Source organism: Chiroxiphia lanceolata, chromosome 1 (genome assembly GCF_009829145.1).
Source record: "Chiroxiphia lanceolata isolate bChiLan1 chromosome 1, bChiLan1.pri, whole genome shotgun sequence".
Classification (NCBI taxonomy): domain Eukaryota; kingdom Metazoa; phylum Chordata; class Aves; order Passeriformes; family Pipridae; genus Chiroxiphia; species Chiroxiphia lanceolata.
Window position 1 is genome coordinate 30,648,824 of NC_045637.1, and position 144,179 is coordinate 30,793,002.

At 38.0% G+C, this 144,179-nt stretch overlaps 1 protein-coding gene and 1 long non-coding RNA gene across 2 annotated transcripts; both read right to left on the reverse strand.

The window, feature by feature from the left end:
* Positions 1 to 4,782: 4,782 nt before the first annotated feature.
* PKIA (cAMP-dependent protein kinase inhibitor alpha) lies at positions 4,783 to 49,662 on the reverse strand. The gene is made up of 3 exons (XM_032684526.1): positions 49,466 to 49,662; positions 12,366 to 12,543; positions 4,783 to 7,322 (listed from the first exon to the last, which is right to left on the reverse strand). Exons 2-3 carry the CDS (start codon positions 12,514 to 12,516, stop codon positions 7,243 to 7,245), a joined length of 231 nt encoding a protein of 76 aa, XP_032540417.1. The 5' UTR covers positions 12,517 to 12,543; positions 49,466 to 49,662; the 3' UTR covers positions 4,783 to 7,242.
* A 5,290-nt stretch (positions 49,663 to 54,952) lies between these two features.
* LOC116791200 lies at positions 54,953 to 65,630 on the reverse strand. Its single transcript, XR_004358643.1, has 3 exons — positions 65,508 to 65,630; positions 56,981 to 57,207; positions 54,953 to 55,026 (listed from the first exon to the last, which is right to left on the reverse strand). It is a non-coding gene; the product is annotated as an uncharacterized LOC116791200 (long non-coding RNA).
* Positions 65,631 to 144,179: the final 78,549 nt, after the last annotated feature.

Genomic DNA, 144,179 nt, shown 5'->3' on the forward strand with positions numbered 1-144,179 from the left:
GAGCTAATATTTAATATATTAAAAGCAGATGTCTCAGGCTCAAACAAGCAATGTGCTAAGTCTTCAGAAAGTGGCAAAACAAACTAGATAGAGACATGTCAGTATATGGTTACAGAAGTAGTAAAAAAGGAAATCAGTTTAATAATGTGTACGAAACATATATCGATAAAAAAATAACAGATTACATGTAAGTGTATTGAATTCTATTAAATAACATGTTCAGTTCCAGACATTACCACTGGTATAATTGATTATGCAAGTTCTTCTGTTATATTCACTCTGCAGCACTACTCAAATGTTCAAATAGAAAAGAACATGGTATAAAGGGAAATACATTTCAAGTTGACATATATCTTCTGCCTCCTTCTACCATGTGAGTGCAAAGAAATATGATAACATGAAATACAGTATGAATACATGTCATCTTGTCCCTTTAAAATAAAATGACTGGCACAACCCAATCCACATACAGCTTTTTCACATATGAAAAATGTTTTCAAGTTTCCATGTAAAAACAATTTTCAGAATCATATCAAGTACCACTGAAGGTGCTCTAGGATGACCCTGCTTGAGCAGAGGGGTTGGACCACTTTAAGGAGTGGGTCAGGCCCATAATGTAATAATGTAAAAGGTGCAATTACAATACTTTGCTCGCATAATTTTCAAACATTTTTCTCAACACCTTAATCATCTCAGATCCATCGTGGCTGTTTGGACCTCTGTTCCCATAGGTTGAATTTCAAATCCTTCTATTTAAAAATACACCCCAGGGCCACCAGGAGGTGTCCGTGTGCTATTTATCGGTTACGTTCCGGGGTACTTGTCTTTTCTAATTTTTTTGGGGAGGAGGGCTCCGTAACACCACCACAGTGGTAGCAGTTTCTATAGGATCATTATTATTATATATCGTTGGTGTTTGCACTTCCAAACAAATGAGGACATTGTGTTTGTGTCCAGAGAGAGTACTTCTTTCCATGGATGAGAGGATTATAGAGGGAAAAAACCTGTTAAGTCATCCATTTTCATCCCTTCCAGCATGCCCTGTTCTCTGAAATATACTTCATAATGTATTGAATGAAGATATCAGTCTGTTGCTAGGGAAATGGTAACTATAATCAGATGTTACACAGTCTACATTTTGACTGCATTGCAGGATCAAAGATGAGGCTGTGGAAACAAAGATTTTTACTGAAACACATAAGTTGTGTCCTATTTGTACTTGTGTATAACTTCCAGGAAGAGAGCAGTGTGTACTTTAAAAAGTTAAATATCACACATATTTTTATGTTGCATATTTTCATTTGGTCTGTGATGTTTAATTGGAAAATATATAGTGTAGTTGCAGTGCAAATATACACATAAAATATGTACAGATCCATAGGACATTACAAATGACTACAAGACATCCTATTAGACTTCAGCCTAAAGCAGAGCCATTTTTTTTACCACATGGATGTTCAAAGGATACTTTAGAGTGAATAATAAATTTTCATTTGAACATCAGATAGGAAGATATTAGTTGATAAAAATATGATCAGCCTTCCTGCTGATAGAAGGTATGGTTCAGACATACTCCACAGGGTCTCCTGAAAATCCTGTTCCAACCAAATTAGAACATAGTGTGTTGCAACACTCACAAGCACTGTCTGCAGATGCTGTGAGGGAGGGCAATGTGCAGCAGTGACACTTTTTTCATGGCTGTACAGTCAGATTGATCATTTCTACTTTTTGTTGCATCTTCTATCCAATGTGTTTTGATGAAGTGCATGCCATCCTTGTTCAAAAGAAATCACTAGCCTGAAAAAGATTTCCAAATAGAATGGTGTGCTGTATGGGTTTGGCAAAACTTCTTAAAATGTTAAAAGCTTTTTAAGTTTTCCAGATCTAATTTCGTAGTCACACTTCAGTCAGGATACGGTTTTCAGGCTGCAAACCTAACCCCCCGTCTCTTACCCCTCCCTCCCCAAAATTACACGTAGTGTTGATAGTGCATTAACTGATTAACCACTGACACAATACGCTTATTATTTAACAAATACAAAACACACATATGTCTTTGCTATTGGAGGAAGGTGGTGTGGATTTTTCACACGTATCTTTGTCTCAGACATTTTGGGAGCACTCAAGATCATCTGCCTCAGTCAGACCTTTATAAGGCTATCACCTATCACGCTAGCACATGGATCAGCACCAGAGAATGCCTTAATAGCAAACAGGATTGGAAGTGTACACTGAAGGCTAATTTGCTAAAACCTTCAGAACTCATAAGCAAGTCATCACTTGCATTGGTCCTTTTATAAATGCTTGGTTTCAGGGTACTGAAGTATGTGTTGCCCTAAAATACAATAAGATCCTTTGTACACAGATGTCACGTGTTGACAAGTCTGTCCTGCCCTCCATTCTAAAACATCAGCAGCTCCAAGCCATAATGTAAGAATCAATGTAGAAAGACAGAGTGTGAAGTCCTGCTGCTTTCAGAAGACAGGGATGATTTCTGTAATCATGAGTGCACTATATTTTTGTTTACCTTTACTCTCTAAGATTTCTTCGCATTAACACTCCCTAATTAACTCACTATATAACTCATTATTAGATAGTGAGTTAACAGAATAGGAACCAACCCAGTACCCAGTTATTTTCTCTCAGACAGATATTGGCAGTATGTTACATGAAATACTGGAAATGTACCAAAAATCCATATTGATTACTTCTGTCCCTACTCTCTGGCAGGAAAAAATAAGTTCAGCCTCAGCCTGCAGAGAACAGTGAGAATGTTCCTGCTACTATCTTGATTTCTATAATTTTATTAGCTGTTAATTATTTATGTGTTCTGTTGTATTGGATCTGGCTGAGATGGAGTTAATTTTCAAAGAAATCTCTCATTCTCTTTCATTAGAACCTGATGATGCTATGATTGATCTCAAGGGTTAAGTGCCACAGATTTATGGATGCTTCTGTTGAAAAACTGAAGTTGGTTCTGAAATCAAAATATCACCTAAGGTTGAACAATTTGCCTCCTTTTTAGCTATTAGCAACACATCCTGACTGTTCATCATAGGATGGAGAAAGCTATTTTCCGCACTGGGCTCCACCTGCCTTACTATTAAGAAAAGATATATACTGCTGTCCTATCTTCTTGAATTCACACTTCCTTCCTGGCTATTTTGCTTCTCTCGCAATGAGAATATTGGAACAGATCCCCCTTTGTGCATTGGTCAAAAAGATTAAGTGAAACAACCTTTCCACTACAAGACTTAAGTCACTCAAATATACAGAAATACAGTACTCCACATCCATATACTTCTAGGGTATTGTTTCACATGAGAGGAGAACAGGACAGAAAATAAACCAGTCAGAAAGAGAGGCAGAGCAAAACAAGTAAGTCAGGACAAAAATACAGCAGTTCAACACAGGAATTCTGCTGAGGTAAGGCAAACTGTCAAAGCTGAGATTACTATACTGTGCTCAGTCTCAACAGCAGCTCTCAGTCTTTCCTTTGCAGAAAATTTACTGATATTTCTGAAACATAAAACACAAACATTAAGCACACCTGAAATTCTTCAGTTTAGCTGAGAAAGGCATTAATACTGCAAAAGGTCCAGCTTAACCACTTTGGTAGTTGCTCCTTCTGAGCACCAGATAATTAATTATCCGTTTGCAGTCATACCAGGATACACTTTTTACCACTTCAAAATTGTGGGGAATAAAACATGGCAAGGGAAATTACACAGCCAAGTAGCAATCAGTATACTGACTTTTTTCATATTTATTTAATAATTTTTGTATGGAAGGTCATGGTGAACTTTTGGCTTAAAATGGTTTGATGAAGTAACAGTATGTGCGTGCTTGCTGCTGTCTTTTAACATGTGCTTTTTGAAGCACATGGCCAACATTAATGGAAAAAAGCAGAAGAAATGCCAGTATCTCTGTCCAGTTCTAGTTCTAGAATCTGTGTGTTTCAAGTGGAAAGGTAACTTAAACCCTGCAAGTGGAATGCTTGCAGACATAGTCATAGACTTTATTATGAACAAAAGAACATGAGTATAGAGACTTTTTAAGTGATGGTCCTGCAGGGTGAAGGAAGCACCAAAACCATCCATCTAAAGAGATAGTAAAATAAAAAAAAAACCAAACCCACCACCATGCCACCAAAGTCAAACCTTTAAGGAGTATTATATTATGCTGATATTCCAGACCTAACATTGTTGAATTTATATAGATTTTTGGGAAGATCTTTCTAAGATAATCATGGATTAAAAAAACATTTAAGTACTTACTCATCATGAAAACAATACAATACGAAGAAGACACTGGAACAGAAGCCCGAGTGTCAGGCTCACTGAAAAAGATAACTGGCAAAAGGAAAAATAACCCAGTCAAAGTCCAGTTCTGCCACCAGTGTCCCTGTGGACACTGTATAATTATAGAGAATTATACAGAAGTAAAGGTGTGAGTATACTTCAACTAGTTCTTCTGTAATTGATTTGGTAATAATTATACCCAAGATACAGTGCTGTGACTTGGCACAGACTAACCATATGTTTACATTAAATGAGGCCTGTTTATAGATGCTACAGAAATACCCCAAATTAAGAAAGCAAGCAGAGTTCGCACTCATATACTTTTGGGGGAAGAGGAACATAAACAGCCATTTACTCTACTAAAATTAGCAGTGCTATTTTCCATCACAAAGAGATGTGTTTCAAAAACCAGCAGAGGCCTCCATGATTTCTTTAAAAACAATAGAAAATAGGATGAGAAACAGAAGAAACAGGTACAAAATAGAGAGGAAAGGCTGAAATTAATTTTATTTAAAACACAAAAGAATTAAGAAGGAAAGTGTACTGAAATAAACCACTGAAGGAAAATAAGGAAAACAATCATTTTAATGTACTGTAAATACTTATTTCACTATTGCCTTTTTCCGCAATATTTTACTGATGATGCTTCATGGATCACCAATAAAGTAACACTACAGAAAAACTCTGGAATCTTATTTTCTTCTGGAGCTTGTGCTAGATTGACAGTAAGTAGTCCATGACAAAGGGGCAACCAGTTCAGCCTGAAGACATGATGCAAGAGCAAAAGGGGGAGAAACAACTAAAAAAAAAAAAAAGATCAATAATAATGTGTTAAGTTTGAAAGGAACACCAAGTGAAACAAATGAATAAATAACTAGTTTAAGGGTAACAGTGTTTTCAAAGCAAATGGACTACTTCTGTTACCAACAAGATAGGGCATTTGACAGCTAGTAAGAGGCAAGGCATTCAGCTTCCAAACACTAAAAGGTGAGAGTTAATATTACACTAATGAGCCACAAGCATACTGCTGGCTTGTTTTTTATTAACACTAATAAATGATCTCATAATACTGATCAGAAGTGGTTTTTTTTTTTCTCCACATATCTCACAAAAGATTTTCAGGTGACAAGTACTATGATACATATGGTAGAAACAAACAGCTGTGGCCACAAGGATGTTTCGTCAACTGATGATTAATATATTCAGGAAGCAATCACACTATTCATTAGTAAAAGTTTACAAACATTAAAAAGTGCATAACATTTGAAACCAACAACACAAAAATATATATAATATATATACTATATATAAAGAAAGTGACATCACCTCCTGTTAATAAAAGAAAACAAATCTTCTTTGTGATTGGTGCTTGTGTGATTGCCATGGTTTACTATCAGTCACTCTCTTCACTCACCTTAGTCACACAGAGGTGTGGCTGCCCCATTTTGCAGCATTCAGCCTCATGTATGGCCTTTTTCATCGGGGCAGGATAGGGGGGAAGAAAAGCAATAAGCAATAGCTACTGCAGAACAGGTTATTAATTTGTAGATATTTTAAGTTATGTCCTGGATGGACAAACTATCCTGGTATTTTGATGAAGGTCCAGTTTGGACTTTCATTTTGGAATAGCTGAAATGGGAAAAAAACCTAGTCTTTTGGGTGCTAGATGCCAAGTCTCTTGCTTCCCTTCCCAACTCCAAGCTGAAAGCCTGTTGTAGTGGATTCTACACTACAGCACTTGGCTGTGCTGGTGCATCAGTAACAGGTGACTGGCTGGGCAAACTCAACAGCCTGATCCACTGAGGCAAAGACAAGGAATAGTAAAAATTGTCCCCCTGGCTGGATCCAGCCCATGTTTCAAGGTTGGACTATCCTGCTTTTTAAAACTCATTTCAGAATATGTAATTGGCAATAACCTATGCCAGTTATTTTCTCATGTGTAAACAAGGCCCATCTTAAACAATGTGAACCAAAAAAACCTCTAGCACCATGGAATTTGTTTGAATTTTAACCCATACAACGTTATAAACGTATTCTTAAAACTACCATAACAATAAAATGCTTGGACTAACATTTTAAAAAAATATCTCAGAAAAGATTAAGAAATTGGAAGTAAAATTAGAAAAATGGGGAAGAATAACATAAAAGATTTAATTTGAGTCTCTGATATGCAACTAACTACAGGTGAGTGGCAAAACTGTACCAAGGACACAACACGCGCTCAAGTATTCACATTAACAAATCGTTTTGAAGGCTCATCTAGTAACAAATCAGAGTGTTGCTGAGTCATTTAGGTTTAGGCATAATCAATTTAGCAACTGATGTTATGATCTATCATGTGCACATCACCACCTTATGCAAAAAAACAGCCCTTTCAAAACACGTGGTAGAAAAATTCACAGTAACAGAAATATTCTTCATAAGCAGTTGAGAAGGGGCAGTGTGGAGCATCTAAGTTGTACAATACAAAAACCATTGTAAATAACAGAGCTGTAAAACAGATGCAAAGTTCTAAAAACAGTGCTTTCTTTACAGTTCTTATAATGGGCAAACACTTTGGCCAGAGAATTTTAAACTGAGGATCACACAAGCCTTTGCTTAAGATAGACAGTTAGATCCTCTGACGTTTCAAAGGCCATTTGCTACAAGATTTACCTGTTCTACTTTCTAAAAGTGCTCCCATCGAGTCATTATGAAGGGATCTGATGACACTATCCCAAAAACTCAATACATGTTCAACCATTGCTAATGACAGAGGTAGAGATTCTGTCTTCTGTCACAGCTTGTACCCCCCTTTTTAGCATTGTGTTGAGTGGGTTCCAGCAGTGAAGACACATGCACTTTCTTTTCTAACAGCTTGCTCATGGAAACAAATTTGTTCCTGCACGCTCTTGTAGTCTGAAAACATCCAGCAGCTGCTCCACTCGGTCAAAGTCGGATGTCAGCTTTCTTGCTTTGCTGCCTCCCCTTGGGCCTCCCCGGTCTGCTCACTTGGATTTCGTTGTGCATCTCCTTCTCCTTCTATAACACAGAAGAAAAGGATGAGTAATCCACGCTAAAATAAAGAGGTCTTGCTTCCAGAACCCTGATTGCTCATCCATCAGTTTCAAAAACAAAGCAAAAAGAAACTGAATGTGAAACATGAAACCCTTTATTACTAAGATAGCCATACTTTATTTTTGAAGGTGTCTCTTGAGAAGCAAATTCCTAGTTACAATCACCACTATTATTTTTAGTAAAGACCTAAAGTAGTTAGAAATTAAAGAATTTAACAAAAACGGTAGAGTATTTCTGAAAATTTATTTACTATCATACTAAGACAGTATAAGAGAAAAAAAACCTCATTGCACCAAGTCTGAACAGTTTGCTATAAAAAGATGCAACTTCAATAAAAGCAATAGCTTGTTAAAGCTGTATTTGTTCTGCGTGTCTGTTTTCAGCACCACTTCCCAGCATTCAATCCAGCTGTCTCACTGCAAACCTCAGAACAATGTGAGGAACATAATACATCCCGTGTACAAGGAATAATACATTGTTTCTTGTATCTTGTAAGGATTCTGAGCAATTTGTACTGAACTGGCTCGACAGAGTAGTTAAGAGAAGAAAATTTCATGGCTAGGTTGTAAAGATGTCTAAAGAGAGGTAGTACTGCCTCTTAACGTTAATCTGTAGATCTCTAGAACAAAAGTAGGATTATCAATGCAGATATTTATTGTTTCCTCATTTCACATCACACTGTACATCTGCAGTTTTATTTCTGACCATAAACATTTTCTCTTTTCTGTTTAGAAGAAAGGGCACATTGCTAATGGAAAAAAGTTCTTTGCATTGCAAAGAACATTGCCAAGAGCTTAGACATGAGAGCTGTGTTTTGTGCATGGACGAGTATTTTAGGCAGGAAAATGCCTCAGAAGGTATCGTGAATTATCAAATTCAACCTGATGAAAAGTTGTACGGGAAGTTGATTAACCTGTTACACAGTGAGGTTTATTCTGTTCATTATGGGTTGAGTTCACTCTCGAGGAGAAAAGACAACACAGAAAGAACCGTGTCTTGCAGAATACACCACCTAAGGAGTCTTTCTGCTGTGCCTTTTGCAATCAGACGTGTCTATCTCGTATTGGCCTTATTAGCCACCAGCGCGCTTGTAACAAACGTGGATAGAGCCATTCCCAAATCTTCGTTTGAGAAGCCCAGCCGTGACATGACATGGGTTGAGTAATAAATGAACATTTGTTTTGCAAGACACTTTCTCAGAAAATGATTTCTCAGTTTCATCTCTCAAATTAGAAAGGAATCCATCAGGATGGATCTACATGCAATTATTTACCATTGGATAGAAATCCCTTTTGCCCAAGTTGTCCAATCAACTTGGAGGCTTTCTACAAAGCCTCTTACATTTGTTCTGATACTGCAAAAGTCCAGATGAGTGGAATCGTGGAGTTTTGTTCCTTTTTTGCCTACTCTGTCCTCCATTTATTCTGACTACTAGGAAGTCTTTAATATCCCTTATGCTAGCTGGGCAAGCCACACTTTCCTGGAATAAGTCTTCTTGAAAAAAAACCAAACCAAACCCAAAACTAAAACCAACCAACCAACCAAAACCTTTGCAAGGTATTTGTGTTTAAAAGAAAAATCATCCTGGACACAAAGCCTAAACATTTCACTATCTACATGTTAAACATAGAGCACAAAGATTCAGAGAAGGAGCACTAAGGTTCTAATGTACCACTTCTTAAAAGATTCTTCTCAACTTACTGAAAAAAACTCATTAGTTTAAATCCATTTAATCTATAATACACTGTCTTGGTACTACATATTTCTTCATTCTGCTGGTAGAGCTCTTCCACTAAAGGCTATAAAACATGTTCATAGAAATAAATTTGCTTCTAAGTTTGGAGAATCCCAAAATTGCCAAAGTACACTCTTGAACTATTCTTCCCTTAAAATATAATGGCTCTAAGGTCTTTAGAGTAAGACTGCAATTCTTACACAGCATTTTGAAACCAGTAGGAAGTATTAAAAAAAGAAAGAAAACCAAATAATACAATATTCCAAGTCACCATACAGTTGTGTGATGTTGTAAGCTGGCAACAGTTACTAGTCCTGCTAATGTGCAGCTTTTAACTAATTTTTCTTCCTGTAATGCAACTGACTCTACAGTGTTCATCACTGTTTCCCATGCTTACACCTAAAACATTTCTACCATGATCTAAAATCACTTTTAATCACAATTTTCTACAATCAGTCCTTCATTGCAGTTCTGTATGACTTCAACACACTATTATCCCCATTTTTTGTGGAGGGTTGGACCACTACAACTTTTACAAGAAAGTGTCCTTTCCACTAGTGTTCTGTAGCACCCAGAAAACGAGCAGTTTGTTTTAGAGATTAGATCTGCAGAGACTGGTCCTTTCTCTTCATTGTAGTTTCTCCTTACTGCTTCATTTAGCTATAATCACTCGTAAGATGATCTAAATACCAGGTTCTTTGGATTGTACTGGTTACCTTGAGAGTGTTGAGCAGGCTGCTGATTTTTTTACTAAAATCTTTCTTTTGCCTTCTTTCTTATGATTTCTGTTGCAGTACTTATCAGATGCACCTAGTGTTGCTTTTACTAAATTTAGATAAAATATGTTGACACAGAGTACTTGGAACCTGTATTTTGAGGTTTGGTAAATATGTCCATTTCATAGATAATAGCAGGTTGTTAGCTTGTTATGGACAAAGAAGACTAGGACAGCTGTTTTGAAGGGAGAGTATTATACAGTAATTATATGTATTATACATAAGTATTACAAGTAAATTCTTTATTATCTGTCGTCGGCTCATTGATGAGGGGATTAACTAACACTCACTTCAGGTATCAACTACTGCATGACAAATACGTGGTTTTGAACAACGCCTCACTGCCTAGTGCCATTCAAAGCCGTTCTGGTATTTTACAGGAATATGTATCTGCAGGATTTTCAAAGTGAATGTACTAAACATGCTCGGGTAATTTAATTTGCATATGTTTTACAACCACCTTCTTTTTCTTTAACATCTGCATTATCCTACTCTGCCATTACTCCAGGAAATGTACTTGCAGTTTTGCAAGAAAATGCGTGTAGCTGTGATAAGAATAAAAGAAAAAGAAAAGGAAAGAATCAAACCTGGATGTCTATATTTATATAATTAGGTAGTACTTAGCATAAATTGTTTGACATGCACCTCAAAAGAAATAAGATATAACCCACAAACACGTGCTTTCCTCTTAATCCTGTCAGGTGTGATACATATATGCATCCCACAAGCATTAATATATTCTGAACTAGGATTTGGCAGGTAAAATATTTGTTAGCCTCTCTTGGTTTGGGGTATAACATTAATACTCACATGAGTGCTAGGTTAGACAATATCTTTTTCAATATTTTTGGTTTGGAGGCTTTTACTTGGCATTTAGGTGTACCGATAATACAAAATTTAAATACATTTTCATTATATCTAATTGCAGCTGCATAATCTCCTGAAGAAGTATGTAGGAATTCCTGTGTTTCTACTGTGTTTTATGAGCAACTTTGTACACTTTTTTGCAATGACTAAGTTACCCAGGCTGCAAAAGGGATCTCCAAGAACTAAACAGACTCCCAATTTATGTATTAAAATTAGGCTAACAGTTATTTAAACCATTCTTATCACTACAGAGCAAACTGCAGGTAGCAAGTGCATATCAACATATGTTACAGGCACACAGTCACATCCTTTATACAGCTCACAAGAGAACACATTTCTGGCTTATAACCACTTCACATCTTAACTTAAAATTAGGGATTGTTTACATCTTCTAAATAGACAAGATCAAAGACAATTTTGATAACTGTAAGTTTGAGACTGAAGGAAATTAAAGCAAGAAGGAAGATTGGTATCATGCATTTCAAATGGCACCTACTTTCTCTTTTTCCAACATTTTACACCTATCCCCATATTAAAATAAATAGACACACCTACACACATACTAATAAAGCTTTTCTTTTTAAATCAAAAAAACTAAAGGCCCTGCCCAGCTAGAATTGCATGCATCTAGAATCTATAGGTCCCAAACTGGCAACTGCAGAAGGAATGACTTATGATGTACACTAGTCCAAAAGCCAAAAAAAAAAAAAATCCCCCACTCGAAACAGCACTACAACCACCTGAACATCACGCTGCCTACATCTGACTGTCCTGTGAAGAGTCTGCCTCTCAGAACTCTTGTTGTCTCTGAGAGAAGAATGTGCACAAACAGGGCAGCTGCTTATCAACAGTTTCTTCTTTGCTGCATTCATTTTCTTCTGCTGTTACTAAAATAAGCAAAGCACCTCTTCCTTAAGATCTGAAAAGGGCTTTCTAATATCTGTAAGATACACTCATTAACCCCCACCCATGTAACGTGAAAATCAATATACAGTCATATTATTTTTTTAATGTAAGGTCTACTTTCCCCCCTTTTTCTCCACTAAAGGTGCACAACCCTTTAAAAATTTTGGTAATATCAAGGACAAAGTAAGATTTAGGATTGCATTGCTACTTATCACCTTAGAAGAAGGACAAACTATGAGCAGAAAGGAGAAAGAGACAATTTACTCAGAAAAAAAGACCCAGGTAAAACAAACAACAACGCATTGCTATTGCTCTGTCCTTTGGCAACTGAAAAAAAATTAATTTCACAACAACCTTTCAAACAGACACATGGCTTCTCCTACAGACTTCAAACCAGATACCCTCCATTAAAAGATATTATAAAGACTTGGGTTTTAATAAAGACTTCCCTATTTTCTTCTCTACACTTTCCATAAAATTTATTCTGATATGGACTCTGACACTAGGTACTCACTGAAGAATGACTTTTCTTTTTTCAGTGATATGTTTTACTTGCAAATAACCACCCTTTCCATTTATGAAATCTGGGATTCTTATTGTAGGCAACCCCTGGTGATTAGAAAAAAAATATATTTGCTGCTAAGGGTCAAGGGAATAATGCATGCACACAAACCATGCACTTCAGTGTTAAATAAATGTAATGAAAGTTCATAATTTACTCACCTGCTTTGTTTATATCAAGCTCTGATAACTTTAAGGCTAGTTCACTAGAGTTCCCACCCGGAGAGGACACAAGTATGTCGTGTAACGCATTTCTTCTACCTGTTCTTCCTGAAGCAATAAAGTCTGCATATGTAGATTCCACATCAGTCATTGCTAACAAATATCCACATAGCAGTACCTAGATGGGAGGAAAAAAAGAAAAAGAAAAAACACCACCACTTAGACCACCAGAAAACCAGATGACTTTATGGAATGGGAATATAACTAGAATGTTCTCATCGTGGAGTAGAGTTGCTAAGCAGTAAAAGAAGATGCCTCAGTCTTGAAATTTGTAGAAATCAGAGAAGCAGATTAGAAAGCAGAAAAGCTGTGTGTATTTTATGCAATCTGTATTCAACAGTATTTTAAACAACTTCATTTTCCATGCTTCATAAAGTAATAGTACTTTATAAAAGCAATGACCTCAGCAACATAATTTCTTTATAGAGTTGTCTCTGCTTTTAATATTAGCTGGGATGTAGGAGGTAGGTAGGGGGTGGAACAAAGTTCTTTTCTGCACAAAAAGCAGAGTCTAACGAGTAAGAAAGTACAAATCGATTACACTTTTGCATGCAGAACCCTGTGCTAATACACAGGCACAGTTATGTTCTGTATATTTTCTTTTCTGTTAGTATTAGTTTTAACATTGCATATAAACCCCTTCAGGTTCAACTACTTTATTTTGGTGTGACAGCTGCCCCAAAGCAAATGCAATACCATAATGTTACTGAAATAAGTGGAGACATGCTAACACAGCAAGCAGGGCAGCTAAACTATAATGCAGAGGCAGAAAGCAGTGCTCTGTAAGCTAGGTATAAAATCAGAACTTCTTTTCATTAGAAAATAATTATTTCTTTTGTCATTATGGAATCATGTGATGATGTGCACTAATGTAAGAGCTGCCAAAGATAGAAGGAAACTCCTATTTCAATCTCAGTAAGAGAAAGATTTGTATCCCTGCTAGAATATTTGCTATAGGTCTAAGCTGTTAGAATTTTATTTCTTTTAATTAATTTACAAAATTTTAAATGCTGACTGCATTGCTTTTACTGTGTTTTCACTGGTACTCATCTAAGGTTTCCTGCAAAATGCTAGGCTACCATGCTTCAAATGTAGCTTTCCTCATGTTTTATGTTTCAATGTCATAGAGGAATCAGAGAAACTTTCTGCTAGAGCAGTACTCCAAAGAGAAGAAACTACAGACCTACTACAGAAAACCAGCACCCCCACAGTTGTACGCTTCCTTCATTGCTGTGCAGTATTTCTCTGGTTTTGCATATTGCAGAGAGAGGACATGGCCATAAAGGCAACATTGCAGAGCTGCATACAGTGAGAAGCTTTAGCTATTATTACTAAAGTAGTCAGAACTTCACATTTGCATAGAGTGCACTAATCTTTTTAATCAGCTCCTATTGCAGGTTCTGGACACTGAAGCAGCTGATCACCCTTTAAGTCACTGCAGACATTAACAGCAGCAAAGGGTTCAGCTTTTTCTCTTTAAATAAAAGAAAAAAACCCCATCATTTTTATAAATACTTTTTATTTTAAAAATAGATTAAAAAAAAGACAACAGCTAAGCCTTCTCCATCCTCAACTCTGAATAACTTCACAAACCCTGTTTATTCTTCACCTTCATTCTAGTCCTCATGTCCTCAACTTCAGTCAGCTGTATGAGGGTGTACAAATGATGTGTCTGAGAAGCCAAGAAAAGGGTTCTACACCATATTTTGTCTAAATATAACCATATCAAGTATCATTGCAAGACTGACTGACTTGAGAAGAAGTTCACTGCTATCAAGCTTTGATGTCCCATGCCAAAAACGCTGAACAAGGCTAATTTTACTCTTACGAACAACCCCTAGGAAACAGGAAACTGCTTAGAAAAAGCCAAACCAACAAACAAACAAAAAACCCAAGAAACCACCACCACCACCAACAACAAATCAATCCACAAAACCTAACGACAAACACCTAGGGAAGGAAAAGAGGTCAGCATTAACTGAAAGCCTGCCAGACACACATAAAATAATGCAGTGCCTCTTTGTTCAATAACAAGAGCTTTCAGGAGCACGAGAGCATGTGCATTTCTTCCCATGAATTGCCCTCTTGTTGAAACACTGCAAGAATATTGAAGCAAATAAGAAGTTCTTTGCCCAAGGTGCAGATGTTGCAATACCAAATATATCAACCATGCAGTAATCCAGCATATAACTTGAAAAGGTAAAGGGAGGACAGTTGTAATAAGGAAAGAAAAAAGTAGAAGTCTTCAGACTTATCTGACCCGTTCACTGAATAGCATTCACTGAAACCAGAAGATTAAAAGATTTTAAGCAAAACTTATATTTGTTCATGCCTGTTATTGCAACTGACCTGTAGGAAAGGAAGGGCAAAACATGAAACCAATAATATACAGGCTTGGATTTTGTCATTAGTGTAGGACCAGTCCAAAATCATCATAGCTATCACCCCTGTGAAAACATTAATTTCATTTTAGCATAGGAAAAAAACAACCACAGATGGGTTTGGGGTTTGTTTTGTTTGTTTGTTTCTTTAAAAGCTGCATATGAGTTTATCAGGCCCATAATAATCAGAGAAGACTATGACTGAGGTGGAACAAGGTGCAGGGCTGTAAGGCTTGCAAAATGAGCCAGGTTGTACTCTGTGAGCAATTCCGTGGATGTATAAACTGCACTCCATGGAATACACCTCTGTAAGCTTATATTGTTCTTGAAACATTTCATAAACACCAGGGAAATCTCAAGCTTATTTAATTTTTATGAAAAAAGCTATAAATCCATAGGAAAATGTGCTTGTAGAGATCTTTATTTTAAATGTTCATTTTCTATAGGCTCAATATGGCATTACTAACAACATTCTAATCAAAAAAGAATGTTACCAAACACACGTTTATTACACTTCCAAGTTTTCCTGCCTATCTTTTCTTCTAAATATCAAATAGCATTCTGTTTTGTACTGGCATTATCTTGAGACATTACTTCATAAATATGGAACTCCACTGACATCACTCAAGAGCTCCCCTTCCAATGGATGGCTCAGTGCCCAGCAGTCTGTACTTATTCACTAAACCAGTTATTAAGGAATTACCATTCACTCCAAAAAAACCCTTTTTTTTTTCCTTCAATCTCTGTGGAAGGAGTGTAATTTGCTAATAATTCTATGAAATATAATTTGAATTTCCTAAATAATTGCATTAACAGGGATTCCTGCAATAAAGATTGTCGTCACAGTCCCTCTAGTTCTACTAATTTAATTTTTTTTTTAAGTTGCAAAACCAGTATGCCACTACATGGTACTAAACTGAAACAAGAGGGCTGCAAACCTCACTGCTTCTGCCAACTGAAACAGCACACTAAAGAAAGCAGCTCTGTGAGATTGGATTCCTTGGTAACTGATAAGATACTACCTCCATCTGAAGTCTCCCCCAGCTGTGCTTTGTCTTTCCCCCCATTTAGAGTCACTATGCCTGGAAACGGTTTAAAGTTTGCAACACAGCCCTGGGGATTGTCATACAGCATCTTGTATTTCCTCAGATTCTTAGCTTTATAAACCTGTAGAAATGTGGGTATCTTAGACTTCTGTCTTTTTCTCCTCCCAAATCCTTCCTCCCAAAGAGAGTTATGCCGAAAATTATTTAGAAGTACTTAAGGAATTACAAAGGATAAAATGAAAGGATAAGAAGTTGCCACCTTAGATTTTAGCCAGTGTATCAAGATGTGTCTGTATTATTAATGAATATTCTGCATAACACATACTGCTATACTGGTCCTGCACTTCAGCCACAACAACCCCATGCAGCACTACAGGCTGGAGAGCAGCCTGGCAGTTTGGATTGACGGGAAGCTGAACATGAGCCAGCAGTGTGCCCAGGTGGCCAAGAAGGCCAGTGGCATCCTGGCCTGGATCAGGAACAGTGTGGCCAACAGGTCCAAGGAAGTGATTCTTCCCCTGTACTCAGCGCTGGTGAGGCCACACCTGGAATACTGTGTCCCTCAGTTCAGGAAGGATATTGAGGTGCTGGAGCAGGTCCAGAGAAGAGCAACAAGGCTGGTGAAGGGACTCGAGCACAAGTCCTATGAGGAGAGGCTGAGGGAGCTGGGGCTGTTTAGCCTGGAGAACAGGAGGCCCAGGGGAGACCTCATCACTCTCTACAACTACCTGACAGGAGGTTGTAGGCAGGTGGGGGTTGGTCTCTTCTCCCAGGCAACTATCAGCAAGACAAGAGGGCATGGTCTTAAGCTGTGCCAGGGGAGGTTTAGGTTGGATATTAGAAAGAAATTCTTTACAGAGAGGGTAATCAGGCATTGGAATGGGCTGCCCAGGGAGGTGGTGGATTCTCCATCCCTGGAGGTTTTTAAGATGTGGCTGGATGTGGCACTTAGTGCCATGGTCTAGTAACCACGGTGCTGTTGGATCAAGGGTTGGACTTGATGATCTCTGAGGTCCTTTCCAACCCGGCTGATTCTATAATTCTGTGACCTGCAAAAGGCCTCCTTCTATAGAACTTTACAAGTAAGCATCATAAGGGATAGAATTAGTATCCAAAGAATGCAGAAGGAGAAAAGGATGCCAAAGATAGGTTCAAGAAAGCCAAGTGCTGGGTCCTGCACCTGAGTCACAGTGCTACAGGCTGGGGGTAGTGTGGCTGGAAAGCTGCCCTGCGGAAAAGGACCTGGGGGTGCTGGTCGACAGCAGCTGAACATGACCTAGTGTGTGCCCAGGTGGCCAAGAAGGCCAATGGCAGTGGCCTGGATCAGAAATTGTGTGGGCAGCAGGACCAGGGCAGTGATTGTCCCCTTGTAGTTGACACTGGTGAGTCCACTCCTCGACTGCTGTGTCCAGTTCTGGGCTCTTCATTTCAAGAAAAACTTTGAGGTGCTGGAGCAAGTCCAGAAAAGGGCAATGAATCTGGGGAAGGGTCTGGAGCACAAATTGGATGAGGGAGCTGGGGTTGTTTAGCCTGGAGAAAAGGAGGCTGAGGGGAGACCTTGTCACCCTCTACAACCACCTGAAAGGAGGGTGTAGTGAGTTGGGGATCAGTCTCTTCTTCCGAGTAACAATTGACAGGATGAAAGGAAATGGCCTCAATTTGTGCCAGGGGAGGTTTAGATTGGACATTAGGAATACTTTTTTCACTAAAAGGGTGATCAGCCATTGGAACAGGCTGTCCAGGGAAGTAGTCAATCCCCATCCCTGGAAGTGTTCAAAAGACATGTAGATGTGGCACTTAGGGGATTGTTTAGTGGTGAACCCAACAACTGTTGGGTGAACAGTTGGACTTGATGATTTTAGAGGTCCTTTCCAACCTTAAATTATACTGTTCTCCTCACAGAATCATTAACAGGTACAGAAAGAATCAATATTTGTGTTTTCAGAAATTTACCAGACTACTACTTTAACTCCACAATTCAGTTTGTGTTAAATTTTCCATTTCCACACTACATATAACAAATGTTATTCCACAAGTTTCTTAAGATAACTGTCAAACGTCTATAATTGAAAAAAAAAAAAAACCAACACACCACAAACACCTAAAAAGCTAGCGATGGTTCACAAATGTAATCCAAAATGGACTGCATTCCATAATAATTCAGTGAAACCCAGTATTACACAGTGCTACTGTTCTCCCATTTGGGAGGGAAAGTACAAAAAACATGTGACATACCAGCATGAATTAAATCATTGCCTATGCAGTTTATGGGCTAGAGGTATCTGAGGTTGTTGAATTTAGCCTAAGGGACTAGATACCAAAAAGAAGCCCAAATGAATTTAAAGTACCTTCACTAATTGGTATTATTATTTTAAAGGAAGACAAACAAGTGCAGGCATTTGACAGCTAGCTTGTCTATGGAATTTGGCATATGCTGCTGCCTGGGACAAGAGAGTTGCCATTTTCTTGGCAAACCTGTAGTGTAAGGCTAAGACGTATGATGCTTCAATGTTTACTTCCCCTCTTTCTCCATGTGTGCTTAATGGCAGCATAGAATAAGGGATTTTCAAATAAAACTCTCCCAGGCTTTGGCTGCTAAATGTTGTATCACGATCAGCACATTATTTAAATGTAATTATCTATATTCAGCTTTCATAAGGGAACAAAAAAAAAAAAAGAGAATTTGTCATTTAATAGCATGTCTGATTTAGAGAAGGTGTATAATTATGCTTTTAAAATAAATTTTGGTTCCAAATCTAGCCTTAGCTTAGAGACAGGGCTACAGGGCTCTTTCCAGTGATGATATAGATCTATTCTACAGCAACCTGTACCTAGATTTCTACCCCATGCATGGTTTTCTGTATTAAAAGCAGAAACAATTTAACAAAAGTATCTTTCTTCCACAGAGATTATATTTATTGTGCTATACAACAGTTTGCTTTTGCATAGACACAAATGAGCACGAAAACAGCATTAACTCTTGAAAGCCAACTAAAAGAAATATAAATATCCACGCCAGCTACCAAGCTGGGCATATTTTACTCTGCACGTTGAAAATCCGTCATGTAGTTTTGTCTGTCTGGTGTTTCTGAAATGACCAACTCTGTAAAACAGTAACGTAGAACAGGTGACTTACCTCTGACAATTAGCATACTTTTACAGCAAACATACTATATGTAGCAATCCTAGTACTATTAAGATCGTGTCGGAAATTAGTGGGCAATTCAACTGGTTAAACAATGAAACATAACAAAGAAAATTACCACCTGCAATATTTTTACCAGAAATAAAAATTAAGCTCATTTAACTCTGCATAAAAAAGGCAGTATGAAGTTAGATATCCTTCAGCTCATGGCCTACACAAACACATCATTCACAAAGACAGTTAACAGGTTTTCCTTCTGTGTTATCTAAGTTGCAGTTTACCTAAAGAGATCTACAGAACTAAAAGCCAAACAGTTACATTCTTACCATGTCCTTGCTCAGGCAAATTTTATTATGCCCATGACCAAAAGAAGTTGGTTTCTCATCTACCACTTAATTTGAATTCACAAATTCAGTTTTATCTTCCACTGTTTCAAAAAACTGGGCAGTGAAATAACAGTAGCAAATAACAAAAAAAAAGAGGCAAACATAATCAATGAAGCAATACTAAAGAGAACTTGGTTCTGTAACTATAAATAAGAATACACGTTTTGGTATCTTGAAGTTAACACCCTATGGAGGAAACGAATCAAGACATTTAAGTATCCACATAGGGATACTAAGTTAGGGAACAGAAGAGGGTGACCTAGAATCTACCATCACTATTCACTGCCTAACCTAAAGAGAACACTGAGTGGCAAACATCATATGTTTGAGAAAAGAGGCATCTATTGCTGTGTGATTTTTTTACTTGCAGTCTGTGAATTAACCTCTTGGCTTGTGAAGGGAAGGAGGGAGTTAAAACACTATTTTTCAGGATGCTCTGATACTTTCTATGAACAACTAAATCCATTGCTATAGCACCTCATAATCACAGAGCCAGATAAGGGCCTCAAGCTCCCTCCCTCAAGATGGGAACCTTCAAGCTCCTCATGTGACACACATCCGGCAGCCCTGCTGAGCATTCTCACATCCATCTGAACTGTAGGGAGGTTGATGTTTTAAGGTTATAGGAGGATGAGGCCAGGTACGCAGCACTGCAATTCATTTGTTTAGAATGGTGTGGTGCTCTGAACCAAGGAGCACAGTTAACACAATACTGAACAAATACAGTGTTTTGTTCAAAAGGAACGGTTTCAGCCTTTGGAGAAAGCCTGTCCTTTGTGGTCTTTATATGCCAATCCAGCAGCACTTATAGAACAGAGAGATGAAATAAGCTCAGGAAGAGTGAGACAACACAAAATACACACCTCAACATGAAAAACAGGCTCTTCCTCAACTGCTGGATTACTGGAAAAGACCAGTATATTGAGGATTCATAACTGACTGGCAGTTTGCAAATGCTTTGTGCAGAAACAAGACTTGCTGCAGAAAACATAAAATCTGCAGCAGGATGTTTAATAGCAGGGAGGGGGATGAGTGAATTTGTGTGGGCTTCGCTCGTGAAGCATCTCCGTATCTTCTGAATCTTGCCTTTAATTCAGGATTCATGCTATAAGCAAGTTTGTTCTCTCAGACACTTCTGTCAATAGTACCAGCATTCACATCCAATGCTTCAAAGGTATTGATCAGCACGGGTCTCATTAGCTGAGTCTGATGTCTGTTCTTCAGAGAACTTGATATAAGCACTGTAGTGATTATTTTTGCAACATCCATGTCTCCTTTAGTCACTGCTAAATACAATGGCTTGTATTTCCCCCTTCATGGGGGAAAAAAAGAACAAAACACTGATTACTAGTCTGCACACATTTTAGGCCAAACTGCTGTGAACCACCGTTATCCTAACAGACAGCTTTCCATTGAAAAAAAATATAGGTTTAGCGAACTTTTAACTGAAGGTTTCATAGCAAAACAGTTCTGTGAATTACGCACAGACCAGTATGAGCCTCCTATACTATCAATGCTACATAGGCAATAATGCAGAAGCCACTCAGATAAAGGGTTTTCTGTCAAACAGATTTCCAGTTTTTGGCAGAAGCTTAATGTTCTGGAAGGGGCTAAGAATTAGATCCATTGGACCAAAAGAACTGGGTTTGTTCAGCCTCAAAAAAGGGTGATTTAGAGGAGACCTTATCACTATCTTCTAGTATATAAAGGTGGTTACAAAGGAAAAGGAGACTTCCTTTTTACAAGGAGTCACATGGAAAAGATGAGGGGTGATGGGTACAAGTTACTACCGGAGAGATTCCGTTTGGACACGAGTAACATTTTTCACAAAGAGAACACTCAGCCATTGGAATAATTTCTCCAGGGAACTAGTAGATTCCCCAGTATTGGACACTTTCAATATTAAGCTGGACAGGGTGCTAGATCATCTTCTCTAGACCATGCTTTTGCCAAGAGAGGTTGGACGAGATGATCCTTGAGGTCCCCCTCTAACCTAATATGCTATGATTCTATGAATCCTACTGTAGATGATCTGAAAGGATTCTGGTCCACTGAATTTTTAAATCTGGCATACATAAAATGCTTATCCATGTAAGACCTATTTCCCTCACTATCTTTCTTGTCCCCTGCAGTTATACATCTTGTTAGATATCCCTTTACTAGTACTAATGCTTTCGAGGTCAAAGCAAAAAAAAAAAAAAAAGGAAAACAAGAAGACTTCACTCTCATTAAAAAAAAATAAACCAAAATCAAGCAAACAATGGCAAACAGACAGCACGCAGTACATTGTGTTATACTTTTCCAATTAAATGGGAACCAGCTGTGTTCTTCAAGAAATAGCTCCAATGTGCAAAGCAGTCTCTAGGCATTTGTAAGGGCTGAAATACTCAGCTGAACTATAGATGTGAATGGCTAAACATTCCAAAGTAATTTATTATAGTTGTTGCAATTGCTAACAGCAAACCATGAAACCAACATGAAGATTCATGCTCTTTATTACAAGCCAAGAAATGTAAACCATTTGTTCTATATTAATATATGCCAAATTTGATAAAATACATGGCTTTGTTTTGCTAGGGTAAGAGCTTGCTCTTCATTTTTTTTGAAATGTCAGTAAAGGTAAGCAAGAAGATATCAGCTAGCACTGCCAAGACTCATCTATGCATGTGCTGGGTTGGGGGAATATGATGGAATTACAAAACCACAATATGGCTGTGAAGAATCAGGTGGGGAGATACCATCCAAAAGGGGTAATCTGTCTGCAGGACAAGATCAGAAATTAAAAAAAAAAAGCATACAGAGATGGGGAGGAAGCAGTGCCTTAGATACTTGAAGAGTTCAGTTAGAGAAACCAGTTTACAATGAAAAAGGAAGACTGGGGTGGACTTTTCCAGCTGCTCTACCAAAAGGCTCTTGGTGGGCTAACTTGACTCAAGGACTTCACACAGGGCCACTTATTTAAATGCAGGGCTTGGCTCCCCCATTGCAATGGATTGCTACCATTCCCAATTTAACTAAAGTTTGCATTGACAAAATGTTCTGCATTCTGTCAATTTGACTGATATGTTTACAGCATCTACCACAGCAGTTTGCAGGTAACAAAAGCCTTTGAAAGGGAAAGCATGCAGTCAGAACAGCAAAAAGCAAATGTCTAGATAACAGTATCATGACAGCATTTATAACAGGAGGATGCACCAGCATTTTCATAAGGTTTCTTCCAGACCTATTTGTTAGGATTCTTCAAGTGTTTCAGTACAATGTGTTGTCTGGCTATAAAGTATTCAAAATACCTATATGCTCCACAGTTTAGCTACCCTTAAACTCTTTCTTAGTATTTAAAAAAACCAACTGTCCCCCTCCAAGGCACTTTCCTCAAATCTTTAGAACAATGTAAGCTACTAGACAGAAGCAACAATTTTTGTATTACATATCTTTTCAGCAGTTTCTGGTGGAGTAGCTCAACTGTTTGCATGTGACTACCTTTTAAAATCATGCAGTGATGACTCATCATGAAAGTGTGTGTTGAAGCATCCAGAACAGAAGAGCTTGAGCTTATTACTGTTTCTTCTTGGGCAGTGGTAAAAACTGTACTGGAAGGAAAAGGTTTGCCTTTTTTTTTTTTTTTTGACAGCAAGATCAACTACAACCCTATGTCTACAAATATTAAATACTGGTTCCTAGATTTGCTTTTAATAAAATAAATTTCCCTTAAAAAAGCAAAGCTGCTATAATATAATATGCTTCTGTTAAGATCTCACATTTCAGATGCAAGCTTGGAGTTGCCAAAAATATACCCAATGACACCATACTTTTCAGTGTTTGCAAAGATAAATACCACTGGGCTAGCCTGGAGACCTGTGAACATGAGACAAGCAGCTTTTTAATAACGTAAGTATTTGAGCCTCTTTATGCCACAATACATTAATCAGTATTTTATTCCTGGTATATCTGGTCAGCTTTTTGGTTTGTCAATAATAAATTGCCTTTTCCATCCAATTTATTTTCTGTATCAGACATTTAAAATCTACTTTACATTTGAATTAGCTTTCCCAGCCATCAGACATCCTGTCTTTCTTTTAATTACTATCTAGAAGCTACAAAAAAGTGCACAATTTGGCTTAACAGCATTTCAGTTTTTTTAACTTAAAAGCACTTCAATTTATTATACTTCGCACAATAGATTCACATTTTATATTGTATATCATTTCACTTTGGTTTCTCTTAGTCTCAGCCTTACGTTTTTCAAGGTTTCCATCATTTTTGCATTCTGTTCCCATGTGTACACTGACTACTGTAGAGACTAAGGACTGCCTGGCTCTGTTGCTATGCAACAGCATAGCCTACTTAGGGCTTCCTGAAATAATTGTCTCAAATGTGCTTTTTTTAGACTTGTTTCCAGCACGAATACTTTACAGATTCTTCATAATGGACCACTGATATTATCACAGTGTTAGAAGGTGGTCACCTGGGAAGTTTTGGTACCTATCTAAGTTAAAAAAAACAACCCAATGTTATTGCCTGCAAAATTCAGGACATACCTGCTGCATTAACATCGGGAGGTAAACAACTCAAATATTCCTATATGTTTCCCAGATGTTCTCCAGGTGTATGAAAGCCATATATTTATCAGAGGAAAAAAATAATCCTAATTGTTCTTTGTTTCACTCTATTTCATTCAAGGGGAAAAAAACCCCCTCTCTATTAAATATGTCAACATGCAGGAAAAATGAACCCTCTTTATATTAAGTCTATTATAAATTTATTCATCTTAACAGAAGGAACATATATGCAAGTATTCTGTATTGCAATTCATTATCAAATAAGCTAATATTAGAATTCTTTAGGACAAGGCTGAAAATTTTTAAAATCACATTACAGATGCCACAAACTGGGTCTGTTTTTGTTTTTTGAGAGGTACACTCAAGCAGCCCTTGAGAAACTCTCCTGTGAAACCTTCAGTTTTTCCAGCCTCAAACAGGATTTATCTTTTTACAACCTTCTAGTGCTGCTGCTGCAAGGGTGGACCAATATGTTTTGTTTTCTTAGAGCTGTCCTACTTGGAAATCTTAAGCTAATTAATTTCTGTAAAAATATGTAGAGCAATATAAACACAGGGTTCTTAATAAAGCATTGATCAATCCCAGAGGGCCAAATGCCTTACAATACACCAGGCTGAGGGATCAAAGGAAAGAGATCTAACAGTACAAAACATTTTAACGAAAGGAAATATTTTACCTCGTATTCCTTTCTCTTGTTCACCTTAGCATGTTCGGTAGCGGTTGTGTCTGTAGAGAGCAGTGCGTCAGTCCAGAATTGAGGTAGAGAGAAGAAGAAGCATGTTTGCCAGACCCAGAGAAAATAAGAGCAAGGTTTAAATTAAGGCCCTTGCAGAGGCAAGTCCACCTGCAGTCTTTTAAAGGATGAGGGGGAAGATAGCAGCAATTTCATACTGTTTGCAAGATCTGAAGTCTTAAAGATGACTTTTTCTTAAACAGAGTAGAGTGTGGTAGGCAGAGGTAGGGGCTTCTCAAAACCAAATGCATGAGGTGCTATAAAGGGATAATTTTCCATATTCATATGCGTAACTGCATACATGCATAATAGCCAAGCTATCCAAGAATATGATTCAGCAAGGTTTAGTGAGTGTGACTCTAACAGAGTGATGCATATCCTTTAAAACCACATAAGTAGTACAGCTCAGACTCAGATCTATAACAATAACCTTTTGAAAGCAAAGAGATCAAAACTTGAAGAGCAGCAACACTTGGAAGGATCTCCTTTATGGCAAGAAACCAGCTTGAAAAATGACACAGGATCAGGTGGAGGAGAGGAAAGCATTAATAAAGAAATCTTTATTATGATGAAATCCTTTCTTATGCGCAGTTTGCATTTTATATTTTGCAGTATTTATGGGCATTTAGAAGACAGGCCAAATAATTTCTAACCTAGACAAAAAAAAAAAGCCTCACATTTGCCATAATATGCCTGAAGATAGGAACCTTACTGACCTCTTTTCCATGTTTAAAACAGAATCTAACTAAGCAAAGAGGAAAAAAGCAAAACAAATAACAACCCTTCTTGCTAAATAATCCTTTGTGACCTAGGATCATTTTGTAAACTTGGGATTGAAAACTATGCAGTTTAGAGAACTGTCCTGACAGATTTTCACATGCTGGAACTAGACAGAAACTAAAAAAGTAAATGCCTTGCATAGACTAATATTTAATTAGCAACTGTGCTGCATTACACAATCTGTCCATGGCACTCAGATTTAAGATGCATTTCTAGATGCAAGCCCAGGTACCCTGACAAACACAATACACTACAGCAATTGAGGAAGATACAGGCTCTGCCAACCACAGTTACTTAAAATCAGTGTTAGTTAGATATTTGAATTTGATATTTTGAAATATTACTCTTGTCCCCAATTTCAAGCAAAACTAAAGCTCAAATACTTAATTCTTATCCCTCTAATGTACCAAGTCTTCATCTACAAGAAGAAAGGATCAAATGGAGGAAGATAACAGGGTGGACAACTTACAAGAGCCAGTGGTGGAAGCATATAAACAAAGTAGGATTTTCTGGACTCTCACAGAGCTCATTGATTTCAGCCAACCATAAAAACTGTCCAATCACTTTAAGAGATGGCCTATTAAAAACCACATACAGTAGATGTTTTATATTCATGCCAAGAAAAGTTAACCAAACAAATGCACACAAATTTCCTGCAGCTCAAGTCCTGAAGTCTACCTTCAAACTTTCCCTTTCACAGAAGTTGCTGAGCACTAATATTAGAAGAGCCTAAGAAGAATCTGAACATACAGTTCTTCCCACATGCATAAAACAAATAAAATGCAACAAAGTATAAGCTATGTTTTCTGGATATGAACATAAACACACAGGTATGAGCAGAAACGGGAGAACTTAAAAATTCCTGAGAGAAATTCATGTTGTTAGACTACAAAAGTACTTCCTTATTTGAATAGCTTACCCGAGCTCTGAGGCCAAGCAAATCACAGATTCCCTCCTTTTTTCTACCTGCTGGATTGTGGATAAGGAAAAGAAGTATCAGCTGTCTGCTTACAGAATGCATATGTGGGTAGAATATTTCTTAAGACTTCCAATTCTTAAATCCTGGTAAAGGTAAAAAACCTCTCAAGACTAAGAATCACCCAGAGATGCGAGTTCCTGGATACCATTTTTCTCATAAAAAGCAAGCTGAAGGTATAATCTCAGAGAGGAAGAAGATAACTATATAAAAACATTGCTGAAAACACACATACACACACATAGTCACTACAGAAGTGCTTTGTTCAAGTAAAAGCTAAACTTTAACAATAAAGGGAGTAAAATAATTAAGTTACTGAGAACCAATGAAAAGACATAAGCAGAGCACGGTAAGAAAGTGCATGAAAACAAACCCAAATGGACTCTAAGACTGAGTAGGAAGAAACAATTAAACATGAAGTTCCTCCTGACAGAGAAGAGACTTATTTTATAGGCAAATCTTGGCAAAGATCTTGGGATGCTGATAGCCAGCTGTAAGACTCTACCCCATCCAACCAGAACTGTCCACCTTGGCACCGAGAAAAATATGTGAAGGATCATAACACTAGACCAAATTAGTAGAAACCAGGTATGTTCCTATACAACAGTTTGAGTGTTCAGAGTCAGGGAACCTGGAAAATGACCTTATCCATCCATGTAAATATATGTATGTACACCTGCCAAGATGGGTATCATTAAATATTCATTCCATTTGCATAACTACTTTGATTTAGACATACCCATAGAGTCTGTAAACTTAGTAGATTTTCTATAAGCTGTAAACCAACTGCTTTACATCCCAAATCTTTGTCCATTTGTAAAGTAATTCACTTTTAAGAACCACCTGTGGTGGGTTGACCTTGGATGACTGCCAAATGCCCAGCCAGCTGCTCTCTTATTGCCCCTCAACAGGACAAGGGAGAAAATAAGATGAAAGTGTGAAAGAGCCAGTGAGTTGAGATAAAAACAGGCAGATGTGTTAATAACTATCAGCACCAGCAAAAGGGAAAACTAACTTACTGCCAATTAAAATAGGTTTGGATAGTGAGAAACAAAGACAAGCTAAAAGAACACCTTCCCTCCATACCAGTCTGCTACCCTTCCCTGCCACCAACTTTGCCCAGCCTCAGCTTTACTTCTAGTTCCTGGCTGCTCTACCTGCTCCCTGTTGCCCAGGTGGGATGGGGAGTGAGAGTATGTAATCACATCAATCCATAACAGCTTCCCCTCTGCTGCTCCTTCCTCCTTACACTTTTCACCTGCTCCAGCACTGGTCCTTTCCATGGGCTCTTGCCACAGGCTTCAGCATGGGCCTGAATTCTTTCAAGAAACATCAAGGAGCTCTGGTGTGCACACTCTGCTGGGCAAATACCTATTCCACTGTGGTCTCCTCCACAGGCTGCAGTGGAATCTCAGCTCCACTGCTTGGAGCACCACCTCCTCTTCCTCCTCCTTCAGTCTTTGTGTTCCCTCTGCTACGCCTCACTGTCTTTGTTTCTCCCTCCTCTACCTGTGTAGTTTTTTTTATTTCCTTCCTTAAATATGTTTTCCCAGAGATACCACCATCCTGGCTGAGGGGCTCAGCTGTGCCCTGCAGTAGGTCCATGGAACTGACCTGATCTGTGTGTGTCCAGCAAAGGGCAGCCCTGGCCTCTCCTCACAGAGGCTGCCCCTGCAGCCACCTCACCGCCAACACCCACCCACCAACAAAATTCATATCTGTCAGAAGTGGCTATAAATGACCATCAGAAGCACTTACTGTGCTTTTCAGTGTCTTCCTTAAACTCCACTAACTGCTGAGACGGCCCTTCTGTCTCTTTCTTTCACTTAAGACTGAGAAATCACAAACATGTGAGGATCTCAGCCTTGGTATCTCACAGCTGATAGGAGGTAGTCTCTTTCCAAGCAAAGGCTATGTGGTAACCATGTTAACTCCACAAGATAGATAAGGCACTATTCTCTACTCACCAGCCTATACCATCACAGACCAAGAGAAACTCAGTGCTTTCAAAGATCATGATCACCGTAGTCATGACTTTCATAGACACCAGAAGCAATGTGTTCTTCCCCAAGACTATAGCCCCTGTTTTACATGAGAGATGACAAGGAATCTTTTCTATGTTATTTTAAGTAACTTTACAGAAGATTAGGTTTGATATTTTTAGGTTTCTGTACCAAGAAAGGTAGAAGAGGCATACATACTGTCTTTTCAACCTTACAGACTACTTCCAAAAAGCATTCATTATAGAAAGAAAATTACGAGTATTTTTCAAGATCACATCATATTATTCAGTTGAACTAATGCCTCTCAGAGAAGCAAAAACTGCCAAGAATGCAAGTACCTTGCAAGAGTTGACATGTTTGTTTGTGGATTTGTTCCAAGCCATCGATTAGCTTAGTATTTACATTTATAAAGTAAATACTACACAAAAACGTTAGGTAAAAAGAAGACGCTTGCCCATATGCCAAGTTTGGGTGAATAATTACAGTATATAGACAGTTGTATTCTCAATTTCAGGTGACCAACATAAGATACTACAAAGGAATACATGCTTCAGAAATTATTACGAACCAATCAACTAGCAAACACAAGCCTCTTAACGCTTCTGAAAATTTGACTTATCGTAACATTGAAAGGTAGGACACCACTCATGAAATTTGAAGAATGCAAACTTCAAGACCAAAATTTGATGAAAAAAAACCCATGTAGATTTCAGCTCAGTCAGAAATCCATCCATACTGTAAAAAAAAAAATATAAGGGAAGAAATTGCTGGGAGGAGAAGACAACCAACATTTTTCCTTTTACTACCAAGCAATTAATGCCCACATTTTCTAACATGACTATTTACAACTGGATTGAAAGCTTCACTAAACATGTGCTTCACAGGCAACCTTTAGGTAAGTTAATTTTAACTTTTAGTGCAATATATTTGAAATTTGCCATCCCAACCACCAAAACTGATCTTTTTTACCCTTCCCGTTAACAAAATTTTCCATTGCTACTACATACCTTATACCTACCGACTCCTCATGATCCAATAAAAACAGCACCAGTATTTTCAAACAAATAGCACTGATATTTGCACAGCAGATAACATTCCATATTTGTTTTCATCAGACTCCAATGAAATCAGAGCCAAACTAAAAATGGAAAGACAAGATGCATCTTCAGTTCAGAAAAGCTTTTCATCAGTGTGAATGAAATAATGTTCAGATAAGACACATCTTAACTATACGGTGCTCAGCCTCCAAGTCTTTCTGTTTTAAATCTTTCTTTCCAAAATGCTCCTCCTTCCCCTAAGCAACTTGATTGTTAATGCTTTGTCAGGAATATCTTTAAAGTATGACTTTCAGAATCAAGCAGTATTTTTTCTCCCTTTTGTATTTTGCCACTTTTCTTGCTCAACCCCCAATGGGGATTATTCAAATATTAAGACTTAAATATTAAAATCAATGACATTTAAAAACATGTCATTAACTATGAAATATTTTAGAACAAGCAGCAGTTACAAGTATTGAGGCCATGTTGCTGAGAATACAGCTGTGCTGGGCAGGACACATCTCCAGGATGAAGGATCACCGCCTCCCTAAGATCTTGCTTTATGGTGAACTTGCCACTGGCTGCCGCAAGAGAGGAGCCCCGAAGAGAAGATACAAGGACTCCCTGAAACAACATCTCACCCTTGGCCATGTTGATCAACATGACAGGTCTACTCTGGCCTCCAATCGGGAGGTCTGGAGACACACCATCTATAACGCTGCAGATGCTTTTGAGAACACACACAGGATCACCCTTGAGGAGAAAAGACAACACAGAAAGAATCGTGTCTTGCAGAATATACCACCTAAGGAGTCTTTCTGCTGTGCCTTTTGCAACCGGACTTGTCTATCTCGTATTGGCCTTTTTAGCCACCAGCGCGCTTGTAACAAATGTGGGTAGAGCCCTTTCCAAATCTTTGTTCGTGAAGCCCAGCCATGAATGAATTAAAGTTTAAACATGCAAAGCACTGAAAAATTAAGAAAAAATAATCAAGAATCTGGAAGGTTAACTGAAATAGAAAACTGTTTCCCCAGAGGTGACCTCTGGATGAAGATTCACGAACCCTGGATAACTCATTCCTGTGTGAAGCACTGCTGAATTTACATGTCTTGACATGCGTCCTCTCCTTTCCACAGAGCTATTTTGCATGTTGTCATTACTAGAATAATACATTTTTAACCAGACAGCAGCGATCTACATGTGACAAGATGTTTTTTGGGAATCAGTACAAATCTTTTAGCCATTTGAGTTGTATGCCAAATGAGGCAAACTTATGCGTAAAGACAAAGGGAATTTGGTTATTTGCCTGAAACTCCACATATATCACATTACATAACATGATGATTATTAGGTTTATTAAGGCTATTTTAAAGTAAATTATCCTTTTGTTTGACCTACCTCAGGATACTATTTAAGGGACTACAAAAGCTAGTGGGTTCAAAAGAAAGTAAAACCAAACTTAATCAAATTCTCCCCACAAAAAATAAATACAGAAGGATTTTTTCATTTTCTTAAAATCATACAACTGGACTACTGAGAATGTGTAAAAGTATATGGATTCTCTAAGTCTGACAACTGAAAGAGGATATTATTTGAAGGCAAGAATAAATCAGGTACTATGCCATCGTCATGACAAAAACAATAGCACAGAAAAAGGTATTCACCATATTCACTTCATATAAGCAGAAAGAAGGGGGGTTGTTTATTTTTAAAAAACAAACAAAACCCCCACACTCCCAGAAAAAACACAAGCACACCTCTTCCACTCACCACACACAAGACCAAACAAATGCCTCTTACCCAATAAGTTTAGTTGAAACATTTTCAGTAAACTTTCCAGTTAAATGACAACTTGAAGAAAAAAAAACCAGAGAGACCACCACACGAAAAAAACCAACCAGATAAGTTAAAGAAAACTAACCACCACATGTAATTTGATTAAATACAGCTTGTCATTACACTGCCAACAAAGGCAAGAGGTTTTAGTCTGATGATTAGGAGCGTAATCAAAGACTCCAATGAGTTCTGTTACCGCATAAAGTTTTTATGAAGCTGCACAGCATTATGTCCTTCAGACGTTTCAACAATAAACAATCAAGTATTTCAGAGCAAAACCATATGACTCAGATTTTTGCTCTGTTCAGCTTCATAGTACGTTCCTTCTTCTGCATTCTTTCTACTAATCTTGGGCACTCTAAAACAACAATAATAGTGCAGAGAAGCTGCAGAGACAAAACCATGCCTGGTGCTAGATAAGGAGAAGGTTCTTAGAAACAAAAGCCTGATGAGGTATATCTAGAAGAATAAGCAGCTTCAAGTCAGCTCACGTGCTTCACCAATTACTCTCAGTATACTAAGACCAAATATCTTTTTCCTTAAAACACACAGAGCCAAAGCCATGCTATGTCATAAGCCTATTTCTATTTGATGTAAAGAAGTCTCAAAAATATTGTGCTGATCATGGTTAAAACCAAATAGATTAGTATAGAATCTAGGAACTGCAATCCTATGATAGTTTTGTTATAAGAAAGTAAGAATTATATATAGGTAAAAACAAAGTATAAACTATAATAGTGCATCATGAATAGACAAAAAACCCCTGTGCTCTATACAAAGCAATTACTTCATGTTACAACACCAGCAACATTACCAGCAAACATATTTTTTTTCTGAGAATCAGAAGTTTTTTCTCTACTCAGAATGAGTATTTTTCACTAACTTTCCTTAACAGGTCTGTGCAGAAAGACTTTGGCAGTTGTTGAAAGTGAATACACTTCAGGAGAGCAGGCTACAAGGTCTCCTAGAATAATGCTGCCAATATTCACAATGAAAAAAAAAAAAAACCAAGCCAAAAAAACCCCGAAACCAAAAAAAACTTCCCCAAAAAGCCCTGAACCTCTACACCTTTTGCTTGATTTCTGTTGTTTCTTGTGTCATCCCCCCAGCACAGTATGAATGATACACCATTATTAATTTAAATTACTTTACTTCCCAGAGTTGCTTTATGTTTCACAGATTTCAGCATGTGATGAAGCTATTCTTGAGTATCTTCTATGTGGGTGGGTTTTATACAAGGATAAATTTAGTTTGCAATGCCTGTTGTCACATATCTGTGTCTTTCTGCACCAGAGTAAGGTACATTAAACAACAGCAAACTCATTAATACCTAAATATGGAATTGCTTATTTGGTTTGCATCTCATTGTCTTAGTGAGATTTTTACTTCATGTGGCAGCATATGGAAAACAGAAGTAAACTCTTCACAAAAAAGACTGTGGTCAAGTCTTACAGGTTCAGGAGAAAAGCAGCTTGCCATTGCTCTATTCCACATGCAGAAGTTTGAGACCCATATCACCCTGGCACTTGAGCATTGCTCTGCTGCATTTGGATGCTCTCTGGGGCAGGTGTAACTGAAGCTGTCTCTTGCATGATCTTAGGTCAGCTTATTCCTGTGAAATAAGCACTGTGTGACAGAAAAGACTGTCTTACACACAATACCGAGAGCTAAGAGGACTTCCAGAACTGCTCATATGTTTTACTCCAGAGTCAATTAAAACCAACACACTTAATCTAAGGAGCATGATCCAGAAGTGGAGGTTTCCTGGTCTTCGGCACACAGATCACAAAAGTCAGGCATCCTCTTGTCCACAAAAAGGCATGGGACCAGAAGGAAAACAAGGAAAAGAGTTGTGCTTGTACATGATAAACCAGTTTCAACATTCCTTTTATACTGGTGGTTCTGTCCTCTGCTTGGACATGGGTTTGGGTTTCTTGAGACTGAGGACAGTCTGGATTCCAGGCCTAGTCCTTTCTTGACATGAGGCTATTATGTGGAAAATGAGCAGTGAGATTCACTTCTTTCCTATCTCCACGTAGAAGGTTTTTGAGTTACACTCAGAGTCAGGATTGAAAGATCTGTATGGGTACATCTAGTAGATCACCAGGTCTATTTGAATCCCAGAAAAACTTTGCCTGGAAGGGATATCTGGAGGCTACCAAGTCCAACAACCACTTGCTAAATGCTAGGCTAACCTCAAACTACTGCCTGGTTGCTCAGGAACTTCAGATGAATTTTTAGTATCTCCAGGGCTGGAGGTTCCTCAGGCATTTTGTTGACCTGTACCAATGCTAAACCATTTTTTAAGTGAAATATTTTCCTTTCATGTAGTTGGAATTTGCAACTTGTGACCACTGCCACTTATGCTTTTGTTGCAGACCTCCAAGACAAGTCTACATCATCTCCATAATCCCTCCTCAGGTAGTGCTGTTAAATCAAATCTCCTTGTAGTGTCTTCTCCATACTGAACAAACCCCGTTCCCATGGTCCCTGCTTGTACACATCACGTGCTCCAGCCTCCAGTGCTTTTTGCAGCTTCCACTAAACTTGAGTTGGCATGTCAATATATCCCTTTTGTAGCAGTGGTCCAAATGACTGTGATGGCACACTGCTGACTCATTCCTAGCAAGTTTAGGATCAGAAAGTTCTAGTTATCAGATCTTAAAACAGCCTTAGGTGAGACAGACAATTAGCAAATACAAAGAGTCTGGCTAGCAGTTCTGGATGCTTATAATTTTTAAGTAAAATAGGAAAGATTAGAGTTTTGAATTCAGTCTCCTAAAAGGTACATGTATTTCCCAGATATTTTCTTGTCTCAAGAACCCAGTCTCACTGGAAGCACTGTAAAATTGAAGGTTACTGGTTGTCAGAAACATTGTTTAATCCACAATTAGCAAGTTTAAAAAGTTGTTTCTATCAGCATGTCACAGGTGAAATACAGTCCTCGAGTGATGCACACAACTGAGTCTTGGCAAGACAATTTCCTGATGTTAGGATGGCCTACTCTAAACTTGCTTGTTCCTGATATACAGTACAAGTAACCAAATATTTTCCTTTTAGTCACACGTCTGCATAGAGTTTGTAAAATAAGATTTTAGCTTTCTACTTACTGGAGGCCAGACTTAGACTAAAGTGGATACTCCTCTGTATCCTGGTACAATGTAAAACACTAACATTAGAGGCCAAAGCCATTAATATACAAGGGATTAAGCTATAACAGCAGTCCACAAAGAGTGAGACTTCTAACTCTTCACAAGCAATCTGTCTTTTCAGCTTCTGGTCTCAGGCAAAGACTACCTGCCTACCTGCTTAGAGGTGTGAGACTTCAGCAGACTGCCTGTGTGAACCAGCACTGAAAGACCAGCACTGTGAGAACAAGACAGCATGTTTTAAATTACAGTCTGTGTAATTAGGCACAGTAAAGGCCACCTACTCTTCTGGAGAAAGACCTGTTAATTACTTTGCTGCCTGCCTTCTGCTGCCATTTCTTGTCCTGAAGGACCAGCTGCCCTTTTCCTCTTACTCTTCCTTCTACTCAGAGTCTATTTCCCCCTTGGAAAAGGGGACCAATATCTTTCTGCCCCTCCCCTCCCCATATACCAATATTCAATTAGGAACATACCTCTTGATATTTTTAAGCCCCAAACAGTGCTATAGATTGAGTAACCATAAAGATTTGATTAATTAAGGTTGCAGAAAGTAGAAGTATAATCTGATACAAAATTAATGTAAAGTGTTCTCAGGATACCAGTTTTAATTAACTTTACTGGAGAATTTTCACTGGCTGAATTCTCATCAGATTCTAGCTATACAGTCAAAAATATTTAATTTCTCAAGAGAAGATGAGGATTTGCATACTTAACTCCTAAACTCGCAAGAACACACATTCTCTGGCCTTGAGCTTGACGATAGCTGAAAGGCTGCTAAGTATTTTGCTTCTAACACATATACATATTCTATCTAATAAAGTCTTACATATATATCTTACCTGCAAGTTGGGTAGCATGCTACATAAGGCAGAACAATCTCCACTATAACCAGCCCACAAGAAAGCCTTCAGAACACAGAGGTCAAGCAGGCATTGAAATAAGATTTTATTTTTAAAAAAAATGTTGATGTTGTAAAATAAAAAAGTAGTAAGAAATTTTATCTGTTAGCAGCATCTGGAAAAAATACTTAATAATGCATTTTTGTAGAGAAGTTTCCTCATATACTGCAATTATGAACTTTTAAAGCCTTTGTTTTTAAACTATGAATTTGTAAAAGAAGCTAGGAAAGAAAGAAGTAGTTGTATAGTTAGAAACAATCACTCAGACATATGATCTGAGCCCAGAGTTGACCTTCATATTTGTCCTTTGAGAGAAAACAAAAAGAAAGGGGAGGGGTACAGGCACAGAGTGATCTGGTACTGCTAGAGAGTGAAGACAAAGGATTCTGCAAAGGCAACTCTCATACGGTGCTCTGGCTAGAAAACTGAAAAACAAGTAGTTTTTAAACTAGGAAGGTTTGGGTGCAGGCTTCTTTTTTTTTAATTGCTTTTTGGTGTGTTTTTTTTAAAGCTACTTCTCTGAGATTCCTCAAAAGACTTTACTTATCTTACTCATTATAATTAGTGAGCCTTTTTTTTTTGTATTTCTTCATCTTGTGTTTCTCATGTAATTTTCAATAATTAATCTGAAAGACCCAGTCAGCATCCTCTGACTGCAACTGATACAAGAGGTTCTCTTCACGCTACTAGATAACATGGACATAGCACAGCTGGCAGTCCTCTGCTTTCACAGCAGTCAAGTCTTCATTGTATCTATTACAAGAGGAGTAGGAAAGATAATGGGACATTAAGCTGCCCTCTTGATTTTTAGGCAACATGCTGACGTCTGGGAGAATCTTACTCTGTTGTAGATGGAACAAGGAGCTCTAATGGAGAACAGCCTGTACCAAAGTTTAAAATGCAAAAAGACAAATAAAACAAAGTTCGTATTGTTCCGTACAAACAAAGTAGAAAGAAGCAAACACACAAAGTAATGATGAGGAACTAATGGAGTGTAAAACATTTAAAGGAGGCAAACAAAGTGATGAGTCATATGGAAAGAAACAGAAATGCCCAGTTTCAGTGTCTCAACAGTTTGATAGCTTTCCAGCAATAAAGTGATCATTTTTGTGGATTTAATACATAAATTTGCAATGAACAGGATCGTAGATGCATTACATGTAAACAGTCAAAAAAGCACTAGTCATGCAGGTCTTTTAGATGGTCTGGGAAAACTCAATCTGCTTTGTGCTGCCTTTGAATTCATCTAACAAACATGCTTAGTGAGCCTTATGAAGGTATTTTAAGGTACTGTCGACAAATTTGCTATATTTAAACATTCCGACTACCAACACTTTTGAACAAGTAAACTTAGTTTGCATGTCCTTGGTTTCAGAGTTTTATTTTAAGAGAAGGTAAGTTATCAACAGGAAAATAATTTTTTCCATTGGTAAAAAATGGAAGTTGTATGAAATTACGTAGCTCTCCAGATATCCATGGCTCTTTAGATCACTTCGTAATTCTGTTTTTACTTTCTGCTGCAGGAAAAACTTCCCTCTTGCTTTTATTTCTTGGTATAGAGGGAGGCCAGGGAGGAGACTGAAAGGTAAGGGAACACACTTCGCCATATTGCAAACCAGTGCAGAGATAGACAGGGAAAAGCAGATATTCTCCTTCAAATAGATACTTGTTGGTATTTTCTGAAGAGATAAGACTCTTAACTATTCCATCTTTTAGGAATCCTTTCACAGTGAGCACTGAAGCAGCTGTTTACAGTCTGGGCCAGTACTGATCTAAACGCCACCACGAACTTTTTGGGAAGTTATTCATCACACATATATGACAAAAAAGCTGCAGAGTGTAAGACATAGGTATGCTGAACGATGCTGAAACTGTGTACATGGAATATGTGTTTGCCTGGCATATGTGAAATAGCATTACAGTTTTCACCGAGTAAGATACACTATTAAGCCTATTACTTTCAGTCAAACTTGTAACCTTCAAAATATGTCAAGGTCTCCTTGACAGGATCTTTTCTGCATTATCAGTGACTTGCATTAATTATAATCCTGTGCTTTAAAGCTACACATGCAAAGTTATATAGTTTTTTCTACTGTTTTGCCGGGGATTCATCAGATCAATATACCTTGGTAACTAACTCATTATGTTTTTATTTTTTTATAAAAGATATTATATAAGCTTTCTTCTGACTCTTGCAATTTCCTTGGTATTCCAAAATACTTGAGTGAAGAGTACAGAAGCATTGAAGAAGGAATGGTGAACAGTTTAAATTAAATTTGAGTGACACTGTTGGTTTTTATATGCAAGTTGTACCCAACAATGTGGGACAAATAAATTCCGCTCTTTTTGGTAGCTTATATACACACAATAAGAGAAACAGACTAGAAAATTGGTCACAGATGCCATTTGAAGATAAGAAGGATTCCACAAAAGTTCCACAGAAAAAAATGGACTTCATCAAAGGCTTGTAGAAAAATCTCCCTTGAAGATAAAAACCCTTTCTTGTCTATGTCTTCTCCTAGGAAGCTTGAGGAAGGAGTCAAAAGTATATCAGCTATGAGATGAACTATCTTTTCAAGAAGGCACTTCAAGTAGTAAAGACTATAGATGACAATTTGGTTAACCACTTTCTTTCTGAAATGGCTTATTTGAAGTAACACAATTTCAGCTCCCTCAAAGCACCTGGCAGAAAGTTTACATGTTGAGACAAGCCTCACATGTAAATATGTATTTTTTCTTCAGCTTCAGATAAATGAGAAAGTACCAAGCACATTCTCTTCCAAGCAATTGTGGAAATAAAAATTACTTGCCAAAACAGGTGTTTTCAGCACAAAACTAGAGCTAAACCATATACTGTCTGATAGATCCTGCTGGGGCTGCTCCAGTAAATAAAAGGGGTTGAGGTATTGCTCAGTGCAGACAACAGAGTAGCTTTTGTCACTTTTAAAATGAGAAGAAATTTAAAAAAAAAAATTCTTACCTGTAGAAAAAGCAGCAAAACATGCCAGTCAGTGAGACCAAAAAAGAGATTCTGGTTATGTTAAAGTTGCATATTTCACAAGTACTTGCAGACTTGTCATGATTAAATGTCAGGATGAGACCTAGGCATTCCCATTCTCCGCATCATCATTCCAGTTTCCATGGAAAGAACATGCACATTGTGCACAGTCCAAGTAAGTGTGCTGTGGATTATCCAAGTGCAGATGGTGAGGCACACAGCTTGGCACTTTAGAGCTTATTCCAATCTTGGTTTATTCCTCTTGGGTTCAGAGACAAAAGGATTTCCAGAGGACAACAAAGGATCCTTCAAGAGTAACTGGTTATTGTCAGATACAGTTGTGTGCAGATTTCCTAGGTGAAACCAAGTAAATGATTACAAAAGCCGGAATGTGTTTTCATCAAGTTTTACATGAAGCTCTGGAAGCAACAGTAAATATGGAAAGAGAAATACAAAGAGAAAGTAACCTGTGTTCTGCTTTGGTTAGCTTTCGAGCAATCAAGTACTTGAAGGAATAAAGCTTGAATTAACTTATGAATAGTTAGGCCTTTCACTTAACAGACAAGCCAGCATTCAGCAAGGCCTTGATGCAATCTTCTTTATTTATAGAAGATGGATACATGGATACTGACTTCAATTATTTCTCACTCTCAGATGTCATTCATGCCACCTTAAATAATCAAAAATTCTGGTCAAATATGGCTAAAACCATGCTCAAGGGTAGAAGAAAACAGATTCTTTTCACATACGGCTGATTATGGGCAGGTAAGTAACAGCCACTTCAACCATTTTTCTTTATTCCTAATAGGCCTCTATTCTACTTGATCACTTGTAAACTCAAGACCTCTGATTCAACGCTTTCAGTAGCTGAAAGGATTTGAAAAATCTTCTTTTCTGAGTCCCATTTTACATGTTAACTTCCCACAATTAATGACTCTAGCTGCTTTTAGCTTTCAAAGGCTGCTCCTGCATGGAATAAACCCTTTGCTTCACTATTTAATCCTACTGAATCTTTTCAAGCTTTCCTGAATACTTTCTCATTTAGTGATACATCAAGTTAGATATAAAGAGCCTTCAAGCCCAGTGTAAGATTTTGGCTTTCAGTGAGCTGGCTTATTGGAGAGAAGAACGTGAACCTATGAGAAAGACAAAACAAAAACCTCAACACAGAAGCCTTTGTTCCTTAGTTTTTAAGAAGTCTTTATACCCAAACTATAAGACAGAATCCCCTAGCTAATACCAAAATACACACATATGCAGAAAAGGAAAAGTTCAGACTAGAGATCACGGCTACCTTTACTTCAAGTTACTCAAATTTTACTATTACTGATCTTTGGAAAAGGAATTACTCTCTCACTCATGTTGGTCTTACAGTCGTTAGTTCCACAGAGATGGCACTTTATATGGAGGAGGAGGGAAAAACTCAGCCACTGGACAAACAACTGACATATCAACATTAGTATGAGTATACAATTAAGTTTTTAGTTCTTATATCTGACTTACGCAGAAAGACACACACTAGATCCACCCTCCCATTCTTCTGGTGACATTTAACTCCTATTTAACTTCTTTCCAACCTGTCCACATCTATGTCCTTTCTTACACAAGAATCTCTTAAGAGAGAGGACCCTTGGTGACAAAATAAAAGTCTAGTATTTTGGCCACTGTTATCAGAATGATAATTATTTTATAAATTAGCACTATATAGGGAGAATCAACCAAATTAGAGTGCTAAACTATGACTTATCTTGGATTTCACATCACACACAGAAAAACATATGTAGAAAGAAACTATTGAAAGTATCTACAACTGTTACTATGAAAACCACGTTACTCCAAAATATTTCTGCTTTCCTTGACAAGGCTTTCAAACGCACTCAGAGAATAGAGATAAATTAGAACACTTCACTAAAATTACTGCTCTATGAGCAGAACAGGAGTACTTCAGAAAGGGGGATGGGAAGCTGAAATTTCTTCAAGAGAAGAAATGGCAGATATGATTAAGTAAGTGTTCAAGAAGAGTGTCACAGAAGGAATATCAGCTGAAAGACACATATCACAGGAAAGCTTCCACTGTTTTCAACAGCTTGAACAGAGAAAAGACAGTCAAATTAGCTAAAAATCTGGCCTGCCTCAACAGCAACCACATCAAAGAAGAGTCAGGTAAACTAAGAGGCTTCTAATATGAAAATTTATTTTCTAAACAACATTAAAATCACCTACTGGGAAATGGCATCTAACCCACACCAATTCCCAGACCAAGTTCTGACTTGTTCAGAAGAACAAGTTGACACACATCAACAATGCACAAAAATACTTTGCAACAGCTTAACCGTCGTATATCAAACTGTTCTAGTCCTCAGCAGTATTCACAGACATTGTTTAACTTAAAGCAAAGGTTGCAACTCTGATCTTGCTGATAGCCATTTCATAAAAGAAAAAAAAAACCCAAACCCAAACTCAGAAACTTGTTACCAAAATTCATACAAGAATAGAATTATGAGAGATGATACTGAAGAGCAGCCCTGAGAGGAAAGTGTAATGAATCCCTATTAAACACAAAGACAACTGATCCTCTCAAAAGGAGCTGGACAGGAGAGCTTACTTGACAAAAACATGCTTGGACACCAAAATGAGGTGCTCAGGTGCTGCCTTAGGCTCAAAGAATATACAGTGTTCAGCAATTGACTCAGATTATGTAGTCTGGAAAGCAGAGGAAACTTGGAATGTTTTTGTCACCTTTTTTTCCCTCCCACTGCAGTAGGAAATTAAAGCAACATACCACCACAGGAAGATAGGCAGTCATTTGGATGCTGACCCAAGAACAGTGCTAAAGTTTTCTTCTTTCTAGAATTCTGCCTTGTAGTTTGCTTAAGAAATCATATGCATTTGTTTAAGGTATGCAATCTGTTAGTCTCCAAATAAACGTTCAAGACAGTAGTTAAGAAATACTGTACTACCAGGAGAGACACAACTATAAACTCAAAAATTTTACACTACAAAATTCAGTAAAAGAAAAAAAAAAATGCTTGCAAAACTTGCAAGAGGGGAACCAGTCCCTAGCTTAGCCAGACCAAGAATGCTAGAGGAGGATGGGAGAAATGTTAACAAAGAGAGGACTTGGAGAACCTAATACACTTACACAAAATATATTTGCATAGTGTGTTGTCCCACTGGAAACACTGCTTAAGAAGCAGAGCAGCAGTCTGTAACGGATGAATGGACTTCAAAAATTGCTTCTATGAGGCACAAAAGTGAAAGGAAAGAGAATTTTCTGCTTGGAAGGAAATAGCACGGTTCAGCGTGCTGCAGCAGTCATCAGAAATCAGTACCTTTTTCTGGAGATTTGCATAAATAACTCTGATCTGCAGTCTTATCAGCTATACAACTGTGGGAAAACAATGTTTAAATAACAGCTTTCATCCCTTACTTCCAAATGTTGCCAATGAAAATGGAAGTGCTGAAAAACGTTTTGAGATCTCCCATGATGAAAGGTGCTATATAAATAATATATTTCTCCAGTATCTGAAAAAAAGATAGCAAAAATGTTTCTCCTTGCTCTTTGGTCTCCACAGTAATTGCATAACTGTGCAGAGTGTACAACTGAAAAGTATCTTCCAGTGTGACAATTAGCTAATGCATCATTCCATGCAAAACACCTTCATGCAATTTCTTCCTTAAATGCTAATGAAATCATTCCCCATTATTACCTTATATTAAAAGCCTACTGTCACATGAACGTGGAATGAATACGAAAGTATCAGTGAGGAAGTGATGTTACATGCTTAAATTTCTTATCCAGCATCTGTGTTCCTCCGGGCACAGGGCTCTCATGTTCATCTTCTATAAATACCCATTCAAACTTGATCTGTTCCGGAGACGCTTTGTGCACGTGTTGGGGATGCATGAAGGCTTTGCACCTGTTTTTCACCATGTATCACTGATTTTGATATTGTAAAATTGAAGAGAATATTGCCATTGCCCCAGCCAGGCCCTAGTAGTACCACATTAAGTACAGATACAAAAATTAGACTTTAAAAGGACATGTAGCAGTGCTGGCATTATTTTTGCATAATGTCACTTAGAGTGAATGACCCTGGCATTGTACAATTCTAACTATCATATAATATTACAGCTGCCATCCAACAAATCAACACCTGAACTCTCTGCAGGCAAATAAACACATGGTGACAAAGCCTCTAGCTATTCAGGATAACTTGGGGAACTCCCTGTTCAAGAAAAATATTTTGCTTGGAAAAGGTTTTGGTGTTTATAAACATTAGTACCCTGTATGTAAACAAATATACAATAAAATGGGCTTATTTCACTGACAAAAAGCTGTAGTTCCCTTAGGCTTTAGAGGCATGCTGTAATCCATTTTGATAAGCTATGTCTCTCTCTCAAGTCATACAGCTTCTATATTTATGCAGACTCCATTCACATCTCCTATCACGCTTTGACTCCATGAGACCTTACAAATAACAGTTACTTAAAATGCAGCAGTCTATTTTTAGTTTTGTGTTTTTTTTTTTTAAATAAAGTGTTTCACATCATGCCTGCCTTTTAGAGTCTGAATTATTTTCACACGCTCCAATTCTTATATGCATTATCAAATCCTATTCTCTTTTATTTTCTGCTTGCTATGTCTGAGCTCACAAACATTAGCTCAAGTCAGTAAAGCTGCCATCATCCAACAATTTTAAAACAAGAGTAACACAAAACAAAGGTAGGGTTTATGACAGATTCTCTGTTGCTCTCTAAGGCCACACACTGTATTTTGTTCTTTCTTACATTTAAAACATTCATTTTTGATATCCAGCTATCAACTTTTATGTCTCTTGCTAATAGCATCAGTTCCTTGCAGTCATACAAACATATTATTTTATTGATCCTACAATGAAAATTAACCTAACAGGGGCACAAGAGATCAGTCCAATTGAAAAAGTAATATGCATGGAAAAATATGCATAGTGAAAAAAATGGAAAAGAAATGGGATATAAATAGAAATTATTATGCTACTAAATAGAGTTCTTAAATTCTGACCACTGCACAGCAGAAATAAATTTTCTGGAAGCATACAAAAAAGGGACAAAGAATGAATCAGACATGAAACAGCCTATATATGCAGAAAGAGTGGACAGAGGAAGATGTTCTTGAGGAAGAAGAATGTGACAGAAATATGTGAAAACTTGACTCCTGAGAAACTCCTGAAAAGGAAACAATTGCTTAACATTACTCGCATCATGACAATTAAAAAGGTCCCCTATTAAACCATTAGGTAACAAATTTTAAGCGAAAACAAAGAGGTTTACTTCCTTACACTCCACATGCACTGAATCATATAACTGCCAAAGGATACTGTGGAGCCTGTGAACAGAAATCAGATCAACTAAACACATGCAATGAGGAAACGATGTCTCCTGCAATTAAACATAATAATGCAAACACTGCTTTATGCTCATGGAACTCCTAATCAATGCTGAGCACCAAACACTGGGAGACTGTATCAAAAGATGATTACTCCATCTAATTTATTCATTACTTCTCTAAGCATCCTTTACTGGAATTTTGCCAGCCATCTCATTTTAATAGCAGATTTATATTCTCACAGGCTACATCTATAATATGCCACAGAGTTTTTCTACTGAATAAGAAGAGATTTTTACCCACCCTATACAGTTTGAACAGGCATCTGACAGTCACCGTTCTAGTGTGAACAGCTATAATTTAATTTATTTGCAATACTAAACACAAACAATCAGTGCCATCTGTCATGTACCACAGGAAAAAAAGTAAATTCTTCATATATATTTCATATTAAAAAAAAAAAAAAATCACAAAAAGTCCAAAGCCACTCGTCCTACTAGTTACTAGGAGCTTTTCCTAAATTAAATGAGACACGTCTTTTGTTCCTTTTTTACATTGTATATTTTTTCAGTGTATAATAGTGTTTTCTTGGAATTCACTAGCAACATGCAGATATCAAGAAATTTCTGTGCCTCGAGCAAGCACCATGGGAAGGTTGAAAGCAGCAGACACTGTTTATACTGATTGTGCTTTCAAACTTAAAGTGAACTGTCACTTAACTTTAGTCAAGAATTTTTCTTGGTCTACCTGTGTATTTCAAAGGAGAAATACATTTTTAACTTCCACTTTGACTGGGTTAGACAAAAAAAAAAAAAAAACAAAGAAAAATGTAGAGAGTTGCAGATCAGAAATATTAGACAGAACTCTCAAAATTTTTTGAAATCAAGGTGAGAATTCAAGTGACTGATGAGATTGAACAAAGAAAACCAGGAGTTGGTGGAACATTTATTTACTTAAACTTAGTTTAGTCAGTTTAAAACTGATTTTCCCACTAAAAAAAGAAAAAGATATATATATCTATCTATATATATAGATATATATCTATATATATCTCATATATTAGGAGACACCCTTGGCCAAGGCTCAAGTTCTGTAGTTATTACTTTCCCTTGCTTTGAAGTGCAAAAACTCTGCTATTGAGCCTTGGCCTGATCATCAGCTGAACTCGAGACTTATGAATGTAGAGAATCTGTGTGCTCACGATTTTTGAAGTGCTTCAGGTTGATCAGCTATCCAAATGGCAGCATTTTCACAGAACAACTTGTAAAGGATTCAATGACAGCTCTCCTAATAAGCATCACAGCTTTGACTCTTCCGTGAGGTTTACCTCTCTCCTACCTACTAACAATCAGTAAGTGAAGTCAAGATGCTGAACAGGAACCAATTTAAGGCTGCTGCTGAAGTAATAATATCCTTTACCAATATGATCCACAGTATTTTAAGTGAGGTTTAACATGTACTATAAACAGTATCATGGAAGGGCCATTAATAAGCATCTGTGCTATTCTAAAACAACAGGTGGTGAGATCGTTTCACCAAAGTTATGTGCTCACCATATGTGTAAGTAGAAATTCTGTAGGAGGTAGAAGGCAAATGAGTGAGTAGTTAGCAAATATATATATTATATAATATATAAAATTATATGGATATATTAAGATCTATATGATCTCATTAAAACTGCAGCACATTTTACGGGCTAGCTAACAGCTGCCAAGAGAAGTTCGAAATACCTTTGGATCTTCTGGAATAGTGCTGTAACAAAGATGTGACACAAAAGGCGATAAAAGTAAGAGAAACTAAGATTGGATGTTGGTATTAGACCTATTTGCCTATCACATTTGATGAATTACTGGGACATTAGTGCAGAAAAGGATGCATAACTGTGCAGAGACCAGGCACTTGCTATAAAAGCAGGTCAAATTCCCTATGAATCCTGTAAAGACAAAGAACAGCAATATAGAACATTTTTAAATTCACTTTAATAAAGGTTAGAAAACAACCTAAATTGTGCTAGAGAAAACTACATGCTAGCTAACACAGAAATTTTTCCACTGCAGCTCTTCTTCAGAGTTCATGTTTTATACTTGGTTCAGCCAGGGAAGAAGGGCAGAGATACCTTGGAATCATTTTACAATCACAGAAACATGGCCAGTTCAGAAATGCAGCGTATCTTCAGTATGTCAGGGAAGACAAAACTCTTACTGGTGCTACCATAAGAATTAAATCGAAAAAAACCCCAAATTTTTTGGTCTGGCTGGGACATTTGCACCAACTGTCCTATAAGAGTCCATTTTGTGTTATTCTCTCCTCTGATAAGATTATATTTAAAGACTGGGACATGTACTGGAAACATACAGTTCTAGTACAATCAGATTGTTTTGTTTTATAATATTGTCTTAATAGAGTAATTTTATAAGACTATACAATATGAAGACTTCCTCAAAGCTAAGCTCACAATGTATCATGAAAGCAGTATAAATAAATGGATTCGTGCTTGTGTTCCTGTTACATGCAATCTCCTTCAAGGGAAAGGCTTAAATCAGCCTGCTGTTGCAAGAAGCATATGCAAACTCTGCACTTCTATTTCCATATTTCATAGTAAACCAGGGGCTCGTTACCTGGGTTGTGAAGTGCTGACTTACTTGACTACATCAAATTCAAGATAAAAAGATAATCAATGCCCATCTTGTTCCCACCACTAATATATTTTAAATTAATAAAACTCTTATCTTAGAGTTTTTCAAGCTCTCCTTAATGATTGCTACCTTTGCAGTTGACTCGGCACTCACATAAAGATGTTCTATTGACAATAATTAGTTCAACATGAAATCCATTTGCATAGTAGAAGACAAAGTTTCAGTTTATGCCCGGCATTTATTTTTCAGATGGAAATTTCTTCTCTCCTAGAAATGCTAGCTCTGCACAAGAAGTAAATTTGGAAAGTGTCAATGCATTGGTTTTTCAAAAGAATAAACGGTATCACTGCTGCTGAAATAGTGTTGATTGTTTGTACATGCTAAAGTACACAGTTCTAAGTTCATATCTGAATATTTGTCCCCTTACACCCTGCTCAAGCTTTTCTTCAAGGAATTCTTAAACTTGAAAAAATAATCCAACTAAAAGCCTAGTAACTGAATTGTTCCATTTCAGCCCGTGGACAGGACAAGTGAAATCAAACCTCTTCAAGTGCATTCAAGGTCACTGGGTTTTCCAGTTTGTTCTCCTAAGGAAACAAGCTTTATGCAAACATATCCATATGGCCCCCACTCATAAAACTGGGCAAATGAACCTCCTGTTTCAAAGGCTGACTTGCGGCCTAGAAATCTCAAAGATAATTAAGCTCTTCCAAATTTGAAGAACTAACCCAGATGAAGTGTTCCAAAACAGCAGAACCTCTGAGGAAAAGGCAGCTAAATCTCAGCTGCTATCCAGTCTGTCTAGCACCGACCAGCTGGCTAACTAGGCTGTTCTTCCAGTCAACAGGGCTGTTGCCCCAGATCAACCACAATAAAGATGCTTTTCTCTGCTTAGCAAAGGTTTGAAAGTTACAGTAACAGAAGGTGGAAGAAGAGTTCTAGGAGAGAAATCTGTAGGAAGTGGATTTACACTAGTTACACCACTTAACTAAATTCACTTTGATAATTAAGTACACATTTTTCCTATGGACACGTGCACATTACATCATTTGCCTTTGAAGAACACAAGATAAAAACAAAACTAATTCAAATTTGCAGTATGGCTCTTCACCAATTAATCCTTGACACCATGTTGTTTTTAAAAAATGTTACCAGTCTTCTGAAATATTATTTAGGTTTGCCAAAAAGCACAAAGAGCTAAATTTACTGGGATAATAGTGTCAACGTTAGTGAGTACTCATACTACCCTGTGTTTGCAACAATTGATCGGGTGGCCATTCAGTGAAGAAATTGGCTTATATCAAATGGGTGGACTAATATGTGAAGCATCTGAACCCAGCTAAATGGTTTCTTTTTTCAACAACACACAATTAGAGAAGAAATCAGCCAATGACTACAACATTTCAACCACTAAGACAGTCAGCCATGCTCTATTTTAGAAAGGAAAAAACAGTAGAAATGTCCTAACCAACACTTTCAAGTGTTTTACAGGAACAAAATAAATGCTGGTAGATGAAAGATACAGGTTTGACAAAATGAGATTCTTTTTCTACCCTGAAATACATACGTTGGATATGCCATGATGCACTTAGACCAACAAGCCTATATGGGGTCATAGTTAATGACTGTTCTTCAGGGCCAAGACTTGCTTGTTGGACTGATTTCGGACACTGTAATTCATCACTCACTCTTTGTTTCAGCCTTGTGAAGCCTCAATTGTCTTTTATACACATTTTCTGTCTCTGTAGCCATCATTCGTCTTCTGCACACCCAGCAACAATATTGAGGCAAATGCATGTATTTAAACATCTTCCCAGAAATAATGACAAGAAACCAAGCAGCTCCATTACCTCCCTTAGTACTACTTCTGTCATTAGCACCATGATCAGAGCCTTCAACCAAGAATCCCACAACTGTCTGAGCTTCTCTGTGAACATGTAGGGTTCCTTTAAGATGAACATACAGGTAAATTGACATCGAATAAAATAACCTTCAGCTTCCAGTACCCTGCTTCCTTTTTCATTAAGAATAGATTAATACTTTACTTCCCAGAGACATTCACTGTTTTCATTTCCAAACCACATAGATCTATTAACCATTACAACCGCAGATAGTGCTTATTCTAATGATCTCCCTCTGCACACCAACCCTAGCCTCCTGTACTGCCATATCTGCTTTAGGGCAAGCTTTTCTTCTTAAAGAACAAATTAAAAAAAAAAATAGGCCGGGCAGATTTTTTTCTCTTCTACTTAATTAAAAAACACTTTTCATTTGATGTTGAGACCTGTGTACGTACCACAAACAATGAGCAACGTCAATGGCCAATCTACAATTTGAATGCCCTCTTAATTTTTCCACTTCTACAGATGACATGGTGAAAGAGCAACTCACTAATTCTTCCATATAACAAACATTCATCTGAATTTTGTTACTATTTTGTTTATCACGAATCTTGTGCTGGATGATAAAAACGGAAAAAGAAAAAACCACACAACTCTCCGAAAAAGTCAACAGAATCCATTTTGGTGTTAAGGGCTGGTTCTCCAACTTCTACACTCTTTAGTTTCCTGTGAAGCGACTTCCAAATCCAGGTCTGTACATGAGACGACATCCTTTTTTGCTTCTGTTCTCCTGAAATCCTTCTGCCCTAAGATGTCTTCCCCGTCACCCATCACTCGAGGAATGCACATCGAGTCGAGGAGAGCCCGGGGGAGCCCGGGGCGCAGTCCCGCACCTGCCGCAGTGCTCACAGCGCTCCCGCCCTCGCCCCCGTCCTGTGCTGCGCCACTGACAAAATGCCCCTCGGCCGCGCCGTCCCTCCTGACACGGACACCGGGAGCAGCCCGGGCCGCTCAGCGGGGGCTGGCACGGGGCCACCGCACATCCTGGCAACGAAAGATAAAACGCAACACTGTGGCGCTTCGGAGAGAGCAGCCTCGCCGGTTTTGGAGGGAACCGCGGGAGAAGGCAGGAGAGAGAAAGAGAAGGAAGCTCGGCGGGCCAGCACAGCCCCAGTCCGTGCCGGCGCTGGACAGCCGGAGCTCCGGGCCGGAGCGTTCCCCCTGGCCAGGCAGCGCCGCAGCCCCCGCGCCCGCAGCTCCCGCTCACCTTTCAGCGACCGGCTCAGCGCATCTTCCTCCCTCCCTCCCGCAGCGGCTGCTGGTGGCGGCCCAGAGCCCCTGGGCTCTGCGGGTGCCCGGTGCTGTTCCTTCCTCAGCTGGCGGCAGCTCCCTCTGTCACTTCACCCCCACATCCCGACGCCGCCGGCAGCTGCTGCTGCTCCTAAATTCACGGCGCTCCGGCGGCATGAAGTCATCCTCCCCGCCCCCTCCCCGGGCCGCCGCACTCCGCTCCCGCCGCGGGGGGGTAGGCGGCCCCGCTGCCCGGCCGCCCGAGCGCCGCGGGGCTCTGGCGCTGCACCCGCACGGGAGGGGCCGGCGCTCCCGCGGGAATGCACGTGCCCGGCTGCCCGGGAGGCTGCGGGGGCGGCACCGTCCCCCGGCGCTTGGCGGCGGGACGGGGATCCCTCCCCGGGCACGGCGGCGGGATGGGCCACTCCGCCCCCCTCAGCCCTCCCCTCCCTGGAGTCCCCTCCGCGGGCCGTGGGGAGCGCGGCGCTGCCGCCCGGCTGGTGGGGCTGTGTCTGCCGCTCGCCTCGCCGGCTCACCCGGCCGTACCGGGCTGAGCGGCGGGGAACGCGGGAGGGCAGCACTGCAAGGCCGAAGGAGAGCCTCCCCCGGGAGAGCCGTGTGCCTGTCTCACTGTTCGAAGGAAAATCCGCTGTAATCGCTCGTGCTCGTGTGTGGGCACCCAGCTCCCACTCTCAACTCCCTGGGCCTCAGGGCACGCCAGCACTTGCAGCCCGGGCCCCTAAAAAATGCAGCGCTCCCTGGGGCGGAGGGGAGTTCCTCTGGCAGCAGCTCCTGCTCTGTGCCTGGAAGGGGAGAACAGAGGAAGGGCACTGTGCTGTGCTCAAGGTCACATGGGCATGCTTCTCCCTTACCAAGGGCGTCCTGATATGTCTGAGACCCAACAGTAGGCACCATGTCTATTTTTGTTGTTCAGAGAGTGCTGTGCATGTACTGAGTAACCGACAGGCTCATAAGGAAGGCTGGATTCCTATCACAGTTTACAATCCCATGACCCATCCCATGTGCAGGACAAGCACAGCTATGTTGCTGCATAAATAACACCAGGCAGTCAGTTCAGATAGATAATACATGTCGCCAGTGCATGTCAGATCCCTGTAGTCTAAGAGCCCTTCATATTTTATGAGCAAAGCAGAGTTGTGTCTAGTCAAGACAAGTCATGCTGGACAAGCTCCCAGAAAAACCAAACACTGGAGTTTCCAAGGTGCTGTGCCAGTTTAATTGACCTGGTGGTCAAGTGGTGCCTCAGCAAGGTTTTGGAGTTGACCCAAATCGGAAGTGTTGATGATTTCCATGGTGGTAAGGTCTGAAACAAAAAGAGCTGTTTCGATGGCCTGGTTATAGATAGAATGGTTGTCTGTAGTAGTAGAGGGAAGAAGAAAAAGGGAGAAGAATCTCATTAAGGTGTAGTCCTTAATCACAGTCTCTCAGAAGAAATATAAAAACTCTGAGCCTAAGTTCCTCTTTGGAAATTGATTGTGTTTATTTTTATAGCGGTTATGGTAAGGCTTTTCACCTTAGTCCTACAGTTGTGCTGTTTTGGGCTGCCTCTGCTTACTTCCTGCCTTGAACCTCTTCTGCTGATTGGCATTGCAGACCTGGCAGCAACTCAACAATGATATTTAACTTCAGGAGACAGTGTGTTAGATTAGGTGATTAAAGGGTCATCTCCACACGCACAGAGGAACCAAGAGGCACTTGGGCAGGCAGGGGAGCCCCATCAGAGAAAGGAAGTCCATGCCCAACCCTTTCCAGGGAAGCCTCAGCCCCATAAAGCTGGGGGAACACCCAGCTATAACCAAAAATCTCCATGTGTCACCTCACAGACTGAGGGTGTTAACTACCATGGGACATAGGACACATAATCGGGAGAACATTTTGGGCTTGTTAAAGCTTAGCATGGGATGTTTAGAGCAAGAGTCAAAGGCAGGAAAGGGAAGGGATTGAGATGATATGGGAATTAACAAGTGTGAGAAAATAGTGGGAGGTAAGATAAGGAGGTAAATAGGGCTAGTCCTGTGTAAACAAACTGCTGGTCAGTATGCTTGTCTGGCTATGCCCTGCACCTGATCAGCTCAGTCTCTCCTAGACTAGACTCTGTTTCTAAATCTTACTGTGTGAGAGGTCTCCCTGTTCTATATGTGTGTCTCAGTATGGGGTGCAAGTGCCAGCAGCAAGAGTCACACTTCAGGTTACAGGGACCCATGCCAGAGAGGAGGTCAGGATTTCACCGTTCCTGTCATCTGTGTTTGCTTGAGTGTTTCTGTCTACACTGATCTGTGTGGTTGGCCATGTGTATATTTATATATATATATTTATGTATACGTACACTCTGTGTGTGTGTGCCTGTTAGGAATGTGTGTGCCTGTTAGGAGTATGTGTTCAGACTTGCTATTGACTAGACCTAGGAAAATGTTGCTATGGCAGCCTCTCTTCTGTTGGGCTATATGGTTCAGCAACTCATAACACAATCCACTAAATGATCAGCATACTAGAAAATCCTTCATCTGTTAAAAAGCAAGACTTATTATTATAATTATTATTATTTCATTGGTAGCAGTACACTCCAAACTCAAGAAAAGCAAATACTCTTTGCCCGAGAGTTTTAATTAGTACTATTCAATATACATAATTGCTAAAAACAAGGAAGAACATATGGGTAAGACACCTATAGGATTTTATTTTAGTAGAAAAATGCATAGGTGTTCATCATTTAGCAACATTCACAAAGCCTGTTCTACACAGAGAATATAATATTTGATTTAGTAATTATGGATTCAATCAGTTTAAAATGAATGCCAATATAAATTGATTGAAATCTAAGTACTTCAGCTTTAAAAAGGTATGCTGTCAGGAAAATAGAAGGAAAAATAGTGAAATCTGTTGAACTTCTGAATATGGTGAAAGTCTGGAAATTTCTTTAATAAATGAGAAGAACGTTGTATAAAGAAGACTCAATATTTATCTGCAAAAGGAGTGACTTAAACAAGACAGTAGAAGTAGCAGGAGGAGAAAGCTGAGGCTTAGAGGTAAGAAATAGAAAGGATAAGATTTGCCAGCTTTCACATTAAAGTAGATGGTTAAAATAAATAATAAATAATAAAAGGTGCATCACTTGTAAAAATGTAAAGAAATTACTAAATGATGAAGTTGTGCTCTTTTCTTATTGAGGACGGGGTAAAAAATCTACGCTGTCTTTCTCAACCTGAGTACTCACTTTCTTGATAATTGATGGCTGGAGTAAAGCATGGAGCAAAGGAAAAACAATTAAGGGGAATGAATTGGATATATATATAAATGGATTATTGTACTGCTTCCACAGTGAAATTAAAATCAAGAGCGTGTTCAAGTTTCAGGAGTAAAGCTCTATCTAAATTTTTTAAGTCAAAGCCAATACCTTATTCCTGGAGTTAGTCAGGCAGTACCAATATTTAAGAAAAGAGAAGAGACCTAGGAAATTTCAGTTACATTAAATAGTTGATGATAACATGCAACACTGAAATTCAGGGGTGTTTTTACTAAAGAACCCATTTGATAAACTATAGAATATAGAGATAGGTGTACATGTGAAAGATTAGGTATATGAAGGATGTCAAAAAGTTGTCCTGTTAAGATATCATTCTGGAGAAAAGTTAGGGGTAGCATTTCAAAAATTTGGATTTGATTTTTTTAATGCATTTTCAGTAGTGGTCTTGGTAAGTAAGTACAAATTAATTAAAATTGGGTAAAAAACACAAGCAGTATACAGGATGTTTAGAATTACATACTAGCCAGATGAGGAGCAAAATCATAGAGCTGGGATGAAGTTTTAATGGAAAAAAAAGGCAAAACTTTGATTATACACTGGAGACTCAACATCTGAAAATCACAAAGGAAAGAAAAATTCATAAATATTAGAGATTCTGGAATGACTCTGAGCTAGCAGTGTCATAAAGTTTTGAGAAGGGAAAGTGTATTTTTATCACGTATCAACTGTGTCTAGTATAGATATGGAATTTTGTTGACCTGGTTGTATCTCACCTTATCTGTTCGAGTTTGCTGTGGCAACAGTTGTCAGTAGAAAGTGTGTTACGATTAACAAATGGTTTTACAGAAAGCTCTTTCTTTTTAGCAATTAACCGCTGACTTACGGACACTTTGATCAAGTGGTCAAGTAGTGACCACTGATATTTCTGACTGCTGAAAAATAAGAACAAATGGCAAGAATCAAGTCCATCCAGAGAATAATTTGTAGGAATTGTGTAAACAAGGCAAATATGCATGTATACATGAACTGTGAATTGTAATAGTAAAGTTGAGAAGATACTTTCATACATTGCCTCTAGATTTGACTTCGTTGTCTCTGTAACTTAGAGAATGTGTGTGTCTTTCCTGAGTTCTTGGTCTATGTTTAAAGACAGAGTAAGGTAAACTCCTATGGGCCAATTTTTACTTCATTTTTACCTATTCATTTACTGCATCAAAAACCTATGCCATAGATTGTATAGCAGTACTTAGTAGCTTATTGGAGCTTTCTGAATCTCTCTTGTTAGGAAATACTTTGCAATCTTGCTCACATATATGTATGTGAATATATATAGAAATTATGTAAGACTTTTCATGAGCATTAGGACCTGCAGGAAGTTCCTAATAAAATGAAGTCCCCTGGACCTGACTTAGCTTTTTTACCAGTCTGCTTGGTGCCAGTGGTAAAAATGGCATAGACAATGAGGGTTGGTGAAAATGGATCTGATTTACACAACGTCTTACTAATGAAGGCATATATTATATGGAGAACTTTTGTGGTTTAGACCAGATAGCCACTTGCTAGTGACCACCCACAATTGGGTGAAGAAGAGAATTGAAAGTAAAAGACAACTCAAGGGTTGAGATAAAGATAGTAAAACAAAAACCACACACACAGGCAAAGCAAAACAAGGAATTCTTTGAACATTTTTCCTCTGCAGGCAGGTGTTCAGCCGTCTCCAGGAAAACAGGTGTCCATCATGCATAATGGTTGCTTAGGAAGACAAATGGCATGACTCTAAGTATCCCCCTGTTCCTTCTTCCCCCAGCTTTATATGCCGAGCATGATGCCATGTAGTTTAGAATATCCCTGTTCAGGGTCATCTGCCCCAGCTGCGTCCCCTCCCAACCCTTTGTTCACCCCCAGCTTGCTCGCTGGTGGTATGAGAAGCAGAAAAGGCCTTGACGCTGTGCAAGCCTTGCTCAACAGTAATGAAAACATCCCTGTGTTATCAACACTGTTTTGATATCAAATCCAAACTGTAGCACCATGCATAGCTATTATGAAGAAAATTAACTCTACTGCAGCCAGTAGTACAAGAATATAAGAAGATGCAAGGACTACTACACACTGGCTTCTTTAAAGTTTATATTCCTGAAACTAGGAAAATTGGTTGTACCAAGTATAAAAAAGAACCCATATCTCCCAGCTTATGTGGCAGTTAAGTTCTTTTCATGCCTTCTAAAATTCTGATTCTTTTAGAATCTCTGCAGTGCAAGCCAATGTGCTATTTCCTGGAGAACAATAGATAATTCTGTTATAACCAAATTATTTATCATAGTTTGCCATAGGCTTTTTTTTCCCTTTTAATACTAAACTCAATACTAATGTACACTTTAATAGCAGGGTTTTTCTGGATTTCCTCAGACTGCATTTAAATGAAAACATGACAATGAATAAGCAGTTCTTATAAAATTTCACCAGTTTTTGTTAACAGATCTGGGTAAAAATTTTACATAAGCACTCAAAAAATGACAGAAAAAAACAATTGTCACATGTCACCAGCAGTGCAGTTTAAGATACTGAACATTATTTTACAGTTCCCATGGAGAATATAGTAGAGTACAGTCCCTGCTGGATATCAAAATAGTCTTACTGATATTGAAATACTATGTAAGAATGCACCATAAGAACCCTGAGTTACACCCCTTAATAAGTTAATGCCCAGCTGATCCCTCTGACACTATTTATAATTTCAGGTCCCACAAATATAATTATGCACAAAATAAAAACTGCTATAGGCTTTCTACTAAGAAGAGACAGTATTTAAAAATATTGATATTAGAAGTATTGTTTCTGCAGATATTTTTTAAAAGCAAATAGATTAAGCTGTCTCTACATGAACAATGTTTCAATTCCTTACTCCTTCTTTCTTTATTCTTTCTATTAAAGCTTTATAAGCCTTTAAGTAAATAAAATAAATGAACACATTTTGTTCAGTTGGTTGTGGTGTAATATCTATGACAGAAATAGTGACTCAAAAGTCCTCTGATGAAGAAGAACATTGCAAGAGGAACTACAATGTCAACAATATCCAAGTAGACTTATAACTAAAACCATCATCAGTAAAATATACTTAGAGAGGTATTTCTGCAATCATTCCAAACCATTTGGGAGGGAATAATTATTTAAGTAAATTCTGATTGATCACTTGATAACTATCAAAAGAATATGAATTTAAAAGGATTCAGTACATTATTTTCTAATCTACAGCAACAGGAATTTTCAAGTAATACGGTCTGGTTATAACTAGTTTAGAATAACCAAACTCTGGATGCAGAAAGCCTCTGCCAGTGTTTCTCGGTATCCTCCTCCTAAGCTAGTTGCGTATTTTCTTAGACTGGGACGCTTAAGTTTTCAAGGCAGGGACTGGTCAAAGATTCGGTTTGTACGATACTGTTAGGCACTAACAAAATACACTGAGAGTAATTTATGACACTTAATAACACTATGATGTTTTAACTTTTTTGCGCAAGACCCAGTTCAATCCAAAGTTACAAGTTCTTTCAGCTGGAAGTAATGGTAGTTGTATGTGTACAGGGGCAGGTCCTGGCCCATAGCCTCCTTGACGTCAATAGGAACAGATGTGTTCTCCTCTTTTTTTTCCCTTGGGGCTTCCAGCATTGTCTTAGTACAAAGAAGTCTGATTTCTTAACGCTTTAAATTGCAACCTGCTTGCGTTTTCTTATTTTCTTATTTCCCACCATCAGCTTCATTGCTTGTTTATACATTTTCTAAACTTTGTAGGAATAATAGTCCCATTGTAGCATTTTCTATGTTTAAAAATACATTACTAGAACTGGGATATAATGCGTCCTTCCAAGTGGGAAAAATAACTTATAACAATATAATGCTGTTATAATCATATGCCATCAGGGGAGAAATTAAGACATTAAGCAATCTCAATTCTGACATTAGCCATAATGTCTTCTAAGTTCTTGACTTGCTAACCTTTGTTTTTCATATTTTTAAATGTAGTATGGGGAATCTGTTATTTTTAAATTTTAAAAAATCCTGTTGTGACAATTCTGATACCTACATAGGTCTTCCATATGTTTACTTGTGTGAATGGATATCTAGTGATCTAGGGAAAAGTTGTCCCCAACGGGGGTTGGATTAGGTGATCTATAAAGGTCCATTCCAACCAAAACCATTCTATGATATTAAAGTGAGATTGTAGTACCTTACCTCTTGTTTCCACAACTATTTGTCAACAGTTGAAAAGCAAAACCTGAAGAATCTTGATGTATGTTGTTCATGTCCTCTTTTAACTCTATCTTTGCATTCTATTGGATCTTCAAGCTATTTCCCATCTTCAGGTTTCTTACACCAGCCCCCACAGATGTTAGTTGCTCCTCATTCTTTCTGCTAGTATTCAACATAGCTCCTCTCCATGTTGTGGGATTTCCCACTTCCTAATAATATATGGTGAAAAAAAAAACCAAATTAGAGGATCTAGAGTTCAATTTCACTTCATCTCTTCACAACTACCAAGTGACATTTTGGCCTGTCACCATATCCCATCAGCTCTTTCTGAAAAGCCTGAGCCGATGTACTCCTCTAATCTGAACCAATTCTTTGCTCACGTCACTTTTGCGTTTGAGCTTTGCATCTTCATCTGCCATGCAGTCTGAAGCCAGATAGACAGAGTTGGCTGTCACAGAATAAACAAAGTGAAAATTTTAGCCTTCCAGAGCTGGTACGAGGTAAGTACTTAATGAAAAGTCCTATTGACTCTTCTCTGGAGTGTATTTTGTGAGAATGGGATCTTAGAAGTGGTTGTTGTTGAAACTCCCCAGTTCTCTCTGAGCATATGTAATTTTCAGACTTTCAAGGATTTCAATATGTTTGAATATTAGTGATTATTTCAGTTCCTCATCCAAAACATGTGGACTAAAGAGAGCTCATCAGATTTATTGTTATACTGGTTGGAGTTACTCTGACAATTTTTGGAAGAAAATAATTTTCTTATAACAATAAAGTACATTTTGAAGCTTGCACAGCTCTTAATCTTATAGGTCAAATGATTAAAATTTGCAAACATAATCAAGAGTAAAAGAGTCAAGTCCAAAATGGGGAGTAAGTCCTGTAACAGAGAGGCTATTTTTAGTATAGGTCTGTGTGCAGTGTCCACATTTCATTTTATTTAGATGCCTTCCTAGGAGTTCAGCTTCAATTCATGTTTAGCATTTAATGTACAGTGTATTTCTTTAACTGTCATTGATACAGATTTTAAATTCTGTAAAGTTTTAATTCTGATTCCAGATTTCTTCTCTTAACCTGTTTGTTTTAGTGGAGAAACCCATTTAAGATGAGTCAGTGAGTCCAGGTGCTTATTGTTACGTAAAAGCCTTTAAAGAGATGTGTCCAAAAGATTGTCCACTCTTCATTTTACAGTGCAGCAGAGAGCCTATTGCAACACAGATAAGATCTTTAATTTAAAAAAAAAAAAAAGACAAATAAAAAAACCTTTACTACCAAAACTTGCAGTGCATAACAGGGAATAGAGAAGCAAAGACCATGAGAGCTGCCAAAACCTGGTGCTTCTGCAGATGTAGAAAATTTGACAGCAAAAATGTGCCACAGTGTTTCTATATACTTTGGGTTATTCACTGCTAAGACAGTTAAAACGAGCCAAGAAACATGAGAATGCTGTCTGTCTGACCAGAGAAAATACATATTTTCCTAATCCAAAATCTAGCACAATGCAATAGTTTGGTTTTAGGCAGATTTTTCAGTAACATGCCAGCACCCCTAAAACTTTATCTAAAATAATTTCTAAGACTGAAGAATGCCTGTTTGGATTCTATATATTAGCTTTGCTTCCTGATTCCCTTTCTGTATCCCTTTCTGTTCAGTATTCTTGGGCAAATCTTTTCAGTTCAGAATTAAAAAAAAATAAAAAACTCAATTTTGGATGGTGGCTAATCTTAGTTTTCTAAATAAAAGAAGCTTGTGGGTTGCTTGTAGTTTTTTAAATGTTGGTGAGTAGGCGGCAGTTAAACATATCCAGTTCTGGTTTTCAAGGCATTTGCAGTTCTCAGTTGTTTCTTTGGGTACCATATTCTGAAACTTTTGGTTGGGTCCTTGCTCCTGCCTTTTCCTGTACAAATGTAGTGCTTCCTGACTTTAGTGCAGTCAGGACAACATTGGACATTTGGAGTTCCAATTAGTTGATAGTCATCCTTAGGAATATCTTTTATAAGTTAAGACATCTGCAAGTTTCCTGAGAAATCTTTTCTTTGTTGTATAGGTGTGTATATTTCATGGGTTTTTTTTCCACCACAGACTAAAAAGAGGCAAATTCATTACTAATAATTGCTTTGTCAAAAGCTGTTTGGTGGTTTTGATTAATACAGTTAGGGTGTTGGGGCTTTCTGCTCAAAAATATTATTTCCCAAACCAAGTATTTTGTGATTCTGTATCAAAGCTATTGAATCTTCTCTTTCAAAACATAATTTTATAAAAACTAGTTGACTTGTAATTTTTTTGGTTTAGTTTTGCTCTTTTGTTTCTGAGTGTATTGGTAACTGCTTCTTGTGCCTGCCCACTCATAAGCTCAATGCCTCAGTGGGAATCCCATTTTCAAGTCAATCTGTAGCTGTGGATTTATTTGGGTCTGTTTACATTCCTAGAGCAAACTGTGTCAGACATGAAACAATAATCTTTTGGAGATGACTTTCTCAACAACAGGTTAATGAGATATTGTTTTGTATTATGAGGGGAAAAAAGGCTATTGGAAAAATAGTACAAATTTCAGCAAGAGTTGAATGGAAGGTACAACTGTCACAGAATCCTTCTGCAAAGACTTCCTCCAGATAAAAGAGAAGGGATTACCAAGGAAGAACTTGTAAGAGATTTAGTAGGTGTTTTAACGAGCTCAGATATTATTGCGATAAACGGGAAAAAATTTGTATGATTGGTGGAACACTGACATTTTATAATGGGTGTGAATTTCATTGTACTTGTAGCAATATGAACAGTCAGACAGATTACATTATATGAAATGAGCCTTGGATAGCAACACAGGCAGTATCTTCTAGAAGTAATACCAAATTGCACGACAGTGGAGCAGCAGAGCATGCTCCATCTGAAAAGTGTCATTGGACAGTGTATGCTAGCTATCTCAAGGCAATGAAAGATTAGTTGAGTGGATAAGTATCTGAACAGCAGACTTGCAACTGGAAATTTGTTGGCGAAATGTATTTTCTAGTTTTGTTAAATAGGACCTCTGTCGCTGCTGCCCGAAGTCACAGTTTTATTCATTTCAGTTTCATAAGCAACTACAGTTTTCATCATGCTATGAACAGCATCTAATCAGTACGCGTAATCCAAACTGCCTCCTTTTTGAAATGGGAATTTTGCTAGAAATGTCAATAAAAACTGTGATTTGAGTTACCATGGCACAAAAAAGCTTTGACCTACATCAGGAGCTGATTAGGGTAGGTGCAGTACAAAACCAGCCACAAACCGAGATGTTTTGCTGTGTAGCTAACGTTCAAAGGATTAAGACACTGGTTAGTAGGATACAGTTGGGTACTTCAGTCCTGGTCTTTCCCAATATGCAAGAATCATAAAACAGGAGCAGCCAAAGTATTCATATTTACAGACATCATAAAAACAAATGGAACAGGGATGGCAATGAGATGACTTGTGAAGATGTCCCGTCTCAGGTCTAGAAGGTTTGCATGCAAACCCACGAATGTATGAATGCACAGAAATGAATACTGCAGTCAAAGTGATGGGATATAAAGTTCGTTATTGTAACAATGCTCTGACTTTGTACAAGCAGAACACATGGTAAAGCCAAAAAAAGAATATTTTGGTAATTCATAAGTACATAAATGAGATTTTTGATTGCATAGCTAAATAGGCAAAAGAAACCCCAAAAGTATTTTAGAAAGGTTTTGAAGAGAGACCATGGCTGAAATAAACTCTAGAAGGACAACAGGAAGAGAGTAAGGACAGAACTCCAAGAAGGCAAAGATACGAGTTAAGAGGTTACTTTAAAGGCCATCCTAAAAGAAGTGGGAAGAGACCAAGAATGTTATTTCACACAAATGAAAAAAAAATTGCCCAGTCAGCAGATTAAAAATCAGTGGGAAGTAGGAAGTACTCCTGGTTCTGAGATTTTGGTAGAGTGGTGGGAAGACAGAACAGAAACTTGTTTTTTCTTGCTTTCCCTTCCACCTCCCCAAAAAATATCTTTCCTTTGTTTTCTTAAAACAGTTACTGGATAAGTCAATAATACAATTCGTGCTTTAATTTAGTTTGCTCTAGAATCGGAGTTTCTAGGGATTTATCAGATATGTTGCTCTTTACTGTAGGGCTTTTCAGCTGAAGGTTGTCCTTAGATGGGGGAATGAACTCAATTTTTACAGTTATTTTATTTCAAATGTCTCTAAGAGACTTTGGATTATAATTTTCCATGTAATTATTGTAGCAAACATTTTCTAAATAAAAACTACATCCAAAATGGAACATATCTTTGTAGTATGGTCTTTGTGATAATTGCAATGACTCATTAATATGCAATGACAAAGAAAATTATCAGGCAAGAAGACATTAAAGAAAATTCTTTCACAAACAGCAACATTTCTGTGCCTTAAGAGTTTGGTGAATGTTTTGCACAGATAATATTCTTTTGTTAATTTTGCAGCTACAAGAACCTTCATTAAGATAGATGATTACCTGTAGTTTTTATCGTAAAAGAGAGAAAGTTAATAGACTTCTCTATTAACTTTGTTATCTATAGATTTGTCATTTGTGCTACAATATTCATTAAGAAAGAATTCTGCTGGGCAGACTTTGAGATGCTGTCTAAAACTCTGAGTAGGCAATGTGACTGTTGAATCTATAGAAACAAAACTATTATTTATATTCTCTGATGTGCAGTAAAGTTCTCAAAGAAAGTCTAGATCCCACAATGTCTTGGATGTTGTACATATGCGTAATAATAAAAACAAGATAATGTCACCTAGATGCTGCCTTGCCTTGACCTTCAGTGTCTAAGTTTTGCTCAAGTCCAAGTTGGAGTGGCTCTCCAGAGACTTCTTATCCTCTTTGATTGTCCTTAGAATTCCTTGAATACCTAAAATTAGGGTCTGGATATACTGAGGAAAAACTCAGACTGAGCATAAAAATCCTTGTCTTTTGCCTAAGCCCTACACAGTCTACAGTTTGTGTCTGCTTACTTAAACTCTAAAGTAATTCTGTCTTACAGCCTGGAGAACAGCTAACTGGTGCTGACAGCACTGACGTCACTAAAGAGCACATCATGGTGGTCACCTCATGCAGATATACAAAGGGATTAGTCTATATATATGGGTGTATATGTGTATCTTAGATATAGTCTAAATGATTAATGGACAGAGGGATAGAAGAAAGGGAAAAGGAGTCCTTCATATCTACTTTAAAAAAGGAGAAATGGAGCACATTGATATATGAGCAAGGTCAAATAAGAAACCTGTGACAAAGCTGGAAATTGAACAGTGAATTTTTAGTGCCTGAACCACTCTATTTTCTGTTAAGTATGGGGTGTTTTTATCCACTCTAATGGTTATCAGAAGATGACTGGATTGTTTTTTTTTTTTCTTCATGGTAAATTCGATTTTTCAACAGCTCTGTTTTTGCAGCAATGAAAGACGACATTGTGGAGCTGGTCTTCATTTCCAGATAGAGAGCAGTTAGCAAAAGATTGTTGAGTGGTGGTTCCTTATGACATACAAAGCTGTTTAAATAGTATTCTGAGAGAGAGTTGATAGCTTTGAGAGGTGGTTTTTATAGAGGAATGTTATAATGTACTGAACCAGTCAAACCTCAATTTTCTAACGGTTAACATAAGGAGGAAAGAACTATGAATTCTATTATCTTTACCAAACCATAAATTTTGTGGCTCCTGTAATTGCTTTATTTCAACACATTGAAATTTCTTTATTGCTGAGACTTTTTCTATGAACAAGATCCCCTCTTATGATTAAGCAGCAGAATAGGTTTATATCAATTTTATTTTCAGGGAAAAGCAACCAAACCTGAATATGTGGCAAGTTCTTTCATTTTACTTAGTTGTGTCATCCCATTATGTGTGAAGAGTTTTAATTTTAGTTAGTACATCTTAAGAATTGGATAATTTCCTAATTTTATTCAAAGTAATTAACCTGCAATAAAACATGATGTGACTGTGTGGTGGGTTGACCTCAGCTGGATGCCAGGTGCCCACCCAGCTGCTCTTATCACTCCCCTTCTCAACTGGACAGGGGAGAGAATAAGGTGGAAAAAACCACTTGTGGGATGGGATAAGGCAGTTTATTTAAAGTAGAAAAAGTAAAGCGAAAGCTTGTGCATGCAGAAGCAAAGCGAAAGATAGCAGGGTTTATTCTCTAATTCCCATGAGCAGCGATGGTCGGCCACTCCCGAGAAGCAGGGCTTTGGTACGTGTGACAGTTCCTCAGCAGGCAGCCATTGGAGATAATGAATGCCCACTCTCCTGCTCCTTGCCTCAGCTTTTATATCTGAGCTGACATCATATGGTATGGAATATCCCTTTGGTCAGTTTGGGTCAGCTGGCCTGCTTGGGTCCTGTCCCAGGATCTTGCACCTCGACTGAGGAAGGAATGTTACAGAGTTGGTGCTGTGCTCAGCAGTAGCCAAAACACAGGTGTGTTGTCAACACCTTTCTAGCTGCCAACGCAAAGCACAGCACTGTGAGGGCTACTGTGGGGAAGTGAACTCCCAGCCAGACCCAATACAGACTGTTATATCAAGGCACAGAAATCACCTCTCCAGATGGATGGTTTTGCTAATGAAGTGTTTTCCATAATTCTATCTTTTTTTTAACAAATTCATTACTTCAGCATTGGCATAGATATTTAGGCTAGGTCAGGAAACAGAAACAAGCCTGAATCAATCTTTATTTTTGTAAAAGGTAACTGGCCTTCCCCTTGCTTCTCTGATGGTTTAGCCACTAAAGGTTTGGAATCTGCTGAAAAATTCTGCTTCAGTTTGCCATTCTAGGCAGATATAATGTCTGCGTGTGAATGTAAAGCTTTTCCTAAAGTTTTCTCAAAGCTTCACCAAATATAAAATAATGACACTGCCAAAATTTATCCATGTATCCCTGTCAGGCCTCTATTGATTCTTCATTATTCCAGTTCTAAATTGAATACAGCCTCAGGGAAGGAGACATTTATGTAAGAGGGTTACAGTGGAAGAATCTGTGTCCTGATCCTGTATATGAAAAACAGGCCTTGGAACCAGCATGTCTTCAGCTAATTAAATGTGGCCATTCTTCTCCTTGAAGAAAGGATGTTTTTCCCTGCAAGTTACCAGGGTGCTTCATAGTCTTTTTCCTTTGTTACAGAATAACTTTGGCTGAGGAAACTAAAACTGAACAAGTAAAAAAGTAGTCTTGATAGAATTAATATTGTTTGCTTGTATAGATGAAAAATTTGTAAATCCTAAACATTCCCCGAGAAAGTTATTTCTCCTGTGTAGCAAGGTTTTTCTTCTTCCGTTCCTCTGTTTATTTGCTGTTCAGAGAAATAGTCCTTTGGGAAGGGGATTTCTTCTGATTTTATAGGAAAGTCCTAGCCTCTTTTGATAATGCCAGTAGCATGTAATAAAGAGATTAAGAAGACTAGTATTTTTTAGGGTGTTTTGCTTACAATGTGTCATATTCCATAAGCATAATTTCAGTGCTGTCTGATATCTCAAATGATGGTGATTTGAGGCAGCATGACATTAAAAACCTCTCACTTGTTCTAGAGTAGATAGCAGCTGGATGTGGCTATTCAAATCTACATTCTGAGAAAGAACAACATGGGAGAATTAAGGCAAATTCAGAAATACAGCTGGTGCACTTAATCGCACAAAAACTAAGTTCATCACTTATTCAGCATTCTTTGTGTCTAACAATGCCATGGGAAAACAAAGGCATGTTTTTTCTCCTAGAATGGACTGGGCAGCTCTGTTTCTTTCCTCCCTTGTTTCATTAACAATATATGTATTGTCTGAACACTTTGCATGAATATTTTTTGCAGTGGATGCCTTGTCTGTCTTGAACTCTGTAGATCCAGTGCTTTAATATTCTGAAGGTTTCACATGCCTCAGAATCTATATTTTATTGGTAATCTTTGTGTCTAAGCCTCAGAAAAAGTAACAAAATAATTGTGAAAAACAGACCTTACTGTCTGGTAGCAACATGCACTATAAATACACTAAATAAATGCACATAAGATGCACTAAATTCATATTGTGGCTAAAGATTTTTTTTTCCCTAGGACACCTAGTGAAGAAAAGCTGAATTATCTGTTTAAGCAACAAGAACAACAAAACTCAACCAAAACCCAAAAAAACAAAGTGTTGCAAATAAAGCATTAAAAGAAATAATCGTTATGGGGATAACTAAAAGGTTTTGTTAATGATAAAATGATAATCGATTTGATGATTGAAAATCTGGTAAACGAATGGTGATAAAGTAATAATTTAATATTAGTTAAGCAATGATTTAAAAATTAATTGATAATGATTTGACGATGGTTTAAATGATGATTTAAATGATAGTTTAGATAGTGATTAGACATTGATTTAGACAACAATTTAGACAGTAGTCAAACACTACAACTTAGCACACTTCTAATAATTGTGATATAGCTGGATATATATAAATGACTCTAGCACACAATATATTTTAGACCTAATGTAAAATGTTGCTTACTTCATTATAGATATCAGATGCTGGATAAAGCGTCTCTTGACCTCGAGGAGTAACCTTGAGGCACAGCCCTGATCATGAACAATCTAGAGGGCTGCTGTACAACCAGTAGCATGCAGGAGAACGCAGGGGACTTAGGGGAACCACAGGTTTTTATAGTCTAAAGTGATTGACTCGTAGGCAGCCCCCCTCCCTTGGTGTATGTGCAGGGGTGCAGCTGTAGCAGTTTTAGTTCCAGTCCCACTTCGGGCTCCTGATAAGACACAGGCTGTACTCCTTTGTTCCTGAGAAGATGTAGCCCAGCATGGTCCTCACAGTCTGCCCAGTAGGGCTGATTCCAGTCAAGACTCTCTGGTCTGTGGTGCTTGAGCCATGGTGCTTTTTGCTCATGCAGGGAGGGTGCCTCTGTCACACCAACTTACCATGTAAGAGAACACAATGAGAGGCAGCAGCAAAGAGAAGGGGGGAGATACAGAAGGATATTTGTGACATGTTTCTACTTGAAAGTTCCCATATGCAGTAAGTGAAAAAGGAAACTTCACTGTGAGGGTAGAAGACCACTGGAACAGGCCCAGAGAAACTGTGGAGTCTCCTCCTCTGGAGATATCCAAAACATAACTGGATGCAATCCTGTGTGAAGGTGCAAGATTCAGGATGGGAAAGATTGGACATGTATTAAATTTTTCAAATAAATTGGAAAAACCTGACATGCCCATGAGTAGAAGTCCCATTCCAATCCGTGTTCAAAAGCATAAAAGAGTTACCAGATCTGGTCAATGACATACAAATGTCACCAAAATTCTCCACTGATGATTTATTTGACAAATTGAATTTACCCAGCCTACCTAATTAGCTTAAGCAAATCCTGTTAACCTGCTTTGAAATTCTGCTTTCTCTGTTTGTGTTGTTTTTAACTATTTCTTGTGTCGCAGCATGCTGTAAGAGGACCATCACAACAGATATTTTCTAACTGTGCATCAAACAAACAAGAGAGGGGGAGATGTGAAGGAGCAAGATTCAGGATGGGAGTGGTTCCAGGTGTGGAGAAAGACATACAGCAATTGACAGGACTTTATTATATGGACTTTACCGTTATTATGTGGCTTCAGATATGTGTATTGCCACAGTGCACAGCCTGGGCATGCCCGGGCTTGCCATGAGTCTTGCCTGCTCCCTGCTTCCCCGCTCCCCTCTCTTATAGGCTGAAGAAGCTGCAGAGAGGAGACAGTTACCATTCGCCCTTTCCTTCCCCGGTTCCCCTCACGTTCTTCCCCCTTTGCCTGTGTCCCTACCCCGATTTTCTCCCCCGTTTGTCTGTCTCATGCTCCACCCCATGTTCTAGCCCTTTCCCTGCCTAAACTCATAAAACCCCGGGCACACATCAATGAAGTATTTTACTTGCACCTCTGCCTTGACTCCGGACCCGTCTGTGCTGTGTCATGGCCCCATCCCCCCTCGGACCCTGGCAATCCTGTGCAACCTGCTTCAGGTGAATGTGCTTTAGCAGGGAGTTGTACTGGATGACCTCCACAGGTCCCTTCCAACCCTAACCATTCTGTGATTCTATAATACTCTGAGTTGTTGATTCTAGGAATGCCTGTTATGAGCACAGCAAAACAGTTTATATGCACTTGGGTTTTGGTTCTTTCTTTCTTTTTGGTTTTTTTTTTTAGTAAATTAAAAAACTAGAATGGCATAGATAAATTGAACTTTTTTTAAAGACTGTGTAAAAGCAAGATAGAGAAAGAGGATATAGCTCACCTAACGATGCAAGAACGCAGGGGGTTTTATAAAAGATTAGGTTGTGACTTGTCCCAAATCTCAAACACAAAGAACTAATTTTTATTGAAGTAATTAAAATTTGCCAAGCCAAGTAAATTTGCCAACCCACATGAAAATTTACTGAAGAAAGTTAAATTCTTGGGTAGCATGAGTAAGAGAGAATTACAAAAAAAAAGAAAAAAGCAAAACAAAACAAACCCCAAACCAGAAAAGAGACTGTAACAAAAAGGGGAAGCAAAGGTCAAATTTATAATCCATAGAAGTTGTCTTGTCAAGATCACACCAATCAACATGAGATCATCCAATGCAGGTGTGTGTAATATCATAGTGTAACTACAAAGGATTGTACCGACTGCACCAACCATACACAAAAGAGAATCTTCCACCTCAGAAAAGACCATGAAGTAATAACACCAGTACAGCAAAAGCAATTAGAAAGCTGTCTTTAAAAAAAAATAAAATCTAATTAATGGGCCTATGTTGTTAGAAAAATCCCATTTGCCTCGGAAAGATATAAGATGTGCAGTAAGAGAAAAAAAAACTAACAAAGATCCACTTTTAGTTTACTGTGGTAAAGTTATGCCAACTCTACTATTGTAGTAGAGTTACACCTATTATTGGAATATTTAAATTAAATATATAGACAATTATAACATCAAAATATAAGGAAAAATAGTGATGAAAACTGTGGCAGTTTCACCCCAAAAATCCAGTTTCCAAGCTCCCCCAACCATTTGCCTCAATGTGAAAGAGAAGTTTTCAGACAGGCACAACTCAGCATGGGGAATTATATCTGTGGTGGTTTGGGCTAGGCCTTCCTTGGTGACCAGTTTGTAACCAAGGAAGGGTCCAGATTTTACCCAGTATTCCCTACGATTTTTACGTAAGCCAGACTATAAGAAGAAAGGAGGAGAGGCCTTCTCTCTCTTTCCTTGCGGTGGCTTGGAGGTGCAGGTTCCCTGCTGTTGAGTCTGCCGTGTTGGGGAGTGAGGCCTGGTCGGGCCTTGTCGACCTTGGGAGGCGGAGGTTGCCGGCGATCGTCCCGGAGCGACTCTCGGTTGTCCCAAGGAGAGTGGTCGGATATTTTCTTTGCTAACTCTTAGTTACTAGATCTCGGGCTACTGATTGGGATATATATATATATATATATATATATATATAATTTTGGTTTTGTTCCCTTTCCCTTCCCCCTTCCCCTTCCCTTGTGAAATTCTATATATTTTTAAATTATATATATATTTCAATTGTAACATAAGTGTAAATATATTTATATATATCACTTTAGCTGTCTCTCTTGTTTCGGGTTTTCTTAGTTGGTTGTTTTTTCTCCCTCTTCTCCCTGAGGTTTGGGGGGGGGGGGGAACGACTTCTGGTGGTAAGGTTTGGAGACTTGGCAGGGAGCCAGCTTCAAACCATATCAATATCAAAGTTTATTACTAACAGAATAAAAACCATAGAAACTAAAAAGCAAATAAATACACAGTATTAACACAATCTCTACCACCCCTGGGGTCCTCCCAGAAGAAGAAGAACCCTCCAGGACGATAGCTAAAGTCTCTCTCATTGAGGTATCAGGGAAGGGGTCTTCTTTACCCCCACCAGCTGCTTGGCCTCTGCTGAGGTCTCCTCCTGGACTACAAGGGAACACTTGTTTTACCAGGTCTGCATCACGAGTTACAGGGAGTCAGCTTTTGAGTCCTTTCTCCCTGTTTCGTGAAGGTTCCTCCCAGAGAGTAAGATGTTCACTCTTCCTCTCCAGGTTGCAGGGTTTCTGGGTTTTGCTCAGTCTTTTATACCCCAAATAGTTTTCACCAGAAGTCCTTACCCAGAAAAAGCCTGCTTGGTTTGGCTTCTCTCTGTTTCAGCTGCAGCTTCAGCTTGGCTTCCACGTGTTACAAGGAGGCATTTCTCCCCCCCCCCACATTCTTCCTTCAGTTTTCGGCTGCTCTCGTCCAAACCTCGCATAGAGCACCTCTGAGCCCCCTGGTCCGTCTCTGTTTTTGCTTCAGTCTCAGCTCAGGGTCACCTACTCCCCCCACCACGGTGAGGGGGGGAAGGTGGTAGCGAGACTGTTTTGGTCTCTCTTCTCTGCCTGGAATTCTTCCAGCTCTGCACGACCTCTGCTGCTTCTACAGCTCTGGGCCACCCCCGGCCCGTCTCTGGTTCGGCTCCAGTGCCGTGCCTGCCTGCCAGGGGGGGCTAGCTCCAACCCTGGCTGGCCTCTCAAGTCCATGCTACCACCTCTCCTGGGCAGTGGGGGGAAAAAAACCCTAGCCTTTGGCCACAGGCACCCAGTCCAGTTATAATACTGTTCTGAGCCCCCCTGCAGCCCGGCCAGGGGGGAAGAGAGGGCCTGGCCCACAACAGGCCCAAAGGCCTCTCGCCTCTTGGCTTCCATTCCTTCTCACTCTGCCAACAACTTCCTTTTGGCTGTTGTAATAAACTAACTTCGCAGGGGTGAAATGCAGCTCCAATTGGCCCCTCATCAGAGACTCACCTGGGACTAACCACTTCCAGCCCCCTGGGGGGGGGGCAGGTCAAACCGCAACAAAAACTTTCTGTGGTGGGTGGAAGTATAGAAATGAAACTTTTAGAATTAAAATATGGCAACCCCTTTTTGGTCTCATTAACAGGATGACTTTAGAAGGCTAAATAAAGACAGCATAGAGACAGGCTACCTGCTTCTCAATGATGCTCGTTGCTTTAGAACATTTGAGAATTTATTCTAGAAAATAATTGCTTGCACTATAAAACAAAAATATGTAAAATACTGCTCATTTTACTGTTGTACTAAAAGTAACTTTCTAACACAGCAGAAGTCTCGGTAGTTCTTCTATCACAAGATTTTTCTCTGATGGGTTAGGCATGTCCTGAAATGCCTCTTTTGAAATCACCTTCTCTGATTAAGCCCTTAAAATTTTGATTTATTCTTGGTCACTTAGTTGATGTATATATTTGTAAACTATACTTACTGGTTATGTATCTTGCACCATGTTTATTAATCCTTAATCTGTTGATAAACTTCAGTTTTATCTCTCCCTTGTCAATATACATGTGGTATTTTCAAACACATATCATGTGAAAATCATAGAAAATGCAGCCAAACTATATTAATGGTGAAAATTGATGCTAAAACATTTTTAGTAGTTGCTTATAAATGTATTAAACATTTATAAATGTTATAAGCCTAATATGCCACGGTATTAATTGTTTTTATGTATTAATTAATGAGAAAAAATTAATCTATGGTAAAATACATCCTCATATACTAAGTTTAATATTATGCTTCTGGTCCATATGCCTGTGTGCCTGTAACAGGAAACAAGAAACATCTAGCTGGACTCTCAAAACCTTGTTTATTATTTGATTATAATTTTTGCAAAGAGATTTATCAAGAGCAGTATAGTTGACTTGCTGTGAAATGCTGCTTGTACAGGGAGCGGCTGTTGAAATCCACCCATTCTCCAGTTCTTCCTCTCAAGGAGAGAATTTTTTTCAGGAACTGAATTTTTTTAATGCAGAAACAAATGGATAGATGTGATAGCCTATGGCATTTAGTATTCAAAGAAACTCCTATCACATCTATCTATGAAATGAAAGAATTAGTACACACCTAAGATAATGTCAAAAAGAAGACAAAGCTGTCTATTTAGGCAGAAACTGAAAAGAACTTAGCATGGTCTCAGCCAATATTGAAATTTAATGCTCCTTATATTATCAGCAATTTTATTGAAAAGTACAAGCCTGGAGATCCCTACACCGTTACTGGAAAGTGGAAGAGAATATATTTCCATAACTTTCTTGAAGACTGAGAAATATAATATTCGTAGTATGTCTGCTGTGACATCAAGTGAACAGCGATATTAAAACTGTTAAAGGCCTATGCATATGCCAAACACTAAGGCAAAGTCAGGAGCTGATACTGATGGCACCTTGGGAAAAATTGTACTCAGATTGGTTGGTTTGTATTGGCTGAAATGAGCAATGAACTTGTCCTTTGTGGTAAAGTTGGTCAAAGGTTGGACTCCGTGATCTTGGAGGACTTTTCCAACCTAAATGATTTTGTGAAAATCCTCTTCCCTGTTGCATCTAATCAAGTGGTCTGGTGGATGCTGGTATGAAAGAAGAAAAAACGTTTAAAATCCAATTCCTGGTCTATAACTAACTTTGTTAAGTTACAATATAGCAGTAACAGTGTGTCATTGACTGATTCTTAATTCACAGAACACTGAACACCAGCATCTGCATGGTTAGGAATTGCTTTCAGGGCTACTGGAATCTTGCAGAGGTCTCAGGGAGGCTACTGGGAAGAAGGGAAAAAAGCACAGAATAATTGAAGCATGCATTATGTTTAAAAGGTCTATGGAAAAGACGCCTTTTTGCTTGCTTCCATATGTACAACTCAACATGTCTCAAATTGCTATTTAAAATGGTTTCCAGTGTTAATATATTTCAGAACATCAACTCCCCCAAAATGTTTATTAACTTATATATGTAGTTGAAATCAGTTTGATATTCAGCCTTAACAGAATTAATATTTAGTAAGTTTCTGCAGTCTTCCCAAGACTATTCACTAGGGAAATAATTATTTTGAGCACTGCATTTGAGGAAGGAGTAGACAGTAATTTTTAGACATTTTAAGAACTTCAGAAAATCTGATTTAAAGATAGAAAAATTACTAATTTCCTAATTTTCATACTCTACTGAATCTCAATTAAAATATTCCTTATGCAAACAATCTATAGTAAGTCTTTTGTCAGACTCTAACCCTATAATAATAGTAGTAGTTTTGTGAGAAGTTAAAATGGTTACATGACACTGGAGTTTGGATTTTGGTTTGGGTTAGAGCTATATGAAGTTTGAGAGTATATTGCGAAAATAAATTTCTTTATGTTTTATTTTTGTTTAGATATAAATTAAGGTGTATTAAATTTGTGAAAAAAAAATTGCCATCAACTTTCCTTTGGTGCTTAACCATCAATTAATGCATTATGTCATTAAATAAATGGGAACATTTCTCAGTCATGGACAGTTTCTTCCAATCCGTCATCTTCAACTTTAGAGACACTAAAAATTGCAGTTTCTTCTCTACAGATAAATGTAATATTGGAAAGTAAAAAAACATTTTAAGCTGCTTTCAGCTGCAGAGATAAAAGGACATGTATAACTTTTCTAAGTACCTAAAACTAGCAAAATGACGTAACTCCCATTATCCTGAAATTTTGGAAGATGAGAAAGAAAGATTAAATGTGTTATTGCATCATTGGCAAGATCGTTTTATGACTTTGTGCATTTTGCTCTGTAGCAAATGGACAATTAGCTGTAAGTGAATATTTGTTTTTATTCTCCATTAATTTGAAGACAGAGTAATATATCACAAAGCTGATGGCTGCCCCATGAGACCCCCAACCCCAGTATCCAGGCATAAAACCCATCACCATGAGTTCTTGGGAGCAGCTCTCCAAATCACCTTTCAAACTAAGAGGAGTCACTGCGTGGTGGATGCAGAGGAAGGACAATAGTCCTTATGGGATTCCAGGCAGAAACCAAAGATGAAAAAGGGAGGGATGTAGGAGACTCGGGGAGGAGCAAGTGTGGGAAGTAGAGGGATAAGGGAATAAAAAAGGCTGGTAAAATATAAATATTTGGCTAGCTGGTGCATTTATCCAGCTGTGTCCCATGCCCTATCATTGCAATCCTTAATTCCTTCTGAAATCTGTGTTTTGATTGACTTTCTCTAAGAGGCACGTGGTCTTATTTGGATAGCATAAACTACAGTTTTCTTTGAGCAACGTATAATGTGTCCATGTTTTCTTGATATTAGCTCATGCATGGCTCCACTTCAGAATAACTGAATCCTACCCAAAGGTAGCATAGACTTACTTTAGTTAATGACCCAAAGCAATCATGCAGGATTTCTTGAAATATCCTGGAGAGGGAAGAATGCTTTCAAATTGATAATATATCTGTTTTATGAAAAACAATAATACATTTCTATCATATGATAGGCAGCTGCCTCTATTTCTCCTAAATAGATACACAAGAATAGACATGCTGCCAATAACACAAAATACAGTAAGAACTTGTGATTAACTTGTGATTAAGTTTCTGATGACATTTCCTTAAAATGTCAAAAAGCACCATAATTTGCATCAAAAGTAACTGCAAATTAAGTCATGATGAAAATTATAAAGGTGGTAAAAATCAGCTGGCTAATGTCCCAATTTTCAAGAAGGGCGAGAAGGAGGATCTTGAAAACTACAGGCCTGTCAGTCTCACTTCAGCGCCCGCAAAATCATGGAGAAGATTATTCTGAGAGGTATTGAAGAACACCTGGAGGACAATGCAGTCATTGGTCACAGCCAGCACAGATTCATGAAGGGAAAGTCCTGCTTGTCAAACCTAATTTCCTTCTACAACACAGTAATCCACCCAGTTGATCTAGGAAAGCCAGTTGATGTAATGTTTTTGGACTTCAGCAAAGCTTTCAATACTGTCTCTCACAGGATCCTTCTGGACAAAATGTCCAGCACAAAGTTAGATAAATATATCATGTAGTGGGTGAGCAATTGGCTCACAGTCAAGCACAGAGGGTAATAGTGAATGGGTGACATCAGACTGGTCACCTGTCACTAGTGGGGTTCCACAGGGTTCCATCTTAGGCCCTGTGCTCTTCAACATCTTCATTAATGACCTGGACACAGGACTCAAAGGAATACTAAGTAAGTTTGTCAGTGACATTAAATTGGGAGGAGATGTTGACTCACGTGAGAGCAGGGAGGCCCTGCAGAGAGGCAAACTAGAGAACTGGACAATCACCAACCATACGAAGTTTAACAAGGACAAGTGCCAGAACTGCACCGGGGCAACCCTGGTTGTGTGTATAGTCTGTGGAACAAGAGGCTGGAGAGAAATGCTGCAGAAAGGGACCTGGGGGTCCTGGTCAATGACAAGGATCATCAGTTGAATATGATCATCAGTGCCCTGGCAGCCAGGAGGGCCAACCGTGTCCTGAGGGGCATCAGCCGGTCAAGGGAGGGGATTTTCCCACTCTGCTCTGCACTGGGGCGGCCTCACCTTGAATATTGTGTGCAGTTCTGGCACCACAATAGAAAAAAGATATGAAGCTATTAGAGAGCATCTAAAGGAGGGCAACAAAGATGGTGAAGGGCCTTGAGGGGAAACTGTATGAAGAGTGGCTGAAGTCACTTGGTCTGTTCAGCCTGGAGAAGAGGAGACTGAGGGCAGACCTCATAGTGGTCTTCAGCATCCTCATGAGAGGAAGCAGAGGGGCAGGTATTGATCTCGTCAGTCCCTTGACCAGTGACAAGACCCAAGGAAATAGCATGAAGCTGAGCAGGGGAAGGTTTAGGTTAGATATCAGGAAAAGGATTTTCACCCAGAGGGTGGTTGGGCACTTGAACAGGGTGTCCAGGGAAGTGGTCACAACACCAAGCCTGACAGAGTTCAAGAAGTGTTTGGACAATGCTCTCAGGCATATTTTGTGATTTTTGGGATATCCCGGGCAGGGCCGGGAATTGGTCTTCATGATCCTATTGGGTCCCTTCCAACTCAGCATATTCTGTGATTCTGTGATTTGAATGCTGTGGAAACATTATCTTCAAAGTGTTGAACACGTTTCAACTATTCCTTTGAATTTTATTTTTTTTCCAAGTTAATAATGAGATATAATGCATTGGGAGGCATATAATTTAATATTTCACAAACTAAATGGAATTAAATCTAGTCACTCAGTAGATGAAACTAATCCTGAAACATATATCAGCATGTTATGGAGGACCATAGCTCTGCACAGGAAAGATTTATTTTAGCAAGTATTGGAGAATCAGATTCATAAGCTATAAAGGAAAGGAAATGCATTTTGGAGAAACATAGTTTTGTAATTGAGAATCTTTAAGAATAATTATAATGCAATATAAATTCTATTATTCTCAGTACTGTATAAACACTTTTTCTTGGAACTGTAGTTAATTGCACCATTGCTGTGGATGAACTCCAGAGTATTTAAATAATGTAGACTACACTATGGCCAGGCTGTTCATAGTGCTTCCCCACCTCTTTTTGGGGCCTTCAGAAGGAAAGTCTGTTCCTATGTTTAGCAGACACCCTCCTTCATCTCAAGGAAGATTGCAAACTATATTTAAAAACACTTTGAGCCACTGAACAATGAATCAGTATGACTGGGTCAGCTCAGAAAATTCTTTAAAGTCACAGTGCTAAAGTCTTTCCTGAGTAACACAGTAATGTCCAGCCTTTGCTGGGTTGGTTGGCCTTCTGGTGTCCTGTTAAAACTAAGTAACCCTCATTCTTATGGATAGATTGCTTGAATTTATTTTGGTGTGGGATAACAAGATGAAAACCAAATGATTCCTCCCTCCCTCCCTCCCTTCTGGATAGTCTTGATAGTATGCCATTGCAAATACAATACAGATTTTGATAATACCCCTACTTCATAATAAGTGGAAGCTCCAAATACAATGTGACATCCTATCAACCCAACGAGCACTTCAGATCTCTGAGTCCTTTTGAATAGGAGATATCTGTAGTGTCAATAAATGTGATGCTGCTTTCATTCAAGACCTGCACAGCCTTTTAGAGGCTTATGGTGCTCTCACTGTCATAAGCTTGCCTTTGTCCTTTCAAAAGATTCCCTGAAGGTGATTTAAAAATTATAGAAGTAAAAAACCTGAACATCTTCACTATGCTCTGATTCATTATGTTGTAGAATCTGGTTTCTCTGAAGGAAGAAAAGCATTTGTCCTCTCTTTTTAGTATGATATTAGTATTTTAGTAAAATTTATTACTATTCCTAGTTCAAAATAGTAGTATTTCCAAGGTTATTTCCATCAGTGGAACTGAATTCACACTTTTTAAGCTACAATACTGAATCAAAGTTCACTGAAATGGAGTCATTGTCATCCATTCACTTCCTGTTACTGCCTTCTTATGGGCAATAGGAGGTGTCAATAGTGCTTTTATGGTAGTTTCAAGATACAGGAAATGATTGATGGAATCCAAGGAATAGTCCTCACTGTGTGTATATATATATATATATATAAAAGTAAATATATATGTGTGTATATATATATATGTAGCTTACATTTATCACAGAGCACATACACTCATAGTTTTCCACTCATAGTGCAAAGAAGTATGAACAAGGAGAGTAGTCTGCAGAGTAGTCTACTAATTGCTGAAAAAATTGAGTTTGCTCAAAAAATTGCTTTGACTATCTTGCAAATTAATGTATCTTTCTACTGCAAATTTTTAAAAAAATAGAAAGCAGAAAGAAGACCTTTAATTAAAATTAGTATCTCAATGTAAAATTATGCACAATTTAAGAGAAGTAACCCAGGTTCATGGCAAATGACATTTGTTCAACTCACTGTCAAGATATTCAAGAAGATTTGTGCAGGTAGTAATACAGAGGCAGCAGGAGCATCCAGGCTAAAAGGAGGGTTGTTTTTGGTGAATGAATGAGTCTAACAGTAAAGAAGAAACACATTTTGAAAAAGTAGCTGAAAGTATAGAGTGTAGAGTAATTCAGGGCAATCGTGGTTGAATTAAGTCTGTGAAGCAGTGGCTGGAGGGGACTTCTGAATATAAGCAGAGTAGGAGTGTTGGTTGAATGCAGGGACAGAGTCAGTGGGAAATGCGAAATGTGTCCTACTGTTGAAACTGTAAATTCTTTAATAACTTCTTTTAGGTACATATTTTCAGGCATGTTTTGTCTAGACTATGGTTTTACCTAAACCATGATTTCCTAATTTTTTTTTCACTAAAGCTTTCTGAGCTATTGTCAACACGTGACAAAAGCCAAGATGTATGACACCCACTTCTTCATTTTTCATGAGAACCTGTATTCTCATGGATAACAATTAAGTTGGTGTGATAAGGTTTCTGTCTTGGAAGCCCAGGTTGGCATTTGCTCATTTTCTTTGTACTTTTCAAGAGCTTAAAAATTTCTTTATTGTTTGCCAGCATTTTACAGTTCTGAAGTGAGATGGCAAATCGGCAATGATTTGACCTCTCCTTGTTCTGCCCTGCTTTCAAGATCTCCCACGTTTTTCACTTTTCCTCTGCTTTTTAAGTATGATCATCAATTTTCTATTAATTTTGTTCAACTACAACTACTAACAATCCTGAAGTTGCTTCAGGGCAAATCCTTCAGGATTCACTTGCAGTAAGTGCACTTCTATGTAAGGCACTTACATTTTCTTTTTAGTGCCTTAAATACTTCAGGACAAATCCTTCAGGCCCAGCTGATTGAAAACATCTAATTTCTCTCAGTATCCTTTAAGTTGTTCTTTTCGAACTCGTGTGTGAGCACTTACCTCGTGATTGCTGATTTTGTCATAGCTTATTAGCTTTCTCTCCCAAAGTTTGACCGGAGATGAATTTCAGATCAGATTAGCTATTCAGAAGACGTAGTTTGTGTTTGTTTTCTGTTTCTGTGTATCAATGACACAGTTTGCCTCAGAACAGCCCAAGTGCCAACATGAAAATTGCTACTGAATATTGCCATTTTATTAGAGGACACGAAATGACTGCCCTCAAGTGGCAAAATCGGAGTAATACCACTTGTGGTGTGTTCATATCTTTATCTGCTCCAAACAAAATGTTATTAGTCAGAATCACAGAATCACAGAACCTTCTGAGTTGGAAGTAGTGAAGATCAAAGGATTTAAATTAAATTTAAAGCTTAGCTGACTAAGCTAAGGGGCTGTCAGCTAAGCTCCCCTTTCAAAGAGTGCTGAAGGGGCATGCAATTGTTAATGGGCAGATTCTCTGTAAAAGCTGATGTTTCTTATTCAGCCAGGGTTTTTTACAGATTTTCTGTGCTATTTAGTTTCCTTTTATACAATTTATTGAGGTATTTTAAAATTGAAGATGAATGAAATGATTAAGAACTGCAAAAACCCTCTAAGTCTGATTAATAAAGGAATATCAGTATGAAATAGGTCTTCTAAAAATGTAAATATGTGATTTGGATTCTCCTACATACTGTTTGTCACTGGAAATTTAGAGCGACATTAAAATGTTATTATCTTTTCAGTCAGATTTGTTTCTACATAGCAAAGGCTTTATGCTGTTGAAAAGAAAATAATATTCTAACTGTAGCTGCACTTGAGCCCTGTTTTCAGAACCAAAGCACTTTGTCCAGACAGATTTGAAACACTGAAAAGTAAGTAAACAAACAGCCGTGGAGAAACTCATTAAGTGTATCCTTCTACAGCTTCTTCATCCCTTCATTTTGGACCTCCTGCGACCCACTGTTAAGCTGTGATCCACAGTTAATAGCAAAGAGAACAGAAAATTCAGGCAGGGCACATTGGGAGGCTGGGATTTACACTGGTGCTCAGAAGTCTGTAGAGAACAGCACTTGCAGTAATGATACAGTGTGTCCTCAGGAGGTGAGATATAAATAATGCATGGTGATGGGCAACTTCACTTTTAATTGCCTTTCTTCTTGTTATTTAGAATGAGGTGTTTTGTTTACGTGTGTGTGGGAGTGAGGCTGGGAGGAAAAGTCATAAGTTTTTTATTGTCAGGACTTGTTTAGGATGAGGACTGTATGTGACTAACTATTCCTTATTTAGAGAAATTATACATCTGAGGTAATATTAGGAATGTATAAGCAAAGCACTTTGACCATTCCGTTTAAGAATTTTCTCTAGTGAGAACATCTGAGTAACACTTTGACTAAATATATAATGCATGAAATAAATTTTTATTTTCTGTCTATTCGGATGTCAAGCTACAAATGCAAATAACATTTTCCAGTAATAGCAGTTTTTCCTTGTAACTCTACAACCCAAGCAGGCATGAATCTGCTATCACTGTCTTATTTTTCTTGGGCACAAATGGTTCTGGGGCACAAAAGGTTTTGTGTGGTAGTTACTTTTTCTTTCTTTTTTTCCAGCAATTATTTTCTCCACCAGACCTTCAGCCACATCTTCTCAAACTAGAGCACCTGGCACTTCCTAGAGGCCTTAGCTGCCTGAAGTTATTTTGCATGAGATGATGGAAGGGCACTTCCCATGGGAAGGGGAAGGGTGACTGTGTTTGCCTGTAATATCTTGAACACGTATCTGAGTAAGCAAATCCTGCACAGTGGTTTGTTTGTCTTCATACTGTCTATCCACAGTTAATTTGAGGTAGTTTTTTAACTGTTTAGAAATCTGCTTCAAAGTAAATTAAAATGATAAAGGGAAGAGACTTATACACGGGCAGAAAATATAAGGTAACTGATGTGTGATGAGTCACCACTTGTTCCTCCCAGTTAGTGAATCAAAGGCAATATTTGGATATTCAATCCCTGAAAGACTGTGCCAGATTCATTTGAAATTAGACAGAAGCTGGAAAATGCAAAGTGCAGTCTTCTCAAGTAGATGGAAATTGATTTAGAATCACCTTTTGCCATTGTATTCAAGAAAATTGACCTACAGCTAATTATAACTTTGTAAGATAATATTTTCTGCCTCTTAGATAAGTCTACTTGAATGCTAAGAGTCTAGTTATAAATAGGCATGAAGGACAAAAGGTGGAATTCATAATTGTTATAGACATCAAAAAATTACTCAAACAGCCCTTCATAATGAGTAACATTAATATTAATCACATCAATAATTAATATTAATAGCTGTATATTGATTTGGTCTGTAAACCTTTGTATTCTCTCTGGAAGCTGAAAAAAAAATCTTGTTAACTTTCATTTCTACACCTTGCAAGTCTTAAAATATTTGATTTATTACTTGATTTGAAGTCAGAGCTAAGTGCTGTCCATTCTGGGTGTTGTTGAGGGTAGTTTTGGGACAGAAATTTGCTGTGTGTGAATGAGACAGAATAAATACATTTATCTTCCAATTTGAGTTGAAGGAAAAAACCAATTTTTTTTTAAAATGTCTTCAAAATCTTAGAATGATTGAAGTAGCTTTGGCTGAGATAGACTCATTTGCGTGGTCCTACTGGAACAGTTCAGCACAATGATGCAAGCAGTTTTTCATAATGCTAATTATTGCTTCATTTTTTCAAGTGTTTGTACATTTGTTCATGTATCATTATAAAAAAATTATAATGCTGTAATGGTAAAGTGTAGGCTGTGTAGACTTGAGTACATGGGCTATAAAAGTAAGGATGATCTAGCCATAAAAGTAAGGGTTCCCAATAAGCCTCTCTTCTACAGAGTCAAATCTTAAAAAGGAACAGAAAGTCAAGATAAAGTGTACTAAATCTAACTGGCTTTCTCTAAATTGTCTAGAGACAATCAGTGTTTGTGAAATTTGATATATGTGGAAAATGATATCTTTATAACGAAGTTGGAGATACATTTAAGTATCTGTATCATTTTCTCACAGTACTCTGTTCAGAAACACACTGGGCCAAATCCATTTGCCTTTCTCTTCTGAGAATTTCAATTACATTCCATGAAACTATGTGCAAAAATAAACTGAACAATCTGGGGCCTAATATGTCTTTCTACCGGCATCAAAAAGAAAACAAAAAAGCTTTTTAGCTTTTTTTTTACTTGCATTTCCTGACTTTGGATAGCTTCATTTCTGAATGCTTGTGCTGAATTAATTACAGCCTATTTCATGATGTGTCCTTGGAAAGAAAGACTATAAAACGTTAATAAGCTTCTAACATACCAGAGCAGGAAAGTACCTCTATACACATCACAATGGTAGCATCAGAATGCTGCATCCATTTCTGTCTTCTGCATGAGAAAAAGTACCCTTCATTGAAAAATGAAGACCATAGCTGCATCTATAGGATAGATTTTCCTGATCTGTCTTTCCCAAGTTCTGACAATCTTATTTTCTTCTACTCAGGAAACCTGTCAATATCAATATATTATAAAAAACATCTTACTAGAAAATAAACTATGGTTACCTGTCCATTATTCAGTAATTCTGATAATGTGATGTATTAAAATGAGGCAGTAATCTCGAGCAATGGTACTTTTCTGAGACAATCTGAAGAATTCACAAATATTCAAATAAACTGGGGAAAAAATATTATGTAACAAAAGCTACGATAGAATTCCAAAGGAGTGGATGGGTAGACATGAATGGCCTGCAATTATTTTTTTCAGAAAAATAATTTTGGTTTTCTCTGTATTTCTGAGGATAAGATTTGCCTTTATTTTTCTTCCATTAAAGTATCTAGGTATTGCTCTTCACAGCGCTGGCCTGTGTTTTCTAACCCTGTTAAGACGCAGAGCTCCTTAGAAGTTAAGTGGATCAAACTACATCTATTTTTTTTTAAATGAAAAGCCCATTTTTGACTCCTGTCTTTAGTTGTGTAGTAAAAAAGAACCACTAGAGCAGGTTACTCAGAGCCCTATCCAACGTGGCTTTGAATATTCACAGAGGTGGGGCACCCACAACTTCTCTGGGCAGGCTGTTCCAGTGCCTCACCACCTACACACTAAAGAATTTCTTTGAAACTTTCTCTTTCAGTTTAAAGCTGTTCCCCCTTGTCATGTTGCTAGATGCCCTTGTGAAAAGTCCCTCTCCATCTTTCTTTTAGGCTCCCTTCAGATACTGGAAGGCTGCAATTAGGTCACTCCTAAGTTTTTTTGCGGCTGAACAAACCCTCACAAATTCTCTCAGGCTTTCCTCATAGGAGAGGTGCTCCACCCCTCCAGTCATTTTGATGGCCTTGCTCTGGACTTGATCCAACAGGTTGACGTGCTTCCTGTGTTGGGGACCCCAGGGCTAGATGCAGTATTTCGGGTGGGGTCTCACAAGAGTGGAATAGGGGGGCAGAATCACCTCCCTTGACCTGCTGGCCACACTGCTTTTGATGCAGCCCAGGTTATGCTTGGCTTTCTGGGCTGCAAGTGCACATTGCTGGCTCATATCCAGCCTCTCATCCACCAGAACCCCTAAGTCCTTCTCTGCAGGATGCTCTTGGTCTGTTCATCCCTCAGCCTCTACTGATACCAGGGGTTGCCCCAGCCCAGCCTCAAGGGCTGCAGAAACATGCAGCAGAGGATGAGGAGGCGGATACCCATTTGAGTGAGCAGAAGTTGAGAAATTTGAAGATATTGACTCTTGCCTTTAAAGCAGAAGTTCCAAACAGAGACCTTGTGTGTGGGTATGTGTGTGAGTACGCTGAGTGTTAGTTACAAAACACTGCGTGGAAAAAACACTAAAATGAGCAACTTCTTTGAACATAATTTAAAATGCTACCTTTCCCTATAAAAAAACTTCTGTGTTTCCTAGTACAAGCTTTCAAATTAGGGTGTTCTTCAGCTTATTAAATTTAATGGATACATTATGTTAAAAATAAAGATTCTTTTTTTTCTTTATGATGAAGAAATATGAAAATTTTGAAAATTAGAAGTTAATTATTTGGTTTTGTGTATTTCTCTTTTGTCAGTCCTGTGGCAGTTTGAGAAGTGAAAACAGGCAAAACCAAAAAGGTTTCTACTGAGAAACATCCCTCAAAGTTTTTACCATTCCATCCCAGATGCCAGTGTTGCTTCTACAATGCAGAGTAAGCATCAGACGTGTGATAGGATTCACAACAACTGATGCCCCTGAGCAAGGGCTCAGCCAACCCAGTCAGTCAGGAATTTGCAGAGAAGCAGTGCACAGGAGTGTCTCCCTGTGGGTATCAGTTAGGCTAGGAGTCACACATTTGGCTTACAGTCTCCTCCAGATTTCTTATTCAGGAAGGAATACTAGCTGGAAGTCTCACTCTCTTTATGACAGCTCAGGAAAATGGCATTCAATTTCTTTTTGTTAGTGAACACCTAAATAATTTGCATTAGAGGTGTGAGCCCTACAACATAAATCTTTTATAATTAGTGTGCTGTATGTATGCCCGTTATTCCTAGCCATATTTTTGAACTCTTTAAGAAAGATTCACAGGTCTTCCAGGATGGAAACCACTGGTAAGAGTTAGAGCCTTTACTCAGGGTGGAAGATATTTCAGCTATATCTTCATATTATGTGAAGACTACATTTGAATCTAGTCTCTGTTCTGGAAAGCTGACTGGTACTGCCTCCATGGGCAGGCATTCATCCCAACTGGGTTGAATTAAGTTTACTAGAAGCTTTATTTGCTTACCTTTACAAAGGTATTTCCTACTCTCTAAGGCATACTGGAGGTTCAAGGCATCTACATGGACTGGCAGTGATGACACAGAATCTGCAGGAAGTTCCAGGTCTTCTGGAGAGGCACCTAAGATCCAAGTGAGGCATCTGAAGGCGTCTCAAAGGGCACTAGGTACCTCTATCTGGCTTTCTAGATGGTCTGCCAGGTTGCGAGGTCTTCTTATATTTCAGCTCAAACCTTATGTATGGGAACTACTTCTGGACTAGAAGACTGAAATGTAGTTTTCTATAGGTAATTGTCTACAAGAGTCCCTGGTATCTAAGCTCTTGATAGAACCAACTGAGATTTAGGGCCCACGTAGACTTTTTGATTCAGCTACAGGTTCCCTGTAGATTTGTGTTACATTTGCCAGCATTATGTAGGTGTTTCAGAAATCCTGTGGTGTCTCAAAGGCAACTTTATTTTTATGTACGGGGCTCTGAATTGAGACTTTTTGTCCATAGTGATGGAACCCGGAAAGTGACTGTCCCCAGAGTAGATACTTATCTTGCACGTAGGCAATGACAGTGACTGACCTTGTCTTTGTGTTGAACTGAATGTCCTTTCTTGTGATCTCTGTGAAAGGTAGTCTTTACACTGTCTTTTTACTGTCTGTGCTTTTAAAAATGGGTATGGGATCTGAAATAAGAATAGGGTAAATCTTGCTCTATCTCTTTTCACCTCTCTTCTTGCAGATGTTCTGGAGGTTTAGGAGATGGGGAAACCATCAGCCACAGTGTCTGAATCAGCTCTAAAGATTTGGCAGGTGGTGCCCCTAATGCTGCAGGGTAGAGGGAAATAACCCTACAAGCCACATTACCAGCCCCTGAGTCGGCATACCACCTTCCTCATCTTCCTACTTCTCATCTTCACTCTCATCCCAGAGATGCAGGTTCTGCTTTCAAGTTTTACATGTTTTTTTGAAATGAAGTGACTGAAATCTGTTTCCTGAGAGATTACCCTGCACACTAGGGTATCCTATTAGCTGGGGGTGAAAGAATCCCTCTTCTCCTGTTAAAGTTGAACATATGGATCCATAACATGGTGATGCTACATAAGTTTGATTTGCAAGAACTGGAAAGAAATTAATATTGATGAATCCGTATCTAATTCTACGTTTTGTAATTTCTGAAAATCTTACACATAGTGGTAAATAAAAAGGAAAGAAGAAAAGTCAGTGTGAATTCCAATGTTTTGGCAAAACACTTGTAATTAATTTGGGATAAAAATAGTGCTTCTCTCCTGTTGACTTTATGAATTCTTAAATTTCTAAAACGTGTAGGATATGTGCTTATGAAGGCTCTTAATTTTAAAAACATTTGATTCCAAAGACACTTGTGTGATTTTAGTGCATTTGGATTCTCTGGCCTCATGGTGGCACAGTTGGTTAAGGAATCACTTGCTCCTGCAGTCACGAGTCATTCCCTGAGTTCTCAGGAGAGCTGGAAAGGTATCCTGCTTGCTTCTTTCTCTACAGAGAAAAGAACATTTTTCTGAGTCAGATACTTTTTTTGTTTAGAGGAAGGCTGTGAAATGTTAGCTTTGAAAATAAAAGTACAATGCCAGCCTAAGAAGTCGCAGCAAACCCATCTGGTTTTGCAGTTTTCCTCAAGGATGCTGTTTGAAGATAGCTCAGTGAATATATTAGTTAAAGACAGCTAATATTTGCACTGGTTCATGGACCTGTATTTTGATCTATTATTGCTTGTAGGATTTTGAAAACAATAGGTACACAGGATAATTAATAAGCACCAAAGATGCTCTTTTAGATGCCTCGTGTTTCATATCAGATTGACTTTGGCAAAAACTTGACTCTGTGTCTGCCCTGGAAAAACACAGGTGAAAGCCTTGTTTTGTTACAGTCAAAGCCAAAACCTTCACTGATTTTGTGTGATTAATGCATTGTCTTAGAATCTTGTCTGTATGTTGCGAAATTTAATTCCTTGGGATTTTTATCTCAAATTATCAAATAATATCTAAACTTCTTTTTGGAAAATGTTTTTTAAGGTACCACAGTTTATATGAATTTTAATAAGATTTCCATTTTTTTCTTTAACTGTAGATTTCACTGTTTGTGCAGATAAATGCTGACACAGTTGTTCAAGTTTTCTTAATTCCCACCTTATATAACCACCTGACTATAATAATGGAAGTTTTCCTGGGATGAATATTGTTGAGATCCTAATCTTGAGAACGAAGTCAGGTCAGCTACTCCTCACTGACATTGTGAGAGACAAACTATCTTTTAAAAAAGATTATTTTTTAGTATTAAAAAACAAACCAAACAAACAATCCCTCCTCCCAAGTGAGTAATGTTATGTCAGATCAGGCCTTCAACTGAAAAGAAGACAGATTTTTTTTTTTTTTAATTTTATTTTCATCTGCATTAATTTTCTAATGATCTTGTACTGTGCATCTATACAAATTCCAGGAGAAAGGAAGAAATACAGACACCTGGCAGAGAAGAACCAAGGATTGTTCTTTTTGATGGGCATCTATCTCTGAATTATCTTAAACAGCCCAAATTGATCTCACAGAGTTTCATAGACTCTTTTTCTTCACTTTTTTTTGACTTACTTAAAAGATTTTTGCTTGGTTGCTGCCAGAGAGACGGTATTGCTCTGAAAACGGTAACAAGAAAAGCTGGTATGCTTCCATCCCCAAGGAGAGACAGAGTTAGTAGAAGAGGAGAGGAGGAAGGACGTTTTGTTGAAAAGACCTTAATTTTCAAAAGAGGGAAGCAATCTGATGTTTTTGTAGTAGATAGGAAAGCTGAGATTTGGATTGAGAGTGCCTCAGGGATTTGTTTTTCAGTAGTTTCACAAAAATAATTTTCTTATTTCTCTGCATCATAATGCACATGTAAATTGTTTTTTGATTCTCTGTGTTCAGACTCCATATGTGAGTGTGAAGGTAAATGCATAAAAATACAAAGTTTTGAGAAAAATCCTTTTCTTTACATGCCACTCATGACAGCGCATATAGACTTGGAGTTATTTCACAAAGATATATCTTTCTCAGATCAGTACATTTTTCTTTTCAACACAAATAACTGACAAACTGCTTTTTGTTTATCCTTTCCTTTACTGTTGCACAGGGAGGAGTCTTTATTTTCCACTGGAAATCTATATTACAAGAAGAATACCTTTGACAATGGAACGACTTCATGCTCAGCTGTGCCCCATTGTTACATGTCCTGCTACTTCCCCTGCTTAAGGGACCACATTCTGCTCTTACATGGGGCATCCACCTCCTTCAGGTTAAGTACAAGTGCACTGAAACGTGGAAAGATCCTCAGTGACTTGAGCAGACTCATGACCACACTGTCCCAGTACTTGCTAGACACCGAACAAGGCCAAGAACGCTGAATTGTGCTGAAGTGTCTGGAGAAGGGCTTTGACAGTGTGCAGTAAATAAACTGTGTGGGTCAAATTGAGTATCGAACAGCTTGTGTTCCCTGAACTCAATACACCCTGGCACTGAGAGAGAAAGCAAGAGGCTTTTGTTTTAATAAGAAGAATAGGTAGTTATGTACTGACAAAGACTAGGTAGTTATGTACTGAGAAAGACAAGGCTCACATACAGAAAGGGCAGTGTTAAGGTTATGTGGTACATTTGTTGTGAGTGCTTCCTTTTGCAAGCTTAATGCTTTTTAAATTTCTTTACCGTTTTAAAGCTTTGTAAAGACCTTCTTTGTCATGTTATCAAAAGTTATTGTGACCTCATTTAAAACAGACTGAACATCTCGGGTAGTTATCTTACAGCATCTTGACTTGTGAAAGGGGATGAGCTTTATAAATAAAAGGGTAAATTATTAATGCTGTGTCTTATGAATCTAGACACTGGTGTTTGAGTAGGACACTGTCATAACAATAAAACTTCATCAAAATCAGAAGATCTAGGGATCACAGTAGCTGTGTTTTTGAGCTCCATTTCTGAGCAGGAGAAAAGTGTACTATTTCCTCTGTTAAATATTAAATTGCTGGTCCATGGATATTTTTTCAGGCATTTGCTGCATCTAGAAGAACCACCTTTGTAGCATAGGTAAAATCAGAAAGTTGTAGAACTGTAAAGTGATGAGTGTTTTAATAACTCAGCTTTTCATGGTAATCTGTAATTAAGATTTCCACTGGGAATGATGGGAATGAACCCTTATTCCCACAGAATCTTAGAAAATATTTATTAAGATTATTTCCACACAAGAGATACTGAGTTTCAGTGAGATAAACTCAAAAACAAGAGCGAATTTTTATTCCAGGAAAAATACCTCTAAATATGGACGTACAAGGGCCATCATCCAATATAGCATTTGGGAATTACTTGTTTATTCCTTTCTGATTCTAGATGGCAAAAAAAAAAAAAAATGGCCTGATCTCATTTTGTTTTAAAATGAGCATTTTTATATAAAGCAGATATTCTATTCCATTAAATCCCTAGGCATTGTGCACAAATGACAGAAAAGGTGTGGCTATTGGTCCCTTTCCAGGCAAATCTTGTATTGGATGATATTCACTCAACTAATATAAAACCTTTAAAATAGGATACAGAATGTAAAATGTTTAATCAAAACATACATAGAATGCTCTTCCTAATGCTCACAACTGTCATTACATCTCAGTTATTTGGATTTGCAGACAGGAAGGAATCATCCAAAAGAAACATATTTCAGCACCAGAAACTGAAGGGAAATAAAAACTAAATAATAATGATAATAATAATAATAACAACAACAATTACAATAATAATAAACTCTGAGTCTTGGAAAAAAGCATATTTAAATCTATTCAATTTCAGTTTTATTTTCATGTCTTCAATTAATTTCTACATGCTGTTGCAAAGAAATAATGTCACTGAAATCCAGGCAGTCCTTCCTTATCAGTCAACAGCTGTCCCCAGATGCAGCATTTTAATTTTGAAAGGAATATAAGAGCAATACATTTTCACTGACAACCATGCAGCAAACAACCCTCATTCTATAATAACTTGTCTACGGTGTTTCTATTCATAGTGGCTTTCTGCCTATTTCATGTAACTGAATTTTATATTCACCTTTTTTACATTGTTTAAAGAGAAGGTTGTCCATTTCTGTTTATAATTTAAAAGCTCATTATTTTTGCTGGCTTCTTTTCTCTTCAGTACTGCTTCTTGTTTGATGTGTTCCTGTTGTCCTACCAGCAGGAATTCCATTGTAACCAGACTGCTGTGCTCAGTGTTCCTGCTGTTTTCCATTTTAATTGCTATTATTATGTTTGCCCCTCTAGTTGAGTACTTGGTAAATAAAGTAGTTACTGTACACCTAAATCTTTGCAAATATATAAACTGTAATAAAAACTCTGCTTATAAACTCTTTCATAGATTCATAAGATCTCTTCAGAGCAAACTGTGGGTACTTTAAAACTCAGAATAATAAGACATATTCCATTTGTTCATAAGAACTTACAGCTCTTTAAATACTACAAATCAATTAATGTTATAGGAGTTTTTTCTAAAGGAAGTTATCATGATTATTATGAGAGATATTTTAACTGTCATTACTTGTCATTCATGCAGTGATATAAATGCAATTGGTGGTTCTGATCCTTTGTATATCAAACTCTCCGGAAGCCATCTCATTAGGAAAGATAATACTGCTAGGTATGTCTTGACAGTGTACTGTAAGGAATTTCAGTTAAATAATGTCCAATTTTGTAAGATATTATCTCCAATGTTTCTTTATGTTAGAATGTACTTGGAAGAGAAAGACATTTTGCATAGTTCCAGCTATATTTAGTTCTGTTTGGCTGGACCCGAAATAGAGAATATTATTGAAAACTAGAACCCTCAACCCCTATATTATATCTCTAAAGCTAGAGAAAGGATGAGGGGTGAGCCAGAACTGTCACTGTAAAAGCCAGCTGGGAATTTGCCCAAACATTGGGTCATAATTTGACTCAACCCAGTATAGATTGGTACCAGACATGAAAATTGGGTCAAAATCCAATTTTTCTCCAAGGACCTGATGTGTTTTTAGTCAAACTTTCCTATTTATATTACAGTCACTTGTCTGAGTTTAATGGTGAGATCCATATCAAGCATAACACTAGGAATACTGGCTGTTGGATTATTCATGTCTATGGAATTTGGGAATTCCAGCTGTCATGTCACCATGATACCACTGGAAAACCAATGCACCTGATTGATTTTGTGTAATTAATCTGATCATGGATTTCATGTTTCAAAGCATTCAGGATTTGGAGGAAACAGAGTATGCCAGACAAAGAGAGGATTCCTTACAAATGCAGCTGTCTCATTCTAGAGAACGAGCCAGGGCTGCAAAAACAGTCTGAGAATCAGGGACTGATTCATCCAGTTTTTTCTGGGTACTGACTCTGTGCTATGCCGAAGCAGCCTTAAGACTGCAGTTAATGTTTTCATGAAGATTTTCAGTTTTGGAGCATAAGGATTTATTTTCACATTCCAAATAGTTTGAGAATATTGTTTACCTGGATTATTATTTTGAAAGTACCAGAATTTGTGTGGTTGATTTTTTTCCCCTCCTGTTTACAGCCTATGCAAGCAATGACAGATATTTGTGAACCATTTTAGTGAGAACATCATGAGAAATTTGAGGTCCCAAGCACTCAACTAATCAGATACTGCTTCCAGTGTTCCCTGTAATTAAATACACTAGAATTATGCAGTCCTGAAATGCTGATTTTATTTTTAAAACACTTTATCTCATCGCATTGTAAGCCTGCTTTTTTCATACTTTTTTTCTTTGCAGAGTTATATGTGCAGAATGCATGAACACAGAGACATCTGATTCAAGCAAACAGAGATGCAGGCACTGAATTTAAACATTATATTAAGCTGCCCAGTGGAAAAGGATGTAGGAGTAGTGGTCAATAGCCAGCTGAACATGAGCCAGCAGTGTGCCCAGGTGCCCGAAGGTGTCCTGATCTGGATCAGAAATAGTGTGGCCAGCAGGACCACGGCAGCGATTTTCCCCTGTACTCAGCACTTGTGGGGCCATACCTTGAATATTGTGCTCAGTTTGGGGCTTCTCACTACAAGAAGGACATCAAGGTGCTGGAGTGTTTCCAGAGAAGAGCAATGAAACTGGGGAAGGGTAGAGAGAGTAAGTTATGTGAGGAGCAGCTGACAGAGCTGGGATTGTTTATCCTGGAGAAAAGGATGCTCGGGGTGGGGGGGACCTCATTGCTGTCTACAACTACCTGAAAGGAGGATCTAGGGAGCTGGGGATTGGTCTCTTCTCCTGAGTGACAGGATAAAAGGAAATTACCTCCAATTGTGCCAGGGGAGGTTTAGATTGGATCTAAGGAAAAATTTCTTCACTGAAAGGATGGTCAGGCATTGGAGCAGGATGCCCAGGGCATTGGCTGAGCCTTTATCCCTGGAGGTGTTTGAAGGACATGCAGATGTGGCATTTAGGGATATAGTTTAGTGGTAGACTTGGCAGTGTCGGGTTAATGGTTGGACTATATGATTTTTTTGATTCTATATGCATAGATATGGCCAATCAGTCATTTGGATGAGTGGTTACTCCACTTATTTACAAATCTGCAGTGATCCTATGTGCAGATAAACACATATAACGGACAATGAATACTACAGATGGTTTGCAATTGACATGGAGGTTTACCAGTGTACCAGTATTGCTTTGGTCCATGCTTTGCTTAGTATTTATATTATTTTACCAGACCAATATAGGGAAGTGGCTGTGTATGGGTGAGTAATATCATCAGTGAAACTGTAGGTAGTCCCTGAGTGACCAACCATCTTAAGTTCAATTTTTTTCAGGACGGGTGCACCCTTTATGGTGCAACATATATAGAGTTGTTGTGACCAGAAAGAACACTCTTCTTCAAATTAGAAAGTGTAAAAGTTTTCTATTTTGTAATTCACTGGGGAGCTGTGAAATTCAGAAAGAATTACCTATCTAGTTTATAATAATTTTTCTCTTGCAATACATCACCCACTGTTTATTCTTTTTATAAATTTATTTTTGCTCCTTCTGATTAGGAGGTTGAACTGGAGGATTAATGACCATCAAATCAAAGCAGTAAATTCAACCTCTATTAGGCTTTCACCTAATTGTGCTCCAATTGCAGGACCTCTCTAATAGACCTGGATGCTTCCCAGGAAAATAGAAGTGTTTCCCTGCATGTTTAAGGATCCATTATCTCAGGGAGTCAAGTAATATTTCTGAAATGTAATTCCAATAGGAAAAGGAGAACCTAATGTGAAAAAGATTTTTGCACATGTAACTGAATCAAATTTCAGCAAATGGGTATTTCTTGGATACTGAGTTGCAAAGAGTCTGGATAAATTAGTAATAACTCAGAATCATGCTAGATGCATAGTGACTGTAGTGAAGATCCTTTGTTTCACGTTCTGCAAGAGAAGAGTAGAGATGTACTCTTGTACTGAGAGACAAATCATGTTTGCTAGTTATATGTACATATGTGTAGAGAATTATGGCTTAGTTTTGCTTCAGTCTTCTGTACAGTTTGTTTTGGTAGCTTGTTTCTTTTTCTCGTTTTTTGGGGGGGGCGAGGAGGAGGGTGGGGAGGGGATAGGCACACTTTCAGAGCATCTCCAAATATCTGCATGGTGTCGAGTTTAGTTTTTAGCCACACAGAAATAAAAATGTTCATTGCAAGCTGTAATCTGACTGTGTGGAGCTAAATGATCTTTAAAACAGAATAGACTCACAGACCTTAAATAATTCCTTTTCTTCTTTGTCAGCATCCACACAATGAACTTAATACGAGTAATGACATTAGATATGTACAGCATGCTCCGAGTACAGTCACATGCTATAACCATGTCATGCTTGTGTTCATTTATATTGTTTTAACAAAGGCCATTGCCCCTCTATTCATTTTATACCTGGCTGCCTATTCTCACTTAGTCAAAGGGAGCTTGAGGCCTGAATCATTTATAAAGCAGGTATTCATGCTTTTGGTCAGTTACCTTAGATTTCACCAGCTGCCTATAGTAGCCTGCGATGTATAGCAGTTCAGGAGTTTGTGGTGAATTTATTATACTTGACAATATTCCCAAGCATATTTGGTAGAATGGTCTGAATATTAATGCATCTCCTGAGTCAGTACAATCCCTCACTGTTCTGTTGTTACTGCTTTCTTTGAAATTCAGTCAACAGCCTGCAATACCAAAACAACAAAAATATGTGCACTTATCTTCAGGCCATTAAAATCCTACAGCTGTGTTTACCTTCTTTTTTGTGCAAGGAATGAGTAAAAAGCTTTCAATCAAATGAATGCAAAAAAAGAGGAAAGACAGAGGAACTCCCTAAAAGGGATTAGAAGCTGCTGCCTTCCTGGCACTTGCTGCAGAACAGAAACATCCTGTATAACGTTAGCTGCTCTTTTCATTCCTATTGAAGCAGTGACAGAGTTTCTAGCACCCCGTGCTTAATGGGTAAGGGGCCCATGGGTACAATTCTGCAATCTAATCATTCCAGGTAATTTGCCGTATGGATGGTTGGGTTAAGGCAAAGTGGTCCAGAGACCTGAATTCATTTCAATCCCAACTTATCGTCACAACTCAAATGAGATTCATGTTTTAATCTTAAACTTTTGTCCATATATATTAATGACTCTTCTCTCCCACCTCCCACACCATGTGCAAAGGAAAATGATATACATTTGTTGTTTTAATTTCATTTTGGTTGATGAAAGGAGACAGGGAATCTAATGTATGTATGAGAAGGGACAAAGATAGCTCTCTAGACTGATCAGCTCTTTGAGTTAATACCTATATAATCTTGCAAAAGCAAGTGCTTCCCATACTTGCGTTTTTTAAGAGCTATGACTGTCATTCTTGCAGAAACCTTGTATGTTCCTTTCAGAACAGGAACGATTTTGATCTAGACATGGATTTTTTTTATTACCTTGCCTTTAAGCAAAGGAAAGCAAATTGATTCAAACACATATTTTGAAAACTGAAACAAACAAATGACATCCCTCCACCTTTCTTACAAGAGTGATCCACTGTAGTAAAATTTTATTTATAAAAAATTATTCAGTCTTTCCACTTCTCTCTAATTTTCCCCCTGAAAACAACAGAAAGACCTAACTTCTCACAGAGCAATTTTTGGAAGGTAAAAAAGGTCACCCATTTCTCTTTTCATTTTCAAATCCCAAGAGGAGATTTTCAAGGATACTAAGGGCTGTTAAGCACCCAATTCCCACTGAGCATCAGAGAGAATTGGACGACTGGCTGCCCTTTGTGTCTTTGATTTATTTCCCTCTTTGGTCTTTACTAACAACAATTTTTTCTCATTTGGAACACACTGATTGAAAACATCCAAGGTCAAATTCATTTTGCGGAATTCTACTGAAGTCAACAAAGACACACACCAAGATGGAGTTGAGTCCGTAGCTGTACTTTTAGCCTCTCATTAGTACCAAATCTTTGGGTTTTTATCTCCATTGGAGCCACTTGGGGAAAGAGGGGGAAAGACAACTTAATAAATGCTTAAAATCAAAGGGGTGTGAAAAATAGATTGAAATTTTTTTGCAAATTTTATTTTTAAAAATCTGATCATGAAAAATATTTTGTTTTCTGCAGTTTTATGTTCTTGTCAAATGTTTCCTCTGAAAACTTTACAAGAAAAAAGATGGGCTTCTTAAATCGTTTTGGGGTTTTTTTAATCCCTTTTTCTACGTAACTTCTGGTTGGCTGTTAAGAGTGGAATTCATCTCACATTGCTTTACAAGTCTGCAGTCTAGCTGTCTACATTTGAACTACTTTTCCTAGGCTTCATTTACAGTCTTAAGGAAGACAAAGGCACTGCAGGGCATAATTAATCTGACCTATCCTAAATAAGATGTGAGGAATAACACCCTATGTGTACTTGTTTTTCTCCACTAGCAAGAAGGGTAATCCAGCTGGCTAGATCAGATTTGCACTGTAGGAGTCTACATTTGATCAGATGAATCCTCCCCTGCTGTCATTTCTTCTTCCTTCCAAGGCTAACCTTGTTCAGTCTGGTGTGATTGCAGTTTGTTTGTAAGATAAATTGCATTTGTGAATCTTCACATGTTCCATTCTTTCTGATGTTTGTGCATTAAAAAAGACAAATTCCAAATTCATGAATATGATGGAACTGATGATGTAAAATTTGATACGTCTGACTAACATGTCATATTGGCCTCTGTCACAATATTATATGACTGCTTTAGCCATCCCTATTCATTTGTATACTTCATTAAAAATCATTGCATATTGCTCAAGTGTAGTAACATTGTTCTGATGCAATAAAGAATTATCTAGATCAAACCAAAATACAATTTCATTCCTATCAAGAATATATAAATGAAAGTATTATAGTTCAGGAACTTGTAGCATTTGTCATGGTGATGAGTATGTGTTCCAAGGGACTGGGGACTGGTGGTTCACATCAGACACCCGAGATCTCCCTGAACAACTACTTCAGAAATGCTGTTACCTGGGATTTGTTACTTCCTGGAGCAGAGTTTCCCAGTTTCCCAGTGAGGTTACTGAAAATGCTGTTCAGCATTAGTAGACACTTCAGATGAAATTCTGTATTTTTGACAGTGTACCAGAATGAAATCACACTGCAGATGATATTACCACTTCGGTTTAATTCTCCATGATCTGTTGTTGCTGTGGTACCTTAATGATTAAAGTGTTTTCATACTTAATCCTTGCCTCAGTATTTTAAAATACAGTTTTGTTCAGTAAAAGCCATTCTTCTTTGATCATAACCGTAAATGCAGACAGGTTAGGGAAATAGGTTTGTCTGGAGCTCAGACACAATCAACTATAGTTTAGAAAGCTTAATTTTAATCAATACTGTTGACACATGCTAAATATGTTACCCACTGTCATGTCCTCAGTGCTAATTTTTTTTTATTTTAGGCATAGGTGAATGGCTAACATACAGAAGGACTATGGACACATAATATTTATTTGGAGTCTATATGAAGTACAAGACAGCTATCTTGTACATAATCTCATAGTGCCAGGCCTTTTAGTATCCTTAAGGTAGCCCTAAAATCTGTATTAATTTTCCATTGAACTTCTGATTAGGTGTTGTTCTAGCATCAGGGACAGTTTGTGAAGCTGATTCTTACTGACACTGTTATTATTGACTGTGTTTTTCAGACCATATCTCTGGTTTCTCAAAATATGTTTTAATTCCTGACTGTCCTCCCTGTCTTGTTATCTGAAAATGTAATTATGTGCACATTCACTAAGTATATTCTTTACTCTCTTATCCAGTTCAGTGGATACCAGATCTGGAGCAGACTCTCATGAATACTCACACAGTACATTCTTCTATTTTGACAATGAACCATTGACAACTAGTTCAAGTACAGTTACACTATGGAGTACAAAGGAATGCATTGAAAATGAGACAAAGGAATTAGAAACAATTACTGATTAATATTTTTTGCAGAATCTGCTGCAAGTTAGTTTCTTATCTTCATTCTTAGTGTCATTTTTTCCCTTTTTTTGTTAAAAAAAACCAAACCCCAAAAACTCTCCTAATAAACAAAAGAACTAAACTACTTGCTCTGTGAAAAGGGGCATTATTAAGAGAGGAATCACTGTTATGATATGTGATATTTCTACTGTTTAAGGCTATTTACCTTAAACAATTATATACTTATATATAATTTATATATAATTTATATGCTTATGAGCAGAACTTAACATTTGAAATGCATATTCCTTACTAGAGTTATAAATCAAAGAATTTGTAGAAATTCTGAATTAATAATGGAGTGGTGTATAATGAAGATTCTGATGATATTGATAGACCTCTTGTCTTCATGGAAACACATTGTTACTGAGAGTATCTCTGGGATACACCACTGACCAAGCATAAGACACAAGAGTTCATGATCTTTGGTTTGCATTGTGAGTTCTGTAACTGAAATTCTGGTTCAGTTTATGTTTACATGAGGATTATCCTTTCCTTGTTACACAGATTCAGAAACAAGCGCGCACACACACACACACAGAGAGAGAGGACCCAAATTCTGCCTTTTATTATATAGTGCATAAACCCCCATTCAAATCTTTGTTGGGTTACACAATTGTAAAATTGAAGCTGAAATTTACATTTCAGTCTATAAATAAATATCTTAGTCTACAAATAAATAAGATATAAAGCAAAACCTAAGAAAAACTGTCAGATGGAGCTGAGCAAAGAATCCTGTCTCTTCTACTGCTTATAGAAACCAGAGTGCAGATGTTCAGCCCTAACTGCTTATTTGCAATGTTACTGTTCAGGTCATGGGTGACGATCTGTTTCCTTTCACTTTATGACACAGCACTTGCCCTCCATGAATCTTTCTGAGTTTCCTTCTGATATGATGGCAAAAGAGGAATGAAAGAAACACTAATTTGGACAAGAAGCAGAGAAGCTTGGATGAATAATATTATTGTAGTAAAACAGTGTGATTTTTCTCTTTAGTTTCCAAGCATCCCTAACAGTGCTGTTAACTACTCCTCAAACAAGAAGACACAGATACACATCCCTATAGTTAGTTGACTTTAGCCCTTGTAGGGCTCTTTTTCTTGCCATTGACTAGATTTTCCACCTTTGGAAAATGATAAACAGAACAGTAAATACCTAAATTAGCTGCCATGGTATGACTATCCCTCTAAAAATCTGGACTAATGCTTAGAGGGAGAAAATGTTTGTCTAAACTTTGTAACAGTAAAACATTAGCTCTTTCAGAAAGCTGAACTGGCATTCGGTATAGTTTCATGAATCAGAGGTCTTTTCTGTAACACAGATGGGCATTTTTTAGATTAATTCTAACCTTATATTATGAATAGTTCTCTTTATGAGTGGGTCTGGGTTTATTTCTACAGGGAAATAGTATCTTTTCTTTTTTGAACAAGATACTTCTAAGCATAAGGGGAGAGAACAATGAGACAATGTTGAAAAGAAAAAACAAAATGCAAAGTTAACCACAAATTTCCATAATGAGGAAACAAACCACAATGTACTCTGAGATGGTGCCAGCCAGTCCCTCACTGGTTTTTAATATAAAATAGAGAGTAAAATAAGAAAAGTTAAGGGACTTCCAAATGATTTACATGTCCTACTGACTATCCCTATCCTGTCAAATATATGTATGCAATAGTGTTGCATGCAAAAGCACTCACTTGAATAAAATGACAACAAAATGATGTCCAATGTATAAATTATGCAGGGATGTTAACACTTATGCCAGTATTCTGACTTTCAGGAGCTTGCTTAAAACCCAAACAGAGCAACTAAGTGGAAAGATGGGTTCTACTTTTTGTATATTCGGTAATCATATTGCAAAATGTTAGGTTTATAGCACAGCCACAGTGCTTAAAAGCTTGGTATTTTTAATGTTTTGAGTCAGATTTATATCAGTTTAACTACTTTAATCCTTACTGCGTGCATGTGAGAAGAATTTAACTTATTATTTCCCACAAATACTTGTTCTAATTAAAATGTTTCATATATGAAATATGCAATTTAAGTATATGAATGAAAACTCTCAGAGGTCTTCTGGCTTAGGCACAGTCTGTCTTGGGTCGTTTTTTGACTACACCCACTGTTAACTGAGTAAATGCAGTCAGATTTGAAACCATTTCATTCCAAACCAAGTCTTACCATTTTTATCTCAACTCCAGAATCTACAGACTTAAATAAATTTAGGTTTTTGAGTTGATTTTGCTATTCTACACAAACAGTAGGTGTAGGTAAATATCAAAATAGACCCTATACAACAGTTAATTGGGACTTGATATACATAAACAAGGATTTCTCCTGTATATTGTCACAAGAAAGAAGTCCAGCAGGGGATTCTGTATTTCTACACCCAGACTTTGACTACCACACACAACATATCTTTTAAATAAATAAATAATAGAGAAGAATCAATTTCCTTTAATGGAAAAATATTTTAACTCAAATAACCTATGGATACACAGAAAATACACTTTTCAGCTGAGATTTAACACTCATGAGATCCTAAATCAACCCCAAAATAGGTTGATAAATATTTAATCATAACAGGAATGGTTGTTGATCAGTATTTGCTTTGGAAAAACTAATCTGAAAGAAGCCGATATTTGGTGGAGACTTTTGCAAACTCTTTATGTATAACACTGAATGTCACTGACTGTATTGTATTTTTGAGTTTTTTACCTAGCAACTTTCTTATCTGCAGAACACTGTAGAAGATGCGGTATCTCCTAATTAACCAGCATCGCAAATAGAAAGATGGTCTTGAATTGAGCTTCATTCATAGTATTTCCATGTCATATTTGCTTTCACTGAGCCAAGAAATCAATATTAGTATTATACAACTGTGCACTGAATCACCTTTGAACTGTAATGTTAAGTGCAGGAAAGAACAGAAAACCTTCTGTATTTTTCCAATCTACGTGTACAAACTTAGAGCTGGGGAGGAGGGTCTCAGCACCTGGCAAAATAGGGTACTGAATTTTCTTAAATCAATACATTACCTACAGATTTATGTCACTATGAATAAGTTAAGTGAGTTATTACTCAAAACACTGAAAGTTGATGCATATGTGGAAAAGAAGTAGTACATTTTCGTCTTTAATTTCAGAACATTTGATATAGAACATTTGCATTTGACTGGATGTTTTATAAAAATGCAAAAAACCACTAATTACTTCTCATGGAAAATTATTCAGCAGTCCAATAGTTCTAATGCTCAGGATGCTTTTTCTCTTCATTTTCTTTATTCTTTATTTCATTCTATTAATTCTTATTGCACAGGTACTGTTTTAAATAATTCTTATATCCCCTTGATATTAATGCTGCTACATTTTTAGCTCTCTAGCCTACTGTCCAGAAACTTCACATTATATCCCTCTTTTACAGTAGAAGAGACAAGTAGTCAAAAGCTAATAGTGCAGTTTAGGCTGCATATACAACTTTTTGTTATCCACAGTGTAGGTAGGATAAAGCACATGATCACATATATTTTTACTAGATGTACAGTCAGACCATCAGGGTCCATTTAAACACACGATCAGGACACTTTTCAGCTAAAATTGAGAGCTTAAATTTAGGAAAATCTTATTCTTATGTCCTGAGGTGTTTGAGATACCCTAGATATACACATTGTTAGGCAGCAGCATATGTCTGACCCTGGAGATGAACAGCTAATTAGTATCACTGAGATCATATCTGACTGCTTGTGTGCAGGGGGAAGTTGATGCTTCTGGCTGCATTTGCATGATAGCCTAATAATTCAGCTGTTTGCCAAAGGACCTCTTTGATCTAGCTCCTCACTGTAAGAGGATTTTCACATCCAGCTTTTGTGTTCTAGGAGGGCATCTGTACCGACAGTCCCTGGAGTGATTTGACCATGACTTAGCTTCTCTTCCTATTATCACTGAGATACATTACAACCAGAAAGGGAAAGCCGATCAGACCAGATAGTAGGAGTCTTGCCCTGTAAATAGTTGTTTGGGCATTTGGCCAGAAAGAGTCATATGGGTTCAAGTCCTGCACAGTTTTCTTTTTCTCATTTTTGTCAAAGGCCAAATACTTAAACTACCCTGGGAGCAAACTGGTGTCTAAAAGCAGGAAATTATGTCAGGTCCTCAGAACCTGGAAATCTGAACAGTGACTATGAAACAGGTGTTTAAATGCAGGCAAGACATTCTAGGCACACTGGAGCTCTTTGGTAGAATGGGATCATGCATCTTGATGTTCCTCATACTGTCTGCCTTAAATCCCAGTCTACAGACTTAATTTTTCCTCCAGTAAATGTAGGACAAAGTTGGATCTCTGACTCAGCTTTATGAATTCCATTTTTTGAATATGCTGAGTGCATGACTTTTAAGCACTGCAGCACTGAACATTATTATGTCAAAAGCCTTTTGTTGAGTGATTACCATGGTGAAAAACACTCTAAAATTATGTTTCCAGAGTGATAGAAAAGTATTTTCATTATTTGGCTTAATGCATGGCTCCAAGTCTCTCATTTCTTGCTCAATATTTACACCTTTTACATGTGCTACAGGCTGAGATAGCAGTTTCTCAGGCTATAGTCACTACTGTCCAGGTTATTCATACCCATTTTGTGTTGTGTCTTCTATTTTTTCACAGTTTCCTTCTTAAATAACTTCTAGATCATTCCAGTATCTATTTTGTTGTTGTTGTTGTTGTTGTTGTTCTCCTTTGCCTTGCTTCTTCCCTGCTTTTATCTTACTATTTCCTCTTATAAACTTGTAAGCCAGTCTAGTTGCTCAGTCAATATGAGTCTTTTACCAGGCCTGGCAGTCTAACCTTGACCCAATATTCCTCCTAGTTTCCCACTTCCATAACCATCTAGCCTCAAGTAGCAGTCCACCCACACTCCAGAATCTGTTCTGATCTACTATAGCCACTTCTTATTTTTTTCTTCCCCATGTCTTTGATTGACTCTTTTACACTGAAAGGACTGAGGTTTTTTTCTCTAAATGGTCAAGACGGGAAAAAATTAGTTCTGGACTGATTCCTGATGGGGAACACAGATACCACAACAGTGAACTGGCATGGCCTGCAAGTGGCTGCAGGCTGTCTGCATTCACAGTTTCATCCCTGGCAGAAGTGTGTTCCACGTAGAGGAAATTTTCAGGGAATTTATTCTCAAAATCAAAACAATATGAATCTAATACATGTGAAATGCAAGGTTTTCAGTGCATTTTGAGGTTAAAAGTCAAATCTCCAAAAGACCATTCAATGGCTTAATGGTAAGGCCCTTTGTCTCTTCTTTAATCTTCTACCAGTGTTTGAAACAGTTGGATTACGGACATCCTGTACCAAGAACATCCTATTTTATGATGGTTGGCTGCAACTCATGAGAACAGTTCAGCACATCTCTTCCAATCTGCTGTACATTCACCCGTTACCAAAACGCGAGTGTTCCCTTCTACATCGTAGGCAATACACGTACAACATCTGATCATGAGACCTGATCATGTGTGACCCTCCTCCCTCCTGTCTCCCTAATGTTTAAAATGTGTTATGGCCACACAATAAAAAAACCCAAACCTTTCTTTTTTGTTTGAGTAACATAATGTGGGAAAGAAGGCGTTTGGCATATGAAGGCTCTCGAGCGTTTCCGTAAAAGTCTATCTGCCTCCCCTCCACTTCCAAAAGGATGGCTATGGCTGCTGTACCTACTGCTGATGATTCCCCTGAGAATGATTCCCCTCACCTAATAATCAGAAAAGGCTGGTATCCCGTGCTCCTCTAAAAGATAATGTGTTGAATCTGATCTCTGAAATTAAGTCCAAATGATTGGAATTTCTCCAAGTAATAAATGTCTGAATACAAAGACTTACACCAAGAAAGTAGTTTAGTAATGCATAGATCCTAACTACAGTTTTCCTTTTTGGCCTGCTATTAAGTGAATTTCTCTAAACCCAACATAAACAGCAAATGGAACCCATGATTTTCTAAGTAAGAATATGAATACTATAAATATGCATACAAAATTTGCGATTTTCTACTGTCAAAGCTTGATGTACAGTGCTATATAACTGCTCATTGAAAAACTCTGCTGGAGTATGTGTGTACATTTGAATACTTGATTAATGCAAGATTGGTAGTTCCAATGAAGTCACTTTCTATCTTCATTGCATGAGCATGGCAATTGTTGGAGGAGAGCTTCTGACTGGGGAAATGGTTTCCTTTTCCCTTGTCCAGTGTTGTCTGACAGACCCTTGAGAACATTTTAAGGACTTGGAGAGGTGAATGAACTCTTCGGTTTGCTCTACGACTCTGGGGTCCGGTCACGGGTTTGTAGATCCCTGATGATCATCTCCCACTCTCCTTATGTATTCCTTCCAAGATGTGCAATGTTCCAAAAGTGAATATTTTTTTCCTTCAAACTGAACAATGCAATCTGCAGTTAACTAGGATCTATCTCTCCTGTCAATACTATATTCCAGAACAGAGGGTTTATTCTTGCTCTTCAGGAAATGCTTCTTGCAATATCTATAATATTCTCATCCAAACCTCCTGCTTTTGGTTTGGTGGTTTTTTTGCTGTGTTTTTTTTGTTTTGTTTTTTCTTTTTTTTTTAAATCTCACTGAGCACATCCTTCTCATTAATCTCTCCATTAAAATCGATGGAATTACTCCTAAGGAGATACACAGGAAGTGGAATGACAGGCACTAGAGGGCTCTAGAGCTCTGCACACACGATGTATTTTATATGAACATTTAGTAAAAAACTTAATTACCTTCATAAGTGAAACACAGCTAGCCTAGCTAATAGGCAGAGGTAGAAAATATTGTCTGGACTTCAGAGGAAACCATCCAATCCCTGTAGGAAAACAGGGATTGTTTCCTGGTAAGTAGCCCCAATTTTTAATCTTCTTAAAGCTATTCCAGCACTTAAACAAATAAAAATTCAATTGTGTTGGAAATTCTGGAAAGTGCAAAAAAAAAAAATCACTCAAAAAGCTAGAAATAACCTCATATACAAACCAATGACTCACTTTTTCTTTTCAAACAACTCCTCAAATGAGATTTTATCACTGAAAATAGTTAATCTAAAAATAATAAAATAGTAACAACCTTACTGAAAAGTTCACCCCCACACACCCTACCTTACAATTGGCTATTTATTTTCTTCCAGTTGTATTATAAATTCCCATGGGAACATAGATCCCTTTTTGATTTCAGGCAGGAAATATCATTCTGTCAATATGCTTGTCTAACATACACTTAGTCATTTTTTTCCAAATAGGTGACATTTTAACATTGCATTTCATTTACACAAAAACTACAATATTAAAAAAACTTAATGTAATACTTTTTCTTGTATGAGTAAGAATCCAGATCTGAGTCTGGAATGAATTTTTCCAGCAGTGTTAAAGGTAATAATGGTTAGCTTCCTAAATGCTGATGCTTAAGTTTTGGCCTTTTCCACTTGTGGTTGTTCAGCTTCTTGAGCAGCTCTGAGCAGCTTTATTTTTCTACTCGATATTGTAAGTTTAGTGAGGACTCAATCTAACAAAGGTCGTAAGTAAAACTTAAAGCAGTAAAAAGATCCAGCAAAACATTTACTTATATGTATGCTGTGCCCTTTTTTTTTTTGGCAGCAGGCCCATGTTCTCATTGGATATCCTGTTCATTAGCTCCATTGGTGGGTCTCAGTCTGTGAGAACTGTGAATTCAAGAAAGAAGAAAAACACTTAGTGTGTCCTTAAGCAAAAGCTAGACACAGAGCAGACATGCTATGGTAGTCTATATCAGGATGCAGGATTGAGCCCTACTGTTTTATGGCCAATACAATCACTTGCTTATCTGCCTCATCAGACTGCTTCAGTCACCATTTCCCAGGCATTAAAAAGGCAGTGTTAGAATATAGGACATTATGAAAACATATGACACTATGTACTGTATATCTGAGAGACAAATCATACAAGAAATATGGTTTATATGCATTGTAGCTAGAGACTGGCATACCCTTTAGGTAAATAAAGAGGGCAGTTACTCTGCTGTGCTTTTGGGATTTGTCCACATGGATGCTGCTTATGTGACACATATGTTCACTTGACCAGTTTTATTTTGCAGTGTCTTAATTTGCTGTCCTAGCTCAGTGCCTTCAAGTCATGTATGCATTATGGAATATGTCATCAACACTGCATTTTCTTTGGGAGAAAAAGCCATTAGTGTTTTAGTCCCACTTTCTAGCTTGACAGCTAGATATGAAAGTCAACTCAAAGGTAAGAATCCCAAGTATCTTCATACAAGTGTCTGCATGTGCACTGGGTGTCTAGCTGCCATTGTAATCAATGGAGATGTAGCCAACATTACCAGCTGAGCCTGAAGGTTGCTTCAGCTGACATTAAATCAGGTAGCAGCACCCTGTCAGCTGAATAGTGCTGTACACTTCATTTGGGAGGAGCTCAATTCAGCAGCCCTCAGCCGCAAAGGAGAGACCTAGCAGACTCTCAGCTCAGGGACCTAGACTCCAGATTGTAAAGTGTGAGCAGCCTGGCATGCTCCCAAACCACTGCTCCACCATCAGCTCCCCTTTCAGAAATCTTTGGGTGTTAAATTAGTTATTTAAAGAGGAATGGAAGGAGAATTTAATACTATTTTTGTACCATATATTTCAGGGCTTTCAGCAGTGGCCAGGAAGAACTTTTTCCCACCTTTCTCATGTTGACTATGGTTTTTCTGAGACACAAGGTGTTGCAACGTGTGTTGCAACAAGAAGTGCTTAAGGTGTTACTAGCATTTGAGAAACTCTCAGAGGTCAGACTGATATGTGTCATTTAGGGCTAAACTGATCTCTAGATTTTGATGTAAGAATGCTTGCAAGGTCAAGTTCACACAGGTCTTTTGGATTTTGCCTCTAACTGTGGGCCAGAATACACTCAATGAAATTACCTGGCCAGTTTCAGTTAGCAGATTGTTCTCCTACTGCAGTGACTTAGGACATGGGTGATGACTGTGACCAACAAAGCAGAATATTTACAATGTCTTAACTCTTGAAATGGTTTCTGGGTGGATCACAGCATGTGTTCCCTAAACATGATGAAATTAAAATACACTGTGTACAGCAGAGAGAGCTCTCAGTACTTTCTGAAATTCAGTTCCCTCTATATTATAGCTATTTGAATCAATAAAATATCAAGTATTGAAAATTATTGTTTGTTTTTGAAACTTTTGGGTTGTATTGTTTGTTTTCTATTTGATTCATTCTCTTCTCACCTTTTTTTGTGGTGATAGATGTTATTTTATTAAACTTCAGGATCATATGCATAGATGCATGGTGAAGAGGAAGCTGTCAGAAACTTTTTGCACAGAAAGATTTTGTGACAGAAGAAGACCTGCATATTGCAGCTTTACATTTCTATTGTTTATTTACACTGGAAAGATATGTAACCAAACCAAAACAAAAGCAAACTGATCTACACAGAGAAGATGTTTTTCTCTAGGACTTGTCATCATAGTCAGACTCTGGCCAGTTTATACATCAAGCTACCTTCAAGACCAGTTAGGTGAAAAATATTATATTTGTTAATGAAGTTTCACAGCACTATGCTGTACTACATGATGCACCACAAGAGCATTCATTTTGTGAATTGTAACATTTAAAAGCATTATAAAAAGATCAACTGCCTCCTTTTGTTCTCTCTTGACTGGTAATTTTGTACTGTCTGTTGAAATGGCAGGAATTGGTGGCTGATTACAATGCTGATGTCAAAGAAAGGGATGTCAAAGAGATGTTGCATCCTGTTAAAAATCCTACCTTCATTACATATCTGTTTGGTCATGTATATTGCATATTATTTCAGAACAGTAAGAAAATCTGCATGGCATTGTCCAGAAATTTCCTCATTAAGTGATTTTTTTCCCAGTTCATTTCTCTCAGACAGAATGACTGAAATTTTTAAATGCTAATAATAATAATAGCCATTTGATTCACAATAAACATTGTTATTTCAGTCTCTCAACAGAGAGTGAATTATCTTGAGCTTGAACTGGAAGTAACTACATTGGTATATTGCTATTATTCTCTTACCTCTCCCACTAGAAAGCAACCATTGAAATGACCTCGGAATTTCAGGGATCACATACTTCATTTAACACTACCAGCCTTGAAAATATTTAAACAATAGAAATGTTGCCAAATGTTTCTTCCTTACCTAATGTGACTGTTGCACCCAGTGAGTCTGTCCTGGTTATGGACGTTTAACTGAGCTCACCTGTCCTCCAGTGGTAAATAAAGTGAAAAGCACCTGAAAAAAACAAACACGTTGAAACATTCATAGATAATATAAAAATATTAAGAAAGAAAGAATGAAAGAAAGAAAGAAAGAAAGAAAGAAAGAAAGAAAGAAAGAAAGAAAGAAAGAAAGAAAGAAAGAAAGAAAGAAAAAGAAAGAAAGAAATTCTTCTATAATTTTTTTCTGTACTTCATGTGTTAGATCATTCTTATATTTTGAAGAAACATTTTAAAAAAAGAATAGTTATAACTATGGCTGTACATCCTCTGGTTGTGTTTTATCCTACATGTTACAGAACTGCTTGGAGATGATCAGTCTACAAACCCAAGAGCTTAAAATATTTAAGGAAGTGTATGCATATGCAGGGGTGAGAATAAACAGAGACTTAGAGAGGACAAGATAGACCATTTCTGTGTTGCTGAAGCACAGTTAAAAACACGTATTCTGATTTGTTTTGTCCAATGAGCTGTGCTATGTAACTGATTTCAAAATTAGGTGTTTAAAGAAAATTAGCACTTTCCTTAGGTTTGCTGAGTGCCACATCATAGACAATTAATTGCTGATATTTCCCTCGTGGTGATGCTTTCAATCCTTGTCATGGTACATCAGCACCAACCAAACAAGCAAACAAAAAAGAAGAAACCCAAACAACTACACGCTATACCAACACAACAAATTCTATTTTAAATTTTATTTGGGAGTTTCATCAGAAATGACGTATAGCAGGAAAACATAAATAAATTTTTACTCTTTTCATATTACAATTTATTTTTCTTATGTAGAGATGAGGAAAAGTTGTGAGGCCAAACAAACAAAAGATCATGTCTCCATTTATGGACACTCAGAAATCTATTGCCATAAATGCAAACTAATGTTATTGATACAAACATTTTCCTCAAGCAGAAAAAAAAAAAGTGCTATACCCATGAAAATAAAATTAAAAAAAAAGTAAGAAATTAATTATGTCCAATCATGCATATGCAAGGATATTTTAGATATTAAATAATAATCACAATGTTTAAAGTTTATTCAGGACAAAAGTGAACATAGTTTCTGGGGTTCTGTATTTTTGAACTTATATCTATCCATCTCTGAAATATGCACATTTCACATATGTGTGCACTTTGTTAACCACCAATTTGGTAAGAATTGATTTTCTACCTATCTACATTGAAATCAGTGGTAAAAACCACACCGATTGTGTTGAGACTACCTTTTCTGTCATCAGCATTACTTCAAAGTAAATTATGTCATCTTTTGTCATTGAAAAGAAGAGCATATGCACTTTTGTTAAATGTGTTCCCGTTCGTGTTTTGAAACACTGGGCTGCTGAAAGCTCTGCTGAGGTCTAAACAGAAACATTTATCCCTCCCTTCCCCCATACGCAGACACGCAATTTCCTACACCTCCTATTTACCACCCAGAGAGAAGGATCACATTTCCACTCCTTCCCTGCCCAGAGAGTTTTTCAGAAGCTTTTTGAAAAATTCTTGACCTCACGCATACGTACTATTACTGAAGAAAGCTCCTTTAGTTTTCCTCTGATGCCTACTTCTGAGTAATCTCATACAGAACTATAATTAGGATAAATAAAGAATGCTGTCTTTAGAGAACTATTATTTTCCTTGTGAATGATTATTAACAAAAGGTTTAAGTAAAGTGCCTTCCCCCCATGCTTTGTAGCAGCTCTGACCCTCACTGCTACATCTGAAACACCTTGCTTCTCCACAGTAGCCAGAGTGTTTTGGACAACATAAGCACTGTCTGAATGCTCTGTATTTTAAGTGTAGTAAGTTTTATAAGTATGTGTGCCTTTTGGGGGTACTTGTCTTATGAGTACAAGCTATTCTGAAAGGTCACCTGGAGGAGGCAGTTGATGGAAGGACCTCCAGCACTGCAAATACCTGATATTTCTTAAAATTCCCCTTATATTCAGGGTAAAAGGCATCCACAAAACCAGGTAGACCACTAGTCTTGAGAGCTTGATGCATACCAGTTTCTGCAGCAACAGCACACGAGAGTAAGGTAGCTAAGCAACACAATCTAGTTATGTTCAGTGGTTCAGCCCTAGTTGTTTCAGGAACCATTTAGAATGTTGCACATAAGGACTGAACTGATAGGTGGAGAATTATTTTTTAACAAGCTCGATGCCATATTGTACAACAGAAAAACAGAAACATCCAAAGTAGTTTCTTCCAGATTCTGATGTCATGGCCCTTTATGCAGATTAATATTTTCTTTAGTCCCCTATATACTCTACAGAAATATTCCTGATTCCTTTTCTTCCTGAGCATATGACTTCTGGAATTTTTGGCGATTTTTGGGAAGAAATGTATTCAACTTAATGGCAATTTTCCTTTGTATTCTTCAAGATGAAAAATTTCTTTTGCAACACGGCCTGAAGTACAATTCCTTCTAGAGAGGATGTGGCCAAGCATTTTCCTTCTTCAAAATGGCTGTAGCTTCCTATTCTCAGCAGGTCCAAGGCTTCAGGCTGCCCTCAGAGAAGATGATGACCCCTTTTTCAACGTGGTCACCTCACTTCTTGTCGTCAGTGCTCTTCATGGAGTGAGCTTGACAGCCCTGGTGTAGGTGGAATTTCCACTAAGCTTCTCAAAGCCCATATACCTCCAGGATGCTGAACAACAGCACACTCATCTGCCTACACACAGAACTGAGGCATTACAGCATTGGACAACTCTGATTGATTGAATAGACCCTGAGGGCAGGACCCTATTACCAAGCCAATGCTCAGAACTGATTAACCCCTTAGCCAGTGTCAAATACAGTACATTGCTGTAAGAAGACTATAAATCATAGGATAACTGTAGGGTCAAGCCTATTGTGGCCCTCTTATACGTCTTGCCTAAAGCCTACTGTTGATTTTTCTAAACAGAGTATGTTAGTGCTATTCTGGTTGAAGGATAACAGTACAGGAGCTTCCCATCTAGATCGCTATTAATCAGAACATTTAGTAACTTGCTTGCTTTTTCTCTTGTTTCTCTGTGATTTCTTGATCACAGAGGGAAATGCATTACATGAGAAACAAGGTGTATATATGTTTGGATGGTTGTAGGAAAGGTTTTTAAATGGTACCAATACTCCTGTACCTTTTAAAAACTGTTTTCTGCACGCCAGCAGTGACAGCCATTTAGCCTAACTTCATTCAGGATTATCCTGGGAATTCTTAATACCCGTGTTCCTTTCTCTGAGTTTGGTCAGTTTTGAAAAGGGCAGCTACCTTTCTTAGTGTTTTACAAATGAATCCAACAACGGATTTAGGTATTTTAGAAGCTAAGTGCAATGCCAGCCATACCCACACACCGTCTTGTAGAATGGAGCCCAGAGTTCTGTGTCTGGCTCTTGAGCACCTTGTGTACTCTGTTGGTAACAGTCTATTTCCTCAGAATGGGAATCAGAAAGTTGGCTAATTTAGGAAGGAGATGCCTGAAGCTAGCAACAGTTGACAGTAGACAATAAAAAACACACTATATTTTTACCTGTACTGAAGGATTAGGAGCCTTGCTCAGATCTCCTGCTTGGAATTCATGGGCTGTTACAGCCTCTTGTAAAGAGCTGTTCAAACTTTCAGAGAAAGAGCAGGATCTGCACACATGAAAACAGAAGAGAAGGTCCCTGTGACTATGCTAATGCTAGTGCTAGTGATAGTTCTCTTTTATATAGCAGTGCAATGGCTAGGGCACTACCCTGACAGCCAGGAGCGGTTAGGACTCCTGCTCCCACAATCATAGCTATATTTGCCACAGAGTATCACTAACAAAAATGAGGAACGAACTCAATGAAGGACCAGGATCCATGTTGTCTCTTTCTCCAAATGTGTGCCATGTTTCTGCTTGTTTTTCTTCTCTGGTCCAGTGAATTTTGAATTCTCTATTTTTCGTGATAGGACAGCTGCTGCAAAAAACAGTGGATAATGCGCCCTCTCCTAAATAGCGTAGAATATAGCTCAGCTGAGAGTACTGCTTAGGGCATCCTCTTGGGAGGCAGAAGATGTAATTAGAATATCCTCAGACTGAGAAGAGGGCTGATTCTGAGTCATCCACTTCCAGGATGAATGCTTAAAGACAAGTGCCTGCATTATCACCTCCTTATGAAGGAAAATGAAAATGGCCCCTCATCTAACTACACCTATCTTTATCAAGAGAGACACAAAGGGCAAATTTTTCAGAAATGGGTTAGGCCCAGGTCCTCAAAGACATTTAGGCATTTGATTTTCTTTGATTGTAGGGGGAATTAGCTTCCAAAGTGCCTTTGAAGATCTGGACCTTGGAGATTTAAGATACTCAATGTCATTTATCAAATGTGGAATCAGTAGGAGTCGGGCATCTAACGAGAACCCCACAGTCTATATGTTTCTAAATTATGTATGCGCTTTGAAAATGCTAAGCCCTTTATCATGCAGGAAATCAGAATTGATGACTGATGATCCTTTCTCATCTTAACATCTCTTGTAAAGCTCGCTAAGATCATGTGAGCACTATGATGGACACATCACAGTCATATATATGTCATGCAACTTGAGACATTTTGTATCTATATACACTTGAGATGGACAGTCAGTTTCCTTCCAATATGGCATGTCTTATGATAGGCTTCTTTTTAATTATTTAAATTATTTCTGGATTTTCTGATGCTTAAACCTTTCAACGATATATATATTTCATTTTAAAAAGAAAATTCTGTGTATCTTTACACGGATTGATGCTTTCTAAAAGTGCAGTATTTCAGTATTGATTTATTTCAGCAGAACCAATTCTGTGAATAATGTTTATATATTTTATTGAAAGAAAGGGTTTGTGCTGTTTACCTTGAGTGATAACGTACTAGGCTGGTAGATAACTTTCTGTTCCAGTTTTTTGTTGTTTGTTTGTTTGGTTTTTTGTTAGTTTGTTTGTTTGACCAGCAGTAATAGAAAAGACCCTTCTGGTCTTTTAACAATACAGCTTTTAAAATAATCTCCAGCTTTTAAGGGCCTTATGGTAAACATTTGCCTTTTCTCTCACTTAGGCAGTTTAGGCAGAAAGTTACTGACTGTAATTATGTGCTGATTTTCTCCAGAGGGGTATTTTGTTGGGTTTTTTTGTTTGTTTGTTTGTTTTATTTTATTTTATTTACTAAATTGCTCTTAGAATTTCATGGTGATCTGGGAATTTTTTGAGATCCTTTGACCCCAAACACTGTCAATGTAACACAGGTAACTGTCATCATCTGCTCAGTGTTGGCTTATCTTTTAGTGATTATTAAAGAGAATTCAACATCTTAGAAAGTCACATAGACTCCACATCAATACCAAAAGCATGATTATATCTTTATTCTACCCATATTTTTACAATTTCATGTATGGCCTGGCCCTTAAATTTAAAATAAGATAGAGGATGAACTGTTTATGAAATAGGAAGTAATGAGTAAGAGAATTATTGTATTTAAATATCATCAGAGGTATAAAAGGGGCACAAAAAAAAAAATCTGGGCATACCAAAGTGATATAATCTATCTACAGCTCTTAGTACAGATAATTAGTTATTGTCAATAGTGCTAACTATTAGTGCTAACAGAACTAACTGATGCCTAGAAGTGTGGTTACTGTAAAGGGAATATTACATTGTGCATTAAAATTTGTAGTTAAAAGTCAAGTAAGACACCAGAAATTTGAAGTTAGCATAGGTATAATGTTATTACATTGCATAATGGATTACTGTTGCATAATGGAGAACACTATTGTGAAATTTATTGCATTTGGGACAGAAATGAGGAAAAGCACATTCATTGAATACGAGTTTCTTAGAATTACAGAGAAAGAGGTAGCTCTTTGACAACTATAGCTCACAAAAATTATTTGACTTTAAACATACTTGAAGGGAATGAGCCTAGCAATCGCTTTGTTAATAAAATCAATAACCTAAATAAAGGAGAATTAATATTAAATCTTTCTTTAAGTCTTTATAAAAGTACAACAAAAAGAGAGAATGTAGGAATAGTTACCAATGTTGAGTAATTCTCTTCTCAATTTCAATTAGTATCAAGCCAATAGATTCTTAAGAAATAGAGGCTAACACAGTTCAGGAATCAGGTAATGGCAGAAAGAAATCTCTGTCCAGATGTTTAAACCTCTATTCAGCATTTACTTCCCCCTAATTCCTTTTTCTTCAGTAAGAATTTTCTGCAACTAAGCCATGAGCACATGAACTGGCCTGTGGTTTTCATCCAAGAAAGAAAAGAGGAAAGAATTGATCAACTACAACCAGCAGGTATGCTATCAAGTAGACCCTCAGCAAGTTTGCTGACGATGCCAAACTGTGTGGTGCAGTCGACACACTGGAGGGAAGGGAGCTTCAGAGTGACCTTGACAGACTTGAGACGTGGTGATCCCATGCACACCTACAGCTTGGGCAGAGAAGTATTTGAGAGCAGCCCTGCAGAGAAAGACTTGAGGGTGATGGTTGATGAAAAACTCAGCATCAGCCAGCAATGAGCACTCACAGCCCAAAAAGTCAACTGTGTCCTGGGCTGCATCCAAAGCGGTGTGGCCAGCAGGTCAAGGCAGGTGATCCTTCCCCTCTACTCTGCTCTTGTGAGACCCCACCTGGAGTGCTTTGTCCAGTTCTGGTTGCCCTAACATAAGAAAGACATGGAACTGTTGGATTAAGTCCAGAGGAGGTCCACAAAATTGATAAGACAACTGGAGCACCTCCACTATGAAGACAGGCTGAGAAAGTTGGGGCTGTTCATACTGGAGAAGAGAAGGTTGTGTGGAGACTTCATAGCAATATTCCATATCTGAAGGGGGCCTACAGGGAAGCCTGAGGAGGACTCTTTGTGAGGAACTGTAGTGATGGGAGGAGAAGTAATGGGTATAAATTGAGAGAGGGGAAACTGAGGTTAGATATCAGGAAGAAATTCTTTACGGTGAGGGTGGTGAGATACAGGTTGTCCAGGGAGATTGTGAATGCCCCAACCCTGGCAATGTTCAAAGCTAGGTTTGATAAGGTCTTGAGCAACATGGTCTAGTGGGAGGTGTCCCCACCCATGGCAAGGGGGTGTTAAGGTCCATTCCAACCCCTTAACATTCTACGATTATATGATTCTGTGACTATATGCTGTAACTTGTTGCACATTAGGATGCTCTGATGTCTTTCAGATACTTTTAAAGTATAGTTTAATTGAGGATGAAAATAATTCATGTTTAATTTTATATTTATATTTATAATCAGATTCAGAATTCAAGAAAGAAGAAATATTCATACTCATCATTCTTCAAAGGATCTGTCAATAGCATGAAATATTTTTTTTTCCAGAATGCAAAATTAGAAAAAAGGAATTAACCCAAATTTATGAGAAATACATAATAAAAAAAATGAAGTTTGGAGAAGGAAAATAGAGGCAATAAAAATTAATCTATATTAGTTCTTGTATGCCAAGGTAGTTAAGGAAATGAAAAGGGATTAAAAGGGTTTAATTTTTTTGGAGGGGAGAAGAATTGTCATGGAAAGAAAACATACAATTTCAAAAATTAGAGTGAAGATTACTTTAGAAATAGATAAAAATTCTTGACATTCAGTTATCCTTTGAAAGTTCTTTGTTAAGCAAGAGGAATACAAAATGAAGCTTAGGTAACTAGCAAATGATGACATTTTCAAATATACATTGATACAGACTAGACAATAGAATACTTGGAAAAGTGGTAAATTTACAAATTGTTCAGGCCAACTGTTAGGAAGGCAATTAGGAAATCCATCTACTCTGCCAAAGGCAATTATTTTTGATGAGACATGAATATCTGGGTAATTACCTAAACACAGTAGAGAAACCAAAACAAAATTAGAAGGAACAAAAGAACATTGATTTTGGCAATTGTTTTCTGAAGATTCTCCATATATCCCAGGACAATCTAGGCAAAACATTGAGAGAAAGGAGCTAGCTGTGAATTAGCCTACTCAGACATCCCAGTGAGCAGATCCTCTCTCACTCCACAACTCAATTCTGTCCAAGTTATGTAAGAAGGCAGAAACAAGCTCAGAATGGCCTGGCTTATTCCAAAGTTGGATGTGATGGCCTGAGTATTGCCCCTCTGGACCCTGCATCCTGAGTCCTTCAGTTTAAAGCCCGCCTCATAAAGTCAGCCAGCCTGCTGACAAAGACTTTCTTGCCTCTTCAAGACAAGTGGATCCTATTCCTCCCTAACACTCTAGAAGCATCTAAGTACGTACCATTGTTAAAAAGCCAAAACTCTCACAATGGCACCAGCCACAAAGCCAAAATTTGATTGGCATTTTATGTCTATTGCTGACTGCAGCCATTGCCTTTAACCGGTAAACTGGAAGAAAATAAATCTATATATTAAATCAATATATATTGTTATCATCTACCGCCACCACCTGCGTCTCCTAGAACGCTTCCATCAGCGCTGCCTCCGTACAATCCTTAACATCCGCTGGTCAGATTATGTGACCAATACATCTGTACTAGAGCAAGCAGCTGTCACTAGTATTGAGGCCATGTTACTGAGAACGCAGCTGCGATGGCCAGGGCACGTCTCAAGGATGAAGGACCACCACCTCCCTAAGATCTTGCTTTATGGTGAACTTGCCACTGGCTGCCGCATGAGAGGAGCCCCGAAGAAAAGATTCAAGGACTCCCTGAAACAACATCTCAGCCTTGGCCATATTGATCACCATAACTGGTCTACTCTGGCCTCCAATTGGGAGGCCTGGAGACACACCATCTATAACGCAGCTGTCTCCTTCGAGAACACACGCAGGATCGCTCTCGAGGAAAAAAGGCAACGCAGAAAGAACCGTTTCTTGCAAAATACACCATCTAAGGAGTCTTTCTGCTGCGCCTTTTGCAATCGGATATGTCTGTCACGTATTGGTCTCATAAGCCACCAGCGTGCCTGCAGCAAATGTGGATAGTGCCTTCCCAAATCTTCGTTCGCGAAGCCTAGCCATGATGATATATTGTTATATATTGTCATCTAAATATAGAATATATAAGTATTACATAAAACATTGCATTTAATTTATATTACAATATATTTAAAACATTATGTATTAAACATCACCTTATGGTGTTACATGGGCACTCATGTATTTCCTTTCTCTTATGCCCATTGTTTGCAGGATTGACATGACGAATTATGTAGCCTTTGCCATCTGGCACAACAGAAATAGACAATGAAGTTGGATTAAGGAATGTCTTGAACCGCAAGCAATCCCAATTTCTGCTATACTGATTAGGCTTTACACCATTCATAGGAGAGAAAGGGAGAACCAACTGCCAAGTATCCCTTGGTGCAAAAGGATATGATGCATAGGTGGGAAAGTGTGTTCTTCATAAACAAACCAGCAGTTATTCTGTGAAATCTTGAAAAACATTAGTAAGTGGTGAGTAGATCATTTATTTTAAGATTCAAAACACTGAGAGTAATTTAAAAACAGTATAAAATAGGAAGGAACTAATTTAAAAATAATTTGAAACACATGTATATGTGTGTGATAAATAATTGGTTTGTGTGAAATATGGAAAATATGTGCAATTGTAAGGAAATAACACTCATAACTCATGAGATTTCAACTAGCCAAAATAGTATTATAAGGCCAGCAAAACCGCTCACAAGGGGAAAGTGTAAAATGCCAGTAACAGTTAAATGAACTATTTTATTCATTTATGATTCAGAAAAACCCTCCACTAAATATGACAAACTACATCGTGGTAGCAGAATAATTCAGTGTACTGTGGAAAAAGAAAATTATCCACCCTGTAGGTTAATTTTTTCTAAGCTTTTTCTATTTCCAAAGGAAAAAAAAATGAGAGAGAGAGAGAAAAAGAAGGAAAGAATAGAAACATTTTAAAAGGAAAATGGAATATTCTTCATAGAAGATATTATATGATTTGTAAACAAGTGCCCCAAAGCAACAAAAGCTACAGATTTGTTCATACTACTACCCTTTAGAAGATTTTAAGTCTCTCAATAGTGAGTGACCCGAATTTGCTAATAAAATATTACTGTTGACATATCAAAATAAACCTTTTTTTTTCACAGAATCACAGAATATCTCATGTTGGAAGGGACCCACGAGGATCATTGAGTCCAACTTTTAGCCCTGCAAAGGACCATCCCCAAGTGTCATACACGACTCAGGTGTCTGAGAGAATCACCCAAACGCTACTTGAACTCTGTCAGGCTTGGTGCTGTGATAACTTCCCTGAGGAAGTTGTCCCAGCACACAACCACCCTCTGGGTGAAGAATCTCTTTCTAACATCTAACCTATCCTTTGGACACTCTCTAATAGCTTAATATCTTTCTTATATTGCAGTGCCCAAAACTGCACATAATATTCAAGGTGAGGCTGCCCCAGTGCAGAGCAGAGCGGGATAATCACCTCCCTCGATCAGCTGGTGATGCTTTGCCTGATGCCCCTCAGGACATAGTTGGCCCTCCTGGCTGCCAGGGCACTGCTGACTCATATTCAACTTGCCATCGACCAGGACCCCCAGGTCCCTTTCCACGGCACTGCTTTCCAGCATCTCATTCCCCAGTCTGTAGGTACATCTGGGGTTGCCCCATGCCAGGTGCAGAATCCAGCAATTCCCCTTGGTTGGTGATTTCTCAGTTCTCTAATTTGTCGAGGACTCTCTGTAGGGCCTCCCTGCCTTTGAAGGAGTCAACAGGTCCTCCCAGTTCTGTGTCATCTGCAAACTGTGCTTGACCCATGAGCCAATTGCCCACCCACCACATGATGTGTTTATCCAGTTGTGTGCTAGACATTTTATCCAGAAGGATCCTATGAGAGACAGTACCTAAAGATTTACTGAAATCCAAAAAGATGACATCAACTGGCTTCCCTTGATCAACTAGGTGGGTTACCTATTCATAAAAGGAAATCAGGTTTGATTTCCTCTCATGAAGCCATGCTGGCTGTAACCATTGTCTTTCAAGTGTTTTTCAATACCTCCCAGAATAACCTTCTCCATAACTTTACCAGGCACTGAAGTGAGACTGACAGGCCTGTAGTTTCCAGGGCCTTCCTTCTCGTCCTTCTTGAAAATCGGGACAACTTCCACCAGCTTCCAGTCAGCTGGGACTCTCTGGATTCCCAAGACTGCACAAAAATCATTGAGAGAGGTTGTGTGATGACATCAGCCAGCTCCTTAATGATTCTGAGATGAATCCCATCAGGACCCATAGATTTGTAGGGATCCAGCTGGAGCAGCAGATCCCACACAATTTCAGGGTCAACTGGGAGTTGATCTTTCTCACAATCATGGTCATCCAGCTCAGGGCACTGAGACCCCCTCGGTCCATCATCTGTATTGAAGACAGAGGCAAAGAAAGTGTTAAACACCTCTGCCTTGTCTCTGTCCCTGTTTGTGAGGTGACCATCCTCATCCTGGAATGGGCCAATGGCATTTCTCTACTTCCTATTGACATTAATGTATTTGAAAAAAGTTTTTTTATTGTACTCCACATTTCTGGCCAGCTTCAACTCCAGTTGAGTTTTGGCCACACAAATTTTCTCCCTACAGTGGCAAGCAGAATCTCTGTATTCTTCCCATGTCACTTGGCTTTCCTTCTACTGGGCATACACCTTTCTTTGTTACCTTTTTTCAAAGAGAAGAACATTGCTCAGCTAAGCTGGCCTTCTGCCTTGCCTGCTTGACTTCTACCATTTGGGAATTGACTGCTCCTGTGACCTTAGGAAGTGATGTTTGAAAAGTGACCAGCACTGATGGACCCGAGCACCTGAAAAAACATTTTCCAAGGGGATCTTACTTACAAATTCCCTGAGCAGCCTGAAGTCTGCACCCTTCATGTCCAGAGTTGAGGTTTTGTTGGCACTTTTCTTCCTTGCAATAGAGATTTTAAAGTCGATTGTCTCGTGGTTGCTATGGCCAAGATGGCCTCCAATCTCCACTTTGCTCACGAGATCTACTCTATTGACACACAGAAGATCAAGGAGGCCATTTTTCTAAGTTGGCTCCCTTAGGATGTGTTCCCTAAAGTTACCATCTAGGTTTTTTAGGAATCTTCTGTCCTGGGTTGTACCAGCTGTGTGATGTTCCTAGTTAGTTTCTGGCAAGCTGAAGTCCCCCATAAAGACAAGGACAGTTGACTTGGTAGTGTCCCTTAGTTCCTCGAAGAATAATTCATCAACATTATGGTCCTGGCTAGGAGGTTTATAGCAGGCTCCCATGATGACATCTGCATTTGTTTGCCCCTTGATTCTTACCCAAAGGCTCTGAACTGTGCCACTGCCCACTGTGAGCTCCATACATCCTAACCCTTCTATTACACACAGTGCCACTGCTCCACATCATCTACCCTGCCTATCCCTCCTGAAGAGCCTGTAACTGTACAACAGGGCACTTCTGTCACAGGTCTCATCACACCAGGTGTCACTCATGCCAACGATGTCAACTCTCTGGGACCAGACCAAAGCTTCAAGCTCCTCTTGTTTGTTCCTCATGCTGTGGGAATTGGTGTAGAAACATTTCAGGTGTGGTACATTGTAGCCAACACCTCTTGAGGTAGACTGAGGGATCCCATTGGTACTGGTTTTGGCATGCCATCCTCACTAGCTCCTGCCCTAAAACTAATTTCCCCCCTTTGAGATAGATGTCATGTGTCAGTAGACCAGGTGTTGAGCAGATCATCCCATAGTCAAAAACCACAAAATGTTTCCAATTACACCAACCTTGGAGCCACTCATTGACCTGGTATATCTGCCTATTCCTTTCAATATTATTCCTCATTATGGGAAGAATGAAGAAAGTCACTACCTGTGCTACTGGTCCATCTACCAATTGTTCCAGGGCCCTGAAGTCTCTTTTGATTGCCTTTAAACTTCTCGTTTTTATTTCATTGCTGCCAGTTTGAACAGCCAATAGTGGACAGTAATCAGAGGACCTTACTAGACTGGAGAGTTTTCCAGTAATGTCTGTTGTCTGAGCCCCTGGGAGACAGCACACTTCCCTGTGAGTTGGGTCCAGTGTGCATATCAGGCCCTCTGTTCCCCTTAGAAAAGAGTCTCCTATTACAACTACCCTTCTTTCCCTGTTAACAAAGATCTTGATGCAGGGTACAGATGGTGTTGTTTTAGGAGGCCCGAGGAGGACCTTTACCCACCTCATCAGTTGTCTGGCCTTCTAGTTCCAGAGCTTCCTGTTGTAGAAGGTGCAAGTCCTACCTGTCAAATTCTGAGAAGAAAGAAGAATCTTTCTCCTGGTATGTGCAGTCACCAGCTTCCAGCCTTCACCTTTAACAGACCCTGGAGTAACAACTGTTTGACTAATTACCTTGCAGGGTTCTGAGTCCACCTGCTTCTCCACTACAATGGGGTTTTGAGACTCCTGAGAGTCTTGAGGCTGTAGCCTCTCAGAAAATAACCAGTTAATCTCTTGCTCATTTGCCCAAATACTACGAATCCCGTTCACTTCCTCCAGTAGCTCCTTCACCTGGCAACACAGCTCTTCAGCGCCGGCACACCTTCTGTAAAACAACTGTTTGTCTGCCCCAGCCTCGTGAAGAGACATCAGGCGCTCCTGGCAACCTGTGACCTGGAGAGCTGCATCTGCCATCATCAGGTCTGTCTGTCAATCTGCCTGTGACATGACTGGTACAGTGACTCTTGCATTTACAGGGGATTGAGCTTTACAGCATGTCAACACCGTCCCTGAGGATCTTAAACTAATATGCTAATAAGACTGGGGCTGAAAGGATCTCTTTGCTCTTCCTTACCAGCTTCTTACTCTGTTTGCTGCCTCTATTAGCTGCTCTCAGATGGTCCAAGAGGAAATGTTCCTGCTCGCCCTGCCTGTGGGAACTGCCCTGCAAACTGCTGGGCTGTGTCCTCACTGATGTGCCACACCCTCACTGCCGTGCCACACCCTCGCTGCCGTGCTATGGCCCTGTTTGCTCGCTCCTGTTAGCTGTGCTCTGGGTTGTTCATGCTGCCTAGAGCTGTTTAAATGTCCCTTGGTCACTCCCGGCACTGCCCCCTCCTTGCCTGGTTGGCTGCTGTGGGCTTCTGGGTCGTGGGGCTGCTGCCTGGGTGTTCCTGGACTCAGGAGCCCCCCCCCCCCCGTATGACTGGCTCTCACTCGCTGGACTTCCCTTCACTCTGCCTGAGTGGAGCTGCCTGAGTGCAGCTGCCTGATCAGTTCAACACCTGCTTCTTTCCAAAACTGTTTCAGCAAACCAGAGATGCAAGCAGTGGTTCCTAGTACCAAAGGCATTTCCAGAAGTACTGCTTGACAGAAAAAAATATATTGCACAAAAATAATTAAAAACTCAATAATTAAAAGCATAGCTGAGAAAATAGCTGTCCTTCTAGAAGAATGATCAAGTAAATGTTCTCAAGAAAGTCCTGTTGTGTTTTACTTTGTGCCAATCTCACATTACTGTAATTCCACTAAAGACAAGTATTATGGCTAAATTTGGGCAAATGCATTAAAATTCCTTTTTTAGATAACATCAAGAATATTTTAGGTAATTTTTTCTTTTTATTCTGGGAAGAAGGATAAACCTTTATTGTGGACTGAAGTGTAGCAATCTGCAGTGCTTTTTATAATACAGGATATCTGCGCTAGAACAATCTTTTATTTTGGACAGAAAATTCTCATTCAAGTATAGTGATTTTGGTCTTGGATAGGCATTCATACATTTTAAAATGAACTGGAAAAAAGAATGGCTTCCTCTAATTAGGCAGCTTGATCAATGTATGCATTAAAGACACATTTCACATTTCCTAATGTATTATGAATTGAGATGGGTGAGAGAAAAGTAGGCTTCAACAGCTTTTAAAAATAGCCCAGAATCCTCTGTAATTTCCCTCTACTAACCTCATCCGCATGCCTGTGTTAGCATAATCTAAAATTCTTCAACTTTCTACTACTACTAAAAGAAAACCACAGAAGAGATAGTTTAATGAAAAAATATTTTCTAGCTCCAATTGCAAACAAAATGCTAGGAAAGAAAGTGTCTTAAGCAATGTTTATATTCATGTTGTCTTTTGCAGCCAACCCTTTTCACCCAGTTTTTGTGCAAAGATTAAATCCAGCAGTGGATATGTAAAGATAGGAGTACTGCTCAGTCTCAGGAAAGATGGCAATTATTAAAGCAGAGCAGCCGCTAACCTGCAGGTCCTTGGATCTTCTGGAGTATGATATGATGATTGATAACCTGACTTACACTTCTTGGATCACTTGGCAGATAGAAATATAGCATCTGCTGTATTCTTAATACAATAAATTACACCACTTTCAAACATTATTTCAATAAATTAAATGGATAGATCTGTAGTAGTTCGCATAAACTATGTAAATAAGTGTCGTGACTTACATGTTGCTGCTTGGGCATAAATTCAGTCTACTTCTTTTAAAAGGCAGAAGTTCAGTATGGATATTTAAGATGGCTTGTGCAATCATATTAATCTTTCTACTTCATATTTCACATTTTTATGAGAACTTTATTACTAAATAATATATCTCCATGTTCCCTTTTGTAGCTATGCTGTCCATTACTTGCCTAAACTACTTGCTGTCATTAGTTATAGCAGTTTTATGCTTCATATACTACACAGCCTCTGATGGCTGTCTCTCTAATAAATTCTTCATCACCTTCAGCATGACCATCTGCATTGCAGCTTCATTAATATCCTTTCATTCCAATTTCCAGGTGGGCAATGTCTTGCTTAGTTAAAGCTTTTTGTAAATTATTAATTATTGCAACCAAGAAACCTTCTCCCTTGGCTCTCACTGGTATCATGAAATAGTGATTTCATGGATATTAGAGAAATGTCGCTCATTGCTGCCTTTATCTGTTAGGTTAATGAGGATCATTCTGCTTGAACACAATGGATCAAAATCTGGCCTTTTGTGCACACAGATATTTCCCATTGATTTCACTGAGTTCATTGCATCTGGAGCTTCAGGCTTAGTAGCCTATTAAAGTAGCATGGAGAGTGCAAAGCACAAATAGAAAAGTTTAGGCTGGTAAAACAGGTGAAGCAGAAAGTGAACAACTCTGAGACTTGAAAGAATCTGGACCAACACAATCAAAAGGTGAAAAAACCTTAGCCCACTGGACAGGAAATCCTGGGTGATCTCAATTTCCTGACTGCATAGGAGGTTAAATACAGCTCTTCTGCAGATGGGCTCCATGTTATTTGATTCCTTAGGGAGACACTCTGTTGACTAAAATATTGAGTCAATTCAAATATGAGAACCAAAATGCACAACTCATATATTTCATAGCAAACAGCGAGTGCTTGTAATCACATCTTGTAGCTTAAAGCTTCTGAGCATTTTTTACCATATTTTGCAGCTATTTGAGTGAAACTGCTCTACTGACTGTTTCAAGACAGCAAGTTCTTTTCATCTGTCACTTTGGAGTCAGTTTGATGGGCTCCACCAAAAAAGGAAATGCTTTTGGGCAGACTGTGAAGTTAAACTGAATGTGACCTAGTCAGTATACACTGCATGGAGTGGGTTATATAGTTCTTCACCGTATGGTTAGGATGAACCATGCAATTACAAATGAGGTAAACACAATTTATCCTACATCCTTGTATTACATTGCCTTTTCTCATTCATTTAATTTGTATGTCTGTGTGTGCTCCTATGTAGACTGCATGCGTGCATTGATTCTACATATACAATCACATTTACTTTTCTTGTATGAATGTATTAGATGTGTCAGGCTGTATTTTACAGATGTTTAGTAAGGTAAAAAATTATAGATTAAGAAATGAAGATTTAAAACTGCGTAGTTCCACCCTCCTTTCTTGTCCATGTGCTTTCTAATACCATCCTTTAAATAAATATTTATGTGTAATGATTTTTCTTTCTGGATACCTTTCTAATTATTCAGACTGTGAACCAGTGCCTTATTCAATACACTTTTTTCAGACCTCGCCTCCTTGGCAGAATTTTTCCTTTTTTTTCTTATTACCGAGACTGTGATAATATTTGCAAGGTTCATAAAAATTAATTTATCTTTGCAACATGCAGTCCAATATTAAATAGGAGACCAACTCTGTGAAGTAGCAGAATATGTACTTTATCTCTAGAAAGTGTGAAAGTCTGGGGATGCTTTGTGGAATTGAAATCTCTAGAAATTTTGGCTGATGAAAAGGAGAAATAAATGTACCTAAATAGAGATTTTTTTCAGAGGCTTCTTTGTGTTTGTTCCGGTCTTGCAACAGAAATCGTATCCTTGTCAAAATGGTCAGCCATGATGCTGAATTTCACATGTTTGAAAAGTCTTCGAAATAAGGAAAAAGTCACTAGATTATTTTTTATATTGGTGAATCAAATAACTCTTTTACCCTATGATTGAAAATAGTTGGTCTGGTATGGCTGGATATTTTTCATACCTCTATGGGAAATTGTTAAAGTCTGACAAAGTTAAAAGCAATACTGAGTTTTTAATACAAAGTTCCAGGCAGTCTTCTCAGGAAAGGTTATGCAATGAACCCTACATATGTTACAGCTACATTCCTGTCTGTGCAGATTTGGAGGTTTTGCAGTACAATTCTTCTGCAAACCCATTTTTAAAAAAATTTGGATACCCTTAAAAAAAATTCTCCTTTGTTCTATGGCTTGCACTGTCCCTATTTTCAGTGCATTTCAACTTTCTCCATTTTTTCCCTTTAAATTCTCTTCTTTTTGTTCTCTTTTCTTCTACAGTCTCTGATTTTGTCTTTCCAATTTGTGAAACATTTGGGTCTCATTTATACTCAAATTTCAGGACTCAGGCCGATGGCCAAAACAGACACTCTTTCTTGATGTGCCATCTTAAAGATCCCAAAGTGATGCTGCCTGATACATGAGACCAGAGATCAAAGCAGAGGTTATGCACAAGCCTCAAAACTGTCTTCTGAAACAAAGAACGTAAGAAATGAAGAAATGTGTCTTGATGAACCAGTAAGAAACCCTCCTTCTACCCTGGAAATAAAAAGGAAGAGGAAAAACTTGGTTTGGTCTGATAATGTTCCTAAGGTGATAAGAGCAGCAGTTTTTTCAAGTTAAGTGTGAAAAAGTGCCTCTGTAAACCAAAAAGACATTGTCCTTGCAACAGTCACTAAAACATCACGGTAGGACAGAGGGTGCTTTTGAGCCAGGCAGGCCCCTCCCCAGCTCTACTGTCAAAACCCCATATTATTACCCCTGAAGTAACAAGTATAGTTTTATTTGACCGTTAACTAAAGATCACTTAAACTGGGTGGCTGAATCTTACCAATCAAGAGACAAGCAGATTCATATGTTTCACTATATTGAGTGTATTCATTTCCTTTGCCTAATTTATGTAATGAAGTAACCTAGTTTTGTATGAACCGAAGACCAAACCTGCCCTTCTTCTTAAATGTTCTTTGTTTTCCCCTCTGTTTTTTTGTTTGTTTATTTGTTTTGTTTTGTGTTGTTTTTTTCTTTTTTCTGTAGTGCTAATCCAAGGTTTTGGTAGACTGTGGGGCCCACCTACTGTGGAAACCTTTTCCCCAATATAATTGTTAACACAGTCTCCAGCCATTGGAGACAAATGAAAACAAAACCTTATTATCCAATAAAGGATTGTTAAAAATTCAGCAGCTAACAGTTTTTGGCTGACAAAATTGTTGAACACCCCAAGAAGCAGAAAGCAAAATTGGCTATTTTCTGATCACAGACCTAGTTAAAAATGAACAGCTTAACTGTATGTGCCAATGACTGCAACCTGCATGGTATTTTCATTTCTGAATATCTTTATATAAAGAATTTCCTGTGAGAATTTTTTTACTCTCTAAATGCCTCTGTATGGTGTAGACTACAACTGAGGGCCAGGTTTTGTTAAAAGAAAGTGTCTGGCTTTAATGGTGTGGAAGTTGAATGTGTATGTATATATTTTATTGGGTCAGGTACTAAGACTGAACACCCTAAAGCACCAGTCTTGTGGGTTTGTTTTTTTTTTTTAAATTCATTTTTACAACCTACAGCAGCCAGTTGAAAATAAGACAAGAGATTATGTGAAAATTGCATAAGGACTATAGGACTTCCTGCAGTCTACCTCAGGAACTGAAATGTTGCCCTGGCAGACTCAGTTGCTTCTCTGAGACCATACTCAGTGTAAAACAGGGCAGAATTGGGTTTTACAGGCTACATTCCTTCTTATGTTAACTCCTCTGAAATCAGTGTAATTTTTTTAAGAATCAGTTTGAACCAGACCATTTAGTGCTTCTGCTCTGAAGTCTACAATTACTTGAGTTTCATGATCAGTTGCCCCATTTCTTTCCCTGTGTGAGCCAGAGACAAAGGTCTTGCTGAATAAAGCTTCAGTAGATCACAGAGATACCATAAATAATTTAACAGAGTTTATTATAATTGAAGGGTTCTTCTCATAAGGGGATTAAGCTGACCTAGGGGCAAAATTAATTCCTATCTCTGGAATCAACTACCAGACAAAGTCAAAGGTCTTTCAAAAGTCCTTGTTCTGGAGCTGCATCCTGCTGGACTTTCCCCTTTTCTGGCCAGGCATCTCAACTTCAATCAGTGTTGAATCGTGCCGAGAAGGAGGACTTGTACGCATGGGAACTCAAGGTGTTAGGAAAATTGCCTTTTTCACCCTATCTGGTCTGGTGTTAGGTTTCTGAAAAAAAAAAATAAAATCAATCTTAAATAGACTCTCAGGTACATTGAAATTATTGTTAATGGCTTATTTCCCAATAGATGCTCTGTGATTTCTGAAATTACAGAATTAGAGCGACTAAACAAAAATTATAGAACTTGTAAAAAGATAGAAAATGAGAAATGTTCTTTCACCAACTTTCAAAACTGAGCATTGTTGAGTTTCTTCTGTTCATTCAGGTGTAACCTATGATTAAGACCCTTAAAGTCTACCAGTTATGGATTTCTGTCACAAAAATAAATTGCACAATTTGATGATTTCTGACCCAATAAGGCAGTTTCTCCATGTAATAACATGGCATTACACTTGTGTAACTAAAGAATGCTGTCTCTTGCTGTATTGTGGTGCCACCAAATCATAACAGAAGTGGCAAATCCATATATTTTTACCTGATAAAATATATAGTAAGACCTAGTTTTGGAGCTGCTCTGATACATAAATAATCCAAAGACTGAGGTAGTCCCATTCTTTTTTCACCAGACAACTAATATGAGCAATGACAGTTATGTAAGTAACTTTTTTTACATGTTCAAATCCCATGTACAGATGTACAGACAGTTACTGCATTCAGGACAGCATTCTTTCTCACAGGTGTTACACATGTAGCAGTTGCTGCTTCTTAGTTTTTTTTTCCACAGTTCAGGATTCAAGATTATTGTCAGACTATTCTCTATTATTTAAGAGAAAAAAAAAAAAGGAAATAGGTCATGTACCATTTTTCATGCATGCGCAAGGTGGCATGAAACTACATAACTTTCTGATCTACAGTTTTAAGAGCCACCTACTTCAGTTCTTTTATGACAAATTAAATTGCAGTATACTTTGACTTTTGTCAAGCTCTTGCAGAGATCTGATGAAAAAGTTATTTGTTTCCTTTAAACAACTAAACAGAAATTTTTCTTTTGACTCTATTCTAAAGAACTATGTTGCTGGAAAATGTGGAGTAAAGAAGGGATATAAATCTATTGGTTAAAGATCGCGTATCACCAGCTCAGGTGGCTTGGATGTCACCCTTCTGGTCTTCTGATGTTACTTCAGAAAGATTGTACTGTCAGCAGGAAAATGGGTCTTTTTGAAAAGATTTTCTCCTTTACCAAAGAGTCTTATGAGATGTTAAGCTCATTAGGAAACCAGAAGAAAATCCAGCTGAACTTTCAAGTCCTTTTTTACTTCCCCCCCCCCCCCCTTTTTTTTTAAACTTTTGGTCATTAAGATTGTGAAAAGGGGCTTAGCTTTTTGAGCAGCTGCAGGGAAAGATGGGGAGGGGGAAAATGTTGAGATCTTATGACTGCAGTTGTTAATATACAGTGGTGCTACTATTCAAGCTGCGATAGTCAAAGGCCTGTCAGTACTTCCATTTGAAATCCAGTCTTTTTAACGTTTATTTTTCCAAAAAGGAGTCCAGTGTTAGTTGAATTTTAGCATACAAGAATGCATCCTGGGAGAAAATTCCCTTTGTGACATTTCAAATAGATGGTTTGCATTGTATGTATTAGGAATAATTCAAAGTGTCCCAGCCTGAGATGTATTTTTGCATTTGTATCCCACTGTTAGCCGTTTATTTGTGTGTATGTTCATACACGGAGATCTATGACAGTGTGTTTGTATGCATATATTTGAGTATCTATTGTTGTACAAACTGCAAGAGGACTACCCTTATGCTTAAATGTTAATATATAGGCCTGAACTTTCCACAGGTTAACAGCACCTTACAGGATGAAGTCTTTACACCTGCTCAATCAACAGGATGGAGATCCAGCAGTTCTCTTGCCAGGTCAAGCAAGGGGCCCATGTTTTGCACAGAAGTCCCAGTCTTAAGATTAAGTTTTGCATTTTGTGATATAAAATGCACTATACAGGTAGAGAGAGTAAGAATATTTTCATGAAAAAAACACATTGATACGATAAAGGAACAAGATTTCTTCAAGAAGAAGGAAGGAATGGATCAATCCTTAAATTCTCAGATGTAGGCAATGAAAGGGGAGAACATTTAGAACTGCTGTTGTTTGTAATTTTTGCAGAATAAGTAATTGTTCATTTACTAAACATTACACTTAGATAGGTAGAAAGCAATTTTCCCATTTTAGGAAAGAAAATACTGAGACAAGGTAAAGAACACATTGTATGAAACAAAGAGCTAGAATCTTGTTATTCATCATCTTATGTTATTATAGAAACCCAGTTACTTACTTGCTGATTTCTACTGGCTTGAAAAGCTAAACTATGTTGTTAATGATGTAAATTCATGAAATATTGGAAAGCTTTCCTATTGCATTTTGAGAAAGACATGCCTTGCATGGTTGTAGAGGTGTACTGGGATGCAGAAGATGCGTCACTGGCTTTTCAGGAGCAAGAACCTTTATGAAAGGCTTCATATCCCATCTACTATTTTTAGTTCTATTAAAATTATAGATAATGCAAATAAGTATATCAGACTTGCTACAGAAATCAAGATTCTCTGCTTGTTTGGTGTGGCTGATCATTATCAAGGAGTAATGTTATTCAGAGCTCTCTGGGTTTTTGCCATGTCATCTACTTTCTTTGCAGTTCCTGTTGTTTCTTCTGCTTTGTGTGGCAAGAAAGAAGTGAAGTGAGAGATTAATAACTATAATTTAAGAATTTGTCTTAGCATTATTACTGTCATTAGCAACTTCAAGAGCGTACACATACCTGAGAGCAGGTGGCTCCAAAGAAGATTTCCTGGGAATGGAAGCAAAACTAGGGCAAATGTTTTCTCAAGAAGTAGGTGGTTAAGAGGTTCTCTAGGGAGAAGGAGATCATGTCAGTAATGAATGCAGATACTTGTCAGAAAACAATATCTATGAAGAAGGAAAGGAACAGGACCACTATCCATAACCCTAGTGAGTGGTGAGACATGCAGGAAGCACACCAGAAGCTTGCTGTCAAGGGATTTGCAGATATGGGACCAAAAGGAGAGTGACCAAAACGTGAGGTAATAAAGATTGTTTTAACCCATTGTGATGGAACAATGGAGACAGGATCTGTACAAGGTAGCTCTCAGAGGTTTTATTTTCCTGTGCAAGGCTTGGGATGTAATGTATATATATGAATAACACAAGCACCACATTCTGGGAGGATAATGTAGCGTGTGTTTTTTCCATCACAATGGAAATGGTGAAAACTGAAAAGATAGCTGCTTGCCTCATCATGGGTGGTTAATTTCTATTTTGTTTGAGACTGCTTGCTCATCTTGAATATTTTAAATATATCCTGTTATCCATTTAGCTATTTGTCCTTTTAAATTAATGTCTTCTTAAGACAGATCTTATGTATTTTCACTAATTTTTTTGATGGAAATTACACAAATCAGTATTCCTCTAGTTTGGGTATCATAATGTCATTGTATTAAGTAAGGCCAAAAAAGGTCATAGGTCATTGAATCTGATCTTAGATAAACACTGCAATTTGCTCACTTTCATGATTTACCCACCCCTGTCTGCAGTTTAAATATAGATTTGCCCAAAATTATGTTTCAAAAAGCCGTTGAATCTTGATCTGGGAAACTTATCAATGAAGAAGTTATCAATGTCTTTGTTTCCAAGTTTGGCTTAACTGTTACTAATTCCTACAGTTAAATATTGGTGACACTTGATATTAATTTTTTGATTCGGCTTTGCTGAGATCCAGTGGCAGAGCTAGAAGTTTGATGGAGTTATTCTGTTCAGTGTTTGTCACAATGGTCTCTGAATTTGTTATAAAAAATGCTATGTCATGTTTGTATGCTGAGGGTACAGCATATTTTAGTTTTATTTTAGTTAGGCTGTATAACAAGCAAAAAAAAGGAAATTCTCTTGTAAGTCTGTTGGACAAAATGTTGCAACACAAACTTTTTATAAAAAGGACAGTAGCTTTGTGGGTATGACCTTCTGGAGGATCCTGTCTAATGCAGACTGTCTTATTTTCTGTGGTAAAACGATATAGCTTTTCTGCTTTTCTTGTCTTCCTGATTGGGAATCAGTATGAGAGTTAAATAAATAGAAGGCAGCATGTTATGTCAATGCAGAAGTGAGACCACAAGAATAAAGCCAAAGTTTATTTCTAAAACTATTGTTCAACCACTCATATGCTTCTTCTGTTAGCAGAGGTTTTAAATAAATGCTGAAATACTAACATTAGGGTTTCATCAATGCCTTCAACAACAGAGATAAGAGTCTGTAAATGTACTTCAGGCCTTTAGATGAGATGAAAAGGTGTGTACCGTTCTCTTGAGTGATAAAATTTCACTTAATATCAATCTTAAAAGACAACATTTAGGTAACAGATTTTTCTAGTTTGCTTATTAATTGATAGAATAATATTAGAGTTCATCTGATATCATAGTGTCATGTTATAAAGACAAATTAATTTTAACTCAGGGCTAAGAGCTACAGGTAAGAAATAGCTGTCTAATGGTGTTTTTCTTTCCAGTACTGTGTTGGCTACATTGCAACCCATTGGTCTTGTTACTGTTGATGTAATTCTCCCCTTACATCCGCTTTCCTCTATTCCTCCTGTATAAAGGGAAAAATAAGGTAGAGGTATACTTCTTTTTACTCTCTGGAGATTTTGCAGTCTATTTTGTGGACAGAGAACATGTGAAAACCCTTGAGAACCAGTGTTTTACATATAGCTCTGGCAGCAATAATTGGGTCCTTTATTCTAACAGTTGCTGTTGCAGAGGAGGAAGGAATTGTCTGCATTCCTATAGCAGCTTGAAAACTTGCTACTCTATCTGCAAGTGACCTGTGGTGTGAGGTAATGGGAAAAGAGACGAACTTTGAACAGTTTTTATTTGGATCTAGTTGAATGCCAGGTGAAGATTCAGGCTTTTTTTTTTTTTTTTCCACCCAAATATTTCTCTCGGCCCAAGATGAGAAGCAAAGTCTTACACTCCATTGTTCCTTTTTCTTCCCCACAGCAGCATATTTTAAAGATGGAAATTCAGCTATCTGTATTTCCTTACTTTTGTCGGTGTGGGTCATAGCCTTAATGTTACTTAAACAGTTTCTTTAAAGTAATGGAGCCCTTAATGTAGACTTAATAAAGCAATGTAAGGCGGTGTGGATTTCCTTCTGTCTAAGGTTCAGAGGCCTTTATCTGAATAATACATTAGATACTTTTATTCACTAGTGAGGCTTCGTAACAGGAAAAACTTTGAAGGGAACCTCTATCCTGTCATTAAATTGATAATAGACATGTTCTTTACTTTTTATCCCTTTTGTAGCACATCTTTTACCTCTGACAGGTTTCTCCAGGAATTAAACAGGGACCATAGGATACTTTTACCAGCATATAACAATGTGGTCTCCTAACTTGTTGCAAGCATAAATAACTGTGGTGAGGAAGACCTTATCAAAAGGTTCTTTGATACTTGCATGTTACTTGTATTGTTATTATATATACAATGCTGTAATGAAAAGCAGAATACTGTTTTAATATTCTTTTTCATTACAAGGGGGATATATTAACGTAAGTTCATTTTAAGGTTTAATTCAAAATTTCTTCCGTGAAATATATGTTGACATTGCTATAAGGAATTCAGATTCAGTTATACCTATATAACTAATATTTTTTCCCTGAGTTGAATATCTGTGTGCCTTTCTTTGAAAACAGAAAGCTTTTAAAGAGGTTTTAATATGCCAAAATACAAAAACATTTCCAACACATGTATAACAAAAACCCCATATGCCGCTGTTTCAACCCGGAATGCTGTACTCTATATCACGTTTTCCTTTGTGTATGTGTATAATCCCAGGGTTAGAGATCTTGCAAATATTCATCAAAGTGTCTATTAATTGTTAACAACCCCTGTTAGCCAGTTTATGCTGTTGGAGAAAACTGAGAATGGTTTGTATTTCCTTCTTTATATTCATAATTCATTTTCCCTAAGTAAACTATGTTCAGCTTTTTTACTTCTTGTTAAACTCTCTAGCAAGGATATTTCAAATGAAAAGTTGCCAAAGATGCATTAAATTCTGGACAAGGTTGTAAATATTGTTATTGCTAACCATTTGCAGATTCTCAACTGGTGTAGATGAAAACGTGTTCAACTGTGGTAAACTGTTCTGTGTTTTTCATAAAATTTAACCCTAAAAGGCCTAATGAAAGTCAATATCTTCTTCTTCTGGTTGTATCTTAGCACTCTGATGTGTATCAAAGTAAAAAATAACTGAATATAAAACCAAGAGTGTAAGAACTAGTCCAAATCCCTTGTCCAATCAATCTCTAGAGGCAAAGGAGACGAGAAGAAATGTGGATATTTTCACGTTCCACCGGTGATAGTAACAAGTTCTTGCATGGCTTTTAATGAACAAATGATATTTTGCAAGGACCTCTCCCTGTGAAATGTCTGATTCATGCTTTTTGACTTTCAAATGATAAAATCTTTATGGTTTATTATATTAGTGTAAATCCAGAATAACTTGAGAGAAATGTATGGAAATATACTTGATTTGCAATAGGATAGGTGATTCTGAACAACACTTCATGTAATTTGTAAGTACATATTTTCATCTGAACTGTGATAAGAATGTTTTGAGCTAAGTCATACGCTGCTGCAAATGCAAATTGGAGTAAACAATGTTTTGTGAAAGATGATGTAGCTATTTTTTGACAAAGCAACCATTATTAGCTTTTTAAAAGAACATAATTTGAAATAATTTATGGTTAAAAACTAGCAAAAATACTACAGTTCTTTCCATGATGAGAAGTAACTCCAGTTATTTGTAAAGTTAAGTTGAACAAAACAAGCATGTTAGTTCAAAGAATGTATATCAGCTGCCTTATTCTCTTGTATTTATACCATTAAATGAATGAAATTATTGACTATAAATGATCAGATTGTGTTGACCCTATCATGCAAAATTTTGATTCTGTTGTTGTTTGTATATATTTATTTATTTGTGGCTTTTTTTAGTGGACTCAATAGTTTGTATCAATTGTAGCTCCATACTAAAATGCATAAGGGAGTGATTGACTTATGAAGGAAATGAAATGTCTTATTGCTTCTGGCTAAATGCTTTGGAAAAGTGTGACCTATTACTTTGGTATTCCTGTAGATGTCACATACTTGTAAAAATTCTTCACTCGGAGGGATCCAGGAGAACCTGCTATGAAAATAACTACTACAATGCCTTTTGCAGTTCGTCACGTAGGAAGAAGTGAGAATATATCACCTAAAAGCGAGGAATACGCATTAGTCTGTAAGCCTCTGCATTTTCATGTGCCATGAACAATTACTTTCTGCTTTTAAAAATTATCTTTGAATTTTAAATAAAATTATTTTATTGGATATATCATGTTAACAGAATTTAGTCACTTCATATTTCAATTTTGATCAGTTCCCTACTTTTAACTCAGTAGAACTCTTATAATTCAAACAGAAGTGTTTCTAGAACTGATGTTGACACTATACTTAGCAACTTTTTTTCCAAGGAAATTATTAGTGAAGGAAACCGGAGGTGAAATGGGCTAATATTGATTCCAATGGTAATGAGCTTGATTATTTACTCTAGTCTTAAATTTGAGTCAGCTAACTTAATAATGTCACCAATTTTACAGAAGATTCATAAACATATATTGGGATGGGAAAGTTCACAGTCTTTTATATATCACATGAATGAACTTCCCAGGTATCTAGAATATATTATTAACCTTCAGTGTTTCAGCTGCAACCCTAAAACTAACAAAAAATATTGGACTGACTGCAACAGACCAGTTTTGAAATGAGAGGATTAGTTAAGGTAAAAAGGGAACCAGGAATACGGAAAGCTATTCCCTCCTTGTAGATCTCCCTACTTTGTGAATCAGAGGTAGCTGAACTCATCGGATATATGAAAATGAGATACAAGAAAAAAAATGGCTATACTGGAGTATATTGCTGAACTGCTCAGTACTTCTTGATGAATGAGACTATTATTCTGGGAGTTCATGACAAAAGGCCCTTCCTTTGTTGACAAGGGGACTTTTTGTTGAAAATTCATATTCGGATAAAAAAAAAAAAGTTGGCCAGCTGATGCTTGGCTTGTCAGTAGGGAATAACTTTTGATCATGATGTGGATAAGATCTGGCTGACACCCAGTCCTCTGGGAAAGAATATATTTATTCAAACAGAACACTGCGCTTTCTGGAAGAATCATTTAGACAAAGCCTTTTAAACATGCCACTCCAAAGGATTCTGCTCTCTATCCCCTCAGTCTGCAGCACTGAACTCCCAGGTATCAGTGAACATAGCAATGCATTGATGACGTGTCAGAGGGGGTAATTTTGCAGCAATTCAGGGCCAGAAGTTCTCGATACAGTTGAACAGATAATCACTAAAACACATACAGAAACATTGTGGAAACACTGAAATTCCAGAATCTGACTGTTTGTACATTACAATAATGGAAGTGAAGACTACTAGAAACAAGGGGAATCAGGTTCCCTTATTCCCCTGTCAAAGAATATATTTGACTTATCTGGTGTGCAGCTAAGTTTTCTGTCATGTGTGTAATCGGCCAAAGGATGTGTCAGTACTCAGCACAGTAACACCACAGAGTCCAGATGGCATTCTGGGAGAGAAAAGAAAGGACTTTCTTGATCACAGAGATTTCTCCCTACTGCATGACAAAACATTTACTTCAAGTAATGATGGTGTCTTATGGATCTAATGGGAAATATTAGATAGTTTAAATACAGCAGGAGTCAGTGCCTGTTTCCCCTATTGTTTTCTGCTTCTAATGCATCATGAATACTAACTTTCACTCAGCGGTGAAAGTCTCTGCGCTGTGAAGTCTCTTGTGACTAAAACTTCGCAAATTCGGGCTCAATCTAAACAACTGAGCATAGTTAAATATCTTACATTATATGAAGCATGTAATTTCCTTTAAACTTCGTGCCTATTTAAATGGCTGAAGATAGTAACTTGTCATAGCTTTTTATTTTGAAGGAAAACCAAATACCAATATGGAAAGCAATGGTTATTTCAAAGCTATTAGCTATCTGCATTTTTGTGTATTGTTGTTAGCTTACTATACTTTTTTCAGTGTGTTTTAAAGCTTGTGTCAAAAATACCTTTACACCAGAGAAAGACTGCTTTTTACAGTATTTCTAGTTATGCAGGCATTTGTTAGAAACTCAATAGGAGAAGCAGTAAACAATTTATATTATCGACCCTTAAGTTAAAACTGATGAAGTTAATTACATCCACCTTATTAATAAGTCAACTAGAGCTCACTAAAACCTTGTTATTTAAAGAACAAATATTTCCTTTTGTTTTACTTTCCTGTAGACCACAGAGCTTTGTTTTGCATGGTTTCCTGTTTGTCAAAGACATTTGAGATAGGGAGAGCACTGCAAAAAAGCCAGTCACTTTAGGACAGATCATTTCTCTTTGCTGCAACTTTAACAGCACTTTTTCTTTTCTCATTTGCTTTTTAGGGGGGGAAATAAAAGCCTTTTTCTTCTTCTTTTTTTCCCCTCCACCATTCTTTAGAATTATTTAGAGATCAGAGAAGTGATTTATGGGGAATGCAAGATTGCCTGTTAAATCCATGCTTAGGTGGTGTATGAAGCCCTAGTCCTAATAATTTTTTTGCTATTAAATACCTCAGTATTTAATTGTAATATATATGGCTTTTAGGCCATACTCACACATTGTTTTTGCTTCCAGATTTCACTCTGTGACCTGGGGCAAATCACTTAACCTCCGTGTGCTCCCACTTACTCATCTGCAAAATGGGCAAAATAGAATTAACCTAATAAAGATTCACATTTGTCTTGTGCATTATCGTTAATGGGGATGTGAATCATAATGGTGGAGTGCTTTGATGTCCCCAGATGATACCGTAATCATGAAACTATTATTTTGTATTTGGGCAAAATAGCTGAAAATGGATCTACATAAATTATGCAGAAATAAACTATACATCTAAATAATTGCATGTAGTTGTTAAGCTGCTAGTGGCCCGTAGAGAGATTTGTGAAGCTGTTCTTATGTGTAGCTCCCTCACAGCTTGGTTCTTGTTGAGCCTGGCTGTTCCACCTAACAGTTTTATACTAATAAGGCCTAAATAGGCCTAAGCTTCTTTTGTTCCTCATCATTGATTTTCTTTAGCAGCATTAAAAAGTTTTCAGTTTATCCCGTTTGGAAATAAACCTGGGGTGGGGTAAAGGGCCAGAAGGAAAGGTCGTTCTGATTTGAGGAGGACACAGAAGCAAGCAGGATCATGTACACATCCTGAGAGGTGTTTGGCACCTTGCCGAGGGGCTGGGAAGGACATGGTGACCTCCCACTGGCAACAAGCTGTTCCATTCCTCCTGCACGCACTGGTACAGCTGAAAGCCTTCCCCACCTCCACTTTATTCCCATGCACATTCAGACACAAAGGAGGGAGGGATGGGAGAGTGGCAGGCTTTCAACTTACCCACTTCAGATGAGAAAGGGGGAGCAGACAACCATAGTTAAATAGAACTAGGGCTCCGGTATTGCTAACCTACAGTCATACTATGACAATTGAGAGACATCCTTCTTCCCTTACCCTACCAGGGCAATAATCAATATTCTCACTTATTTCTTAGGCAACTACAATTTTTCTATCTTGCCAAAACAAGTCAATCATTAGTATGTAGATAGAGGGTTAATATTAGTAAAATAATAACTCTCCAGATTATCTTGAAGCCTTCCCATATCTACAGTTCATCACTTTTGCTTTTACATGAGAAACTTGTTTTCTCTAACTGACCAAGATAATAACCAAGCTGAGACTATTGGTAGAAAGTAAACAATATGCAATTAATACTTTGACTTGTGTAATTCTGTTTTCCTGTGGTTACCTGCAATCTGCTCGTAATTTCCACTGAGTAGTTATGGAATGGGGGATTAGATTGGTAGGCATGGAAGAGAAATTTATTATGTCAATCCTCTGGACAGCAGGAGCAACAGTTCCAGTCTTGAGAGATGTCTATCTGTTCCTAATTTTTTTTAGTACAGGAGTCTCTTCAGTTTCTCCAGGCAGTGTTCTGAATTATTCACTATCTAGTCCTTAGAAAGGTTGTTTAAATATTTAATATCTGACTATTTATTTTTGATTATGTCAGTCATTATGTTTAAGTGCTGCTTGGCATAGAAAAATGCTTCAACAAAAGCTTGTGCTCTGGCGAGGTACTATATCAAAGAAATGTAGAGAAGGGTAAATGCGTCTAATTACCTGATTAGGAAGTAGGTACTTACACACCACTGACTTCATCTGGAGTTTTGTACTTCTAAACACCTTTCTGGACCATAATTATTAACCAAATTGATTGACACTAGTCATGATTTTAAAATCACATGGAATAGCTAGTCTAACATATTTGTAGAAAACTGTTCTAACTCGTGAAATGTCCTTGCTTGAAAACTTTTCACTGAGCTATTAAAAGAGGAAAGATGTCAGGGTGAAATCATTCAAAGTACTTTTTTTCACTGGAGTGAATTTATAAGCAAAACTTTGGGGCCTTTGCTTAATCCTGTGAGTGTAAATATATAAAATATTTTCAAAAGGGCCCTCCATTCTGGAGTGAATTCTGAAGGGACAGAGGATGCTCTGATAGCATTCCAGCTAACTGCAGGAAAGTACATTAAAAGTGGAGGGTGAAGAGTGGGAAACGATACAAAATGCCCCAAATATCATAAAGAGGCAAAATACACTTTCATGTGAATATTTCTTCCTTGTTTGAGACAAACAAGGATAAGGTACACTGTCCTAGTGTCAAGACATTTCACAGCTCATCTCACATTTAATTCAATAAATCCTTTCCCTCCTACTTCTCCAGTGACCTGAAGGTCCCACCTGGGCAGAATTCTCCACTCATTGTGAGGATAGCTGTTCTATGCTGATGTTTTGCCATTCTGGGCTCTCTAACCTCATACAGAGGGCATTCGAGACAGTAAAAGAACCTGACAGGAACAAAATCTACTGTCCTCCATTTCTAAGTGAGTATCACCTCCTAAATCAGCTGTTGCCATTTTACTTTCCTGGTTTTTAGTGTCCTGACACCAGTCAGTGAAGGAGTTTCCTGCAATAACTGAGCATCATGAGCTTATGTTACATGTTTCTAATCTGTAATATACTTCGAAGAAGAAATTCTTGATGTATAAATTTGCATCCTGCTTCCAGGCTTTGCTTCACTGCTGATGAGTTCTATGTTTCTCCTCTCAAAGCTGGGACCTTTTCCACATGCTGAATTCCTAATGGTTTCAGCTAAACAGAGCGCAATGCTTTTTCACAAAGATGTTAATAAAGATGTTGTGTTACCATTAGGTTATAGTCTGGAGTCATTCTGGTTCTCAGGAGTGTGAATTCACCTCAGATGGGGGAATCCTTCCGGTTCTCCTTCAAAATAGTGGCCTACATAAGCAAGGTCTTATTCACTATTAGACAAAAAACCTGAGTGCATTTTAACTGCAATACGTCCCCCCACCTCCACTTGAGAAGACTCTGGACAATAGTGCCACTAAAAGATTAAACTAAAATGATGGCTTCTTTACCTTTCTCAAAGCTGGACATATGCCAGTGTTCGTTATGTCCTCTACAAGAATATCTTATGCATTTTTTCTGTGTTAACACCTTGTGTTACTTGCTGTCCCACCAGAAACATTTTCTCCTGAGTATTTGTGAAGTCCTGGGATACTGAAAAGCAAAATTTGTGTTCAGCCACAGTAATATAAACTCCGTTTCTGAAGAAGAGATGTCTAGAGCTCAGATACCTTCATGCTATTACTTACCATGTTCTTACTTGTTCTGTAATAAAAGTACAAGTCCTTCTGCCACACATTTAATTGATAATTCTTTTTGGTTTATAAAATACCTATGCATGCTCTATTTGAAGTACAAACTACCTAAGCCAAATCAGCAAGAAAATGTAATTGTTTATTGGTAGTGTCATATAGCATGTCAATCTTAAATTTATTTTGTTTTTCTTTTTAACCAACTCTCTAAAAATTTGGAAGAAAGTGTGAGAGAGAGGATATCAGATTAAAAACAGTCATTCCACAATGAAAAATAATTCCTGATTGAAAGAGTAGCTGATTTACTTATACCTCTGAATATATTTTTATTTAACTTCTAAAATTACCTGGAATCTGAAGATATCTAAACTTCCATCATTTTTCCCTGAAAGATCACTATTCTTTTTCCAACTGTCTGTTGATAATCATGTGAATTTGAGAGGCTAACACCTCCCAGTTTACCTGTTACTTAAGGAAATTTATTCAGTGATGATAGAAAGACACATTTGCAGAAGGGAGATGGTTAGAACTTCTTCTTTTTTCTTTTGCATTTGTCCCCACCCTCTTTCCCATTCAAAACTGCTTCTTTGTTTTCCACTACAGAAGTGTATCTCTTTCTCAAATCTACCTCACTGTCCATTGAACATAAACTACATTTTCTTGCATAAGCAATTGATCCCAGTGTCCCTCTGAGAACTAGTATATTATTATGATCTCAGTAATTGCAATTCTGCCTTACCGAGTCTTAGACTGTCCACGCTAAATAATGCTGTAGCTATTTGCAGTAACAGACTAGAAAAAATGATTTTTAGTAGTGAGGTGAAAGAAGGACCTAAGGCATGCCATCCAGACCTTTTTCTTTTCTAAGAAACATTTATGATGTCTTTTTTCAAGTTACTGTAGAGTTTTGTGCAATATTTGATGTGTTCTGACTAGCACAGGTTAAAACTTAGGCTGTGTTCCTGCAATACACTACCTGCAAGAGCAATATTTTTTGTTGATATATTGTACCGAAACATTTTAAAAAGTGGTGTGAGCTATCTTTTTCCCAGCACAAATATGCAATACACATACCACTCCTGAAAAAACAAAGCTTTTTCCTTTTTTTTTTTTTTTTCCCCAGAAATGGTCTCCGTGTTGCGATGATGGGCTAGTCTTCATCTCCTCCAATGTGTTTGAACAGCCCACTCCTCCGAGGCTCTGCTTTGTTTACACAGTGCAGTGAAAAGCAGGACTTCTTAGCTGGGGAGCCCTGAAATGCCCGTAGGACTTCAACTGTCCAGATTATGAAATGCTCTTCTGTGAGATAGAGGCCTTTCAGTTTGTTCAGAAGGGGAGCAAAATCTAGACATGCTGTGTTATAGCTGATGATCTTTGCAGAGACAATAAGTTCAAACAGGATTGCAGTACAGTTTTCCTAGGAAAATATAGAATTGTTGAGATCCAAAGATTTGAAGCTCTAGTTTCTTCCTCTGATGGACACAAGGACTGTGTGTTGAGGTATGTGATTTGTTTTGAAACAGCTCAACTGAACTGTGGAAGAAGGGGTAAATCTTTGCAGCTATTTTCAAATGTAATTGTAAAAGTGCAGGTGTCGTCTCAGGTGTTTGAGAGAAGCTCTTTTATTAATGCAAGTCCTGTTAACTCTACCCCTCTTTTTTTCCTTCATTACTTTTCAGTGTTCTTTTCTATCCCAAGGATGATAGCCTGTATCTTTTATGGAAACAGTCCTGCAAAGGATAGCAAAGGAAAAACTGGATGCCACTGAAGAAGGTAGATGAGGTAATTTGGTCTGGAATAAAAAATGCATGTTTTGGCCATTAGTCTAGTGCTTTCACTAACTACTCTCCCCCCCTCCTGAACTTAGGCAATCCAGTGACGTCTATGCTTGCTTAATTATTAAGCTTCATTATTTTCTATACCACAGAGTCTGCTTTTTGTTTTTATAGGGGCTTGGCATAATCCTTTTTTGTAAATGCCAAGAATAATGCCAATTAGCCTGTGGGTAAGGGTGATCAATTGTAGCAGAAAGAAGTCAAATCTGAAGTCATACAGCTGTTTGTGCACTTCCTGCTTTGCCCTGTGCAGATCGGTGCTGCCATCCTGATGTGTAATAATCTACCAAACTCTGTAAAACTGACCAAAAGGAGAACATCCAATTAACTTGCAGCTTGGAGACACACAGTGTATATATAATCAAGCTGTTTTCTACCCTTTTTGGTACTGGCTGACATTTCTGAATGGAAAGTTTAAAATGCCTGCTCTTCCAAGCAGGACAACCACAAAGCAGTTTATTTCTGCAGCAAGTATTTTTGGAAATAGAGCCCTTCCCTTTCACATTCCTTATGCTAATGTTCTTTAAACACCAGTTTAAATGCACATTGCCACTGGCTCTTTCTTTTAATTAAACTTCCAGCATTTCTAGACAATGTCCTAGTCTTCCCTTACTATGTGTCACACATTCTTGTATCAGACATTTGTATCCTTACTGGAACAATCTGCTTGCTCTAGAATTATCTGGCAGTCCTGCCTCAGTCTATTTATTCCATCACATGATAGTTTTAGTGTTGTTTGAAGCAGTATTTTGGAGCCAGACATAATCATATTATACGGTTCCTCACCTTATTAACTGACAGAGAACTGTTCCCCATTAGACAATTGATCCTGGGCAGATGAAGCCATTAAAAACAGTACTAATTAGCTGAAGAGTGGAGACAGTAATACAGGCTGCATCACTTCCTTTCATGCTTAGGGAAGTTTATGTTCCAGACAAATAATAATTGATATGTAGTCTTCCTTAATTGTGGTTGTTAACAGCCAGTATTATAATGACAGGCTGACAATCTCTGTCTAGCCTATTGTATGTTTATTTCTGAATCCAAGAACCACTGAATAACATTTTTGGTTTAATTCGAACTTCATAGAATATACTTTAAATGTCAATGTAATGAGAGTTGGGCAGCTAACCCTAACTTATGAGTTATTCCTTATATGTCTCCAGGTGTCGGCTGTTTGTCTTGGAAGACTGGATGGCCATAATTACATGGAATTATGGCATGATACATTAGAATAAAATAAACAGATGGTTTGAGTGGGAATCAAAAAAGTACTGCATTAGATCCATAAGCAGGAATGCCAGGCGTCTAACTAAATTTCAGAGTACTAACTGTAGCTTTTAGAATATGAAAATCATATAGTCTTTCAACAAAAGAATGCTTCAATTTCCTCTTCCAAAAATGCGTTCTGTTTTTAAAACCCTACATGCATATATACACATGTATATGTGTGCATGTATATGCATATGTAATGCATTTGTTACCGGAAGATGGTAGCTCTCTCTATAATTTTCTTTGTAAAAACATGTCCATTTTTATCCTCTATCTTCATTTATTATATTTCCTCCTGGGCTGAAAAACCTAAATTCAAGGTGACTTTTTTTTTCCTTCAGGTACTCTCACCAAAATGTTCAGTTTTCCTGTTATTCAACTATTTACAAAAAAATCTCATTAAAAGCAGAAAACTTCGTTTCAGCAAAAAAAATTAACATCTGAAACAGTAAGCATTAAATATCTTTTGTTGATTTGATTAAAAAATTGGTTTTGATGATAAAGAATTTTAGCCATTTTAAAACTGTGTTGATCTTCAAAACTGTTTTATACTTTTCCAGCTGTTTTTTAAAAGAAAAGGAACCAAAAAACCCATCCAAACCCAAAATAACCCCCATACCCCACAACTCTAGTCCAAGAAAATTAAATACAATCAAAGTAATATGTGAGAGAGATTAAAAAATGACAAATATTAAAATCCTAAATGTTACTGCTCTGACAATAGCTAACTAAATATATTTGGTTTCTCAATATTTCCTTTTTTGTACTTTTTGCTGCTCTTCTGATATCAAAACTTCCTGTATATTTGGGTTTGGGGGAAGAAGTTTGTGGTTTCAGGATAGTGCTCTGAGTTAGTTGATTTGGATTTTACTGCTGACTGTAAAATCTTGCATAGGTCACTGACAGCCAAATCTCCCTTTATCTATTTATTTGGGTAGTCAATTCTGTTAAAGCCCGTCAATGAAATTCTGGCCACACTAAAGTCAGTGGCAAGACTCCAATTAATCTTAAGGGAACAAGAATTTTCTGTTAAGATTCTAGACTTCTATATATTGGGCAGTGTCCCTGCCCATGGGACAGGAGTTGAAATTAGATCATCTTTGAGGTCCCTTCTAACCCAAACCATTCTATGATTCTATATCTATATAAGTAGATAAGCATAGTCCCATCTTGCTCCTCGGATGAAGTTTAGCCTTTGCATTGTCAGTATTCAGACACAAGGAAAGTGACAACTTCATCACAGTCTGCAGATTTCAAGAAGGGCAAGAGCTTGACCTTTGTTAGCATCTTGGCATGCCCCAGGCTCTCATTCCTATAGTCTTGGTGAGTCAGGCGCCTTCAGGGAGGGTCCAAACTTTTTGTTCTACAGAAAACAAGTGCCTGGATTTTAGCTCTTCTGCAGTAATGTGAGTTTCTTATCTCTTTAGTTAATTCAGCACCATGATGAGAAGCTTAATACTTTAATTTTTTTTCTTTTTTTTTTTTTCTTCCCCCCTCAGTCTTATTCAACTGGTTTATCAACTTCTTGGATGAAGGGATAGAATGCACCCTCAGCAAGTATATTGATGATATGGAACTTGAGGGAGCGGCTGATACACCTGAAGACTTTGCTGCCATTCAGCAGGACCTTGATAGGCTGGAGAGTTGGATGGAGAGAAACCTTAGGAGGTTCAACAAGGGTAATTCCTGTGCCTGGGGAGGAATAACCCCAAGTACCAATACAGGCTGAGGACTGACCTACTAGGGAGCAGCTCTGTGGAGAAGGATCTGGGAGTCTTGGTGTATGACAAGCTGACTATGAGACAGCAGTGCCCTTATGGCCAGGAGGGCCAATAGTATCCTGGAGTCGTTCAGGAAGAGTGTGGCCAGCAGGCTGAAGGAGATGATCCTCCTCCTCTACCTGGCCCTAGTGAGGCTATGTCTGGAGCATTGTGTTCAATTCTGGTCTCCACAGTTAAGAAAGACAAGGAGCTACTGGAGAGGGTCCAGCGAAGGGCCACAGAGGTGATAAGGTGTCTGGAACATCTCTCTTATGAGTGAAAACTGGGGGATCTGGGCCTATTTAGTCTAGAGAAGAGAAGACTGAGAAGGGATCTCATCAATACAAATAAATATCTCATGATGTCAGACTCTTTACAGTGGTGCCCAGTGACAGGACAAGGAATAATGGCCATAAACTAAAACACAAGAAATTTCACCTTAACATGAGGAAGAACTTCTTTACATTGAGGGAACAGACTTCCCAGGGAGGTCATGGAGTCTCCCTCTCGGGAGACATTCAAAACCCACCTGGGTACATTCCTGTGTACCCAGTTCTAGGTGAGCCTGCCTTGGCAGTGGGGGTTGGACTAGATGACCTCCAGAGGTCCCTTCCAACCTTAACAATTCTGTGATTCTGTGATTTTTTACCTATTATTACTTTTTTCCTGCTGTTCCTCACATTATGACGCCCTTTAATTCAGGGAGAA

Excerpts from the sequence above, each read along its gene's own strand:
- PKIA (XM_032684526.1), bottom strand. The coding sequence starts at position 12,516 with ATGACTGATGTGGAATCTACATATGCAGACTTTATTGCTTCAGGAAGA. Across the intron at positions 7,323-12,365 it reads GCTTGATATAAACAAAGCAG|AAGGAGAAGGAGATGCACAA; the intron begins GTGAGTAAATTA and ends TCTGTGTTATAG.